The sequence below is a fragment of the Ceratotherium simum genome, chromosome 14 (assembly GCF_057802395.1).
Source record: "Ceratotherium simum simum isolate JZ-2026a chromosome 14, ASM5780239v1, whole genome shotgun sequence".
Classification (NCBI taxonomy): Eukaryota; Metazoa; Chordata; class Mammalia; order Perissodactyla; family Rhinocerotidae; genus Ceratotherium; species Ceratotherium simum.
In genome coordinates, this window is record NC_141913.1 from 59,236,329 (window position 1) to 59,380,507 (window position 144,179).

The 144,179-nt window shown below is 41.9% G+C and overlaps 2 protein-coding genes across 5 annotated transcripts; one reads left to right on the forward strand and one right to left on the reverse strand.

Annotated features, from left to right (window-relative positions):
* Nucleotides 1-40,766: 40,766 nt before the first annotated feature.
* On the reverse strand, nt 40,767-88,900 carry FBXO15 (F-box protein 15). 3 transcript variants are annotated; one of them, XM_087439335.1, is made up of 11 exons: nt 88,273-88,900; nt 85,101-85,184; nt 81,514-81,624; nt 78,728-78,832; nt 74,152-74,394; nt 73,115-73,324; nt 69,149-69,275; nt 67,549-67,631; nt 66,206-66,348; nt 45,296-45,420; nt 40,767-41,160 (listed from the first exon to the last, which is right to left on the reverse strand). In XM_087439335.1, exons 1-11 carry the CDS (start codon nt 88,371-88,373, stop codon nt 40,891-40,893), a joined length of 1,602 nt encoding a protein of 533 aa, XP_087295461.1. In that variant the 5' UTR covers nt 88,374-88,900; the 3' UTR covers nt 40,767-40,890. The 3 variants fall into 3 exon arrangements, with proteins under 3 accessions (XP_087295461.1, XP_087295463.1, XP_087295462.1); XM_087439337.1 differs by lacking the exon at nt 88,273-88,900 and adding an exon at nt 87,718-87,811; XM_087439336.1 differs by lacking the exon at nt 73,115-73,324.
* Nucleotides 88,901-89,094: 194 nt separating this feature from the next.
* On the forward strand, nt 89,095-99,730 carry TIMM21 (translocase of inner mitochondrial membrane 21). Of its 2 annotated transcripts, none has more exons than XM_087439338.1 (6): nt 89,095-89,694; nt 96,409-96,471; nt 96,570-96,667; nt 98,853-98,926; nt 99,015-99,138; nt 99,226-99,730. In XM_087439338.1, exons 1-5 carry the CDS (start codon nt 89,394-89,396, stop codon nt 99,124-99,126), a joined length of 648 nt encoding a protein of 215 aa, XP_087295464.1. In that variant the 5' UTR covers nt 89,095-89,393; the 3' UTR covers nt 99,127-99,138; nt 99,226-99,730. The 2 variants fall into 2 exon arrangements, with proteins under 2 accessions (XP_087295464.1, XP_004422692.2); XM_004422635.3 differs by having other exon boundaries at nt 89,097-89,694; nt 99,015-99,120.
* The last annotated feature ends 44,449 nt before the right edge of the window (nt 99,731-144,179 follow it).

Genomic DNA, 144,179 nt, shown 5'->3' on the forward strand with positions numbered 1-144,179 from the left:
AATGTGACCTTCTTTGGAGAGAAGGTCTTTACAGAGGTAATCAAGTTAAAATGAGGTCATTATAGTGGGCCCTAATCCGATATGACTGGTGTCCTTATAAAAAAGGGAAATTTAGACACAGAGATGCATAGAGGGAAGACGATGTGAAGAGACACAAGGAGAAGACGATCATGTACAAGCCAAGGGGAGAGGCCTGGAACAGATCCTTCCCTTACAGCTCTCAGAAGGAACCAACCCTGCCAGAACCTTGATTTTGGACTTCTGGCCTCCAGAACTATAAGACAATAAATTTCTTTCATTTAAGCTGCCCAGTCTGTGGTACTTTGCTGTAGACTTAGCAAACTAATATTATAATTTTGTGAGATTCCTTCATGTTGATATGAGTGCCTATAGCTCATTTTCACTGCTGTCTGAATATACCAAAATTTATTTGTCCATTCTGTTGCTGGTAGAGTGTTTCCAAAGTTTTGCAGTGTTGAATGATGCTGCTGTAAACATAGTAACACATGCCTCCCAGTGTGTATGTACAAGAGTTTCTCTAGAATGTCCAGGACTGGAATTTCTGGATCGAAAGATATATGTTTCTTCTATGTAGAATGTTTGAAAAGTGGATGTACCAATTTATATACCTACCACTAGTGTTCCCTCTGCTCCTCAAACTTGCCAAAACTTGATATGATCACAATTTTTCACTTTTGCCAATCTGCTGGGTGTGAAATTATATCTCATTAGATAGATAGATAGATAGATAGATTCATTGATTGATTTCCATTTACTATTACCACCATCATTATTTATGTCTTGTATTCATTGATTTTTTTCAACCTGTAAAAAATCACACAATATGATCTGATGTCAAAAGTTGTCAGTTTATGAAATGAGCACAGTTCCAAATAAGAGAACTTGTTACCAGCCTTTCCAACATTGTTCACTCCCAGTGACCCTCCAAAATGTTTGCTTCCCTACAAAACTATAAGTTCAGAGTAGTAGTCACAATTACAAGATGCAGACCTGAGGTGGAGATTTTGTGGAAAACAAGTACTATGCTGATTTATTTCTAGGTAGGTGTAGTGAGTGTCCATTCTATAACTTGGGGTTATTTTCCTAGAGAGTCTTCATTAATGAGGGTAAAATATCATCATATGGCCATTAGAAATCTCACCTTTTTTGGAGAATGTCATTCTTTGGAGATAGAACCTCTTGAGGTAAGAAGAAAAATTGCTCTTAGATCCCTAAGGAAGTAAAGCACATAGATAGGAGTTAATTTCCCAGAGGTCAACCTGCAGGTAAGTGGTAATATTTAGAACAGAAACCAAGCGCCCGATGCCCCACTGCCACCCCAGCCATTAGATGATGCCAGTTCCCTTGGTAAGCATTAGCCTTCAATTCTTGCTCAAAAGAAACAGAGTTTTACACACTTCATCTAATCTTCTTGACATGAACTTAAACTTGTAGCATTAATATTTTAGAGCTGAAAGAAGCTTTAGAAATCACTCTAGTTCAATCTCTCTCATCTTAAATATTTCAAAAACAAAACAGAGAAAATAGCGTTCCTTAAAACCACATGGCTATTTAGCTATAGAACCAAAATGAGAACCTGGATCTTCTGAGTTCCTGACCCAGGCTCCTTCCATAGGACCACTGTGCAATTCACGCTGTGGCCTCAGCAGCCTGACGTTCTGCAATTAATGCCATAGGAGAAAATCTTGGTTCTCTGAACAAGTCTACATAGACCTGAATAAACAGCACTTGATAGAGATTGAAAAATTTCTCTCCAGTCGAGACATATTACATGACCTAAGAATAATCAATTTTTCTGACAGAGGAATTTTACAATCCATTGATTTAGAAGCACATGGATGGATGATGATGTTTCTAGAACATTTGTACCTGCCACTTATATTTGTTACCTATGTTTACAGGAAACTGTAAATAATTTCTTGGGCAAACCATTAATTGGGAAAATACATTTCAACCTGATAAAATTTCTAAAACAATTATTTTATAATATGAACTTTTGGTAATAGGAAATAATTCTCAAATTCCTATTCTACACAAGCTAATTTTTAATTAAATAAAATATGTCTAGCCTTCAGCACATATTATAGGTGAAAAGGTACTCTTGGCACTAAACATAAGCAAATATTATCAAATAAAGAGCAGGTTGGAGCAAACATCATTTATAATGTGACATGCTATACAAACAGAATCTTTTTAAATTATAACTTCATCAAAATATTTCTTTAGTTTTACTCATTTGAAATATAATAAACAAGAGGGCATAAGAAAATGTCTTACAAGGTTTTAATACTTAAATTCAACTTACAGTTATTATTTAGGAGAATGTCACAAATACATGAATTAAAATATGTTGGAATTAAATTACATTTTCACATTATTATTAAGAAGAAAAGCAACTAACTTTTTGCTAGTTTTTCTCCTACCTTGCTATTTTTTCTTGTACTCTCTCCCTCACTTATTAAATATTTCCCCTGGATTCCATTTCTGCCCTCTTCTTTCAGCTACTGTTTATTATTTGTGTACTACTGCTAGTTAGTGGGCTAAGCTCCTTGTAGACATCAGACTTTACAGATGCTTAATAATCTGTAAATTATCTGTAAATAATCTCCAATAGCTGGAGGTGGATATTATTAGCCTCAGTTGACACTTCAGGAAACTCAAAGTTAAAGAGGTTAAGAAACTAGCTCAAGTCACAAAAATATCCTCTGGCTGAGTAGTGCCATAAACTAGTGTCATCAGCTAATTCTAATACGAGATGCCTGAGAGCTCCCAAATGTGGATCTTTAGTCCCAAATTCTCTCTGTGCTCCAGACCCATATATCAAACCACCTAATAGACACTGCCACTTGGATGTCCCACGGGCCCCATGGCCAAAATGACACATCTGAAATGCAACCATAGTCTTTCCTCATAAACCTGCTGCTCATTCTACACGTCCCCGTGCTGTTCGCCATTACTAGTCATGCAGGGATCCACGCTGGGGACCAGGAGCCCCCTGACTCCTCTCTGTCTCACTTTCCGCACACTCACGCCTACAATCGTTGTTACGCATACACTGTGTGCAAGGACCTGTGCCAGACCTTGAAGATACGACAGCAGACAGGACTCTGTAAACACAGGCTCTGCCACTAACTTACATTCCAGTGAGAAGACGGAAAAGTCCAGTGAAATTTAAACAAAAGTCACCATTATTGTATTAAATGGTGTAAAAGGATAGGACAGGATACAAACGAAGGTCAGGTCGGGGTGATGCAGGGGCGAGGGGGGTCCCAGAAGGCAGGAAGTAAGGTCTACGCTGAGATCTGAAGGACGAGGGGAAAACTGGTGATGGGAAGGAGGGGAAAGATGGAGCAGATGGAACAGCATGTGCCAAGTGGGAGAAGCTGAGGGAAAGACAGAGAGCATGCCCAGAGGGAGGAGGGAGTGGAAGGAAACAAGGTGAGCAGAAGCCACATTAAAAACTTCTGGTGACTCCGCCTCCAAAATATCCCTGAATTTACTCTCTCCTTTCAGTCTGGAATGTGGCCACAGCTGCCTACTTGTTTCTATGCTTCCAATCCCTTCCATTCTCTCTTCCTTCCACTCATCCTCAACTCTGCCCTTTTCCTAAAACGCATATCTGATCACTTCACATCCCTGCTGAAAGGCTGCAGAGGCTCGCCATTACCTCCAGGCTCAGGTGCCAGCTCCGCCGGGCCACTGCTCAAGGCAGGCTGGTCACACCAAGCCATTCCTCGGTGGTGTATCCTCTCCTCGCCCTTAGGGTCTTCTGTGTCCCAGCAGAGAGTTTCTGCTGGGTTTCCATTCATCTTCCTACAAAGTTCACCTCTCTCCAGTTAACTACCTGTGATTTTTTTTTTTTTTTTGTGAGGAAGATCAGCCCTGAGCTAACATCCATGCTAATCTTCCTATTTTTGCTGAGGAAGACCGGATCTGAGCTAACATCTATTGCCAATCCTCCTCCTTTTTTTTCCCTCAAAGCCCCATTAGATAGTTGTATGTCATATTTGCACATCCTTCTAGTTGCTGTATGTGGGACGCGGCCTCAGCATGGCCGGAGAAGCAGTGCGTCAGTGTGCACCTGGGATCCGAACCCAGGCCACCAGTAGCGGAGCGCGCGCACTTAACCACTAAGCCACGGGGACGGCCCTACCTGTGATTTTTGATGTGCATCATTTCAGAGAAGAATACGCCTAAAAATCCAGTTTGTCAACAAACCTTGGTGCCGAGAAGCCAGAGACCTTTCCATGGACCTGCTTTTGGAGCTGAAGGACCTGCCGCGTGTGGAGACTGACGGTTGGGCAGAGTGAATGTGAACTTCACCGACGGCTTTGGACTCTTCCCCACAACAGCCACAGTCACTCCGGCCTTTGGAGTGAGCGATCATGCTGGATCATAAATCCATAGGCACAGCATGAAGCCACTCGGCAACTGCCTCCTTGGAAATGACATAGGTAAGTCATTTATCATCAAGAAAAAAACTGATTTTAACATGAGTTTTTAAACGAACAAGGATTTTTAAATTTTTTGAAATTCCTGCCCAGGATTGCATGTATTATGAACGAGTTTGCATGCACTGGTGTCCACCCTAGGAATACCGATGTCCAGCTAGCAGAGCGATCAGCTGGGTGTCCTTTCCCAGGACAATTCTAGCTAGACACTGCCTTTCTTGTGAGCTCTCCTATTCTAGGCTTTCTTCAGCTTTTTTCAGAAAAGGAGAAAGAGCGGGAACACACCGTGGAGCAGGAAAGGGGGCTTTAATCCAGGCCACTGCGTTTCAAGAATTAAAAGAATGAAAGTCCCCTGGCTCTGAGACAGTCCTAAGAGGGCTCAGAGAGTAGAGATGAGTCTGGGTGCACGTCAGGAGACAGATACCAACTCGGACACGACTTGCCTAAGACCGAGCCGCTGCAGGAAGACCTGCTCCCTGAGGAAGAGGAGAAGAGGAGCAACACTTACCCTCCCCTGTCTCCCTGGGCATCTGCCCCACCGGCTGCAGGACCAAGTGCTCTGACGGGCTGCTTGGGGAGTGACAGGGCCTCCAGATCCAGACAGTGTGGACTGCGGGGCAGGACGGCGTCCACAAGGCACACGATCCCCTCGGTGGTGTCCCAAGGACAAGGAGCCAGAAGTTTGCCAGCGCCCTCCCTTTTCTCCTCTTCCAAGAAGGCAACTTTCTCTCATCTCTGGGCCTAAGAGAGGAAGATATGGCCTTACTATTTCCCTGCTTATGGAGAATGAGGTCTTGCCACCACCAGAGGCTTCCTTTGAGGTTTTCTCCTATGTTCAAGCATCACCTGGAACCACAAAGCCAGGACTCCCCACAGGTTGATGTCGCTCCCTACTTGAGGCTGGGGGCCAGGGCGTGTGAGGACAGGTCTCTGTGTCCCCTCCCCATCTCTCAGCCATCACCAGATGGATGCTCCAAACTGTGCTGGACGAGGCAGATTTTGTTACTGAGGATAAGGGCAATTTCAAAGGAAAAGTAATGTAGAAGTGATATTTGGCCCTCATAAGAAAAGGACACTTTTCTATAAAGTGCTCTTTGGAACACACACACACACACACACACACACACACAGAGAAATGTGGATCACCTACCTGCAGATTTTTGCACAAATGCCTAAAGATCCCTGTTACCTAGTTTCTAAATACAAAAACTCCACACCCTTCTCCACTGAGAAAACTCAGCCCATTCCCCCAGGGAGAGATTTCACTCAGGGAACCCTTCCGAACTCCTGCAACATCAAGTGTATCACCTCAGCTCCAGGTGCACCAGTCTCAGCGACCTGCCAGAAGAGCAGTGAGGGGGATGGAGGATGGATTCCAACCCTGTGGGCAACTCTGAGTGCAGATCCTTCTTCATGGGAGCTTCCTTTTCTGTGTTTTCACCAGAGAGCAGTTTCCAGAGACCCTTCATCAGTTGACCCCTAACGCCAGCATGTCTCCCTCGGAGGCAGCAAACCCGAGACTCTCCAGGAGGGAAGAGCACCGCCCTAACTAGTGGGCACAGCTTTGGCCTCAGTGTCAAGGATTCCCACTGCTGTGCTGAGTCCCAAAATGTTCCCAAAGAGCTCTCCGAGCCCCTGGCCTTCAGAGGCTGCTTTGTTACTTGGAGAAGACCACAGCTTAGATTCTTTCTATGGAGGGGACCCCCTGAGGGGAGGGTTTGGGATTGGGGATAGAGCAGATGCCCATTCCTCCTGCCACATCTGCAGCTCACTGTGCTGTGTGGTGCAGGCTCGAGAGTAAATATTAACCTAAGTGAGACTTCAACTGCCTAGTGATCAATCATAACTGTAGGGGGCAGAGGGAGAGGAATGTTCCAGAAGACAGAAGCTGGCCTTTGCTGTTGGATAATCTGAGTGTCACACGACTTCTGTCGTTATCAGCCCTGTGACCTTCAGTTGGCTCATTTGTAAAAGCGGGAACAGCAATGCCTACTTTCCAGGGATGCTGTGAGGATAACCTGAGATAACAGCACGATTTGAAAGCATCTGCACAGCGCCTCGCGCACAATCCATGATGGTTTCTGTTCTTTTCCGATAAGCTCCACGATTGGGTTAATAATAAAGAGAACACAGAATTCTAAAGTTGAGCAGTCATTCCAAAAAGCAAGTGGTAAAATCTTCAAAATGAACAAAGGGGCAGTTTTTGACTCCCATATAATTTAAAACGGATTGGGAAAAAAAGGAGTAGGCACATTTTCAAAAGCATCAAATATGTCAGAAATGGGAGAAAGCACTGAATCATCTCTAGATTGTGGACTCTAATGCAGTTTCTAATTGTTCTAATAAGTCACTTTTATGGAGAGATCAAGTTATCGTCGAAGGAAATGATATCCTGTTAATGTCTTATTAATAACAATTACATTCTTCAGAAATTGATATATAAGACAGAATCCAATTGGTTCAAAAAGATACAACCTCAACTATATCTTTTGGTTGGAAGTGTTCTGGTCACAAAATGTCCATAATTACTGTAATTCTCTTCCTTGTTTGAGCCTGAAATTACACTGCTGACACCCCTTTAGTAACAGAAGCACTTTGAACAGCCAAAACACTATAGATATGGCTTGTCTCTTGTGATTGGAAGTTTGTTGAATGCAGCTGCAACATTTCTGAGTTAAGCTATGTTCATGTGTTCTCATTCTGGCTGGAACATTTCAGTCTCCATTGTTTTGATTGCAATATTGTCCACCAGGCCGGGCTTATGATTAATTCACGTTATTAAGATGACTAACGCTCCTTTCAGATGGCAGTTGAAAACCCACAGCAAGAACAGCCTTGAAAGTGATTTGACTGCAGATGTAGGGGGAGTGGAGGTTATGTACTTTTTCCTTCTATAATTCAGCAATATTTAAGCAGGATGCATTTAACATCCCATAAGCCATTGTCGTTTCTCAAGGACCCTGCGAGTGGCTGGGGAGAAGACAAAATTGCTGTGTTCTCAGGGGAGTGCATGATGAATGCCTTGATACAATCAGTCAGTGATGAGATAAGCAAACTGGAGTCCCAGACGGAAGTCAGAAGTAGAACGTTTGTAGAAAACACATCTGAGACACCAGCTTACCCCATCCCTTCCTTAGAACACCACTTGCATTCTATGTTAGGGGGTAGCTCTAGGAGACACCCAGTACTATGCCAGAATGTGCACTTGACCCGAAGTGGACTAATGGGATTTTTTTTTTTAACTTAAGAGTTTGAATTAGAGTAAAAAAAAAAAAAAAAATCTAGCTGGACCAGATTGTGCTGGTTACTAACTACGTAAGCTCACAGGGAGGTGGAGACACATCTCACATCCAAAAGCCACTTGCTTTCCAAAGTTAGGAGAGGGCAAGAGCTAAAAAGCCCATAGGGAAACCAGTCTACAGAAATCGTATGAACCAGATGCACAGGAGAAATGAGCTTCTTGGGGAGACGATGCACAGGCCCACTTTCCAACACCCCAAGGCCCACGTTCCACAACTAGGAGCTATGACACTCTGTTATATCATTCCCATAGATCCTCATTTACCTCAGAACTAGGACAACTGTGAAACCCCAAGTACCAAAGCCAAGGAACACCACTGCCCATCCCACCACCACCAGGGGATAGCACTGGTGGGCACGCGGCAGCTGAAGGAAGCGCCTCCCACCAGGTCTCCAAAATGACCCTCACAAGTCCCTCTGGCAGCTTAGGGTGTAACTGAACTAAGGCCTGAGTCACAAATCATTTTTTTAATTGGATGTTCTTTCACTATCTCAAAATATAATTCTTTCTTGGAATTGTTTATTCTGGATGATGCAAAAGTACAAAATTGGAACCAGAAGACATGGGCTCAACTCCTGGCTTTATTGCTTCCTGTCTGTGTGTGATGGGAAATTACTTAATCTCCCTGAATGTCTATTTCCGCCTTTTAAAATTAGAGCTGATAGTAATATCTATCAACTATTTCTATTGTTGGCTCCTTTACAAAGCCTTCTCTAACTGCCCAGGATGGAATTAGTTTGAATGGAACTTGATTTATATCTCTACAATAATAATGGACACGTGATGGCTAATTTTATGTGTGTCAACTGGACTGAGCCAAGGGATGCAAAGACATTTGGTGAACTACGATTCTGGGTGTGTGTGTCAGGGTGTCTTTGGAGGAGATGAACAATTGAATCAGTACACTGTATAGAAAAACTGCCCTCCTCATGTGGGTGGGCCTCATCCAACCAGTCAAAGGTCTGAAAAGAATAAAAAGAATGACTCTCCCTGGAGTAAGAGAGAACTCCTCCAGCCTGACTGCCTTCAAACCGGGACATCAGTTTTTTTCCTGCCTTCAGACTCAAACTGAAACATCGGCTCTTCCCAGGTCTCCAGCTTGCGGATTGCAGATCTTGGGACATCTTAGCCTCCACAATCACATGAGTCAATTCCCTATAATAAACCTCTTTCTACATAGAGGCACATCCTATGGGTTCTGTTTCTCTACAGAACGCTGACTAATATAGACATAGTGTATTACAATTCTCTGTGTATATTGGTTTTCTCCATCAGACTGTGAGACTTTCAACTGCAAGAATTGTCTCAAAGGGATCTTTGTAAGCATAACACAACAGCACAACATCGAGCACAGACTAAGTGCTCAATACACGTCGAATGAACGAATGCCTGACTTTCAGATTGGCTTTTGTGGCTGTTGGGAAGTATAAATAAAATATGTGTAAGTCCTTTGAAAAAGACACAACTCTATACAGAAATTAGATATTTCTCCACATTAGTCCCAAAACCCATTCTTACGGGAGAAAATCAAATCAAACTAGGACTTGAGCATTTCTAACCTCTGTTTTCCATTAATCTTGATTCATTTAAAATATAACTAACGATCGCCTCTTGTGTGTGCAGCACTGTTCTTGGCACGAGGACAAACAGAGTACAAAGGTCCCTGAGCTTCTATTCTAGTGGGGGTGGCAGGGCGAACTTTAAACAAACAAGATGATCACCACTAACAACAAGAACCAGGAAGAAAACAATGCAGGGTCTTCCTGGGAGCGGGGGCTACGTTAAATTGCACCATCTTCCCCACTAGGAGATCTCTCCTCTTTTTGTTTTTCCAACATCTTCTTAGCTCATTTTCAGTTTCTCCCACCTCAGGAAGGAGCTTTAACCAAACTCTGAATTCATTAAAATTAATTTTCCTAAAACAGAATTTTGATCACTATTTTCTTGCTTTTTCTAAAAAGCTGTGCCGGTTTCCCTTTTCCTACAAAGTAAAGGCCAAATGGCTTGCTGGCATCCAAGGCCCTCTGCAGCGTGCTCTAAACCTGTCTGAAGCTTTCCATTTTGTTAATCTTTGGATACGCCTGCCTGCTTTCTGTTTCATGAGCTTTTAACATCCCCACCTCAACCCCACGCAGTCACTCATTCCACTACCCTTGAGAAGTCCCTACTTCCTCTGACCTTCATACTCACCCATTAGCATAGAGTCCATCTTTTTTTTTGTTGTTGTTGAGGAAGATTGGCCCTGAGCTAACATCTGTGCCAATCTTCCTCCATTTTGTACATGGGATGCCACCACAGCACGGCTTGGTGAGCAGTGTATAGGTCTGCGCCCGGGACCCGAACCCACAAACCCCAGGCCACTGAAGCAGAGCATGCAAACTTAACTATTAGGCCACCAGGCCAGCCCCCGAGTCCATCTTTTAAGACCCAGATTACTTGGATAATGGGTCTTTGGTACATGCTATCTGCTTAATAAATATTAGTTCCTTCTTTCTTCCTAGAAGGAAATGTTTGCTCCATCAAGTCTTGTAGCACTTGGTCCAAAACTCCCTCATGGTATTCATCTGGCTCTGACTTGTGCTATCATTTTTCAGGAACATGTCACATCTTCCGTCTGGAGTATTTTTTCCTTGGAAGAACAAATTGTTTTATTCAACTATGTTTTTCCTATAGTCCAGTACAAAACAGTATTCAATAAATGCTGGCTGAATGGATGAGTTTGGTGAATAACAAATGGCCCAGCAAGTAAAAACAAAGCAGCCCAAACTTTTTCATATTTTTCTACTCTAACAGCTGATGCTACATTTATAATAAGTCTTATATTGATACATTCATCACTCCTTATGGAGTTTGGTAATAAGCAGTCACCACAGAAGTTCTGAAAGTGAGAATAATTTCTTTTTATCAAGAGTGACCATTTTGGTGACAATTCAGAAAATTATGTGTTGGGTATAATGATGAGCCATTTCCAACAAAAAAAATAAGTAATTTTGAAGTTCTCTTTTATAGAAGATTCTAAGTTTTTGACTCTGGTGATTATGCTACACAATTATCATGATAATACTTCCTGGCAAGAGGACACCCAAGGCTCTAACAGTAGCATCAGGGTTTGAATGTCCTGCTAGATGCTGGGATGTGTAGCCCAGTGGACAGCTAGCATGGTAGTGAGCCAGTTCAACTGGTAGCCCATCCGGCCCCAGTTGAACAACCAGACAACCAAAGCCACAGGAGGGACCCCAGGCAAGACCAGGAGAAGAACTACTCGGTTCTTGAACTGTTGTCTCACAGAGTCATGAACAAGTAAAATAGTTGTTCTAAGGCATGAACTTTTGGAGTGTTCTATTATGTAGCATGAGATCACTGACATGCTGTCTATAACAAGCGAAATGAATAAGAAATAGGTGGGAAAATACACGACACTCTAGTTAAAAGCAACAAACTAGGTACATGTTCAGCAGTATGAATAGATGACCAAAGGAAAAAAAAAAAACCAAATTGGAAAGGAAAAAAAAGTAAGAAGAGTGAGAATTATACATCACCACCATTTAGGTAAATTAAAATCACCATCTAGTTGACAGGGATATATGTCTATTGAAGGGTAATCACCAAGAATGAGTGTCTACGGGAAGAGCATGGGAGTGACAAGAGGTGATGAAGGATAAACTCCATAATACACATGACACAACATGGACATAATTACATCACAGAATACAACAGGGAAGAGGCCCTTGCATGGACCAGACAAATCTGTTATGACCTGAGGAACTGGGTTAATCTAAGTCTCTGCAACTAACAATAAAAACTATTATTTTTTGAGGGATTCTGAACTCAGATTCCTTTGCAAGTGTCTTTAAGTTTTCAATCCACTTTAAAGAAATAAAAACTAAAAATCAGGGGCGGGCCTAGTGGCACAAGCGGTTAAGTGCGTGCGCTCAGCTGCAGCAGCCTGGGGTTCGCCGGTTCGGATCCCGGGCGTGCACCGACGCACTGCTTGGCAAGCCATGCTGTGGCGGCGTTCCGTATAAAGTGGAGGAAGATGGGCACGAATGTTAGCCCAGGGCCAGTCTTCCTCAGCAAAAAGAGAGGAGGATTGACAGATGTTAGCACAGGGCTGATCTCCTCACAAAAAAAAAAAAACTAAAAATCATAGATAATGAAATATGCTTACGGTTTACACAAGAAAGATGACACAGAATTGCAACCCATACTCAAAGAGACTGATCCTGCATCAAAAGACTGGCAAATGAAAGTCCACACTTACACTTTAAATTAGAATAAAGTCTTTAGGGTATCGTGCAACATTTCCTTATGATTCCCCCACTTAACTGATTTTTTCAATTAACGATCCATGAAGTAACTGGATTACTTCAGCTTGTGGGCTTCCTCTGTGTTTGACATCGCATAGCCCAGACTTTGAGATGCGTATTGTATTGTGAGTGGCTTGTTTGTGTCCCGGGGAGCCAGTCTACACTATGAAGAAAATGAGTATTTCTACTCTCAGTCATCCTGACGCGAGAAAAAGGAAGGTAATCCTAGATTGGTATTGAGGAGGACCTGATTTTTCTCTCTGGAGGCTAAAGGCTCTAGGCAGGGAGAAGAGAGTTGAAGCGACCACTCTTGGGGAGAAGGAGCAGAGCCTTCACAGCACACGGGGAAAGCAAGTCTAGAGAAGATTTGCTCAACAGCAGCCTCCCAGAGAAGGGTCAAGACAAGTGGATGCCAGACTCAACGGCAGCACTTCACTAGCTTTAAGGTTTTCTTTTCAGTACCACGAGGCCCTCACTTTATTCTCACGCCTTCAATGAAACTGGTGGCACACCACAGGCTGGAACTGGCTGAGCCTGCAGCAGTCAGGGCAGGAGCTGTGTGCACGCTGGCCTGAACCAGCCCAAGACGACACAGAGCCGGAGCGGGTCATGAGATGGCCCAGGGCAGAAACTCAGAACACAGAGTTACAGCAACAATCAGCTCAAGTCTGTGAAACACACCACTTTCCCCCAGGGGTCAGCAATAATGGAGAAGAGGCCATGTTCCTCAGTCACACAGCACAGGATTCCTCCCGAGTTACCTGGGGGCTACAGGCCAGCTATGGGGGCAACCTGTGCACTTCACTGTCCAGCCCCCGTCTGTCAGACTACCCTTCTTTGGGGTCTGCTCCTCTTCCTCAGACCACCTCATTCAAGTGAGAGCTGCCCATCAAGGCTCCATGCCTACCCCCCATCTCTGTGATGGCCAGGGAAGGGCCCTCCCAGGAATACCACCTGAAAAGAGAAGAGAGAATATTGCTTTCTGTTTTGCTGAGGAGGCATAAGGCTGCGATTCCAAAGTAGCCAGCAGTTATAGCCCCCAACACACAGGAAAGCTAAGAAAACAAAACAAACAGAGAGGAATGGGGGTGAGGAAGAGGCTAAGAAAGAACCCTGACGTACTTAAGGCCCAGGGCCTGCAGTCAGCTCCTCCCTGCCCCTGCCAAGGCCCCCTTTTGCTCTGCGTTTGATTCCATAAACCATTCACTATCTTTCTAGTCAACTCCCCCTTTGCTTAAGTTGGTTTTTCAACTTAAGGAGGAAAAAAATATTCAGAAATGTTCGAGTTTGAAGAGAGACAAGGTGTCTCACTGTGCTGGGGCCGCCATAAGAAAGCACCACAGACTGGGGGGCTCTCCCAGAAATTTACTGCCTCCCAGTTCTGAAGCCCCAGATCCAGATGCTGGCAGGGCTGGCTCCTTCTGAGGCTGTGAGGGACGATCTGTGCCAGGCCTCTTTCCGAGGCTGGCTTATGACGCAAGCTTAGGATGCTTAGACGACTTTCCAAGAAGTCGTCTCCTTGTCTTCACGCCGTCTTCCCTCTGTACATATCTTTCTCTGTGTCCAGATTTCCCCTTTTTATAAGAACCACTTGTGTTGGATTAGGGCCCATTCTAATGCCTCATCTTAACTTGATTCCCTCCGTAAAAACCCTCTCTCCAAATTGGGTCACATTCACAGGTATGGGGGTTAGGACTTCAACATCTTTTGAGGGACACGATTCATCCTGTAATGACGTCAAGACCCTGGCTCCCTTGGGATGTGTCCTCCCTGCCCACAACATTTCTTCACTAGCCACTCCAGGGTGGGATGGCTTCACTCCCCCTCGCCTCTCCTGGAGAGACATTTCCTCAGCCTTTCCCTTTTTCTGTGGAGGACCTCCAGCCCTCAGTGACCAAAGAAGGACCTTTGTCACTCCCTGCACAGAGTTTTTAAGGACTCTAAAAAATTATTGTAATATTATCATAACTTCCCAAAGAAAAACACCTAATTGAGTGCCATTTTCAGAGGGCTGAGAAGAGGAGTGAGATGAGCAGAGTCTCCTCTCTCCTCTAATTCTTCTGGGCCTCACATGTAACCCAAATTGCTTGGCTTCCATCTGTAGAGGAGGAAGACAAATCCTCTACCCTCTAGGTCCTTCTAGCTGGGCTATGAATTAAATTGATATGAGACAGAATAATAGGAGAAAATCAAACAAAGCTTTATAACATGTATACATTGAAGAGACCCAGGAAAACTGAGTAACTCGCCAAAATGGCAGAGGCTGTTACCTCAAATACTATCTTCAGCTAAAGACAAAGGAGGATGTTGCAGGTGGGGGGAGTCAGTTATGGGAGATTACCAGAAAAGGATAGTAAACAAGAGTAAGGTTATTATGCAGATTTAAGTCCTCCCTTCCACATTGATAAGAGTTTCTAGAGATGAGGCCATGCCCCCTTCTTCCTGGTACAGAGAGGGAGATACCTTTACAAATGGAGAGTTCTTTTACAAATATAAATGTCTCTTACAAAGGATAACTTCTACCTTTACTTGGTTTTCAGAGCTTTTCCTATGTCTGCAGTTTTTAAAAGTAACCAGCCTAAAATAACCCTTCTGCCAAAGAGACACATTTTGGGGTGGCAAATTCTGATCCCCCACACATCCAACAATCAAGGCATAAAATAAATTCTAATGTTAAACATACATAAAATCAAGGAGGGAAGCTCTGTAACTGCTGTAAATGAAGGGAAAGTAGATCGACGCAGCCCTGTCAGGCCTATGACTTCCATTCTCGAAGGCAGCTGCCAAAATCACCAACCATTCACGAAACAGAGTCTGCGGGAGAGACAGGGGCTGAAGGCCTCCAGGCTAAGGAAGGACGTGTGGAAACAGTGGAGCTTCTGCAGCTCACAGGAGGATCGTGCGGTTGTGTGGACAGATGTCAGGCCTCCACGCTGGCCGGGGGTCTGACATGAGCAGGGGGCGACAAGGGCCTCCTTGAGTGTGTGCCCTTGTGGGCTATGTTCTGAATGTTTGTGCCCCTCCAAAATTCATATGTTGAAATCTAACCCCCCTTATGATGATATTAGGAGGTGAGGCCTTTGGGAGGAGATTAGGTCGTGAGGGTGGAGCCCCCATGAATGGGATTGGTGCCCTTATAAAAGACCCCAGAGATCTCCCTCTCCCCTTCCACCATGTGAGGATATGAGAAGTCTGTGACCCAGAAGACGGCCCTCACCCAACCACACTGGTACCCTGATCTCAGACTTCCAGCCTCCAGAAATATGAGGAATAAGTTTTTGCTGTCTGTAAGTCGCCCAGCCTGTCATATTTGGTTATAGCCCTGAACAGACTAAGACACAGGGTCACATGCCTGGTGAATGTGAGCCAATCCAGGAATGGGAAGAGCTTCTGAGGCAAACAGGCAGGGTGAGTACCCAGTGACCTTCCCCTGTGTGGAAGAAAGGGAAGAACCATGCAGGAAAGTGAACAAAGGATGAGGTATGTGTTTTGATTGTATCCAGGACTGAATTTACAGAGGGACTGAGTGATGACACAGAGAGTTCAATGCCACTGAAAGATGTTTTATGACTCACAGTTCCCAAGAGGAGGGGGCACCCATGCCACACAGGGCCACATGGGGAAGCACCAGGGTTGGTCAGGAGGCAGGAGAGAAGGAGAAAGCATGGGCTGTTGCCATTTCCACAGGAGGAATGGGCTCACAGGGCAGGCAAGTTTGAACAAGTTTAGGATTGAATAGTTTGAGTAATTTTGGTGGGTTCTGGGCTATAGGGGTAGTCTCTAGTTGTCCAGTACCTGGCCCTGGGGGGCTTTGGGGCAGGGGAAACACTGGCTCCTGTGTGAGGGTTCGATACAGAGGTGGTTGGGGTGTGGGCTCTCGATTGGTTGGTTTGAATATGAAAGGGGTGCTGTCAGGCAGGTTGTTTGCAGTCTCTAGGAATGAGCAGTCCCTGGGGGGGGCAATCTCTCCCCAGCCAGCAAGGCCCCCAGGATATCAAAGAATCATAAAATACAAGATAAAAAAACATACTAGTGCAGTGTAGAAGTGTGTCAAATGTTTCCTCAGAATTTATTCATTTGATTATCTGTGTATGTGGGCTTTCCTTTTCACTAACTGATATGATACAATACATGAATATATTTCTTAATACTTCAAAAATATTTCATTCTCAAAAATGAAAGCAAAAAAGGTAAAAACTTACTGCTTTGTGTATGTAACGTACCCTCTTCAGGGATGCCAGACTGTTCTAAGTATCTAAATGTCGCCGTGACACTACCCCACTTAAATCTCTCGCATGGTTCCCCTGAAGCTGAATTCCTCAGAAGGACACACACAGGTCCTCCCCAACCCGGGCAGATATTCAGCTCCAACTCCCGCCACTAAGAAGATCAAACCATTTGCCTTTATCTACACACAATAATGATAACAATCCCTCATATTATCACTCACTATGTGCCAGGCACTCCACTAAGCATTTACACGCATTACTCCAAACACTTCATTTTACACGCTAGAAAGTGGAGTCTTAGCACTTAAGTAACTTGGCCCAGGTCCGGCACTGAGGAAGTGGTGGAAGAGGATGTGACACAGCTGGTTCCTTTCAGGACCCTTGGCTTAACATTCACAGAAGGCGGCCTTCCTCCGGCCTTTGCTCTTACTGTTCCTCTCATGGCCGTCCTGCCCCTCCCTCCCCACTGGGACCCACAGTCCCCTCAGCTGGATGGAATGTTGACAGGTTTCTTCCTGACTCTAGGCCTCTGACCTCCCTTTTCTTACAGCATTTCCTTTAGAAAACTTGTCCTAGTAAATTCTTTTTCTGTCCTTTGAGATGCAAATCTTCTCCCAGCATTTGCCAGTTTTACAGCCCAGGAAAATCTTTCTCCAAGACCTGGGAGCTGGCACTTTGAAAGGTGACCATCAGGAGATCATCCCTTGTCTCCCAGTCTGTGGGAGGGCAGGCGCCTAATTGGGTCAGCACCAATTAGCAAATGCAGATAGCCTAACACCTTGACCAACCTCGTGCCATGTCCTTCGCACCACTTAAAACTCTCCAGTCTCTCTGCCCAGTTGCAATAGTCTTGAAAAAAGTCTTCCTTGCCATTTGTAACAAGCATCCGCTGCAATTTTTCTTTTATAATTTTTCTCTCCTTTTCCTGCTCACAGGACACAGCCCCTGTGAAGCTCCCCACCCCACCAGCAGTGGGCAGTCTCCCCGCCCACCGTGGTCTCCCCCTTTGGGGTTCTTCTCACGCCACACTGAGATCACCTGCTTTCATAACCACACCCCCCGCCCATCGGTGCACCTCCCTCATCTGTATATTTCTCCTCCTCTTTCCCAGCCCTCCGGCAGCCAGCGGAGCGCAGGCCACTCAGGAGGCACTCAGTAAGAGTTTGCTGAAGTGACCAAACAAATGAGCTGAAAAAAGAGAAGCAAACAAATCTTTAAATGACAACTTATTTTAAATCAGAAGGAATGCAAAAATATGAGAAAAGTATGTATTTTATGTGTATCACACTAGCAGTTTCCAGGTTGTAGGCTAAGGTTACTTTTCAGTTTTCCAAGATCATGATTCAACAGGATGAGAAAAGAAACAGAAGCAAAAAGAAAGAATGCCAATTATTGCAATATATAAATGTCAAGCCTCTGTTACCTGAATTTCCCAATTCTACTCACCTTTTGCATTTCCGCCCATGTCACTGCAGGATGCTGCCAAGTAATAATACACAGACATAATTCATTATAATACGCAGCTCAGTATAAACACAGAGAAATGATAACTGTATCAGTCAGATATTTATTATGGGCCAGGTGTTTCCCATATCATGTAATACAGCAATCCTGTGAGGGATCTACTGTCATCATCCAGATGACATTTTTCAAATGACAAAAGTGAGCCTTGGAGAATTAAATCACAAATACAAGGTTACTCAATTAACGGGTGGCAGAGCGCAGAACCGAAACCACGTCGATGAGATGCCAAAATCAATGCTGTCGCCGTTGCGCTAGCCTGCCTCCATGCCGAAGGTCACTTACAAACGATGGAAACCAAACTTGAGAGACCAGTGGTGATTTCTCCCCAAAGCAGCAAATGCTCTTCCGTTTTTAAAATTATCTGATCTCTATCACAATTTTTTCTTTATTCTGTTCTATTTAGATCACTACATCAAAATAAACGGTTATCTAAAAATTTACTAAAAAAAACTTTTCTAAAAACAAGGAGAAAATATTTGGTGGGAAGATTAGACAACCTTTCAATTTTATCATGCTGTCTTTTCTCTCAAAAATTTATATATTTCTTTCTCTTCTCCAAAGGTGTCCATGCATTTTCTGTTACACACACACCCACAGAGCTATCCTTACTACTTATCATTTTTCTCTTTTCCTTCGTTAGCACAGTAGATGTCTCCATATCTCCATATTTTCACTTTCCTATCTCGTCTCCTAAGAAGAAACAAGAAACCAATAATGACAAGGCAGACCATTCTAAACACCCCCATATGAATAGCAGTCATAAAATACATATTAGGAAATGTAGTCTCCTAATATGCCTTCTGTCATGCTCAGGGTGCTAATTACAGAGCTCAGCTACACCAGGCAGTTGTGTGATTTGGTCACATCAGTGCAGTGTCACCTCCACATCCCTCGAGCCCAGGGGGCGACAGGAGCCCCCCTTTCCTCCTGCACCCCTACGGGCACAAGCAGACAGGTTTGTCACCTCCATGTCACACAGTAGAGACAGCACCTGGAAGTCATACAATAAAAACACAGCGCCATCAGCTGCCCTTCTAATCTAAAGGAAAAGGCAGAGTGCAAGCTCACAAGGGAACTCGTCCACTGTTCTGTCCCAGAAACCCACACACACAACTCCTCCGAACGTGGAACCCTAGCCCAACACCGGGTGGCCGACAGGGCATAAGAAGTCTTAGTCCTCTCCTTTACAGCACTTTTTGGCCTCACATCCACTCAGATTTGCTAAGTTCCCTCTGGAAGAGAAAAGGACCGAATGGAGAGCAGGCACCCCCCATGATCGCTGGAGTAATGATTGACTCCTCTGAGGCAGGTGTCGTCTCCACCTGGCAGATGAAGAACAGGGGATCAGAGAAGGAGAAGACGTGACCCACATCACATCCCAGCAACCGACAAGGTTACAGTTTGACTCTGGCTTTGTGCTCACGCTTTCAGCTTCATGCTCCCAATTGTACAGTTTATGGAGCACAGTTTCTCTAAGAAATGCATATTTTTAAAGTGACCTTATTTCAATACACACAACAGCATAGCCAAAGCACAAAGATGGAGGGTAAAGACAGTTTCCTTTGGGGTCTAAAGGTCCACAATCGTACCTTTAGTCGGGATCTTTCCCTTACCAGGCCCTCCTCATTCCCAGCTTTCTGACCTCGCCCAACCCAGCAGAGGTCCCCCTCTCTTCCTCACCAAAACCAAATGATGGTGATTCTCCATTTCCCATCGCTACTAATAAAATATGTAATCAAAATTTAAGACGACAACCTTCATTCATAAAATGTTTTTATCGTCTCCAAAACGCCTGCCCATTGGCGACATCATTGTATTTATTCTCTCCAGGTTCTTCAGGACTTTCTGATTCACACGGAGAGAAATGGTCAGAACCAAAAGGACAAGTCGCAGAATAAAATGGGGACATGGGATAATAAAGCTACAAGTGCAAAGCCTCGGGACTGCTCTTCACTATCCATCTATTTGCTTTTCAAATATTAAATAGCAATTATCTCCATGACCTACATAAAATACTAGAATGTTAAAGAACTTGCCAATTGTGGTAAAACAGGTCTCAGTACGTTGAGAAATGACTGCCACTAACGTGTTGCCCACTAAACCACACTGGCTGTGGTGGCAAACTAATAACAGATTTTCATCCATTTGTTCATTAAGTAAATTACATTTTTACTGGGTATTTATTGTGTGCCAGGCACTGTGGTTTATCAGTGTTCCAAGGGGAACAAGAAGCCCAAATATCTTGTCTGCCTCCACTCGTAAGCATCACCCTTCATTCAAGAGCTGGACTGAACCTCTCAGCCATATCCAGAAACAGGTGTGGCAAGCAACTTTACCTAGGGTGGCCAAACACCCCAATTCTGCTATCAGCTTAGCTGCACTTGCAGCAGGACACACTGGGAGCCTTTGGGAGCTTCAGAAAGCTAATAGTACATATTAGGTTAGATGTTTTCTAATATTTTCATCTAAATTTCCACCTTTCTACTGCAAAGTAGCATAGTCCTATTTTCAGTCCTCTTTTTGAAAGCCCAAAGTTGATGCTAATGCCCTTGAAGTGTATCTTAACAAGAGAGCAGCAGGAAGTGAGCCGTGGGGTGGCACTCACAACAGCCCACTTGATTTATCCATCACCTAAAAGGACTCCGCAAATTGGTGCATAACAACGATCAGTCCCAGGGTGACCTGAGGGCAATAACTGCCTTAATGAGGCTTTGTAGCTCTTCTCAGTGAAATCTGGAAATGACAGCAGAGCTCTGACTATGAGAACCAAGGACCCAGCCATGCATCACTGGAGACTTTCTCACAGCAGAGATTACTCACTGTTTTGCATCAGTTCTAAAGCTACGTAGAGTAGTTCTCTTCAAACCAAAGAATAAGTGACTACTAGTGTAGTCTGATGTGTGGTACTCTAATGTAAGAAGGAAATACATCACAGCAAGTGACGGAAATGTTTGCAATCATGTTGTTCTCTTCTTGGCCTGCTAAATTTATATATTAAAACTCAGACTATAGACACTTCCTAAATCCAGTTTTTATATTTGAGCTTTCATTTATATTCACCATATCCTTTGCTCAGACCTTCAGGTGTGAGGGATTGGCATGGAAAGGCTGGGTTAGGAGGGGGTTGTATGAAGATCAGAAGTAGCGACCTCTGTCCACTTTTTGTTCTCTCATAGTGTTCTTGAGAATTGCCAACTGATGCAGTAAACAAGATTACAGGTGTATGTATATTTATATATTGCAAAGGTTTCCCAAAATTTAAATAAACCCACACTTTATATATGTTAAAGACCAAGAAATCAGTCTTTAGTATGTGTGTGTGAAATATGGTATGTTCTTACTAAGAACACTGGAGATCTTAAAATTTAACATAGAGATAGGTAGGTAGGTAGATAGGTAGGTAGGTAGGTAGGTAGGTAGGTAGATAGATAGATAGATAGATAGATAGATAGATAGATAGATAGATAGATAGATAGATAGATTAGATAGATGATAGATTAAATAGACAGATAGATGATAGCCAGATAGATAGATGATAGAGAGAGAGAGAGAGAGAGAGCGAGAGAGATAGAGATAGGGATGGATGGATGGATGGATGGATGGATAGAAATATGATGATACATAGTGATGATAGTTTTAACTTACATATGAAATATTTCAAGCATAGTCACTTCATCACTTCTTAACATTTTGCCATATTGGCTTCATATCACTTTGTTTTTAAGTATTCTCAGTCCCTTTACCATCCCTCCCTCCCTCTCTACCCAAATTTAACCACTCACCTAAATTGAAGTTTATCATTCACATGCATGTTTTAAATGCCTTAAATGCTTTTTCTATAAATACATGTTTCCATAAAATATATGGGAGTTAGTTTTGAAGGTTTTAAACCTTATATAAATTCTATCATACTGAATGCTATGTTTTTGAGATTTTTCCAGGTTCATGCATGTCGCTCTGGTCCATTCACTTTGCTGTATAATATTAACATTTTATGAATATACTACAATTTTTTAACTCATTTTCCTGTTGATGAACATACAGGATTTTTCCAATTTCTTGCTATCACAAATAGTGTTATAAATATTATAGATCTCTCCTTGTGCACATGTGCGTGAATCTGATATATACTTAGAAATTGAACTGCTAAATTGTAGAGTATGCAAATTTTCTACTTATTAGAAAATGCAAAATTATTTTCCAAAGTGATTATACCAATATGTACCCCCACCAGCAGGGCAAAAGAGTTTCCAAATTCTGATCAATAGTTGGAGTTGTCAGATCTTTACATTTTTGCCAGTTGAAGAGTGTGAAATAGTATCTCTCTAGGGTTTTAATTTGAACTTCTCTGATGAGTCGTGATGTTGATTATTGTTTATATGTTTAGTGCCCATCCATGGTTTCTCTCCTGTCACCAGTCTGTTCACAACCTTTGTCATTTTCCTGTCAAATTTCTGGTCTTCAACTTATTGCTTTGAAGCACTTTTAATATATTCTGGATACAAATCACTTACCAGTTATATGTTTTACAAATATCTCTCAATCTGTGGTTTGTCTTTTCATTTGTTTATGAATGGAAGTTTTGTTTACATATAGTCAGTTTGATCCATATTTTCTTTTATGGCTTGTGTTTTTATATCTTTTTATTTAAAATCCTTCCCTATGCTGAGGTGAGATATTCTCCAATGTTTTCATTTCAAATTTGAAATTTTACTTAGTCTTTAGTCTATCTAGAATGTATTTTGGTGTATGGTGTAAAGTAGGGAGTTAATTTTTTGCATATGGGTATCCAATTGTTCCAGCACCATTTATGGAATAGTCCATCATTTTCCAACTAATTTATAATGCTACCTTGCCATAAATTGTTTCCATTATGCATACTTTTGTTTCTGGGCTCTCAGTGTTTTGTTTTTATAAATCAATGTTTTACCCTTGAGCTAATTTCACACTGTTTTAATTACCATAGCTACAAAATCAGTCTTGAAAGCATGCCCCACTACCTTCTTCTTCAAACTTGTCTTCTCCATTCTTAGTTTTGTAGTTTTCTATATGGCTTTTTAATTAGCTTATTAAGTGTAAAACTCTTTTTGCAATTAGATTGCAATGGTATTGAATTTCTAGATTAATTTATTGGGAACTGAAACTGTTCCAGTAAGTCTTTCCATCCATGAAAATGGTAACTCTCTCTACTTTTGTTAATGTCTTTAAGAAAGCTGTAAGTTTTCTCCACAAAGGTCTTACATATCGTTTGCTGGATTTGTTCTCAAGTATCATACAGTTGTTTGTTTTTGTTTTGGGTGCATTTGTTGGCAATTACAAATAATACATTATTTAATTAAACTTTCTGATTGTTGATTTCTAAAAGGAACTAAATTGATTTTCGTACACAGACATTTTATACAGAAAAGCCTTGCTGAAGTCTCTAATTTTAATAATTTTCCAACGGATTAGTTTGGAGTTTTGATGTAGAAAATCATATCATTTGCAAATAACAGTTTAATTACTTCTTTTTAATCCTTATTCTTTTTTTCCCTCTTTTTCCAGCCTTAATGCTCTGCCTCAGACCTCCATCCAAAACATTTACACAAAGATCACAAATGGACAAAACTAAAGCATTTAGGAATGCATACTTAGATCATTAAAGTATGAAGAAAAATAAGGATGTGATAACCTAGAATTCAGGATAGTGGCTATCTTTAGGGAAAAGAGAAGAAGTTTTCATTGGAAAGGCACCTGGGGATTTGAGGAGCAATGTCAGTAGTGGGTGGGGGTTACATAGGGTTTGAAATTATAGTAACTCATCAATCCATACATTTTTCCTTCATGCAATTTTTCTCTGTGTGTCATAACTTACCATTTTAAACAGATTTTTAAATTGTTTAAAAATGAATTGGAGAGCATTCTCTGTTTTCCTATGCTCTAGAACAGTTGGCAAAATACTGGTATTATCTGGTCCTGGAATATAAAGTGAAAAATCAGCTTTAAATTCTTTGAACTTGGTGGGTTTTTTTTTTTTAATATACAGGTTTTTGATTATTATTTGAATTTCTTTAATCATTTTAATTGAATTTCTTTAATGATTATATTTCATTCACATGTGCCATTTTTTATTGAATGAATTTTTGCTATACTTTTCTAAAAGATTATTAGTTTTGTTTTCCATTGAAATAGATGAGTTCATAATGTCCTCCTATGTTTAAGTCTCTGCCATATCAGCACTTCTGTCCATTTTCTCATTGCTCATGTGGCTTACATCCACTCCTTTAAGGGTGATTTTTATTTTCCTATTTGTACTTTGTTTTGTACTTTTTAAATTTCTTGCAAAAAGCATGTATTACTTTTATAATCCATAATAATCTAAGAAGTCTATTTCAATTTTTGGAGGAAAAACTAAAGCCTCTGGGAATTCTTTCATAACGTGAAGAAGCACCTCATGAGGCAACAGATCTCACCCTAATGCATCTCACTAACAACCTACCACTTCACAAATAAGATGGTTTAAAATGTACTTCTGCACATGAAAAGGGATGTCACATGGCACTTTTTTAAACAAAAACAGTGCATGTGTAGGGACAATTTTGAAAAGAAATAGATTTACCTCCGTATTTGCATCTTGCCCTACAGAAGCCCCAACTCTGTCACCTCCGGTGTGGGAGGGGAAGGGCATTTACCCACATCCTCACTTTCTTGGTCTTCTGAAGACAAAGTGTTTCACTGTTTCCACGACCACTGGCTAGTGGGATCATCTGAGTGTTGGAATAAAAATTTTGGCAACATATTTAGAAAAGTCACTTCCCTCAATGGAAAGAAAATGGATTCAGCTATTGTCACCAAAACCCTCATATTTTGAGAGATTGTAGGAATGCAATGTATTAGGAAAATTATTTCATTTGTTTTTCAAGAAGGAGTCATCTGTCAGTTACTCGACTTCATATTTGTCATTCCCCTTAGCTGCAGCTCAGTTTTTATCAGTTTTATTGTAAATAGTGGTACCACACGATCTCAATTTATCTTTATCTTGTTTTTTAAGCTATGGCGTAAAATAAGCAAAAACATCATCCTCATAAGTCAGTATTGAACTACCAGTTTCTTTTTTCTTCTCAAAGACAGACAAGCTCTCCAACTCATAATCTCTTATGCGTGATCCGCAGAGTTGGTAGATTGGAAGGTAATCTGCAAGTGACAGGAGTCGTGATTTATCATTTGTAAGGTTCATAGATTGCCAAAAGAGGACTTATTCTAATGTTTCGTAGGTGAATTTCATCCCAATTATACACATCTTCCAGAGACTGGCCCTGGCAGAGGAATTTCACAAAAGTTACATTCCCCAAAATGAAGCTATTAAGTTCTCTGGACACACACAGCTGTAAAGTGTGCTGTGAGCAGAGACGTGGGCCCAATTTCTAGTCTTCATTTGCCTTTAAAAATAACTTGCCTAATTGCATAAACAAGTATCGCTCTTCTAATGGATATTAGTGGTTTAACTATTGGAGTCAAGTCAGGAAAAGACATGTAATTGCATTCACTTCAACAGACTCACTCGAGTTGGACATCTGTTGACTGCCTACTATGTGAAGGATGGCATTTCTCTCCGTTGGCAAACGTTAATGAAGTATGAAGCTTTATCAATTCAACACGTCCTCTCTGTGGGCTTAATTTAGCATGCGATCTTGGTCACCAAGATTCTCTTCTAAAGGACATCCTAGAGGTCATTCTGAAAGTGAACCGCAAAGTTAGAACCAGGACACAGCATCCTCCACTCCCTCTTCAATGCCCAGATGGTTGCGGTAAACACTGTAACCTCCACGCAATCACAATGCTCTTAACTTTCTAAAATTGAACGTTTTCAGCTGCTTCCTGCCTTCCTCATCCACACATCTAATGTATTCCTTTAGATGTACTCATAGTTTGCTGAGGAGGAGGGAGAGAATTACGCTGCAGCATTCAATACCATCTGCAGCTGGTTGTTATATATATCGGATTTCCGATCCCAGGATGGGCATAACTGACTTCCTTTCACATGGAACAACTTCTCTAAGATTCCAGTACAGCAAGTGGAAAACAGAGTTATGAACGCATTTTTAATTCACGAGGAGTGTCGATTTCCTCATTGAAAGCTGTCCAGGAACTTTCATTTGAGCTCTGAAAATTTAGGCGTATCTTCAAGTTAAAAAGACATTGAAGGTTGAAAACAGGGAAATTACTGTTGAATCACAGACAAATTTTATTACAGACTGCGGTAGAGTCAATGCTGTACAGAGACATAATAATCTGTACCTGCTTTGTACTTAGTAAATATTTGTTGTATTGAATCTAATAACTTGGGAAAGAGTCTAGCTGTCTTCACTCCATTACAGCTCTGGTTTCTTCCAGAAGTCTCAGTTTTGGACCGTCCTTCACCAGACTTTCTAAGGGCGTACATTATCTCCACAAGGGATTTCTACTCTGATTACCAACTGATTTTTCATACTGTGCACTGCACCAATGGAACAGTATGAACACAATTATCTACTTGAGGGTGAATTCCTGGTGGCCTTAGTTTACAACTCAGAACCCTTAGGGAACATTTTCCCAGAAAACTAACCGTTAATGTTTCTGCAGGAAAAAGGGGGAGAGGGAGTGTGCAGACACAATATATGATTGTGCATTAAGAGTGGCATTGTGTGTTTGCCATTGCAAGCTACTAAATCCACACCTACCTCTGCCTCCTGGCATATTTTACACAGGGATGACCTCTGTCGTGTTGCATTGTGCTTGTCCCACACCAGATGCTTTTACTTTCACGGCTCATTCACATCTTTGGAGAACTCTATTCCAGGTTATACGTGGCATGCAGAGTCTCACCATATAGAAAGTGCACAATTGCCTGGTCCCAGAGCAGTGTACATTATTCATCATGGAACAACGGAGTGAACAGCATTAATCTCTTGGTATCGAGCACCCAGAATATTCACTTCCAGCCTCCTGCACCCAACTAAGCAGCATATTCCCCAAGCCAGAATGGCCTGTCCCAGCAGCCAGCGCTGCCCCATTGGACTCTGAAGGAGTCAGAAGACTCCTTGGCTCAGCCAGAGCACGGACTCTCCCTTCTTTGAGACCACAGTTCCCAAGACAGCCCCTGGCTAGGGTGTGCGTGTCTTGAAGGCAAGGAGGGACTGGGATATCCCCCACATGCATAGAATAATGTCTCCCATGTGCAAGGAGCTCAGTGAGGGTTTTGTAAATGAATGAATGAAGGAAGGAAGGAATGCAGACCTCTTAGATTCCTTCTGCTAGCGGCCGTTTCTCAGGGGGAAATGTACAAACATCACCTGGTGGACTCAGGGTAGATATGAGAAGGAAAAGTCTTCCTCCCATGACGGAATATCATTACATAGAAGTCTGACATCTGGTCACGACTTTTAAGAAGGACATTATACGTTTATCATATGAGCACTTACTAAGTCGCCTGAGCTAGAACAGTGCTAAGCCTTGGGGACATTATACTGAAGAAAATCCCGCCAGCCCTGCCCCAGGGCGTGAATCATCTCATGCAAGCCTCTGCTTCTCTTTTTTTAGCCCTTCTTAGGACTATTTCACACTGGGGCTCCCTCACTCCCAGTCTTCTTGACCATGACCTTCCCCACCCCCTCCTCTCTATACCTGAATTAATAAAGAGTTCTTTCCTGAAGGAAGGACATCCTTGTTTCCTCTCCCCTGCTTTCATTCCTGACGCTTTGGTGACACGGTCAGATATGATGGCTGCCTGGGGACTAGTCAGGGGTTCTCAAGTGGGGTCCCTGGAGCAGCAGCCTTGGCATCATCCGGGAACCCATTAGAAATACAGACTCCACGACCCCACCCAGGTGTTGTGAATCAGAAACTCTGGTGGTGGGGCCCAGCAACTGTGTTCAAGTCGGCCCTGATTCACACATGAGTTAAACTGTGAGAACCCTGCTCTAAACAAACCCATTTCTCCCAACGACCTCCTGAGACCCTCCTGGGTGGGGGAAAGTGATTCTGGCCAAGAAGGCAGTTCTGGAGCATGGGATAGGCCCTCGGGAGGGGGTGACAAGCACCAGGGGACACGAAGTGAACAATGAGCAGCAAGAGGAAGGAAGAAAGGGCGACGGAGAAAGGGCCCAGCCAGCGGGTGGCGGGGACACTGTCAGTCAGGGTTCCCCAGGGAAACAGAACCAATAGGACATGTGTATGTATATGATTAATTTGAAGGAACTGGCTCACTTGTTTTGGTAGGCTAGTATGACCAAAATCCATAGGACAGGCCCACAGACTGGAAACCCAGGCAGGAGCTGAGTTTTTTCCACAGTTTTTAGGCAGAATTCCTTCTTCTCCAGGAAACCTCCATTTTTACGTATAAGTGACTAGAGGAGACCCACCCAGATAACAGAGAGAATGTCCTTTACTTAGAGTTAACCACATCTAAAAACTACCTTCACGGCAGCACTAGGTTAGTGCTGAACTAAGAACTCTAGCCTGGCCACTACCCATCACAGACACCAAAGACAGACCTCACCTGTGGAGAGATTTTCTGAGGACCAGCATCGGACAAGGGAGTCCAAGCTAAGACTGTAATTCCCAGGGGGCCCAAGTCTCAGCAAAGGCAGAAAACCTGTGGTTTCAGTGTAAGTTCTCAGCCCAGGGATCACGCAGCTCGAGGGTAATGTTTGAGAGATCAATTTTGCTGCCTACACTAGTAATCGAAGTTAATAAATAGTTATTGAACAGCTACCAAAGACACGAAATTAGGCACTGGGGATGTTCAGTGTATAAGACAGAATCCCAAACTTGAAGGTCATTGAAAGTCACTAACATAATTACTAAGAAATCTGAGTTTGCCAAATATTTATTAATACATTGTGTTCCTCATTGGCATATCTAAAACTCCAGCCAATTAATTACATTAGTCCCCCTGACAAAAAAAAAGTCGAAGACTTATCCTAGGGGACATAATCTCCTTTCTCAGCATTCCTGGAAAAATCTGAAAGATAGGACAAGGACTTCCACCCAAAATTTTATTAGGAAGCTAAACTGTCAGAAACTACTATATAACACACGGTAAAAAAGAAGTGTTTGTGCTCAACTGGAGGATGTAGCTTAGACTCAAGGCAGTAGGTGAGGGGTCTGCCTCCTCCCTCCCCAGGGTCTCATCGCCATCAAGTTCAGGGGTGAAACACTAGTCCTGAAACATCCCCTGGGCCAACTTAGCAGCTCATCTGTCCATGCAGAGAAAGTGAGAGAAGGAGAGGATGCTGGCGGAGCTCTGCCCAAAGGCTATGTCCCGTCTGGGCCTGAGGCAGGAAGCACACAGGAGAGGAGACCCTGGGCTCCTAAGTTGAGGGCACAGAAACCCTGCCCCTTGTCAAAGAAGCCACTCCCTCTGCCTTAGGGCCTCCTCCTCATAGTGTGGCCCCTGAAGCCGGTCAGAGAGGGGATCTCAGGCCCCACCCCAGACCTACTGGATCAGAAGACCCTGACCAAGATCTGCAGGTGATTCGTCAACATATCAAAACACAGCAAAGTAGGTGAGCAGGGGTAGAGCTGGAACGGGCCATGGGGCAGAATCCTCTCCTTCCCAACACCCCTCCTTTTTTTGAAACTCTAAACCTTCAAGCCTAATGAAATCAACCTAGAAGCGGTGGCTGTGCTACTCAGAGGAGGACCTCAGCACAGCAGGGAGCCCTGAGGCCTTTAGGCCACCCCGCCCCCCCACCATTTTCTATTGTCCTTTGTCTCCTTCCCAGGCTCAGTTCAGCTGTTGCCTCCAAACATCGCTGAAGTCGATCAAAGCCTGGTAGTTATTAAGCTAAATCTAAGGTCATAGCGTTTAAAAGGCTAAAACTTCACCAACAGTCACTTCCACAGAGGGGGCGATGGTTTGGTTTCACCGTCCATTCTGCACTCGGCCCCATCCAGACACCGAGGGGATAAGAATTTAACCTCTCCGTTCACACCAGCCCTTGCGCAGCACAGAGAGCCCCCTTGACCCACAGTAGATTACATCTGAAATCCACTCCTACCTTTCAGCAGTATGAGCAAGCCAAAACCGAGAGGTTAAGAAACCCGCCCAAGGTCACAGAGCCAAAGAATGGCAGAGCCCAGACTTGAACTCAGACAGTCTGGCACCAGCCTTTACCTTCTAGGCCAGGGCCGTGAAGCATGGAGCCTCCTAAACCATGACACATAAATACCCCTTCCAGCCCTCTCTGAGAAGATGGAGCATTGCACTTTTGCACAAAAACATGTTTTCACTCTATTTATACCGGAGCTGCTGCAGAGCCTACATGGCATTAAGTGTACATATCTGAAAACATTATGGTTTGAGGTGTGTCATATGTGAAATCAATTAAACTGGATGCTGTAACATATTTAGAAAATTTAATGATAACGAATTGTATAAAATACAAACTCTTTCAATATTATTTGCCAAAACTCTGCCCACCTTAACCATTGGGCATGAACATCACTGCTTATTGTCCAGAACTCAGTGATGCACACTGCCTCTAACAAGACACACCTGTGTTTATGGCATCTATGAAAACCTCCTAATCAACGTGCACCAGCAGAGGATGTGTACACCACACAAGCAGCATGCATCGGCTGAAAACTGCCCGAGATTATTGATAAACATCAAAACAACATGATACTCCAAATATCTACGAGTGAAAGGCATTGTAACGAGGATAGTAGAACATGGGACTCCACTTAGGCAAAGAGGATGAAGGCTTGGATTCTGGAGGGTGCAGCCTGCCCCACATACAACTTTCCCTCCGTCTGAGCCTCTGCCGCAGCCCCACTCCCCTTCTGCCCCAGTTTCCCTCCTCCTACTACGTCTCCTCTCCTTCCCCACACCTCTTTCCCTGTCCATTCACTTATCTCCCACTTTCCCTTTTTCACACTCTTGTTCAGAACTGTTGATTGCTTTGGCACTTTTGGGCAAACTGTTAACGCTCCCTCTTCAATGTGAAAACCAGGTCTATTGAATATTGAAAAGGACACCGCTGTTTTTTTCACATATTTTTCCATTTTCTTTCCTCCCTCTAGGCCCTTTCTTATGCTTTTCTCCCTACCCAGACAACCTCAACTTTGCAAAACAAAAATCAACCCATACTTCAACGTCCATGGGGTCTTTTCCATTAACCAGCCAGACCGCATCTCCCCTCCCCACCGGGGCATGGAGCGCTAGGCCTGGGCTCGCTTTATGGTCTGTTGTATCAGTTAGTGTGCACATCTGTTCACTTCTGTATACACAGCACCGAGGTCAGTACTGTGCGCTGAAAAGGTGCACAATGAATGTTTGTTGAATTTCATTGTTAGGGTCACCGGTCATTGTTAAGGGGAAAAAAGTTTTCCCATCTGTGATTTAGCATGAGTGCCATGAAGTATAAGCAACAACTTGCAACTTAAAATGTGAAGTATTTGCTGCAGCTCAAGGAGAATGTGCACATCTACACCCCAGAGCTCCTGCTGAAGTCTAAAGAGTTTACATTCATCAGCTACATGATAATCTCACCATTTTCACAGAAAGTCCAACATATTTTAAAGAACTGAAGGCAACTTCAGTATTCTGTCCAAGAAGCCAAATTCAACTCCTGAAACAGGACCAAGTTTCAAGCCCGTATGGAAGATTAAAGGAACAATTTCCTCATGTGGCCAACCATCTACAGACCGGTGGTGGGAGAGGCCACACACAGAAGTAAAGCTCTCTGTTGCCATTAGGTTTTTAACATAAATCATAGTTATTAAAATGCATGGTTATACTTCCTAATTTAATAACACCCTTGAGGAATAAAGGTGAATGGTAACATAAATCCATGAGATTACATTATCCTCTCTGCCTCCTGAATGAAACTTTTAACCTTTTCCTAATATCAGTGTGGAAGGTTTTCCATTTTGCCCCTCCATGAAACAGTTTTGCCATTGGGGACCTTTTCCTACAGATAGCTTTGAAAATTTCTTTTAAAAATATCTATAAATGTACCACAATTATCTCTTTGTGAAAGAGAAGAGGCTGCAATTTATGGCCAGGCATCACGTGGGCATATTTAGCTGCACATAGAGTGGGTAGTAAATAGAAACATCAGCAGAGCCATTTCAGAGGCTGCTTCAGAAACAAACTTCTCTTGCATGACCATTCATTCCACTTAAGCACAACAAATAATAGGGCAAATTAGCAATTTAGCTGTGGAACAGTGGCCAACAGAATCTCATTACAGAAAGAAAGTATCTTGTCCTGGGAGAACAGGTGGATGGGGTTTATCAATTTGTAAGAGATACCACTTAGTATCTTATTCCATGACAAGTGCAGTTTCTTAGTTTCTTGTGCCCTAATCTAAGGCAAGAAATCAGTATGTATTGGCAACGCACAAGAACCAGGGGCAATGGAGAACGACTGGGGTACAGGTTGTATGTAAATAACAGATCAAATGATTTTTACTGCAGGCTCCATAGTCTAGTTACATCAGAATTTAACAGTAGAGTTCATGCAACTGTAAACTAAATTTAAGATTTTTAAGTATTTTATTACATTATAGCAACATTAATAGAATTACAAATAAAATGTACCCATAATCCCATGACTTCAACAAATCAAAGTGCATTTGTTCATTTTTCCTTCTAGTCTGTCAAAAAATTATATAATTTTTGCTTAGCTTAAAGCACACTGCAGTTAAGACGTACTTGACATTTTAAATCCACACAGAATGTTTTCACCCCATCATTTTGACCCCGAGGATGTTTAGACTCTATTTACCAATAAAAACATGTTCCTCAGAATTATAGCAACATTAAATGCCATTAAACCAACGAAATCCTTTGCTCAGTCTTCTGGACCACATAAGTAAACTGTGTGCATTCTTTCATTTTCATCAAGAACAATGCCTTTCTATGTAAATTTCACAACACAAATCTGAATCATTGACTTTTTTTTGGTCCCTATCAAATTTTACAAATTAACATTTTTGCTATCAAGTATTTTCTGAAGTGCTCACTATTTCTTCCAAGTCTAATGTTCTGATGTGAAGTTTTAGCTACTATCAGTCTTATTTTAGGTTTACTATCTCCACCAAGTCTAAATATTCCTAATAATGAATGCAATCAAAACATCACTGCAGCTAAAATGGAAAAGTCCAAATGTTCTGCTTTATTTAGACACACATGATATAAGACTTTCCTTCTGCTTTTCCTGGGGACAATCACCCATGACCAACTGAAATCCCCTAAGCAGATGTAGCATGGACGACTCCTGCAGATTCTTCAGTTGATGCTCTGAGACCTGCCCCGGCTTCCCTTTAAAACACGGAGGTGGGCCCAGGTGGGTTAGACTTACTCTGTGCATCTCCAGTGGGGAGAACTATGGTCAATGAGTTACATTTTCATTTGACCATTACTTAGAGGCACAACATGGAGAGGAACATTCTGCCAAGAGTTATCAAAAGAGGGAGGATGTTTCCTAAGACAAGTGAAGATCTTACTTCTACAAGAGTGAAAACATGGTGCCTGGGTTGAGCGCCCGTCAGAAGTGCCGGCACATGGAGACACCGTCCACGTGGTCCTTTTTTTTTTTTTTTTTTAATTATTGTAAGAACACTTTACATGAGATCTACCCTCTTAAAATTTTTTTAAGTATACAATACAGTATCGTTAACCATAGGCACTGTGCTGTACAGCAGATCTCTGGAACTTATTCATCTTGTATAACTGGAATTTTATACCTATTGAATAACAATTCCTCACTTCCTCCTCCCTCAGCTCCTGGCAGCCATCATTCCACTCTCTGTTTCTATAAGCTTGACTCTATTAGACACCTCATATAAGTGGAATCATGCAGTATTTGTTCTTCTGTAACTGGCTTATTTCACTTAGCATAATGTCCTCAAGGTTCATCCACGTACGGCAGGATCTTTCTTTTTTAAGGCTGAATAATATTTCACTGTACGTATACACCACATTGTCTTTATCCATTCATCTATTGATAGACACTTAGGTTGTTTCCATATCTTGGCTATTGTGAATAGTGCTGCAATGAACATGGGTGTACAGATATCTCTTCTAGATGCTGATTTCAATTCCTTTGGATATACACCCAGAAGTGAGATTGCTGGTTCTATTTTTAATTTTTTGAGGAACCTCCATACTGTTTTCCATAGTGGCTACACCAATTTACGTTCCCATCAACAGTGTACAGGGTTCCAGTTTTTTCACATCCTCACCAACACTTGTTGTCTACTGGTTTTTTGATAATAGCCATCCTAACAGGTGTGAGGCAATATCTCATTGTGGTTTTGATTTGCATTTCCCTGATGATTAGTCACGTTGAGCACCTTTTCACATACTTGTCGGCCATCTGTATGTCTTCTTTGGAGAAATGTCTGAGAGTTTTGCCCATTTTTTAAATCCAGTTATTGTTTTTTTGCTATTGTAGGATGCCCATTTTGTCTCCCAGAAGCTTTCTTATTTTGCTTTTCACATTTAGGTCTATAATCTACCTGGAATGTGTTTCTGGGTGTGGTGTGAAGTACATCCACTTTTCTTTCAGACAGCTGTCTAGTTGTCTCAGAATTGTCCGTTACAACCCACTCTTCTCCCACTGCTCTGATGCCACCTTTATAATAAAACATGTCAGTGTGAGTCTGTTTCTGAGCTCTGTATTCTCCTCCATTTGTCTGTTTGTTCTTTTCTTGCACCAAAAGGCCTCTCATACTTCCTGTGGCCTTATACTAAGTCTTCCTATGTGGTAGAGCAGGCCCTGCCTTCTTGTGCTTCTTCAAAGTGACTTGGTTACTCTCAGTTCTTTATGTAAGTATTGTGAGAGATCACAATTGACCACCTCAAAATATGCCTCTTTACCTTGATTATTTTCTGAAAGACACTTTAACCTCTCCCCCAACTAAATGATCAATAGACAGGGGGGGTCCTTGCTAAGCCCATTCTTATCAAAGTTCTGTTTACCAAACATTTACATTTGTAAGGGAATCCTAGCTTGTCTGTTACCAGATGTGCACCTCTGGGTATTTAACCTCTCTGAGCCTCAGCTCCTCGTTGTAAAATGTCATTGTCACACCCTTTACCCCATAGGGTTATCGAAGGATTTAAAAGATGCAGGTAAAGCTTGTTGCACAGTGCCTGGCACACATAAGCTCCCAATTTTTAAATATGAAAGCTATTATTATTTCATGGTGCATTTCTCACTTCCTCCCCAGCCAACATGAAGTCAGTGAGAGATCACAGGTGTTTCATCTTGAGTTTATGGGCACTTCTCTGAACAAGAAACATAAAAATGAATGTATTTTTTATACTCATTTCACTGTGACTCAATCAACTGACTACGTGTCAACCACTAAACACAGATTTGCCTTTGGGGCAATTCCCAGAGTTCATTTCATAACCCCGAACAGGCTAGAAGGTCAAATGAGAGGGTTACCTAAGGCCAGCTGACCAGGCTGAGGTTGAGCCAGTTCACAAGAATCTAAAATCTGACATTCCACAGGCAAATCCCAATTCTAACACATTTCTCAGAGCATGCACTCATCCCTGCTCATCATTTTCAGGAACAAAAAATAATTTTCTGTGCACCTGAAATGATGGGTGTGTGAGCCTGAGCCCTGCCTGAGTACCCTTCTTTCTCATGTTTTGCTGAAGGCAAGGCCTGTCACTGCTTGCAGCCCTCCCTTTAACCCCTTCTGACCCAAGACCAGCCTTTCCTTGCCCGACCTTCCTGGCAGCCTGGTGGACTGGCAGCAGTGAGCACGGGCAATGCAGCCCTCAGCCACTCCTGAACGCATATTACCACGCTTCTCCACAGCAGCTCCTCGTTCTTCTGGGCGTCCCACCATCCCCTTTCTTTCCCTGTGCTGACTCCTACTGAGCTGTGTTCATGAGTGTGGCTGTCAGCCCCAGTGGCTTCTGCAGCCCAGGACTTGTCTAGCAAAAACTCATAGAAAATCCAGGTGTTATTCCTTGAAGCTGCAAGAGACCACAGAAGACATCCTGTGCGCAAGTCTGATGCCATATCCTTCCACATACAAAATGGACCCTGGAGCGTACCACCCACACTTTTACATCCAGTTTTGTAAAGGCACATTTCTTTACATTACAAACATTGGAAAGACATTTTGCACAGAGTGATGTTCTCATGTGAACACTTTCTCTCTGCAGTGTTATCATTAGACTTATAAGGAGATGTTAATGACAATAAGAGACAACTATCAAGCCACATATAGAAATCATCTTGGCAAAGGCTGGTCACAGCTTTGGTCTGAGTTTAAATGTGGAAAGATTTTACATCTGGAGTACACTTGAAGTAAAACTATGTCCCTTTCATTCTACACTAGTGGTATGTTTTTCTGTAACTCACACTTGTTTCCTTTGTCAACTGCATAATTAAGAGTTTGCACCTGTTACTTTTCTTGAATGGATTCAACTCAAAGAGCCCTGCTTCTTGATCTTCTCATTGTATTTAAGATACCCCAGCATAATCATTCCTCTTGCTTTGCACACAAAAGGCTTCCTCTCGGACAAAGAAGCATGATTAGTAAATGCTTTTATTTCTTGTGTCTGACAACTTAATTTCAATATATTTCAGTAATTACAATACTAAGATAGCCACCCCCTAAAAAGAGCTATGATTTATACTGGGCATAATCTGTGAACATTTGTGACACACACAGCAACTAATACAATGTTAGTATCTTAATCCTTGAGAAATGCCTCTCCATCCCCACTGTTGATGCCCACAGCCATGAGGTCAGGTAGAACCTGTGGGTGAGGTGGGGGATTCGCATGGCCCAGGCAGAGTGAGGAGGGGTCCTCACCTGTGGCAGCCGGCGTGGGAGGCAGGGTCTAGGAGAGTGGTAAGGACACCCAAGCAGAAGAGTGGCTGCAATAAGGCTGTTTTTGGTTTGGGATTTTTTTATTGCTGTCTTGAACCAGTCTTGAGGCTAGAGACAGGTCCGTCCCCTTCCTGACCTACTGATTAAGTCCACACCCCACCCACCTCCCTTATCCGGCTCTCACTCTCAGGGGCCACTATATGCCTGCCCTAATAGCCCCAGGGCCAGGCAACAGACAACTAGGAACAGCCCTTATGCCAGGAGCCCACGGAATTATTCAAACTATCCAATCCACAGAGAGCTTTCGAAACCTAGCCAACCCCACCCCACTTGTCATACATAAGATGCCCCTTCAGCTCCAGCTTGCCGTTATCCTGCCCCCAGTACAACCCCCTGCGTGGCCCTGCCTGGCAGGCTTCTCTCGTCCAGAGCTGCCCATCATCTATCCAAGTGTCCATATGTTGTGTCCCAGCACCAGAAAAATCTTTAAATCTTACAAAACAGTGGCCTAGTGGGATGTTTCTGGGCCTGAGTGGGGGGAGGAGGCAGCACACGCAGGAGTGGGGGTCACCAAGGCATGCGGTGTTGGGGGCCTGGCGAGGTGAGAAGGGTTTCCTTGTGGCAAAGCATCTAATCACAGCATATCAGAGCCAGTGAGGAGAGGCATCTGGGGAGAGTAAGGCAACAGGAGACTGGGCCAAGGTGCTGTCTTTTCAAGCTCCTCCTCTGTGAAGTTACTATTCTTTCCCTTGTGACGATAAATATCTTGTGGCAAGATACTCTGGGACTATGTCGATATCCTGTTTCTCATCATATTCTCACCCACAAATTTTAGCACCCATTGATGATTCTTGCTTAAAACCATTATTATTATGGTTTTGCCAAATGGTAAAGATGAAAACTTTTTTGAAAACTAAAATGGATAACCTCAGAGACTTTTGTGCAGGAGTTGCAAACTACAGCCTGAAGGCCAAATTCAGCCTGCTGTTTACTTCCGCAAATAAAGGTTTTTCGGCACATGACCAGGCCCCCTCGTTTGTCCATTCGTTTGTGTACTGTCTGTGGCTGATTTCACGCTCGATGGCACAGCAGAGTAGATGCAACAAGACACCACATGGCCCACAAAGCCTAAACTATTAGCGGGCCCTTTACAGGAAAAGTTTGCCAACCCCCACTTGACAGAAAATACGGCAGTTACGAAACAGGTACAGAATATTTTATAAGGAACTAGCAAAAGAATTCTTAAAAAGTAAAAATCTGATCATCAAAAAATAAAATTCAATAGAAAGGCTGAAAGACAAAACTGAGGCAATATTTCAGAAAGCAAAACAAAAGACTAAGAGAGATAGAAGATGGAAAAGAAATAAGATATGACTTGAGAGGATCGATCCAGAAAGGATAACAGTTGATTAATACAAGTTACAGAAAAAAACAACAGAGAAAATACTGACCTTTTTTTTTAAATCCAGAACTGAAGTACACAAATCTTAGATTAAAATGACCCATAATGAATGAAAAAGACCTACTCCAAGGCACATCATCTTGAAATCTCAAAATACCAAGAAAGAAGAGTAAATTCTAAAAGCTTCCAGAGACAGAGAACAGGGCAGACACAAAGGAAGAACAATCAAAATGGTATTACAGTCATCAACAATGCTAGGAGAAATACAAAAAATGCCTTCAAAATTCTAAGAGAAAATGTTTTTCATCCTATAATTTGTACCCAATTAAACTATCCATCAGATATTTTCAGAAATTCATGGATCCAAAATGTATTTCCCATGTCACTTTCCTAGAAAGCTACAAGGGAAGGTGTGCCACTGGAAAAAGGACACAAGTCAAGACACAGGAAGACAAAATTCCATAAGACAGAAGATTCACACAGGAAACTTACCAGGATGACAGCTGTCCAGCAGGACCAGAGAGAGGAGGTCTAGATTAAAGCAAATAGAGGCAGAGCTCTGGGAATGAAATAGCCTGAGAGGAAAAAACAGAATTCATAGATCATTTGATATGTTTAAGCATTTAGGGAAAAAAAACAACACTGAAAAAAACTGACCAGTATATGAAAGATTGAACAGAACTTTAAGGAAAATTTTAGGTTCATTGAAAACTAGGCAAGCAAAAAGAGAAGGCAATTACTCATCCAAAAAAAATAAAAAATTGTAAAAGAGAGAAGCGTCATAGCACTCCATGTGACCCTGCAGGGAACATCATCACAGCATAACAAACCATGACAACTTATTTAAAATTGCAGTCATCATGTAGTACGACACAAGAGAGGAGGTGGCTGGTGTAAAAGGGCTGTGTTGTATCTACCATAAGTCAATAGATGTCTAAAACTGGTAAGTCCAGAAACAGCCTTGGAAGAAGATTACTTAGAAATACAGAGGCAACTATGAGAAGAAACAGCTTTAAGAAGCTGAACATTATCCCAGGCCTTGAAAAGGCAAGTGGAGGCGGGGGTGAGTCTTCTAGCATTACTTGGTGATGTGTGGTGTGCGCACATTTCTTCAGAGACACACTTAAACACACCCCGACTTTGGCAACGCCTTTCCTCTGCCTCCCTTAGCCCTCCCCCAGCACTGCCTGAGAAACTTCCCTTCAAAGTCAACTCAGAGTGAAATAGCTACTGAGTATGAATTATGAGCCTGGCATCCTGTTAGGTGCTGGCGATGGATAAGTAAACAAGATGACACAGTTCTGCTCACAGGACCAGCAGTCTGGCAAGCAGACAGACAGTAAGCACAGACTCAATTCAATATGGACAACTATTATAACAGGAAGCCCCACCCTGCAAGTTTCCCAGTGTATTGCCATCACGGAAGTACCTGGTTCCCATTCCATCCAGTACCATTAAACCAGGGGAAAGGAGAACAGTGCCCTTTTCCTGGCTCTACCTCACTTCAATATTTTCAAGATCCCTCCACAACGTAACCCAGTGAGTTCAAGGAGTCACCACACACCGTTTTGTGGTTGTCTTACAATTCAGTCCTGCAAGAGACACGTGGCTTCCGCCACCTGCCTCTCCTGACATCTTGTCCTCTTCCATCTAGGCTCACTGCTCAAGCCATTGCCTCTCCATCCCCCAACTCTCATCCAGGTGGGGCAGCTGCTCTACATCCCCTCCCGGGTGATACCATGAAATAAAGTCGTCCTGTGCTCTCCCCTCCCAAGGGCTCTGGCCCAAAGCTAGGAGGTCGAGAGGGTGAGAATGCTGTCAGCAGCTGGAAGCCTTTTACTCTCACACTTCTTTGGCCAAGAACCTAATATTTGTCCCAAAATCTTTTATTGCTGTCTTCAAACTCTTTATGCTACACTCACATAGACACACAAACACCTCCAAAGAGAAAACCCATCAGATAATTCAATATAAGAAAGAGAAACAGAAAGGAGGGAAGTTGAAGCATGCATGCCCCAGTAGGAGCAATGCAGTATTTCAAAAATCACTTCTGAGAATAACTTTGACTGGGAGACAAAAATGTGATCAAAAAATAATCAACACAATTTACAACAAATTTAGAACCGAATCCCTAAAAAACATGCTTAGATATATGTTACCTCTATTTGAACCCAAACATCTGTCAATTCTCTTAAAACATTTCTGCAGCGGAAGTGTTCACTAACTCATCTATCTGTCCCCACTAATGGAGAATCGGATGTCTCAACTGCATTTGTATCACACTTTGCTCTTTTAGGCAATAAAAATTTCTGTGATGATTTCAGATACATCTTTCCTTGTGAAGTAGGCTATTTTACTTTGTTTTATTAAATACTAATGTGGCTGCAGAATGCCATGAATATAGCACTAATTTTAATGAATACCATTAAGTTCATATTTAAATATATTTTCCCATTTGGGGTTCTAACCAATAAAGAAAAAAAAAACCTACCTATACAACATACACACACACACACACACATCAGGTGATCACATGCTTAAGCAGAATTTCTTGTTTTTTAAATTGTAAGAGCAGAAGAGAAGTAAATACCTTTTTTCTTTTTATTTTATATGAATTTTCACTGGCATGTGCTATTTTCATGTTTTTAAAATTTAACTTAATCCTCTGAACATTAACTTTAAAATGACCCAGGAATCCCAATTTCTAATGTGAAATAAGAAGACAAACACACTACTGCTTTATTTTCATTTCCAACACCAAGAACAAATCTGGTTAGTCCAAAATAAAGAAATAGCAACAATAATTTGCCAGCTACTGCTAATACTTAGTATTCTGTCCCAAACCAATGGTTTATCTTTGCCACACTAAGGTAAAGGACCAGGCTGACAATGAAGTACTCTTCCGTCTCCTCAATCCACAGCAGCTCCACGTGCACTTTTCCTTCCGAGTCCACGTAGTCAACATAGTATGTCTGTCCCAAGAAATCAGGGCCGTCAGAGGGCCTTGGAGAAGATCTCACACAAACCGGGGAACTGAAACACCAAAAGGGTTTCCTATATTCATCCAAAAGAGTTATGTCCATTATAGAACAAGTCTACAAAATAAACACAAATATTTATAAATGTAAGGATAAGATAGTTAGACATGATTTTCAGGTCTAATTAATAAATCTGTAAATGTATAAATGAAACCTTGTCATGAAGGATGAACAAGAGTTAAGTGCAAGAGGAGAAAGAAGAGAAGAGAGAACAGAATTACAGGAAGGGAGAACAGCATACACAAAAAGCGCAGAAGACCGCGACAGGTCTGTAGTACTAGAGATTACTCGCCATGGGGTCAGGTTGGCTCTGCCAATCATCACACCTTTGGCACCCGCCCATGGTAACTGGTGCCAATAAGTGCAGGTCAGATAAATGAATGAGAGCAATATAATGGGGGTGGAAGCAGCAAGAACAGCCACAGGGATGTCGGTTATTGTTATACACTAGTAAAGAGATAGTAAAAGCCCTCGATTACCAGTGGTAGTAACTCACAGGAAAGAAGAGATGGAAGAAATATTTATAAGACAAACTGAGCAGAATCGGTGGGGTAGAGAACCTCTGCTGGGCCCTCCCAACCCTATCTACAGTCTCAGCGGATGCCCCAATCCCTGCTTCACAGAGTGCACAGGCCATCTCCTCCTTACTTCTTCTGGAACCTCACTCCTTACTCTCCATCCTGCCTGAGGGGTCTCCTTTTCCATTTGGTTCCTTCTCCATAACAAATCGCTTCCATCCTTGGGGTTGCAAAGAGGGTAAGGCATTGGGGGATGTATTTTAGAACCTCCCTCAAACCTTCATCCCACTCACCCTCCATCCTTCTCCTCAAAAGAGCTATGTTTCCAATTATCCTTTCCAATTAGTCTCTCTCAGCATGAACTTCTAGAATGTAGACACCTAAGCAGTAAGCAGAACTCACCTTCCCCATAGCAGTAAATCAGTTTTCCACACCTGCACCCCATTTACCAATGAACTCTGCCAGATTCAAAATGCAATGTCAGGGGAGAGGGCAGTACTCGCACAGAGGGCAATATCGCATTCTTTTAAAGGTGTTTGATTTTATAGGTATCATCATATTTAATCACCTATTTCAGTGCAGTACTCGTCAGCAAATTGGCCAAGGCATGTTTCTTATTGGGGCGACAGGGCACAGCCACCGCAACATGTTGAACCTGTGATATGCCCATCAGCAGGTTCTACTGAACTCAACTACTCCCAAATAAAGAGGAACCAGAGTTATACTCAAATATCTAGCTTAAATTAAACTTCATGTCAAGCTCCATACAGATCTAGAAGTCACATTAAAGTAACATCAAAAAATGCCAAGGCATGAAACAAAAAAGTAAAAGGAACACGTACAAGAGAGGCCTTACCAAAAGAAACTCCCTCAATCAGCACTTCTGGTAGGAACTCAGAGAACAGAGACCAGGAGAGCACTTGATTCTGAATTATACTGAAGACTGCAGCAGGGCGACTGCCCTAGCTATTCAAAACGACTTGGTAAAATAGCACGGCAACCAGTTACAGAGCACCTGTCCTGTGTGGGTTCATTACTAACACCAGTCACTGTAAGCACCTCTAAATGCATCTGATATCATAATCTGACTTGAAAAAAAAAAGAAAGAAAAAAACCTGTTTATAACGTTATATTTTTTTTTAATTTTTAAAGTTTAATAATCTACCATATAAAATTACAAGTTGTTGGGGGGCCGGCCCGGTGGCACAAGTGGTTAAGTGAGTGTGCTCCGCTGCGGTGGCCCGGAGTTCGCCAGTTCGGATCCCGGGCGCGCACCAACGCACCGCTTGGAAAGCCATGCTGTGGCGGCGTCCCATATAAAGTGGCGGAAGATGGGCAAAGATGTTAGCCCAGGGCCAGTCTTTCTCAGCGGGGGAAAAAAAAAAAAAGAGGAGGATTGGCAGATGTTAGCACAGGGCTGATCTTCCTCACAAAAAAAAAAAAAAATTACGAGTTGTTGAAGTTAGACTCCAGGCACTCGAGCTACAGATGATTCTGATCTGAGGGACCTTGGTGCCAGGAAGTGCTGGCTGGAGGTCACCATACCTCCATGCTCCTCTGAAGGAGAAGATTCTTCTGGGAACAATAAGCTAGGAGGACCTCAGAGACCCCTTTCCTGACGACACATCACTTCAAACAACACAATGCAGCAGGCAGCTCCTCTGTCATTATCATTAATATCATGTTTTCGCTTTTTTGTCTTGTGACCAGATTTGGGTGACACACTTTCTTACTGACCGGCACTCTGATGGGTGTTTGAAATGACAGAGTTAGGAGGCTCCTTCTCAGAGGCCATTCCACAATCTCCAAGAAAAGTAGGAGTTTTAGTTTGTTGGTTTTTAATAGTTATATGTACCTAAGAAACTTATTCTATCATATGCCCTTGCTTATAAAAAGTTTTCAACTCCTTGAAATTGATTTCTTAAAGGATAGTTTATAGTTCCAGTATACTAAGGGGATCAGATACCTAGAGGGAAATTCCTAACTGCAGGGCAAACACAAGGGATATGGCATCATTTACTTGACCTTTTTTCTTTAGGAACTCTAAAGACATTTTTAGTCTTAATACCAAACTCAAAATTATAAGCAACAAAATGCAAATTGAGCATATCCACCCACAGGCCCCAGGGAGTGGGTACAGGCTCTGCGGTTCCCCTCCACCTTCTCCCCAGCCCATCTGAGACAAGGAGTTAACAGGGAAAACTGTCCAAGGGACACACAGTCCAGGCCCAACTTTAAGGGCTGGAAATCCTGTTTTCAGATCAAGCCATTTTGCTAGAAACCTGCGTGCAGGAGTCACACTGCTTAGTGACCTACAGAATCACTGCTTGGAGCTCATTCTGAAGCTTTACCCTCAGCCTCTGTGAGCTCTGCTGTGCATTTGCTGGTAAAATGCTATTTAGGATTGGTCCATTACGTAGCTTTGTCTGCCCTACATAAAGTCCCACTGGAGACTGTGCTTTTAATGATCAGAGCTGGATAAAGCTTTGTTTCTTCGTATAATTACTACACTTCCTTTTCATCCCTAAAGAGAACTAAATAACTGTTCTCATCCTGCTCTAAATACCAGAAAACACAGAACAAATAATATTATTTTTATAATTATGCTCACCCTTTAAGTCTGTCATATCTATATTCTTCTCTTCCTGGTCCTCAAGGACTAGTTTGATTTTAATATTTTATTTTAGTACATATTTTTATTATAAGCCCCATCTAAATCCATAAAAAAAAGAAGTCAAGTCTGTGCTCTTACAGACATGAAACAACATTCTCTTGTACATGATAAACAAAAGCTTTACTGAAGTTTAAACATTTGTTTACAAATAAGAAGGATTAATAAAACATCTCATTATATCAAATAGCTCAAGTGATACACATAAATAACAAGTGGCTAAAGAGATAATACTTAATGATAGCTAAGTGTTTTTAACGTTCAATGATAATACTGCTCTTGGTCTCAGTCATCATCACGCTCTAATAAGGTGTCCACAAACGTATGGCAGGATAAAGCCACGTTACTGGAGGCCCTCTGCATTTATAGGAGATCGAGCCCACTGAATATGAAAATCCTATTCATGCCACAAAATAAAGATGGAGAGCGTGAGAAGCAAGGGCAGCCATGGGCACAAGGATCACAGAAGAAAATGAAACTCTGTGAGAACAGCTCTCATTCGCCTTCTCCTCCTCCTCCTCCCTCCTTTCCTGACACCAATTCCCAACCACTAAATCAACTCTCCCATCCATATGGCTCTTTCTGATGGAGGTATAAATTGATTTAACTGTTCAAGGAAATATCTGTATCCTGGAACTTATAACTGCAATAAATTTTACATTGGTGCATGAGTAAATTAAGATGTCTTTGAGTAAATGCTACTTGCCTGCTCCAACATATAGCTCCCCTCTTTCTCCACAAAACAGACAGACAGATAGACAGAGGGGCTTCAAAGGAGTGCAGGGTGCAACCAACACTGCTCAGAAACACTTCTGCATGCTACCTACCACTCCTGCCCCACCACACTCAACGACCAACAGAAGGTACTCAATAAGCATGTGAATCTTCAGACGCCAGGACAATAAATCTAAGACTTTAAAAGCAGTATCATAGATATACATCAAGAGACATTTTTTATTATACAGAAAACAGGTTACTTTAAGAAAAGAAAATAACAAATTACCTTTATAAAGCCATCTAAAACATCGGTTCTCCAATAGAAGCCAACTTTCCCAATAAGAGGCAGGTGTTTCGCGTTATTTTTAAAATTTATAGCAGTGAGCTTCACATATCCATTTTCAATGTATCCTGAAAAGATTTAAGATTTTTTAAATTATGATATACCAATGCAGGACAAGTCAAGATTCTTTAGGTCTGCTACTCCATAAAGGATGCCTCGTATAGCTAAGTACTAGACTCAGTGATGGAGGAAAACAGCGGCATATAGCTAATTCAGACGTCTGGTTTGAGGCCAGGGCAGCATACCTGCATTCCAGAGACAGAGATATGAGTGTGTACTTGAGAAAAGTGATCTCAAAGGTGAGTCTGGGGAGCTGCCTGGGGTGAACCTGGAGATCCGCCCTGTCACTGATGGGGAGACTGTTGAGGAGGCAAAGGTTCTTCAGATTTGATTAAGCTAACAGCAATGAAAACAGAAAACCAGAACTGTGGAACTTAAGAAAACAGAGGCCAGAAATGGACATCAGATGTGACGGAGCAAGGAGAGAGATGTCCAGAGAAATGAGGGGTTTGAGAGCAGGTGAATATGGAAGAGATAAAGGAAGAAGCCCAGCACACATAAACATCTTTGCACATGCTTATAAATAAGTCCTTGCTCATGCTTACCAAAAGCTTGAGACCAGAGCCCTGCCCCCGAGTAGCTCAAAGCTGACTAACAGCAGCCTCACCACTGCTAAGAGCCCATCACAACCCAGGCGCATACGCGCTCCACTTTCCAAAGCACTTGTGGTGGGGGAGCCTTCACATGACGGTGAGCTTCACATACCCATTTTAACACATCCTGAAAAGTGACCATCAGGTGTAAACCACATAACAGCACCTTCACTTATACACGAGATTCCTTCAGAGACAGACAACTGAATAAAGGTAAGATCTAAGCTACAGGGCAAAGCAGACAGAAAAAGAGGGGAGAAGAGCAAATGTTCTTTGACTCTAGGTTGGTTATTTCACAGGACAAAATAAAACCAAAGCTAAGTTGCCTTGGGAGCCAAAGCCCTGTTCTAGAAATTCTATGAAGTGTTCTCACTTAAGTGTAGCCAAAACATTAAATGCTTCGCCAGCAGCCTCTTCTGTGACACAATAATGGGCTTTAAGAGAGAGATCCTGTTAGAGGCAGAGCATCTCCAGCCCTGCAGGAGGGCACCATCAGCCCTTTCGTTTGGAGGACAGAGGCAGCCCACACCTTCTTCTCGGCCACTGGGTGATTAACAAGCACTGTGCAGCTTCTCTCCCTCACTCCCTGGTGTAGGACTGAATACCAGATGACACTGACCCTTCCCCGGCAACAGCTCTACTGTCACCTCGGCAGGGCTCGACGGAAGAAGGAGGAAATCTGTGGAAAGCCGAGCCTCAGAGGAGGCACAGTAATGACACTTTGAATGGACCAGATGTGGCTCGGCTCTGCTCTGTATTACTGCACAGCCATGTGCAGAATTGAGAGAGACCTCTGACTGGCTGGCACATGTGCTGGCAGCTGGACGGTGCCGTACAAAAAACCGCGAGTTCATTTTCCATGTGGCTTGTCCTCAGGACACTGCAGAAAATGGACCCATAAGTACAACAGCCAATAACATTTCAATGGCAATTGTCTGAGCTAATAAACATGAAATCGCTGTAGGAAGCAATGACTGTTGTTATTTTGTTACCATCAGATATTCTCCCACTTCAGAACAACTATAACATTTGCAGTATCTTAAAAGGTCAGCGCTCTTCCTACCAACTCTCTGTAACCGCTTATACCTATAAAAGAAAAATGTTCATCTCCTCCTACATTTAAACGATCTGCCCATAGAACGTATCTGTGAAAGTGTGTGTATATAAAATAGGTAATATTTTTGAGTACTTATTGCACACCAAGCACTGTATTAAGAACTTTATGTACAGTAGCTTAAAAGACTACTTTAAAAGAACACCTTAAAATGATACTATTAATTAGGTATTATGGTTTTCTGAATTCACAGGTGAGAAAACTATGCACAGGGAGCTTAATAGTACCTTGTCTAAGGTCATACTGCTAGTAAGTGGCAGAGACATGATTCAAACCTTGTTCTGTGTCTAGAGTCCATGTTATAATAGATTAAAACATATAGAAAAAGGAAAAAATATAATCACCAATTAGTTTAAAGACTAGCTGAGAATTTATAATGTAGATTTAAATTCTTACAAAGTTTTGCTTTCATATTACTGCCAAGAGGGAAAAATCTATAAGTTAGCAGACAAGATATGCTAGGGGATCATTTATGGCTCCCCAAAATTTTTGTTAATTTCCCCATCTGTGAGCCCCACAGTCACTGTCTCCCATTTCAACCTTCCTATAACTAAGGCATTAGTGACCTGGGTTCCTTCACTGTGAGCTAATACACCCTTACTGAATTCCTGTGTCACTTAAACCATTTAGAATAAATTCTGTTGCTGGAGACTCTAACCTTAACCTACCAATGCAAAGAAATACAACTCAAGGCTCACCACCCTTGGCTCCAGTGACATTCACTTATAAGCCTTTATACTTTATACTTTTAACTGGCCTTTAGAGTCATAAAGACCTCATTCCAAACTCTGCCCAGCCATTTACTATCTGTGTAACCACGGTCAAACTCCAAGCTGAGTAAAATAAGGATACAAATAGAAAGTACTATATAAGTCTTTGTGAGCATTAATGGAATAACATATCTTAACATTACAGGGTAGACTATTATATATCCAGGCTAAGCGTGCTAAGCACCTTACATGCGTTATCTCAACAATAACACTCTATCTAAAGGGCCAAACCTACTGCCAAGCAGAAGGTAGAGATGTACTATGTTCATGGATTGCAAGACTCCATATTAAGACATCCATTTACCCAAATTGATCTATAGAGTTAATGCAATCCCAATCATAATCCTAGCAGGCATTCTGATAAATAATTTATAATCAGTATAAATAATAATATTTGACAAGCTGATTCTAAAATTAATATGGAAATCATAAGGACCTAAAATAGCCACACATTCCTGAAGAGAAAAAGTGACTTCAAGACTTACTAACAGCAATCAAGACAGTGTGGTATTGCTATAAAGATTAACAGACTAGAATAGGGTCCAGAACCAGACCAACACTTTTACAAGCAATTATTTTTGACCAAGACATCAAATAATTCAATGAGAAAAGAAAGTCTTTTCACAAATGGTTCAAAAAACAATTTGCTATCCATATGGGAAAACAGAATGAAGCTCAACCTCTTTCCTCGTGCTTTACACTAAAATTAATTAGGCATGGATCATAGACTTAAATGTAAAAGCTAAAACAATAATACAGCTGGAAGAAAAGAAAGAATATTTCCATAACCTGGGGTAGGAAAAGTTTTTTAGGACAAAAAAACAAAACAATAACCATAAAATAAAAAACTGACAAATTAGATTTCATCAAAATGAGAAACTTCTAAAAAGATACCATTAAGAAAATGAATAAACAAGCCATAGACTGGGAAAAAAATATTTGCAAAACATTTATCTGACAAAGGACTGCTATCCAGAATACACAAAGAACACCCACATTCAGGAATAAAGAGAAAAATAACACATTATTTTAAAAAAAGGCAAAAGGATTAAGAGGCACTTCAAAAAGAAGATATGCAAATGGATAATAAGCACATGAAAAAATGCTTAACATTACTGGTCATTAAAAAATGCATATCAAAATCAAGATGAAATACTACCACTACCACACACTAGACTAGCTAAAATATAAGACTAATAACATCAAATGTTGGCCAGGATACAGAGCAACCAGAACACTCATGCACTGCTGATGGGAGTGTAAAACAGTACAGCCTCTCTAAAAAAACTGGGGGCAATTTCTTATACACAAAATTTTCTTATACATAAAAAAACGTTTTGCAATTTTTAATACATAAAGCTACCCTAAGACCCAACAATTCCAGTCAGAGGTATTTAGCCAAGAGAAAAGAAAACATTTGTCCACAAAAAAGACTTTCACAAGAATTCTATGGCAGCTTTATTCATAACAGCCCAAAACAGAAAACAACCCAAATTTCCTGTCCATCAACATGGTGAGCAAATTGTGGCATACTCACTCAACGGAATACTACTCATCAATAAATAGGAATGACTATCAGTACCTTCAACAGTATTGATGAAACTCAAAGATGTTTTGCAGAAACTAAGAATCTGGACACAAAAAAGTACAGTGAAAGAATCTGGAAACAAAAGAGTATATACAGTATGATCCCATTGATATGAGTTCTAGAACAAGAGAAACTAAGCTATGGTGAAAAAAATCACAAAAATGTACATGGGAGTTCTTGTACTATTCTTGTAATTTTTTCTAAGCTGGAAATTATATCAAAATAAAAAGGTTACAGAAAAAGCAGCACTCAGGAAATGTTAGCTGTTAACAAACAGCTGTATTGACCTTCCCTTGAAGGCCCCCTCTGCTCATTGCACTGGCCGCTCTTCTCCCATCCAGCCTGTAACTCTGGGCATGCCCCACAGCTGTGTCCTCAGATCTTCTTCAGCTTCCCCCATTCCCTTAGGGAGTTCAGTCCCTCAAAACTTCAACATTCCCCTCCGGGGCTGATAGCACCCTTCTACCTATTCTACTCCCTTCCTTTTCTAAACCCCTACTGCACACACGTGGGCATTTAATTATACTGGATTGTTTCTACATGCTAGATCCGATTCCTCAAATAACCTACAGTCTTTGGGAATAAAGGTCACATCTTCTATGGCATATTAATGGCACAAATAACATCTCTCATTTCTCATTAGAGCTCATTTTTTGCCTTGTAAATAGAACAAAGAAAAGGTGGGAAGAATGTGGGCAGGAGAGACTGACTGATCAGTTGACTGGATAATTTTCCTAAAGCAAACAGAAAGAAGAGGGAAGAGGGCTTAAATTAGATTAGAACTGCCTGAGGCGGGAAAAACAGAACACAGGTTAAATGAACAGATGAACTCAATGAGCAGGAATTGAATGAGACAGGACCCTCGATCACCATCTGAGACACCAACTTAGTAACAGACAAATAAGCGGAACAGACCTCAGTAAGCAACTCCCAGGTTCATGTGTAAATCTTGGGTAAAGAGGTAGGGAGACCCTACAAACTCAAAAATATTTGCCACAGAGTATTAACAATTTAAAGCTGCAGAGACCTGATGCTACAAAGGAATAATTAATAACAAGATGGTATAATCATTAAATTCTAATGGTCAAATAAAATTGGCAGTATCTCTTTAGGAGAGAAAATCTTTAGTATTCTCCCATTCCCTGTTAGGTATCTAACATAAATCTCCTCAAGGCATGTACATGGCCTTCTCTTTTTCTCAGCTAATTATTTTCAGATACCTCTGTTATTTTCCAAATGCCTGATAAACATGAAATTTAAGTAGCTACATAGAGACATAGATCATGGACTATCAAGAGAGAAGGCCTCTGAACATGATAAGGATCAGAACTCTCTCTTCCAGTTTCGTTTGTTATATAGGTTCAAAAGTGAAATGAATCAGAGCTGTATTAGTGAGAGATTGAAAAAACAGAACTTTCAAATCTTTAGGACAATTGCCCTCTCCAGTTCAGATTTGGGGGATGTGATGACATCAATAAAATGTATAATCTTTTGAGCCAGAGTCTCTACTTACTTCATGTTAGCTAGGACCCTAACAGGCTACATCTGCAGGTGGAATTGTTCCTGATATTGGTGACAATTAACCTGATTTTAAAGAGAATAAATTGTGTACTTAGACTCTTTGAAAGTTCAATGTTTATTAATTAAACAGTGTTTGAAAATAGCTTTTTGTATCAATGTATTTAAAGGTTCAGATTGGTATTTTCACAAGACCCAGCTCTGTTTTCCATGCCTTTGAACATATTTTCTATCAGTACAGTCCATTTGAGTATAAACTATTTTTTCTAGACTACCCCTTCCAAAGAAGTTTAAGGGAAAAGTATATGGATATTTGTTTGGGGCTCTCCAACACCTGTTCTGCTTCTCTTGCTAAGCATACTCCAATTGTTTCTCTGAGAAACACACCCAGGTGAGTCCCCACACTTCAGATGGTAGAAGCCAGGCTCAGATATGGAGCATTCCATTCATATGACCACATGACTGAGTCAAGGATGAGTTCATGACCCAACCAGAGCCAAGGAGATGCAATGAGACTCTTGGGGGAGGGTGTACTGGAAAGGAGAACCTTAGACTCGGACGTGAGATCTAGAGCTGCCTTAGAGGGAGGAAATCTAACTCAAAGTACAGCGAAGCAAGGAGAATCAGAATGGGAAAGAGACAGACAGACAGGCTGCTTAGACATATCCAGTCCCACTGACAGGCAATGAGCCCGTGCATCAAACTGCACTTGAAATAAAAACCTTCCCCTGGATTTTTCAACAGCATAAATCCTTCCTGCTAAACCGGTTTCAGGTTAGGTTTTTCTGTACCTTTCAACAAAAAAAAGTTTTTTATCCATACAGAAGTGTTTTTTTCTTTTAAAATAATTTTGGAATCAGAAAACAGGAATATATTTATCAGTGGAAGAAGAGTTGATGGGAAAATAGATTTGAGATGATGAAGAGATAAGAGTACAAATGGCTAAATAAAGGTCCCAGAGCAGGTAGGAGCAGATATATTTAAGAATAGAAATTGGGAAGTACGTTTTGGAAAGAAGTGGGACATCTTTTTCTCTGAAATAGGAAAAAAAACAAGAATACAAAGAGACTGTGATACAGCGACGATGTGACGGCAGATAAGAGGGGAGGATGAGGAAGCACAACAGGGTGAGAGTTTTTCTCAGCATAGCAGGTAGTGAGCCCAAGAACAAGGAATGGAGGAGGAAGATGACTGTGGTCATATCTGAATAGCATTTCTGTGAAATATAAAGGGAAATTAGCAAGAGCTGATTAAACGATTTCTGAGTAGCAACAAGGGGTAACTTGAAACCTGGTAAGTTGAACCTCCACGGACAACAAGCATTTGTGATTCTCCACAAGGAAGTGCTGCGCACTCAATAAGTCAAAAAAGCACCATCAAGGTGAGCAGTGTTAGTCTTCAACAGAGGGAAGCCACAGGGCCACAAGGAAAGGGATTCTGTGGAGCTACAGAGGATGAGACCGACAGTGGAACCCAGGCAGGCACTCAGAAAAATGAAGCCAGGAAGGGAGCAAAGAACCAGAAGAATGAGAAGAAACCCAAACAGTTCTGTAGAAGGAAGGCCCGGGAATCACGGATGGTAAGACAGTTGTGATCTGAGAAGCAGCTCTAAGCTCAACGTCCTACAGATCTAAACTCCTAACACCAACTAAATTCACACCACGGGACAAATTAGAAAATCCATGGCTTATGTTTCTTATTAGACTTATCTTCCTCAAACTAGTTGTTTTAAGGAAGAGATTCTATTTCCACAATTGCCTTCATAAATAACCATGAAGGCACAATATCTTATTGAAACAATATCCTTGAAAATGAAAGTATAAACAAAATAAAGGGCTCATATCCTTCCCTTTAAATGACTGAAAGAATTCAAATCGCCAGAGAGAAAGAACAAATCAAAATCTGAGGTCAAGTCTCACACAGCAGTCAGAGTCCAGAAATGCAGAGAAGACGAGAAGGGCTCACCTAAGTCTTCAGCAGCTGAGGCTCCTCCTCGCATGCCCTGCGTTACAGGCAGGGCCAGCTTCAAGTGCACAACCCACGCAGCTGCAAAGGGCCCCTCCTGGTCAAATGCTCTGCTGCTGCCATTTTGAAATTCTTAATTTTCTAACGAGGAGCCCCACAGTTTCATTTTGCACTGGGCTCCACAAATCATGTGACCTATCCTGCTTCCAGGTCCAGTGCCTACTCCTGACGAGCTCTCACACAAAAATATGGAGATCTGGGTTCTCTCCTTCTGTAAACAGTAATTTGTAATGCTGATTTTTCATAATGGGTCACCAGATGTACAAAACAGGAAAAACGTACTCATAAGCATTGATGAAGATGCTATAGAGAATTATCTGTTCTAATTTTTCTGGGTAATCACTACCCAGAAAAGACTGTCCTATTTCTAATGCCTTCCTGTTATGACAAATGCTTAGAGAGGATAATCTGAACTAGAAACATAGCGAGTCATTAGTATCAAGGAGAGAACAAGAGAGTCATCTATTTCTGGAATCACAACAACGAAAATGAGATAACATGCTATATATGAAAAATAAGTGAAACAAACAATAAAACTTGAAAAGCAGAATTCTCAAAGAGAGGTTATCTGGGCTTATCAGGTTCTGCTGCTGAAGAGTTGAACAACTCTACTTTTTTGGTAGGAGAAAAGAAGTTTCTAAGGCCCGTATCTTCTTTCTATCCCCTCAACATTTTCTATCGTGTCTTACAGAGTAAGAACTGAATATTTATTATTTGATCAGCATTTTTATGAAAAGTATATCGTAAAAACTCTATAGGATATAGAACAAATCTAACAAACAGATAATGGAAACATAATCTAAAAGTATTTCTTCCCAACAGCAACACAAAAATGAAGTACCAACGAGTGGAGAAAGGTGCAGGATCTACATAAAGAACATTTCTCCCAAGGGCAGTGAAGGAAACTTAAATAAATGGAGAGATAGTCCAAAACCCTAAATAAAAATATATCAATTCCTTCCAAATTAATGTACACATTTAATACAAATCTGATCAAAATCCAAATGAGATATTTTAAAACTCGGCCAAATGATTATTAAATACATCTAAAAGAATGAGTGAAAATAACTGAGAAATCTTTGATAAAAGTTCATTAGTAAGAAATTTTATATTAGGGGAGGGACACATATTTTCATAACAAAATACACAAGTAAAGCTTAAAATATCTTCTTCTCTGGTGGGGACACAAGAAGAAGGGGCACTGATCCTCAACAGAGAGAAAGAATCCTAAGAGGGAAGGGTATGGGAATCTATAGGCTGTGGATAATTTTTACATTAATCAAAATGAAGCATGGGTTTACATACAATCAAAACCTTTGAGAGATCCAAAACAATATATACCAAACTAAAAGGCAAAAGATAAAATGGAGGAAATATTTGCAATGACTATAACTCATATAAATCTCGTAAACATTTAAACCAATGGAACCAATCACACATAAACAAACGGACATTCATTAGAAGAGAAATATAAAAACAGATGACAACAGCAGCAGCACATGCCAAGTATCCAGGAAACACTCCTCATTACCTCACTTGAATCCTCGAGGAATCCTGGAAGGTAGGTTCTGACGTGACCGCATTTTGCAGGCGAGGACACTAATAACGGCCCCAGTCACACACCCGTGAGAGGCAGTACTGAGGTCGGATCCTACGAAGGTGCTTCTTAAACAGCCTACCCGATGGCTGCTATAAGAACCATAGTAGCTTTTTTAGATAGTCAATCTGACAGCCAAAGATATATGCAAATTTCAAACACTCAGATGTCCCTTTCACCTCTCAAATCTTCAAATATTTTTCAAAATAATGCTCATGATAATAGTGCTATAATCATGAAAAATGGAGACCTAAATGCCCAACATTAGGAGAATGGGTCAATAACTCATGATAACCCAAACAATGGAATGTCACATAACTTTTCAAAATCAAATTTTCAACAACTATTTAGTGACACGGGAAAATGCTCACAATGTAATGGTAAGGGGAAAAAGCAGAATACGACATTTTTCACATAATATCGTCCACAGAAATAAATATAGTTATATATTTGAAAACGGACCATTAATTGCCCTTCAGTGATTTTTTATTTACTTCTTTATAAACTTCTATATATTCAGAATTTTCAAATCCCCTAATAAGAAAAGGACATTAGTTTTTAAACGCATTTTTATAACAACTCAGAAAGTCAAATGACAGATGCAGTATACTTTGTTATTTAAAAATCCTTTCCCTTTGCTTCCTTACTATCACTCTCCCTCTCAATACTGATAAAAAGATCAAAACATGCTGTACTGTGCAAAACCTTCTTCCTTCAGCTTCTGAAAATTGGTAATAATTAGCTTAATACTAAGATCAAAAAATACACATTCCTTCATACTTTGCATTGCTGATCATGCCCTTTTTCAAGCTCTATTTACACTTCAAAGACACAACTGGACCATTTCTTGTCTGCTCTTTCACGGCTGTACCATACTCTCATCAAAGTGTTCATGGACAGCCGTGCAGAAAAGAGTGAACACAGCAGGCCTGAGACTGTCTATGCTTAGAAACGTTGCTTGCAAGGTTGGCCCTTGCTGGTGTCTGGGAACTTGGATTTCGGGAGTGTTCCCAACTCACCATTCCTAACTGAGAAGAGTGGCTCACTGTGCCTAGACGGTTTATACCAACAATGTGGTTTATGCCGAACATCTTCTTTCCTTGTGGGAGTCTAGAATTTTGGTATGTGCCAGGCAGAGGGTGCCTACGTAACCAGCCCCCAATAAAAACCCTAAGTGCTGAGTCTCTAACCAGCTTATCAGGTAGAGATCTCACTCGTGTTGTCACAACTCATTCCTGTACGACTCCACCAGGACAGGCCCTTGGAAGCTCCACCTGGTTTCCTCCAGACTGCACTCCTGGCAACTTGTCCCTCTGCCGATTTTGCTCTGCTCCCTCTCACTGTACAAACCTCGGCCATTAACACAGCTCTATCCCGAGTCCTCTGAGTCCCCTAGGGGATCACTGACCTGGGGCTGTTCTTGGGGACCCAATGCCAACAGTCCACCCATACTTCCAAAAGAACAGAAGACAAACGCATACGGAAAAGCACCCAGTGTTTTATAAAGCTTACCTCAAGCTTTCATTTACAGATGACTCTGTCAGTACTTCCTTCAGTTTATCCCTCTCTCCCTCTCGCCTCTCATAAATCCAACGTAGGTGACAAAATATCGTTTCACCTAAACTTCCTTTTAGCTTAACTTTAGTGGCAATACACAAAGAAGCAGGTAGCAAATATGTGCTGGTTCAGGGATCACAATTTTTTCTTTGAAAAGACATGCTTTTAAGGGGCTGGCCCAGTGGCGTAGCAGTTAAGTGCGCGCACTCTGCTTCGGCGGCCCGGGGTTCGCAGGCTCGGATCCCGGGTGTGCACTGACACACCGCTTGTTGAGCCATGCTGTGGCAGCATCCCATATAAAGCAGAGGAAGATAGACACGGATGTTAGCCCAGGGCCAGTCTTCCTCAGCAACAAAAAAGAGGAGGATTGGCATCAGATATTAGCTCACGGCTAATCTTCCTCACAAAACAGAAAAAAAAAAGAAAAAAGAGAGATCCTTTTAAGAAAACTCTTAATGCAGCCATGACTTGTCAAAATGGCAGGACACATAATAATACAAAGAGAGAACACTTCCCAGTTCGTTGGGGAGGAATATGACAAAGTTCCAAGAAGAAGCAGTCAAATAAGTCTTTAGGGAAAGAGAAAGGACAGAGATATTTTTTATTCACTATCAGGTTGTGCTGAGAGGGAGTAAATCCTGTCCTAGACACAGGTCTGACTGAGGGAGAGTATGTCTAGAAGCTCGAGCTTTGTACTATGAAACTGGAGGACCCAGGCTACTCCTGAGCATGCCAGAACAGAACCTGCTCCGATGTGAAAGCAACGAAGGGTGGAAAATACAGGAGGGCTTGGCGGTCACCAGCCCAGGAACTGTGCCTGCCAGATACATGTTGGGGCCCCAAGTGGACGAGGACAGCATTGGCCGAGCGCACGGACCCTGTGGGTTGGCCGGAGAGGTGATGCTTACCCCTGAGTGTCTACCACTGAGTCAGCTCGAGCATGATCCTCTCTTCTCTGTCTCAGGAATCTCACAGCAGGCAATAAGGGCTCACTAGGGTCTTTCAGTTTGTTTTTAGTAACATGTATTGTAAGGAAAAAAAAAATTTCAAAGGACCTTGTAGCAAAGTACATGAGACAGGGCTAAGAAAATAGAACAAAGGGATATTTTGTTCAGAGAAAATATTGTCACCGAGTGGTAGAGAGCATCAAATGGCCAGTACTCCCTCTGAATGCTTCATTGGGATTGTTCTGTCTGAATATAAGCATGTCATGAATCCTTTAGTTATTTGTATTCCCTACATAGTCAATTCCAGAGATCCTTTTAGCCTATCTTAGGCAAATTATTATCTACAATGCAGTCTATACTAACACTCTAAAGAAGTACATACATATCCTCTAAAGGATGAAGACATACTTAGATTTATAGATACATTACGGTATAATTAACTAAAATAGCTACTAATTGCTTTGCTATAAGTCCAATATTTATCAAAATAATTTGACAAAAGAATCTGGAACTGCAAAAGATGTGTACAGGTATTTTGCTCCACTCCTCTGGGTATCTACTGCTTTAGTAGGACCACACTTCCTTGTTACTGTAGTTCTATAGTGTGTTTAACATTTGGTAAGGCCAGTCCTCTCTTACTACTCATTTTTAAAATTTAATCAAGACCTGGATGGTGATCACACATGTGTTTGCTTCACGATAATTCGTTTTATGCATTTCTCTGTGTTATCGTTTCACGATACAAAGAAGTTCAATTACAAAAAAGAGAAAAGCAAGGGAACAATGAACACAATATACAGAATGGTGGTAACACAATACACAGAACTGGCAGGAAGAGAGGAGGAGGGCAGGAGAGACATGCAGGGGGCTTCGAAGTTACTGTAATGGTCTATACCTTAAACTGTGTGGCGGCTACATGGTTTTTCTTAATTGTTTTTCTCTAGCCTAAATACATATCATACATAGAAAAGATTACACTATCTCACAATTAACATTTAAAAATTTTTTATCAGCCATTCCATATGCATATGTGTTTTTCTAACTGGATTTTAGACGCAACTTGGCAAGTTTCATAGTAAATTCCCAGAACTGCAATGAATTTGTGGACTAAACTGGTACATCCTCAAAACTCTTATTTAAAGATGGAATGTTGGAAATGGCCCAACAAAATGACCACGTCAGGCTCTGTTGGTGAATTATGTCATATTGAAAGCTGCGTCCTTTCCCCTGCCGCATGACCCCCACTACCTCGGTCGGGACCACTCCCCATTAACCTATCTGAACATCAAATTAGTTGCTTTTCCCATCCCCAGCTCCTCTTGGTCTGCTCTTCCTCAGAACCCTCCAGGATTCCTAGAGCCACCCCTCCCAGGTGTGCCTGTCACCTGGCTCAGCAGGCTTCTCTGTACCCAACCGTGGAGGGCAGGCACCGTGTGTGACACACGTCTGTCCCCCCACACCAGCACATTCCCTGCATTCAGTAACTGTTTGTCAATAAATGAATCAAATAAACAAATCGGCCTCGTCCCCTTTACTTCCTACCACTTCCTACAGACAGCCTCCTTAGAGTCAGGCCTGGTTTCTCACGTCTCACTGATGACAAACAGTGGATAGAGCCACCTCAATTCTAGGGACATGATGATAAAACATTTTATCCTTGATAGGGAGAAAGTTTTCTTAAAAAACAGGGGCAAAGTGCTGCCCTCCCCAACTGCAATGACATAGCTGGCATTTACTAAATATACCACACAATACCACAAGAGAGTGTCTCAAAAACTGTAGAGGACGTTCGAGTTTGTGTTTTTTTAAATGTGAGAATGATCTGATAGCAACAGCGCCCTCTGCTGATTCCAAATCGCAGAACCACGCGCAGAGGAAGTGCATCTTGATTCTTGTGTAGTCTTCTTATGATGTTGAAAACAACAGATGAAAGGTGAATTATTCCCATCTCAGTTTCCCATTCTCCTTCATTTTACCTAGCCTTTTGCATGTTATAATAATCATCTAACCTTCTCTGGGGTTTATCAGCATTAACAGAAAATTGGCTTAAATGCTACTTCAGCAAGCGAGCAGGGAAGAGACCTAGCTGACCACCCTTACGATGGTAACACTTTGAAAAGACAGAGTCACCCACACAAGGAGACATCCTCTAGAGGCGTATCACTGAAAAGCACAAATACAGGGGAGGCAGTGTCACCAAGTGTTGAAGACCCTCAGCTCTGGAGTCAGCGGGCCTGGGTGCAGATGGAGCTCCACAACGTGCGAGCTGTATGTGATTAGAGAACTGACCTACAGGATCAGCTTCAGCCGCTTCGTCAACGACAGCAGAGATAACAGTATCCAACTCACAGGCTTACTATGAAGATTAGGTTAAATAATTAATATAAATATAAAACACTTAGCAAAACCCTGTAATGAGTGCTCATAAATGTTCTCTGTCACTATCGACGTCAGCATTATTAAGGGCATAGCTTACGTATGAGGAGTGCATACAAAGCTTAATCAACACTATGCCGTATTTGTTTAGGAGAGGGTGAGTCCTCTTCTCTGAAGTTCTAGATACCCCCCTAAGACAGACCTAGACCTAAGAGACCTAATCCATGGAGAATATAGCAATCAGGCTCTCAAGGAGACTGTAGGTCATGTCAGACAAGCAATGCTGGAAGTGAGGGGGCACCTGAGGACACGAGGGTTGGAGTCACAGAGAGCAAGAGACTAACTTCTCCCTAACACCAGCCCTGAGGGCATAGGAGTTTGTACCTTGGGTATAGATTAGGGCATGCAGGAGCACCCTCAATGGCGTATACTGGAAAGGGGATGAGATTTTATTCTCTATTTTAAATATGAGAATAAAGGTAAACAGGTTGAAGTACAGAGAAACCAATTTGGGTTCAATCAAAGGCAGAATTTTCACACCTTCACAAAACTGGGTGGGCTGTTCCTGGGGCAAAGCAAATTCAAGCCCAGGAGGGGTCATTCTCTAGATAACTTTTCAGTTCCTTCCTAATTCTGAGAGTCCAAGATTCTAGGCACAACAGAAAGAACACTGAAGAAAAACAAGAAAACTTGCAAATTAAACAATCTAAGCAATCAATTAAAAGAAGCTAGAAAAATGGGGGCCGGCCCAGTGGCGTAGCAGTTAAGTTCACGTGCTCTGCTTCAGTGCCCGGGGTTCGAAGGTTCAGATCCCAGGCACGGACCAACGCACCACTCGTCAAGCCATGCTGTGGCGGCATCCCACATAAAGCAGAGGAAGATGGGCACGGATGTTAGTCCAGGGCCAATCTTCCTCAGAAAAAAGAGGAGGATTGGCAACGGATGTTAGCTCAGGGCTAGTCCTACTCACCAAAAAAAAAAAAAAAAAAAAAAGGCTAGGAAAAGAAAAAGATCAAAAATAAACCTAAAGAAAACAAATGCTTTTCTAGGATATCATATAAATACTAAAACTGAGTCACTGAAAAGTGGAAAACCTGATTATGACTGGATCAGAAACAGACTAAAAAATGAAAACTATAGATACCCTAATCTGTGAGTTTAAACAGAAAAACACTAAATACCAAATAACTGAAACTAGTAACTAAAAATAAGCACATGTATGATAAGAGGAGCTTACCCTAGGGATTCTAGGATGTTTACCATTAGAAGATATATTAATGAAATTCACTATATGAATAATATAAAAGAGAAAAAATCATATGATCATCAATAGTTGCCCAAAGATGTGTTTGATAACACTTCAAAATAATTTCTGATTTTTAAAAGAAAATCCAACCAATCTAGGAATATAAAGAACACATTTGTAAGAACACATAACAAAAACCTAGAACAAACATACTTAGTAATAAAACATCTTATTAACTTAACATCCCCATTAAGTTGGAAATACCCCTCATAGGAGGAACTTGCCAGTGTCTTTCAAGGTTATATATGCATTTACTCTTTGCTCTACCAATCCTATTTCTAGGAAGGTACCCCAAAGACAAGCTGACAAACTATGAAATGGTGTATGAACAAGGATATTCACTACACCACTACCTGTACCAGCAAAGCTGGAAACCATGGAAAGAAACCACTAACAAACTATACAACTGTTTTAAAAAGAGAGAATGAGAAAGATCTCTATCTCATTCTAAAGAGTAATCTTCAGAATATATGAATCAAGAAAAAGCAAGGAACTTAGAAGGGAGTATAGTGTGCCTCATTAAAAACAACTAGAAGAAAGACAAACATATTGATGTATAAGCATTATATATTCAAAAAGAAGCATTTAAGAACAAGCCAAAGGCTAATATAAAGGGCCACCTCTGGAGGGGAAAGAACAGGGGTAAAGGGACAAGAGTAGAAGGAAACCTCTCTGAATTACCTTGTTTTACAGTTTCAAACCTTGGAACCATGTAAATGTGGCATATAATCTTCTTTAAATGTACCAAAAAAAAGCAAAGCAATCCTGAAAAATTGACTGAAACAAATCACTCTAATAGTATACCAAAGTGGTAGCATAAACACACAGAGAAGAATTATTTTAGTTACTTAACTTTATATCTCTAGTATAATTGATCTTAAGCACAGAAAGAACCACAAGGAAATTCTTAAAATAACATTCCATAGGCTCATTATTAGTAATAATATCTGTATTGTTATTTGGAAATTATAATATACTGTAATGCAGTTTGGAATAAAGACTTTCAACATAATAAAACAGATACAAGTATATAAATTAAAAAGTTAATAAAAAACCCTAAGACCTTTAATTTAAATGAATGCATGATTTATTTATTTACATTATAAAATTTACAAACTTCTTAGCTCTGCCTACTAAAAACCCTAAAAGGAATGAAAACCTAAAAGTAATGTGCATCTCTAGGATCCAGATTATGGTCTCTAAATACAATAGCATAGTGGGAACTAAAAGGAACCAGAACTCCTAAGGAAAACAGACAATTTCAGGTCTGGGCAGGAAACAGACAAAATGAGCTTGTCATGTTAGAACAAGCAAGCTATCAAAGATGACCAGAGTCATGTCAGAAGAACAGAGGAGCAGACGACCAACAACAGGACAATTTGACCATCACAATAACAATAAAAAGAACAATGACTACAAATACACTAAAATACATAAACTATATTTCTTAATCCATGAGTTCATAATAATACCCCCCAAAAAACTGACAAGTTATCTTTGAAGACTATTAGAGCATTATCTCACTATTTTGTAAATTAATAAAGAGAGAGACTCAAGCATGTACCCTGCCTTTCTGGTACTAACTATATTTCATGGTAACTAAATAGTTAACAAGAGAAAACTCTTCTTTACAGAAGAATCCTAGCTAAAACAAGTAGAAAGAATGATAGAACTAGGGAGTTATCCTTTGGCAATCTCTAACAAAATAATGGATATAGGTACCCATCAATTGGTAAACATTCATGGAGGAATTTATAATAGAAGGAGCAGGTTGAAAAATCCCTGAACCCAGTGATCAATCTTAACATAACTAATATTTAGAGAAGTAGATAGAAAAGTAGAAAAAAAGTAGAAAAGTAGATTAGAAAAGTAGATCAGAAGGACAAAACTGGTACATCCTTCTGATAATTGCAATAGGAACTACAGGGCATCACCTATGAAGTTTTCTTGCCAAAGAAAGAAAAACTTAACTCTGATCAAGCCTCTAGATATGACTACGGGAGAAAGAGAAACATGCTAATACCAGAAACAATCATCCAAAATGCAGAAAATTGTATAGACAAATAACAGATCCAGTTTCTTCAACAAATACATGGCATGAAAAAAGGAATGGACTGTCATAGATCATAAAAGACTTACCAAGCATACTGACCAAAGCAAAGACACAAATAAGCTTCAAGTAAAAGAATGGAAAGTTACACCATGCTAACACTAGTCAAAGAAAGCTGCTGTGCTTATGTTTACATCAGATGGAACAGATTTCAGACCAAAGAATACTACCAGGAATAAAGAGAGTCATCTCACAGACGATGAAGGGGTCAATTAGTCAAGAGGACATAAGAATCTTCAATGTTTACGAATAAAATTACAGAGCTTCAAAATACATGTAGCAAAAACTGATAGAACATCACGAGAAATACACAAATCCACAATTATAGTTGTAGATTTCAATACTCCTCTCAATAATTGATAAAACAAGTAATCAGAAAATCAACAAGGATATAGTAGACTTCAACGCTCTCAACCAACTTTACCTGATTAACATTTACAAGACACTCCACTCAACAACAGCAGAACACACGTTCTTCTTAAGTGCACATGGAACATATACCAAAATAGACTATATTCTGAGACATAAAACAAGTCTGAATCAATTTAAAAGAATTCAAGCCATACAAAGCATATTCTCTGACCACAATGGAATTAAATTAGAAATCAGTAACATAAAAATCTCCAGAAATATCTCAAATATTTGAAAACTAAAGAACACATTTCTAGCCAATCCATAGATCAAAGAAGAAATCAAAGGAAAATTAGAAAGTATTTTAAAGTGAATGATAACAGACTTTGGGTGGTCAACATGATGTAGTCTACACAGAAATCAAAATATAATGATGTTCACGTCTGAAATTTATATAATGTTATAAACCGACATTATCTCAATTAAAAAAATGAAAATAACACATATCAGCATTTGTGGGACGCCACTAAAGCAGTACTTAGGGAGAAGTTCATAGTAATAAATGTCTCTATTTTAGAAAAGGAAAGTTCTCAAATCAACGACATCAGCTTCCTCCTTAAGAACCTAGAAAAATTAGAGCGAATCAAAAAGTAAGCAGGAAAAAAATGGAAACAATAAAAATCAAAGTGCAAATCAAGGAAATACAAAACATAAGAATAGAGAAAAATCAATGAAACCAAAAGCTGGTTCCCTGAGAAGATTAATAACATTGATAAACTCGAGCCATATTCATTAGGAAAAAAAGAAAGAAGACACAAATCACCAATCAGGAAGCAGGTGGCATCAGATTCCACAGACATTAAAAAGACAAGGGAATATTATGAGCAACTTTATGCCATATATTTGGCAACTTAGATAAAATGTAAAAATTTCTTAAAAGACACAAAATACTAAAGCTGACTCAAGAAGAAATAGATAACCTAAATAGCCCTGCATCTATTAAAGAAATTGAAACTGTAGTTCAAAACCTTCCCACAAAGAAAGCTGCAGGCCTTGATGGCTTCACAGGTGAATTCTATCAATCATTTAAGGAAGAACTATTACCAACTCTATGCAAAATCCTCCAATAAATTCAAGAGGAAGGAATACTTCCCATCTCATTCTATGAGATCAGCAGTGGCCTGAGACCAAAACCACAAAAGACATCACAAAATAATTAGAAGATATTACGGAAGAAAAGTAACAAAGATGAAATACTTACTAAAAAATCTGAACAAGAAACATGCAAAACTGGTATGAAGAAAATTCTGAAACACTCCTAAAAGACAGATAAGTATCTTTTCAACAAATTGAAACACTTCCACATTCTTGGGTAGGACAATTCAACAATGAAGATGTCAATTTGCCCCAGGTTAATATATACATTTGACATAATTCTAATTAAAAATGCCGTCAAGCACAGAAAAACCTAGAAATCTTTCTGAACCGAAAAGCAAAGACGACTCAAAAATAAACGAAAGTGTATCAATAGGGCACAGAAGCCAGCCTGAAGTAGATCCCACTGACCAAACTGGGGACGATTTTAGCTTCAAAAAGAATAATGCCTTTAATTTATAATAAATAAATTTAATAAATAAAATATTTATTTTATTAAAATCCTGAATAAATAAAAATCCAGGAGTCCAAAGTGACACAAAACAAGAGAGACAAAGAGCAAGCTCAAAATCATTTCCATGATAGGAGGCGACTATTACGTCAATTTCTTAATCTAAAAATTAGCTGTTCGGGGCCAGCCCGGTGGCACAGCGGTCAAGTGCACACGCTCCGCTTAGGTGGCCTGGGGTTCGCAGGTTCGGATCCCAGGTGCAGACCTATGCACCGCTTATCAAGCCATGCTATGGCGACGTCTCATATAAAGTAGCGGAAGATGGGCACAGATGTTAGCCCAGGGCCAGTCTTCCTCAGCAAAAAAGAGGAGGATGGGCAACAGATGTTAGCTCAGGGCTAATCTTCCTCAAAAAAATAAAAATAAAAATTAGTGGTTAAATGGAAAGGATTAAAGCATTTACCCTGCTGTTATAGGAATTCACCCATTTGATGAGGAAAAGTTTTTTTTACAAAAGCTCACCTAATAAATGTAGAAATAACAACATAATTAGAAAATCACCATTTTCTAAACTCAAACAAAAAACTGACTTAGGCAAAGACTAATAATGGATGTCAAATTCATTAGGTGAAAGAATTTGGGGGAACAGGATATTCAGAAATGAAGTATACTATTTCCCTATACAATATTCTTACCAAAAACGTTAAACTTGAACCTATGCAGGTCTTTACACCAAACTTCCAGTTTACAGGACACAGAGGAATGCAGCGAGAGGAAACAATCAGACAAACTGAAACAGGGGCCTTCTTTTCTTTCCTACATCCCTACATTTCCTACATCCCTTCTCCTGTTCACTTGGCTGAAGTCCCCTCCTTTCTGTCTACTCCAATCTCTGTCTCAGCTTTACTAAGCATGAGAAACACTGATGCAGGACATACAGGAGGGCTGGTTTCTCTTTATCCTTATCCTGGACGGCTGCTACACTGGCCCTGTCTGCAAATTTACCAAATTCCTTCAAGAAAGAAGAAGTTGGGGGAGGACAGGGAGCAAAACAACAAGGAAAGTATCAGTAGAAAAGATGAGTAGGAAACACATCCAGAAGGTAGAGTAGAGAGTGACGGTGATGAAGGAAACAGAGCCAGAAGCTAAAGAGATTCGATCTGGCCGAGGTATTTCACAAGTCCTAGACTGATACAAGGTCTGAGAGGGTAGAGTGCCAATACACAATAAAGTGACCAGTTAGGAGGACAATTCTTAATTTGGACATAAAAATTGGTTCTCTCTTCTCTCCAACCTTTTAATTTCATTCTGAAACAAAAACTCAATTAGCTTCACCTTTCTTGGTAAAGAGATCGTGAAATGTACCACACAGGTAGGAAATTCCACTGCTGTGCATATCAACATGGAGTTGGTAGCCATACAGTCCATACTCTGGGCTGTCATCCAAAATGGGGCTATGAGGAGGCAGCTCGTAGGGGCTAAAAAGCAAAACAAAATACACAGACAAATTTGTCAACACCAGAGATAAATTATTTGCATTGAAAATACTCTTTAAAAAATTAACATTCATTCAAAGCACAGCTCCTATCAACCCTCTGTAGGATTCCCAATAACCTTCAATACAATGAACTCAAAAGAACTGCTCCATGTTCCTTCTACCAACTTCTATAAAACAGTCAAAGATATGAGTTCTGCAGGTATCTACAAGCCACCATGGGTGAACATGTGTCTGAGGTCTGCCCCAGGACAGCAGCTCTGCAAAGGCAGCTCTGCTCCTCAGTGGTCTCAGGATCCAGAGGACAGAACTGCACAGCAGGAAATGCAGCAACAAGACCTACAGCGTAGGAACCTGGGCAGAAGACCCAAAGCCACGACAAACGAAGTTTTCTGCAGTAAGAAAAACTTTACTACATAAGGTAACAACTCAAAAGCATTCAGGAGCTTTTCAGGCAATAATAAAAATGAACAAAAGACATAGCGGAGGGTCTAAGCCCCTAGGGGAAGGGTGAGCTGCAGTGAAAGGGAAAGCATATCCCCCCTGAAGACCTTCAGATTCATTAACAGACACGCACAGTACAAACCAAGCAAAAACATATCTGCAGGCCAGACCCAACAGGCCAGGGTCTGCATGCCTTGCAAGATATAAAAATTCACGTTAGTGCAAAGAACTTGAAGCATCTTGCTGCACTGGCATCTTGTAGTAATGAAGCTATCCTGCCCCTATAAATGATATTCTACTAGGTACATAATCCTTTGCTGTTGTTAGTGCCATCAAGTGGATTCCGACTCCTAGCACCCCCATGTTCAGCAGAGGCGAGCCCTTCCTGGTGTCTGTGCGCCATTCTCTCATCTTCCGGCGCTATATCAGACAATGCTCTGCTGCTGTTCATGGGATTTTCATGGCCAGTCTTTTCAGAAGTGGGTGGCCAGGTCCTTCTTCCTAGTCTGTCTCAGTCTGGAAGCTCCACTGCATAATCCCAGAACAAATAAAGCAAATACGTATTCATAAATAATCCAATTATTTTAGCAACAGCTAAGTAATTATGCCTGTTGGCTTGTGTCTATTGATTAAAAATAGAATATCTTTGTAGCTATTCTCAGGATACTAAGATGGTATCAAGTTCTAATCTTTTATATTGAGTAGACAAAAATTCAATACACCACATACAAATACATACATAGTGGCTGAGCCTAATGTGCTCCTCTCCACAAGGTGATGGATATGAAGATTTGCCATAACAAAAGCCAGTTCTTCCTCCCTCTGAAAAGTTAATTAAAAAGAATACATTTTTCAGCTGAAATATTTTAATTTTTCACAAGGTCGTTGTAAAGATTGCAGCACATTCATCTTCCAGATAGATGCAGTTTCTTACAACTCTAAGATTACCACAGTGCTAATGCATTATTACTGCTAATACATTATTACTATCTAATAAGACTTACATGTCACATTGACAGCAAGACCACAATTCACCCAAATACACAGAGCATGCAAAACCCAATGCTCACAAAATGCCTCACATGCTAACTTGTGAGACATCAAAATACTGTATTATATATGATGATTGTGAAAATACACATTGTTAGTTCCAGGTTGTTTCAAATTCTTTTCAAAGACAAACACAATACCGGTAAGACTTTCACAGATACAAGATTAATTGCACAAATAGTTAACACCAGTGGTGTAACATTCTTCTCTCAAGTCCCTGCTTGACTTGGCAAACCCAGTGGGAATGACTAGATTCAAACTCTTCACTCATCCATCAGGTTGAGTAGCAGAAAATGTGGCTGCACAGGAACTGACATCCATTTCTCCCCAAATTCACAGCTGGCACTGACTGGTGTAGGTAACCCAGAATGGTAAATCTGAGGGTGCCATTCTCCAGTAGCCAGACAGAGGACAATCAGATCAACCAGAGTCCTTGTAACTATGTGGGACAACATACATTGATGAATTCAAGTCAAGAAACGCAGGGCAAGCAAACTGCTGCCTTGCCCACAAGTCAACGTCACACAGAAATGGAGGGAGGAAGAGAAACTCTGACTATCATAGCAGGCTGAGAAAAGAAAAAGGTACGAGAGGATGCTGCTGTAGAGCTTGGTTCTGTCTAATCGTCATATAGAGACATGTACTGCTATTCTCAGAATCAAACTTGTGAGGTACTATCTTAAAACATCCATAGGCCAAAGCCACAGATTTAAACAAACCTGGGGGGTACAGAGGCACATCACATTGTTACGCTCTTCACTGAAGTGACTGCCCAGAAAATAACCTCAGAGGAGAGAGCTAGCCAACCTCAGCTAGCAAAAAAAGAAACCTTATCTAGTGGGAAAGGATAACTCCTCAGACACTTTACCCTGAAGGGCAGATTACACTCAATGCCACATCTACAGGATCAGAAACACGTTTGAGAGACTACTAGGTTCAACGCACAGTCAGAGACTTTGGCAGAGAAAGGACACGAAAGGACCTGAAGGAAGGAACATGGATTGACTGGAAGTAGAAAGGGAGAAAACCCCACGATATTAAAGGAATAACGTGACCAGAACCATCCAGGCAGGAACAGGTAGTTTGTCAACAGTGACAGCAGAACTGCAGAGCAGTCTCAATGGACTAGAGGGTCACTTAGCTAGAAAAATGAAGCTGGTAAGATGGGAGAAGGGAATGCAGTTAGTAAGAAATCTAAAGGGTTTTATACTTGATATCATGCATAATGGTGAGTAAACGTGGGACTGTGAGTGAGGAGGTGACAATACACGCAGGGACTCAAATCTTACCTTCCACAGCCCCACCAGGAGGCCCGGGTTTAGGCAGAAGATCCGAACAAGTCTGTCACAGCCAACCATGGTGGATTCAGTTAAATTACTCAGGTCGTAGTTTGCAATTAAAGAATGCCATCGAGGTCTTTGAACACCCATGCCAAAGAAAGGAAAGAAAGAAATGAGCTTTCACATCTACAGTGTTGTCAATTCTCTTCAGTGTATCTAAAAACACTTTTGAAGAGCAAGCTAATAATGTGTACATTGCTAATAAGGTACATGTCAAGGGGCAGGGAGACACAAACAACTTGTATAGATAAAAGGCAGAATGGACACATCCAAATTTTCCACCCAACTATGTTTTTCTTCCCTCCCTCTCGCTCTTACTGTCAACTCAATGGGCTGGTCAGAAGCAAATTGAAGAATCATGAAGGTGAGAAAAAGGAAGAACCATCTTCTATTCTCTTCCCCTCAAACCCAGCACAACGCTATGATCAAAAGTAGATTTTCAATATGTATTCCTAATTAAGTGAGGGAAATAATGCATAAACAGAGATGAAATACTTTAAATGACAAAAGATCAAGCGTTCTCAGTAGGCTATCTGAAAGCAGATACACCTTCTAAAGTTATTATCAAGAATAACTTAGAGGGCCGGCCCAGTGGTGTAAGTGGTTAAATGCGTGCACTCCGCTGCAGCGGCCCAGGGTTCGCCGGTTCGGATCCCGGGTGCACACCGACGCACCGCTTGTCAGGCCATGCTGTGGCGGTGTCCCATATAAAAAGTGAAGGAAGATGGGCATGGATGTTAGCCCAGGCCAGTCTTCCTCAGCAAAAAGAGGAGGATCGGCAGATGTTAGCTCAGGGCCAATCTTCCTCACAAAACAAAAAAGAATAACAGAGATAGTGAAAATTGTAACATTAGAAAATAAGTTTAATCCAAAATCATGAGTGCTTTCATGAACGAGATACACTGTGAACTCTAAAGTGTCTAAGAGTAAATAACTTAGATGTGTAAGGAAACACAACTCAACTCTGCTATTCATCCTAAGCCTTAAAATCAACAGAGTGAAATATTCTATAAGCACTCTAATGGTAGACATAGAGTTCTGTCATTCTCAGGAACCCAGAGACAGTTCAGGAAACTAAGAGAGAGGAGATCTCAATGGTCAATTCAGAGAGCACAGCATTAGAAGAAATTCTCTTAGGAGCTGGGGCCACACTGCATTCAAAAGTCTACCTCCAGCACTGAAGGCACAAGCCAGCAGGGGACAGGTATTCAAATGTTCATTAAGTAAAAGAATTAAAAAACCAAGGAGCTCAGCTGTGGCACTGGTTCAAAGCAGAGGCACTGTAAGGATCAAAACTAGACCTGCAGCTACCACACTTCCCCACTCCCTCGTTCAATTTCCAGAGAACTTCTTGTGCTGAGAACCACATCAGGTATGGTGAGGCGGCAGGTGAGCATACATGTGACATATAACCTAAAAATAGAGTCAGCACAGGTAGAACATACTGGGAAGAAGCTCAACACAGAGTTGGGAACCTAAGTGTGGAGTCAAGGAGACCAGAGTTGAGACCTTAGCTCCAACCCTCCAGACCATCTCAGACTGCCCTTCCCCTGTGTACGAGGAGACCACCAGCCACCTAAGCTGGGAGGGCGGAAAATGAAGTGAGAAAAAATCACTAGAGCACACTGCACACACTAGGTGCTCAACAAACAGCAGTCACCACTACTCTCATTATTAATGTGACCAACAAGACCAGGTGGGACGTAAAAATCTTCCTCTCGAACTCTTCAATGTGCCCAGAGCTGGAGGGGCCTCATAAACACGGCTCCAGAGCAATTTAAACAGAGAACGGGCTGGGTCCCCAGGTGCCCCGGCCTCACAGGCTACTGACACAGGAACTAAAGCTGATATTTACCCAACATTTCTCACCAATTTGGGGAGGTATAGTGTAAACTACACAATGGAGAACACTGGCAAGAGAGAAAATTTACGGAGTCTGACTAGAAAGGTACAAGTTATAGGAAAATTCAAACTGCAAATTACATAAAAAAGGCTTTCACGGTTCTTGAAAAAGTTCTCATGGAGGAAAGAAAAAAGACCCAAATAAAAACCACCAAGCCTCTCCTTCACTGTCACACAAATGCATACAAGGATTTGTATTTCTGCACGATGAAAGCATTTGCTTAAAACTTGCAATAAAAATGCCGATAAAACAGATTCCTGAAAAACACTCTCAGGGTTTGTTCACCACTGTTTATCAAATGCTGACTGAAGTCCACTGAGCATTAATTGAGATAAATTACATTAAATGAATTTTCCCAATGAATTCTAGCACTTGTGTCCCTGTGCAGTGTCTGGTACTCCTGACCTGGATGACAATTTTCAGAAGCACAGTATCTTTAACTGAGCTTTACAGTTCAACACTATCCATTTAAATTAGTCTTTCACAATCATTTTAATTGATGTTAACAATTTTGTCTTAATACCTATAAACAATATTTCATGACATGCCAAACTAGTACAGACATTGTGGGCTCTTTCTCCAAACATAATTTCATTAAGTATAAAATCTAAATTCTGCATTAGAAAAATCTAGTGTCCATCATAATACCACATGAAATTTCAGAGATTTATCCAAATAAAAGTACCATTTCAAAAAGTAACTGTGTTTCCCAAATATCTTCAGTAATATGATCAGGGAAAATAATTCACATGTTTTTCTTCATAGCATTAAGGATAGTTTCAGAATACAATAAAATCTGGATTTACCAGCACTAAGAAGTCTGTTACTCTCACATTCACAGCATGACAACTAGATGAGCCATTACTAAAACAATCCTCAAAGAGCCGGCACCAGAGAGAGGAGCCAAAAACAAGGTCCCCAGGTATTAAATTGCAAAAACGTGTCCCCATCCAGGGAAACCATGAAAGAATGCTGTCCCTCCAAGGAGACAGCAGGCCCTAACGTGAGATACCTCAACACCTTCTGCAGCAAGGACACGTGTGAGAGAAACCAGTGGGTGGAATCACAGCACACCAGGCTGGTAAGAACAATGACGTGGTAAACGCCACCGAAACATGCAAGGACACTGAGACAGTGAAGGAGGGGGTCGAGGGCAGGAAGCCAACACTGGAAAAGACAGCTATTACTTTTGCATTTGCCATGAGATTTATATCAAGACACTTTCCCTTCACCAGGACATCAGGATGCTACACATGCCATAGCTTAGCTTTTAGGAGAAAACGACTAACGGTGAGAAAAGTGAGCATGAGAGATCTGCTGGTAAAAGCAAGAAGCAGGCCTAATAATGCGTATGGACTTAGTGCAAAACCACCTCATACAAAATAATAATAAGTATTCAATATGCACCAGCAACACGATACATATGTATCTGATTTATGCACGTGACAACGAAATCTTTTGACCTTCTTCACAGCAGCCATGCATGCTAAATATACATCTCCATCAGCATCACCCCATTTTACAGATGAGAAAATGCAGGCACAGAAAGACTAAGTTACTTGCACAAGGCCACATATATAGTAAGTTCAACAGAAAAGCACATAAAAATAACTAATAATTATGACTTTATGATCTAGTGTTTAAACTATGATTATTGTACCATTTACTAAAGAAGGAAAATATAATAGTTTTATATATCTTTGTGTTAAAATGGTTAAAACTAAAAACCCTCAAAAGGTTAGCTATCAAATCATCCAGGAAATTTTGTTAACTAGAATATCATTCCCTAACCGTTACAGATAACCAAGTTATGAGGAACCTAAATTTAGACCTAATCATAAATGGGATAAACCTATTCTTTTCCTATTCTATGGTGATCCAGAATGAAAGAAAAGTCTTTAAGATGCAATCAAATTAAAATACACTGGCAGGATTTTTTAATTACAAAAATAATGCCAACTAGTATTTACATAAATGATGTTCTCACCCAAAAGTTCTGAATTAGTACTTACCCATTTTTGGTGGGAGTTTTAGACCAGGCCATAAAAACTGGTGTCACACCACACAAATCTAAGGTTGACAATGTGGCTAGAAGTGGCCAATTTTTGCCATACCACACAATCGTAACTGATGAATCGTTTATGGAAAAATCAACATGCTCCATGACGTATTCTTTTCCACTTTTTTCTTTCAATATAATTACCCAACCTAAATCAGATTTTCTGGAGAAAGAGAAGCAAGCTAAAAATGTTTGCCTCGTTGCAAAAAAAAAAAAAAAAAAAGTGCTCAAGTCTATTTCCCATATCATCTCTAAAGCGTCTAGTTCCCTAAAAGCCAGAGTTCTCAGAATGCGCTCAACATAAATTTTCCTTTCACCAACAGTTCTCTCTCCAGATTTTTCTCCTCACCTAACAAACATTCGTGGAACATCTACCACGTTCTAGGTATTGGCAATATACAGATAAGCAAGCCAAAGGTTCTGCCCAGAGGGAGAGATGCCTTGAATGCTCTTGCTTTACTAGAGCAAATTACTAGGTTATTTCTGCTTTTCATAAACCCTTTGGACCATATATATGGAATGGGAAAATACTATATATTTTATAGATATACAAAAACACACATAAATATCAAACAGTCCCTCACAATATAAACTGCACGTACATCCTATACACAATACTTTAAGCTTATACTATCATTCTTTTTTAAAGTGTTTGTATATTTAAACGTCTAACACTAACATTGAACGTCAAATAACCACTCTGCTCCCTCTTTTAGAAGCCACTGCGGGGGCTGGCCCCGTGGCTGAGCGGTTGAAGTTCCACGCACTCGGCTTCGGCAGCCCGGGTTTGCAGATTCAGATCCTGGGCGCAGACCTACTCCACTCATCAGCCATGCTGTGGCGGCATCCCACATACAAAATAGAAGAAGACTGGCACAGATGTTAGCTCAGGGACAATCTTCCTCAAGCAAAAAAAGAGGAGGATTGGCAATGGATGTTAGCTCAGGGCGAATCTTCCTCACCAAAAAAAAAAATGAAGCCACTGCATACCTGAGGATCATTTTGGTTTTAACCGGAAAGCCTGTGTAAGGGTTGACAGGTTTGAGAACCTGAGTTAGTGCTGCTTTTACAGATGCTATTTGTTTTGTAATATATTCTTTCTTCCAATATCCAGCTTCTTTATCCTCAACTGACAGTAAGTTCATAGACATGGCTGTCTTCTCTACTGAATTAACTTTCCAGTTAGATCTTTTAGGTGAAAAGGCAGTTGAGTAGAGTCTGATCCAAATAAAACTGGGGGAAAAGAGGAAATACGTTAACTGTCTAAGAGACATTGTCATGTACCTGTAGTAGTAATATATTAAATTAAAGACGCACAGTAATTTTTAAATAGTCTAATTCCATGAATAAGTCAAGCTGTTTCGACTTCTAATTCCATTTTCAGTTGTTCATGTGTTAAGGTGAATGTAGTCTGAGATAAGTGTTTTAGATTCATCAACCCCAGAAACACAGACTAAAACGAAAAGCTCGTTTTCCAAGGTCAAGTTAACATGAGTGATGTCATGTTATGTGGGATCATCCAAACTACTGCCTTCCTACACCAATAATTGAATAGGAGATCTACTACAGAAAAAGTATATAGAAGAAGTGCATCTGAGGGATTCCTACCTTATTTTAAATATATACATGTTTTTAAAAAGATCAGAAAGGAGATATATATATATCTCTACATATATATATGTGTGTAGAGATATATACACATACACACACACAGAGAAATGTCAACAATAACTGAATTGTATGCTCTTTTTGCTTTGCGTATTTTAATTTTTCAATAATGAACAGGTACTGCTTGCACAAAGAAAAAAATGACGGTTATGAATAACAACGAATAACGACAGTTAACACTTGTGGAGCACTATGTATTAGGCACTGTTCCAGCACTTCATACATTAACCCATTTAATCCTCACAATGAACCCACGAGGTAGCTACTATTATTGCCCCCAGTGAACAGATGATGTAACTGAGTCCCAGATGCAAAGCCATCTGGCCCAGCTCTGTGTATGGATGTGGCAGAACTGGGATTGAACGCATGCAGCCTCAACCAGAGCTCACAGTCTCATCCCCTGTATTTCACTGCCTTGACAACAACATAAAGAAGTGGGCTCAAAGAAACAATAATTTTATCCAAATTCAGAGAACAATGTTGGAATTCAAATTCAGCTCTGACCCAGTCTGTGATCTTCCCACTGGCCACTGAGAGGCCCACAGGAAGTCACACGGGCAGCAGCAGTTAACGGGGGCCAAAGCTGAGCCCAGAGCATCTCTCTCCCAGCCAGTGCTCTCCAGGGAAGAGAAGTCAACTTCTCTTGGGGGAAACTGAGGCAGGGGTTAAAATCAGTTTCCTAATGCAAAAGGTGATTTTTACATAAATAAACTTAATTATTTGCTAACATATCTCCACGTTTCTATTTAGTGCTGTAAGGGATGAAATGGCCAAGAGGCAGCTGGAAAAAGGTGAATGCCCTATAGAAGGGGAAGATCCTGAATTGCAGGAGGTCCACGGGAGATGCCACAGAGTCTCTGGAGGGTAGTAACTGTTTCAGTCATCTAGTAACAATCGCAGCGGAAAAGGAACATTTCTCAAACATACGACTTGGGAATACGTCTCCTTGACCCAGGCATTACATGGACTTCCACCAATCACATATTACCTGACCCCTATTGACATCTCTTCTAGGATGAGTCTTCAGGTCATTTCTCATCCCACAAAATCATTTAACTATACCATGCTTTTTGACTTAAATTATTTATGTTTTCAGTTCAGATATTTCTGGGCTTTCACATGTGAGCTAACAGATGCAAAAAGATGATTAGTTGAGTACAACTGGGTAATGAAACTATTTCACCAAAATCTCTTGAACAGACTTTTAAAAACTCCCTTTGCATAAAAGCTTGTTCATGTTTTCTTCGAATTTATTTTACTCATCATTTCACTCCACGTAAGTGATCCTTTGCTTTAGCAAGATCTTCACCGAACCTCAAATTTCTCACATCAGCACTACATGAACTGTGGCTGATTCTGCTTTTCACGTGCTCTAGCACTCACAGACTATAAAAACAAACATTGCCGTGGAGAAGGGAAGCAGAGCATGAAGCTCCCACATCTTCAGTTATAATAACTACACCTAACATTTGTATGAAGAACCACTTTCACACACGTTATCTCACTGAATTTACTGTACGTGGAGCCTAAAGAGAATGAAAACATCTTAGAATTAAACTGTTGTGCTGATTGTTCCCCTTGATCATTTATAAAATACAAATGTAAAGTCTAAGATGCTTTTAACAGTCTCCAAAACCCACACATTCATTTCTTGATCCCCAAATGCTCTGATCTGTTAAAAAGCGAAGGCGGTTTGAGGACAAGAGGGTATTTATCTAATCTATCAGCCAGGCACAGAAAAACTTCAATCAAACGAGGTATTCAGAAAATGGGGCCGATTTAATGTTCTGATAGACAGGGTTTCCCAGAGCGCTGGAAAATAAAAACCCCACGTGATGATCCAGGTCCAGCCTGATTCTGGTTCCCTGTCATCCCCACGTAGACACCATGCTCGTGCTGAGGGCTGTAACACACACCGCAGGGAGGCAGCTCCACTGATGTAAGGGGGAGGGGGGCGCCAAGGAGACCCCCGCCCTTCCAATGTGCCTCCTCATAAGTCATCAGTGTAACCGACTCCAGGGCATGCTCCTGTCCTCTCTTCAGAAGCAATGCTTAGAAAATACCACTAGCTTCTCAAAATCATTTACAGTTTACCCATTTGCTTGTTAATACATCCTTTTATGAAAACAGACTATGACTCTCAAAAATACAATTCAACTTAGACAATTATGATTTATCCTGTGAAAAAGAAAACAAACATGAATGTAATTTCATCAGAAGCTCAGATATTTAAAGGACAACATCCAAGAAAGTGAGGTGGATACATAACTACTAGTAAAAGTATGCAAAGACTATTACTAGAAGTATGGCCCCAAATCCACAGACAGGCCCAGAGCCTGCACCCTATGGGCCTACGAACTTAAGTGGAGAGAAGTGACATTTAGAGAAACTAAGAAATCTATAACTTATCAGCTTACCTAAGTAATCTGAGTTCTACCCTTAAACAAAGTAAGAACTCTCCAAAAAGCTACAGTTTTGGACATTTAGTGGACCCCTTCCTTCAAAAATGCCTCACTGCACTTTGCTTGAGCAAGTGCCTTCATCTCTTCTGAAGGTCATCCAGAAAGAGACACAGACAAATTGCTCCATATTCATTCTAGAACCTTTGTCAGGAACCTCGTTCATTATTTCACTCACTGGTATGTGTGTGTGCACTGACATAGATAGACAGACAGACATTCTCCCATACAGGAAACATCCTTCTAAAGTAAAAGATAAGAAAAACCACCCTTCCCAACCAGAGAATGGTATATGTCCCCTTCTGATTACAAGAACTTGACTGTCATTAGTATGATCTGGAGAAATTTTTAAGACACAGATTCCAAGGCACAGAATTAATTAAAATCTCCAGAAATGCAGGCCAGGGATCCAGATTTGTTTTACTTTCCCAGCTGGTTCTACTGCAGTCATTCTGTGGACTGGCATTTGAGAACCACAGCACCGGATAATGTTTCCCACCCACTGTGTTCCAAGATTAAACAACATTACCGCCCTTCCTGTCATTCTCCATGTCCTCATCTATTAAACAAACCACCAGCAAAATCTGCATCCTCACTTATCCTGACTTTTCCCTGGCTGACATGTGGGGTCTGTGTGGGTCAACATCTCTCTGATCTTCCGATGCTGAAGGAGAGAGGGACCTACAAGCCAAGATGTCTGGCTGTAAGCCACAAAACGCTCACCAGAAGCTAGGAGGATTCCACCATCTCACCCTCCATGATAAAATTCTGAGTTGCAGACAAAGATCATAGCGACAACACAGAGGAAGGGGTTTCGTTCCTTTTTCATAGACGCCCTACTAGCCCAGGTGAGCTGGGTGCACCTCATCTCCGCAGGTTTCCTGCCCCCAGGGGTAAAGCCTCCGTGAGAGCACTCTCGGCCTCTCTCCACCCCCTTCACCCTCCCCACCCAGCAAGGTGCGAGGGTTGGCAAGTATGGGTTCTCCCCAAATATACCTCAGGGAGCCCATCCTCTTCCTTCTTCAGGATCTGCTTGACTGCCAGCAGAGCAGTTTGCCTGCTCTGCAAAGCCAGGGTTAGTCCGGGGCAGGTTCCCACAGTCTGCTTGAGACTGTGTAGCTAAGTTTGTCTGCCTCTGAGGGACACAGCAAGTCTTCCTGACCAACAGACCGAAAGCCACCTTCTCCAAGAGCAACACCAATAACAAGTTTGACCTTTCTCAGTTCATGCAAAGGATATTCCTTTCTTCAAGCATATAAATGCAAATCTTTGAAAATATCATATGACTACTTAAATCATTAGATGTATTATGTCTATGTCTAAAAATACTCTTGAAATTATTTTAAATTTTAAAAAATGGTTAAAAAGCTCTTACTAGTTTTCATGACTTCCATAAAATGCCATCAAAACATGACAGAGAGACTTGGTTTTCTCCTTACTTGTCACTGGCCAGATGATAAAAGCGTCTGCTCACACACCCAGCACACAGCAGGGTCACAGCATCCAAGTAGGAAAAGATCTTCAGCAGGATTTCTGAAGGCATACTGAGAGAGGGGAGAAATCAGAGAAGTACTCTACAAGTTACCCAGAAAACTGGCTGTTCATCTTCAAACAGAAAGCGATAAACAGACTCTTCCTGTATAAGAGGCAAACTGCACCCTCATCTTCAATTATTTTCTCAATGGACATGCTCTGGTTATTACAATTCTCATGACATAAACCAATACGGAAACCAAGGGTACACAGAGCTAATTTCCTCGGCATTTTAATCACATTCTCATATTGTGAATCAATGGGCAGGATTTCACTGCCTCCCTCATGAAAGTATGTATTCTTTGGAGAGATAAATGCAAATAACAGAAGAGACAGAGAATGCATTCTTAGCTATTAATAAGCAAAACACAGAACTCCCCTCCAAAAAAAAAACCAAAAACCGTATAGGAATAGGAAGTATCAACTTATGTTCACCTAACCTATGCCACTCTCATGCACCCTCCTCCTGCACGTCCTCACACTTGTGACTGCTCCTCTGGGGCTTCAAGGAGAAACCAGGCCCCCTCTAGCTCCCGTTCTCCCTCTCTCAGCAGTACTTAACTGACCGCTCCCTGTTTTACAGTGATCTTCTCTTCTGGTTCACAAACACCCCCTCCTCAGATTCTTGGATCTCACCGGTCTTTCCTGCCTCCTTGGTCGGTTCTAAATGCTCCAGTTCCTCCCAGCTTGCCTCTGAGCTCCTTTGCTTCCGTGTCTGTGCCCTCTCCCCAAGACATCCCACCCCATTTCCGTGGCTGGGACTCCTCCCAGACCTCACTCTGATCTAGACTCACATACCCGCTGTCCCTTCGGCATCCTCATTTCACGTGTCCTAGGCATCTCAGTTCTAACTCTCCCTCCTGCCCCCAACCCCAAGGCTTTTCCATCCCAAGAAGCAGCAGCTCCACTTACACATCTGCTCAAGCCAACAGTGTCAGATGCCTGCCTCATGTCTCTCTGCCTCTCACACCTACATCTAACTCATAAACGAGTCACGCCAGTTACGCTCCCAAATATACCTCAGATTTACCTCTTTTGCTCCATCTTCCCTCCTTCGAAAGAAGGGAGACAGGTAAACAAGTAAACAAGATAATTTTAGAAATCCAATGACATCACACCTCTGTGCTTAAAATCACCATACTGTGAATAAAGGCCAAACTCCTCCCCACAGCCTATGAGGCCCGGCCTGATCCGGGCCGCCTCTCCCTCTCCTCACTCTCTGCCCACTGCCCAGAGCCCATCGCTCCTCCAGCATGGCAAGCTTCTGCATTTCTATCACTTGGCTTCCCCTCTCTGTATCCCCTTCTCCAAGTTCTCTAATCTCAATTTTCAGTTCTCAGCTTAAATGTCACCTCCTCAGAGAAGTCTTTCCTTACCATCCTACCCTTTATTCTGGATTACGAGTCCATTTGTATTCTCGATAGCTCATATCCCAATTTATAATGCGTTACGTTTTTTCACCTGTCTCCCCCATTAGACCGTAAGCCTCAGGAGAACACACGTGAGTGGCTCACCATTTGTGTCCCAGCTCCAAGCACAGTATCTGGGACAGAGAAGGTCCTCAAATATTTGATGGATGGATTAACTGAATGAATATCTGTTCTATTTCTCCTATCAGATTACTGTTTGACAGATTCTATTCCCAGAGCACAGAGTTTAAAGCTTAAATTGATGTCTTTAATTAAATCTTTCTTTTTTGGCTTTTCATTTCTTTCTAAAAATACACTGAAAGTATGTACACCTTTAGCTGAGATAGTTTATGATATAGTATTAAAAGCCCAAAACTTGAAATCAGGCAATTTACATTTGAATTTGAATTTTGCAATATGTAGACCACGTGAGCCTTATTCCCTCCACTCCCTCCATTGTCTATCTACAATAACGCCCAGCCCTCAGGGCTCCACACAACACTTGGCATGCAGCTGATGTTCCATAAATGTTAGCACAGTATAAATCCACAGGCATTTCAGCATTAATTTCAAGTAATAGTTTTTTTTTTTTTTGTGAGGAGGACCAGCCCTGAGCTAACCTCCAATGCCAATCCTCCTCTTTTTTGCTGAGGAAGACTGGCCCTGGGCTAACATCCATGCCCATCTTCTTCTATTTTATATGGGACGCCGCCACAGCATGGATTAACAAGCGGTGCGTCGGTGCGCACCCGGGATCCGAACCGGCGAACCCCGGGCCGCCGCAGCGGAACGTGCGCACTTAACCACTTGCGCCACCGGGCCGGCCCCTTAAGTAATAGTTTTTTAAAGAAGAGATTCTACAGGTCTTGATGCTGAGGTCACAGTATAGAATCTTGCCATGGCAGAAATGGGTTCCCAAAACACTGACAGCTAAGAAATTCAGACCTTTCGAGCTTTTAGAAAACACACATAAATCTTCTTTCTCCTTTTTCAAGGGTCTTTATCAACTAGAAAGTGAATAATTTTGAAAAACATTTTTAAAAAAGGAAAATTAAATTTACTTGTCACTTTTAGAAATTCAGCTTTATAAAATTAGTCTAATAATGGTAGTGGTGACAGGCTGATGACTCATATCAAACTCTCCGTGTTGTACATTCTTCCTACACAATTCTATTCTTAGAGAGCTCAAAATAGCAACTTGGTACATACAGCATTATAACTTTCTCTAATAACTCCATCCCTAGAGCCCCCCAAACGAGTGGCAGACTGCTTCTGCTCCTTACCAATCCAGAGACACAGAACAGGTAGCGGAGCGTTTCTCACAGTGGTTTTTCCGTCTGGCATATGGCCTCATAGTAGTACTGCCTGCAGCATGTGTGACACCTGGCCCCTTCCTGAAAGTAAACGTGGAAAATTCAAATTATAATGAAGGGTGAACAGTCCACTCCCCCCTACAAAATTTTAAAGGATTCATAAACTCCAAAGATTACTCGCTGTAAAACTTCATCTCTGCAAAGAAAGAAAGAAAGGGAGGGAGGGAATGAAGGAGGGAGGGACTGTGAAACATGCAGTGTCCTGAGTAAGTAAATCTGAAAACTGGACTTACTCTGACGTGTTTTAAACCTAAGATTCAATACTTGCTCTTATTATAGCATATCACAGAGGAGCTGTGTTTAATGGACAATGTGTTTAATGGAACAATGTGTTTAATGGAAACAAAAAGGATCAAGAAGTTTGGCTAGTTTCATTAATACAACAACAGAAACCTAATAAAGATAGCATCAATAGAGTTAAAAAAAAAAAAACCTTTAGACGTGTTAGCCAGAACTGCCAACACACTACAACTCTGCTGACCTTGGAGGGGTAAGACTGGGTCCAACTCTAGCCTTGGCAGTCACAGCCACAGAAGTACCAAATACTCACCCACAAGTTTTTTCACATTTAACATCTCACATTCAATGGAATATATTTTAATTGGCCATCTTTTTTCATTTTAGTGGTACACAGAATAATAGTAAATCTTATAATTAATGGCTCTTAAGATTCAATGAAATAGGGTATAATATTTTATGCAGTTAGTCCTTTTCAGAAGTTCCTAAAATAAGTTCTTATTAAAATCAGTCCTCAAAACCAGTAGTACTCAACGGCAGCTTGCTGGGATCTGAAACACCCCGAAAGTCATCACAGCCTCCCATTTCCAGGCAGCAGCCCACACAGAAAGCTCCTGGTGTATATGCTATTTCTCTTGGAAAGGTCTGAAAGCTGCTTCTTTACCACACACACACATCAATTATTGACCCACCTCCCACCCAGCATGCTACTGAAGCAAATGATACCTAGAGTACACATAATCCATATGCTAAGTCCGCCAATGCCATCGCTCTGAGCATGTACTTTGTTCACCAAGAGTTTAACTACCTCTGTTTTTCCTACCAAGCTAATTCCCTGGATATACTTGGACTAACACTCAAAAAGGATATGGGCAACAACTGTGGGTAAAATGAGGCATCCCAAGAACAGGAAGGGCGACAGTCTCCCTGGAAGAATGAAAGCCACATGGACAGGTCTGAACAGAGGATGGCCCTGGACCCCGAGTACAACCTGCTCTTAGGAGGCACGGGGAGTGTATTGCCCATAGCCCCAGTGTAGCCTGCTCCCTGCTGCGGAGACAGGCACACCAAGATGTACACAACTCAGCTAGCACTCCAATCACTTCATGAGTCCCCATATGCTTCTGAGCAGCCAGAGAATGAGTTTCTCTTCCCTTGATAGATTTTTCTCTTTGGAAACAAATAATGGCTGGCACATGGCAAGTCCTCAATAAACATTAGCTATCATCTGCATGCTAGCAACTCAACCTAGGAGAGATTGAATACAGTAATCCTTTCCAGATCCTGAAGGATAACAAATTCACCAAGGTAAAAAATGCTGGCTACCCATGCCTCTCCATTCCAGCTTCAGCAAAAGTCACTCAGTGTGCTTTTTGTCTTATCTTTCTAGCCAATGCGTACTTGGGAAATGCAAAGCAGTGAGGCTGAACCAGTGGTTTTCAATCTGTGCTCCCAGAACAGAAGGGAGAGGGTGAGAGGGCAGGAAGAGATGCTAATTTGGAAAGCTTTGCAATGCACTCTCCCCCTTTAATCAGATAATTCTACTTGTACAATAAATTTTTGTACTACCATTGAAAATTTTGTTTAAGCAAAGATATCCACAACACAAAAGCTTCAGCTCCATTGACCTGGTTCTAATACAGCAATCAGAGGTAAAATACAATTTCCTAATTGTATTAGTTTCCTAGGGCTGCCTCAACAAAGTACCTCAAACTAGGGGGCTTAAAACAACAGAAATTTATTGTCTCACAGTTCTAGAGGCCAAAAGTCCAAAATCAAGGTGTTGGGAGGACCATGCTCCCTCTGAAGGTTCTAGGGAAGAATCTTTTCTTGCCTCTTCCAGCTTCTGGTGGTTGCCGACAATCCTTGGTGTTCCTTAGCTTGTGGCAACTAAGCTAACTCTAACCTCTGTTCCATCTTTACATAGCCGTCTTCCCTCTGTATGTGTGTATGTGTTACATCTGTGTGTCTCTTCTTATAAGGACATCAGTCATTTTCCCTTTAGGACCCACCCTAATCCAGTGTGACCTCATCTTAATTAATTACATCTTCAAAGACCTTATTTCCAAATAAAGTCACATCCTGAGGTTCTGGGTAGACATGAATTGGTGGGAGGAGAAGAAGGCACTATTCAACACAATACAGAATTTTTAAAAGTATACATTTTAAAATGATTTAAAAGCATTCCTTATTTTAAGTGGTTAACTGTTCTTGTAAATTCTATACTGACCTTTATTACATATTCAAAGAAAAAATATCTTCAGTTAACAAAGGTTTCTAATGCTTAAGCTTTAAGTAAAAGGAATTTGTGTTACTCCTCCACCAAATAATAATAATATCTACTCAGAGTTCTCAACTAGTGACCCTTAGACCTCTGCAAGTGTAAAGGCTCATGACAAGAAGTCTGGGAGTCCATACACACACTTGGAAAACTGAGAAATGTCTTTCAGTAATAGATACTATTGCTTTTTTAACTTAAATGAATACTGCTGTGGTTAACCAAATATAGATTTGTTTAAAAAAGCATTAGTAAACTCATAAGAGCTTTTTGTCATTACATATTTCCTCAATCAAAAGATGCCCCAAAAGTAAAAACTATTACCCTAGGCCTTTCCAAGGGAACTGAAGATAAGTAAATTAATATGATGTATCAATCAGTTTCAATCTAGCAAATTGGCAAAGACCAAATAAACGATAAGGACAGGTGCTGGCTATGCTGCCAACAGGCTTCTCATTCACTCAGCTAGCAGCATAAATTGGTGCCAACGGTATGGAAAGCCAACTGGTAGTGTATATCAAGATCTTTAAGAGACACATATTTTTTTTAAGCCAGGAATTTCACTTCTAGAAATATATCCCAAGGCAAGAAAGTGAGCCCAAAGACCTCACTCAAGAACATCCAACTCAAAGTCATCTGCACTGCAAAAGATACTAGAAACGGTATACAGTTTGGTTCAACTGCATGGCCTCCATACAGTTAACAACGTTCAGCCAATTAAAATGGACAGTTTCAACACAGGCAAAAGCATCTGAGAGAGAAATAAGTTCACGATGTCTTCCAGATGTCTGCATGGCTTGCTCCCTTACCTCCTTTAGGTATTCACGCAAACGTCACCCTCTCACTGAGAACTTCTTTGGCTGTGCACTCTAAAACTCCAATCCACACTCTACACACACACACTTTATGCCCCTTCCCTATTTTTTTTCCTTAGCACATATCACCATCCAACACTACGCATTTCACTTATCTACCTTCTTACCTATCTTTGGGACACGAGATCCATATTGGCAGGTCTTTTGCGTGAGTTTTGGTCACTGCTGATTCTTCAGCATCCACAAAATGCCTGGCGTGCAGAAAGCATTCAATAAATAGCTGCTAAATTAATAACATAACTGAAAAAGCAGGTTATATCAGTATATGCTACATAATCTTATTTTTGTATTTCTCTCTTAAGAGAAAAAGTAAGCACATACATACAAAGAAAAGAGGTCCAGAAGCAAGTCAACAAGGTATTAACTGATAATACACCTGATTCACAGGATTACAAGGTTACAAGGTTTTTTTGTTGGTGGTTGTTTTTACATGAGGGCTAAAAGATCGAAGGGACAGAACAAATATTTTCTAATATTTCTTAATATATTGAATATGTAATAAATTGTGGGGGTTTTCTGTTTTAATTTCAAAACTCAGAATCCCATACACAAGGTTTGGAATCACCGTTTCATAGCACAATCCTTTAGGCTCAAGCTGTGGTCCTCAAAGACATTCGCAGCATTCTGGGGCACCAGGTCCCTCAAAATCTGGGGCACAGTCTACAGAAAGCTCTAAACTTCTTTGAAGTCTCTTATTTGATCTTAAAAAATTAATGCAGATGTTGCATTCCACTGGATAACTTATCTGTGTTTGTCTTATTATAAAAATGTATTATATTACTTACCAGTTAAATTATTTAACGTTTTTCCCCAAAGGCACTGCATTAATTTTACATGTCGGGAGGATGCCCCATGGGGAGCATGGGGAGCAGGGGAGGATCCCCTGCCCACTGGCACCTATCCATTTGAGAGTGCAGCCTATTTGTTGTTGTTTTGTTTTCCCATAATGAAAATAGATCTCATGAGTCCCTCATTTCATATATCAGAAGGCTAAGGCTCTAATGAGGCAATTACAGTGACTTGTTTAAGGTCTCAAGCTAGAGACTGAGAGTCCCAGAGACCTTCATCTCCTGACACTCCTTCAAAAGCTCTTTCTACCGTACTATTATATTATGTATCTCATCAGTATGGCTTTTGGTACAATTGAAAACAAATCTCCATTTCTCCATAAAATAAACACACTGCATGTTTTTAAGGGTCACACAATTCACAAATAGGTAAGTTACATGCATGTCCTCATGTCAATCTGTATGTCTACACAGTTAAGTGTACATTTAGCTGACATGATTAGTAAGATGACATTCAGTTTAAACACACTTTTTTTTCAAGTGACAGATTTTGCCTGATAGCTTTGAATAAGTTCAATATTTTAAAAATCTACTCTCTGGGCCTGATTTTTAATATCTGGCAAATCAAAGAAATTAGACTAAGTAGAAATTAAGCCAACTTGATATGCCTTCTACTATATTTCTTACAGTTTACGATATTTCTACATATTCACATTATGTGTTAAAAAGGGAACCACTGATTCCTTATTAAAATCTAATGTTTCTGAATTGAGAATTAAAAATAACTACCTACTTAGACATAATCAATCTTTCTTAGCAACTGACTTTTCTTTACCAAAAAGAATGTATGCATCACCAAATCACAGGATGACGTGCAGGCTCCCATGCCAGGCACACAATGATAGGCACTCTAATTACATCATTTCACCAGGAAGTTCTCTCAACTTATAAAGTAATAAAAGACTCATCATAAAAATCATTCTGCTTCCCACTAACAGAGCACTAAAGGCTAATTTTAGTAATAGTGGCAAATTGACTTAAAGTTCAAGCTTCCTATTTAAATTCCAGTCTTTCTCAGCTACATAATAGAAATTTTGCAGGCACTGTCACCATTTTACTTGTCACAAGGCTTGTGGTATATCTAGCATTACAGCTATTCTCAAGAACCAACCATTATCATAATACGGAGGGTCAGGGCCCTGCTTCTGAAACCAGAGTAGGTGGGGTAAATGACCCTTGGATGAACACCAGACATAGTTCTGGAGTTTCAGGAAAACAAAAAATAATTTAAGTAGTTGAAGTGGTATGTAACATATTCCTTTTTCATGCTTAAACATTTAGTTTATTAGAAGGGATAATATGCACGACTTTTTCTATCTATAAACCAAGAAGACTTATAAGCAAAAGGAAAATCCTCGAGAATGCAAACTGTCCTTAGCATTATTCCTCCACCTAGTAAATTAACTGGAATCATAGGTACAGAACTAGCAACAACCCACGAGAAAACGAGAGGGATTTAATAAGGAACCATAGCACGTTGATCCTTCTGATGAACTACATCTTTGACTTTGGGAAATGAGCCATTCCCCTTTGAGGTAAGCTGAAGATCCTTTTGGAAAGCAGCTGCATCCTCCTGCTCCTGGCCCCTTCCCCATCTCACTCCTCAAAGTTGCCTTCTCTCGCTGCAGAAGAGGACTACCCTTCAGTTCCAGGGCGCCCCAAGAGAAACAGAGGAGAGACGTCTCTACACACCAGAACAAGATCACCACACGCCCTGGCACTTAAGACAGGAAGATGGGCAGAACAGGAGTAGGAGTTGAGCACCAAGGGGTAGCTATCTAGAAGGCATCCCTCCAGGGTTTGCTTAAACACACAGACTTATCCTTGACGTCGGAGATGCAGAAACTGCTGCCCCAGGAGACGCTCCCAGACCAACCTGCCTTCTAGAGGTATCAGCTTAGGGCTGGTGTGTCCTCCCTTCACGCTTCGTGGGCGGGAGAGAAAATCGATAAGGTTTTGACGAGCTGATTCTACTTCTCTAACTTATAAAGTCACAAAAAGGACGAAAGGTGATTCCCGGTCCCACAGCAGGGAAGCAACTTCGGGGGCGCGCTCTGGAGGGCTGCCCGCTCGGCGCCCGCAGGCGGAGAGCGGTGACCGTCCCTGCCTTCACACGTGGCGCGCATTCACCCGCGGGTGCCCGGGGGCGCCGCCCCAGGGTCAGGGGCTTAGCACGTTCCCAGCGCCCCACAGCGCCTGTTCACTGAGCCAACGGAGGAGGGGGATTTCCCGGGGACGCCACTCCTTGTATCATGAGTCGGGGTAACCCCACGTGCCAGGCTGAAGAGACCTTTCCCCGCACTAAAGAGAGCCGCGCTCCGCGCCGGAGCGGGACGAACGAAAATAAAGGGAAAGGGGCGGGGGAGGAGGGCGGACTGAACGGTTCCCTCGCGGGGATCCCTGGGCGCGACCCCCCAACCATCACCCGAACCTGGCGCGTCCGGGGGCCCAGCCCACGGCGCCGAGCCGCAGACCCGACGCCTGGAGGCCGCTCCAGTGCAGCTGCGAGAGCCGGCCGCGTCCGGTCGCCATGGAGACCTGGCGGCGACGCCCCGAAGGCGCAACGACAGGAGGGAGGAGCGCGCCGGGCCGCGCCGCGCCCAATCGACGCTGGCGCGCTCCGAGACGCGCGTGCGCAGAAGCGGAGCGGGGTCGGGGGGGACGGGCCGAGGACGATACGGCTTTCCACCGCTTCAAGAGCGGTTCTAGAAACTTCTGGAGGCAGGCTTCCTCCCACGCTCGACGCCGCGTGGCAAGTAGTCCGCTCGCAGTTTAAGACAGCGCGTGGGCGTTGTGGCGTCCTCCTCCTTCCCCACTTGCCGGCTCTCTGGTAGTTCACACTCCCTGTCTGGTTTCCTGGGGAAGAAACTGAAACGCAAAGGCTACATCGTTTGCCACTAAGGAACGGCAAAGCCACAATGAGACCGAAAATTTCCCAGTTTACACAGTCCTCTCTAGAGGGTCAAAAGAACACGCAGTTTGTAGTTGCTAATTTGGTTTTTGGAAGTTCTTCTTGAACTACCAGCGCCTGTGCCACGTATCCCCCACGAACGCGGCTCCGCCTTCCTACCGGGCCACGTACGGGCAGCGCATGCGCAGGCGGCCCGCGCAGGGGAGGCTGGGAAAGGCCTAAAGGCCCAGCGAGGGCTCTGGCCGCCGTGCGCTGTGGGAGATGTAGTCCTTATGCCTTCCCCGCTGCGGCAACTCAGTGAGGAGTGAGATCCTCGAACTGCTATTCCCAGGACTACTAGGGGTTTCCCAGGTTACTTTGCAAAGGCATGGCGGGGAGAGCGTGAATGTCGGCATAGAGGGTAATCGGAGCTATATAATTCAAGTAGAGAGAGGCCCGAGGGTAAGGGAAGGTGGACGTCAGCCTCTTTCGGGAGACTTTTCGTGTTAATATACGCTGCTGGAGCTCACATTTGTCGAACACGCCGTGCAGAATTTCCAGTGTGAATGTGTAGACTTGAGTACGCGTCCGCCGGGTGTGTAGAGGGCAGTGAAGCTTTTCGTAGTTAGCATCTTCCCTGAGCGGAGCGGTTTTCTGTGAACATGATTTGTACTTTTCTACGAGCTGTACAGTATACGGAGAAGCTGCACAGGTCCTCGGGGAAGCGATTGTCTTTGCCACACTTGGTGCTTAACAAAGCTTGTTTGAAGACTGACCCGGGTTTGAGGTGGGGGCTGCAAGAGCGGACGAAAACGGTGCGACCTAGCTGTATTCTTGGAGTCACCCAGAAAACCATCTGGACGCAGGGACAGAGCCCCCAGAGAGCAAAAGAGGACAGCAGCAAACAAGTGTCTGTGCACAGAAGTCAGAGAGGGGAACCCGCCATCTCAACGTCACAGAAAGGTAAAAAGGAATTCTCCAGTAATGATCAGTCTTTCAACAAACGTGACAAGAGCTGCCAGTGCCCCTTTACACAAGTTCAGTGCTAAAGATGGAGAAACAGTTCACACAAAGTAAAAGGTAAAACCGTTAAACAGTTTCGAATCAGAGATATAGGCCTACAATTTTCTTCACAGAATTCAAATTTGAAAGTTGATTTTAATATAACTTTGTTGAATTATGGCTAGAAAATTTTTCTCAAATTGTATTAGTTCTGGTGTGGAGAGAGCTATATGAAACTTAACCGTTGTTTAATACTTTGTAATAGACAAGTCAATTTCCCAGATGTTGTCATTTCGTCTCCTTTGAATCTCGCATTCACTCTTTCAGACACATGAACGCTGTCCCTTTTACGTAGGAGGCACGCTGCCTCACTTTCACACAACTGAAAATTAAAGGCAAATTTTCCTATCTCAGCTTTCTAATATCCAGGCCAGTGCTCTTGAGGTCAGCCATTCACGAGTATTTCTTGAGCTTCCATTTTCCCTATCCTTAGCACTGGAACAGATGTTAATGGGTATGCCTAAGAATCCTATACTCAGTTAGCTTACCACTAAATTAAGAAGAAAGTAGATACAGAGTGAAACAAACAGTGAGAAAAGATTAATTGTGCTACAAAGAAAGTACTAGGGAGCATAAGATAAAGAGTAATTGGATAGAATAAATAGGAAAGAAAGATTATTGAGTCATAATCCATAGAGATTAACTCATGTAGTTTAACTCAATAAACACTTCTCTTGAGTGACTGCTGTTGTGCCCAGATACTGAGTTAGAGTTTCTATATTATAAAGATGTTCAAAACATCACTTACCTTCCGATGAAATGTGCAGTAATAGAAGGAACATATAAAATAGGAAAGGTGAAATGTAGTGCTGTCAGGTAAAGTCAGATAAGTTCTTACGGATAAGGTAAGTCATTTTAAATTTAACTTATTAATTCTTCACTTTACAAGTAATTTGTAGAAAAACTAAAAAGGAAGCAAAAAAAGTAACTCAGACATCCATGATTATACCACACAAAGATGACTGTTGTTAATATTTTGGTTTATGTCATTTCAGTGCATGTACTTTTTAACGGTTTTAACAAAAACATTTAACTGTATCCTACCAATTGTTTTGCAGTCTGCTGAATATGTCAAAAATATACTCATTCATTCGTAATAGCCTGAGCAGGGTTGTGAGGGGTGATTACAAGTTCAGCACAGATGAACAGCCTGTATGCAGAGGTCTCAGTCACAGAAGTGTCAGACAGCATGTGTCAGGTCATCTGCTCCAGCAACAGCACTGCTTACACTGCACTTGGGGCCTGCTGCAGAGCCCTGCCCTGATCTGGACCCCATAAAAGGTGACAGCTTTCCTGGTGACTTAGTGAAGGGCTGGGAACAGTATCCCCCAATGTGGAATATGCTGCCCCCAGAGTCCAAAGAGGCCCATCACACATCGTGGTAGGACATAGAGGATGCAATAGTTTATCTTTTACTTGGGGTGGGTGTCCCAGCATGCCCCATACAGCATATCCCTAAGAGTTTTGCTGATGTGGTTGGCAAGCCCTGGATCTTTGTTGGCCTCATCCCCCGCACTTGGAGCACATACGTCTTACCAAGTGTCCCAACATAGAACATACGTGCCACTTGTTACTTTTGCCTCTGACTAACATGATGGCATAAATAGAGTGGACAAATGTGATAAATGTGATGTTTTGCAGAATGTCCAGAACAGCATTGTCCAAGTAAAACTTTCTGCAGTGTTGGAAATGTTATATATGTGCTGTCCCTATAAGGTCCTGTGGCTACTGAGCACTGGAAATGTTGCTAGGGTGACTGAGGAACTGAGTTTTTATTTAAAGTTCACTTAAAGTTAATTTTAAAATTAAGGTCAAATAGCCATGTGTGGTGTGTAGCTACTGTATTGGACAGCTCAGATCCAGAAGGTCTGGGTCCATTAAAACTATGTTATGTCAGGGCAAACAAATCCTGGGCAAGACCCTATATATACACAGTTATTATCAGTTTCATGTTACTACGAACTGCTCCTGCTGCTCCCTCTCGACAGAGAAGGAAAAGAATACATTCTCCAGATCAATGGTCAATACCATGAGGCTTTGTTAGTGTGCTCTGTAAAGTTATCATATCTGGCATTGCATCTGTAGTGAGGCTGCTACTTGGTGGAATTTGCAGTGGACCACTATCATCCTCCAGTTTCTGTCTGGTTTTTGTAAGGGGCAGACTGGTGTATTACATGGGAGTATGATGGGGACCACCACCCCTCTGTCTTTAGGTCTTTAAGAATAGAGCTATTCTGCCATTCCCCCTTCGACGTGATACTGTTTTTGATTTACTGTCTGAGTCAGTGGGGGGCAGTTTCAGAGACTTCCATTTGATTTCCCCATTATGGTAGCTTTTAACCCACTCTTAAAGGAACTAAAGGAGCGGTTGTTGCTGGCAGTTGCGGAGCCTATCGATTCCAGTTATATATTGGAAATCAGGGAAATATTACCAGGTAAGTCCCTGGACCTAGCTGTGCACCTTTTACAAGCCAGGCTCCTTCTTAGACGGCCACCATATGTACCTAACAGAGGGGCCAGAATGACTCTTTGGGTCCTGCGGCATCAGTGTCAACTCAGACTGTCCAACAGACCTTGAAATGTTTGAGTATTCCCCTTTCTCCAGTGCATGGTTACCAAGTCAGTGCTGTAGGTCTCTTGGGTGAAGAACCAGGGGAATCCTATGTACTTGGTCAGGTGCCTCGTGAGAGAGGCTGGTCTTTCCTTCAGTATATGGCTTCCGGGTCTGAAAACTGTTTCAGGTCCAGAAAGGGAGCCAGTGATCATGACTTTGCACTGGGCGTCTGCCTTCAGCTTCTTGATCACCCATAATTAATTCCTCGTGATAATATAGATTGATCAGTATCCTTGTGAGCTGCCTATCAGTCTCACCCTTGAGAACACCATCTTCTAGTATCATGTCTTGTTCTCTGCAGGGCAGACACCCCCGGCTGCCACTCCACCCTTGCCGTTCATTATAATAGTTGCAACCACTTAGCTTTTGTTTGTTTGTCTGTTTTGAGGAAGATCGGCCCTGAGCTAACATCTGCCAATCCTCTTTTGCTGAGGAAGACTGGCCCTGGGCTAACATCCATGCCCATCTTCCTCCACTGTACATGGGACACCACCACAGCATGGCTTGACAAGCGGTGCGTCAGTGCGCGCCCGGGATCCGAACCAGCGAACCCCGGGCCGCCACAGCGGAGCGCATGCACCCAACCGCTTGTGCCACCCGGCCGGCCCCGCAACCACGTAGCTTCTGATGGTTCAATACCACGGCCGTCCCCATGGCTTTCAGGACACCCTGTTTGATGTAAACAGTGTCCTCCAGGCCCTCCACATAGTCAGCTGGTGGGTTTTGGTTTTTATTTATTATATCCACTCTAGCATGCCCCCTCTCTGAGCTTTTTGATCCTTTCCTCCACAGTTTGCCGTGGCAGTTCTGTCATTTTTACTTCACCTAATGTGGACCATCCTCTCTCTATGTTTCCAAGAGTGAACCTAGTCATGCTTCAGCTCCCAAGGTGCTTGCCAGATTGTTCAATTCTTGACCACAGGAGAGTGCTCCCCTATTGATAAACTCACACTTGTCCAGTTCTGTATTCTGTACCCCTTCATACCGCCCTTAGGATACAGTCACATATGTGCTCTCCCAGCTCCTGCTGGTGGGGCCTATGACTCCTTCAAGACACAGTCCATTTCCTCCTTCCTCCCAGCGATGTTGTAACCTGGCCAGAGCACATCTTGCTAAGTGGAAGCCCCCACTTAGTCTTCAAGGAGGAGGAAGAGCTGGCTTTGAACTGGGAAGCATGAGCTGCTGCTTCAGGCCCAGAGGGTGCAGGAGAATCTATGGATTCAAGATTTTTGAGTGCATCAACCTAGATGTCCCCTTACCAAGCTTCAGGTTCCTTTTCCTCCCAAATGAGGACCCTGGCCTTGACATGAGAGACCTGATGGGGTTGAAATTCCAGCCTCTCTGCTGCCATTATGCCCTGGGCCTGACCTTCAGCTTTTTCTGCCCTCTAGGTGAAACAGATGAGTCTCTTGTTTTGCTATCGAGGAGGCCTCTACTTTCACACTTCATCTTCATTGGTGATTAGTTACCTCATCTTTTTACTATCGTTCTCCAGTGCATTGGTGGCCCCCAACCTCAGCCATTCAATCCGAGTCATTAAGATTGCTGTTCCTCCTAACTTCCCAAAATATGACAACAGCCAGCGAGTTCACGTCCACCAGTATTCCATCCTAGGTCACCATCACTAGAGCTGCAACAAGTGCATATCACTGTGTGCCAGGCCTGTCAGTGCTGCATCCACCAGCCAGCAGCCAGTGATCAGCTCCAAAATCCCAATTTAGAGCTGCTTCCTAGGGCCACGCCTGGTAGCACTTGTCGTAGGTCAGGTTCCCAGGGAAGCAGACTCAGTGGGATTTGCATAGAGGAGGTTTTTGGGGAGTGCTCTCAGAACACATCTGTGAGGGGTGAGGGAAGCAGGACTATGCAAAGGGAGAAGTTGTAGGGCAGCACATTTGCTATAGGGGCCTCAGCCAGTTCTCCAGGGAGCTCTGGGGCTGGGCTGGCCCGTCACAGTCCTTCCACCATAAGGTGTAGGGGCTGAGTCTTTTACTTCAGCACCAACCAGGCATTGGGTGTGGGAAGAGCCATGACTTGGGTGAAAAGGTTCTCTTCAGATGAAGGACTTCCTAGAGGGGAACTTAGCTGAGAACCATCAGCCCCCTAAACTCCCCACAGGGCAGGGAATGGGAGCCTCAGTCCTGAGGAGAGGATCTGGGGGGCTCACCATAGCACCCACTACTGCAGAGACAAATGCAGAGACAAATGGCACAAGGGTTTTTTGCATGAAGGTGTAGGTCTGAAAGGGTCAAGAAGAAGAAGGTAGGCAATGAGCAGCTTCTGATGAAGACAACTATAAAATAATACTTAGAAATTTTAAAAATGTGCAGACTATGGATAGTACTCAGCACAGGGCTTTGCACATAGTAGATATACAGTAGATGTTTATGATTGAGTAATAGAGAAGGCCTTCCAGATACCCTAAGCAAGGCAGGAATGGTTGTGTTAGAGGGGCAATCAGGAATCCAGGGTGTTGGGGCCCAAGACCTGATTTTGGTAACAGGGAATAATATGGCTACTTAGTAGTGTGCTCGTTATTGTATTCTCAGCTTGGGGCTGGGCACACAGCTGATAGTTAATATTCATTAAGTGTGTTGTATGAACTTAGTAGAGAAAGAAATGAGATGTTCTCATTGTCAGCCTCTCGCCTCCTGAGCCTTGCTAAGGAGAGGAGACTTGTGACAGTGTTTGTGTGGATCAAGCCCATGAATCACACAGGTTCTGGCGGATGCAGTCTTCTTCTTATTTCAGTCACATCTTTTCAGTTAGGAACTGGTACTGAAAACTTGAAGGATTGTTATACTAAAGAGCACTTTTAAATAAGTATTATTTTATAAAAGTAATAGAAGCGTATTGTACAAAAGGGAATACTATAAAAATAACCTGTTACCGTTTTGTTGTGTTTCTGAAAAAAAATCTGTATCCCAGAAATCTGTATTCCTAATGTAGTGAATAAATTAATCTGTAAATATAACCCCAGGAGGTGATTCACTTTTTCAGCATCAGTGAAAAAGTGTAGTTGTAACTGTAATATTAAAGCACTTTGCATATGTATGTAGATACATATATCTATACATATAAATATACATAACATATTCTCTGTCCCATGATAATATCTCGATTGAATTTATTTAGCTGTAAGAACTTCTGTTTAATCCATATGCACATCTTTTATTAGTGTTGGGGAAAAAAAGTACAGATTCTGTGTAGGTTCTTCATTTTATAAGTCCATTCAATTCACAAATCTGTCTGGCCAAGCAAATTCCTGTTCTAAATTTAGTTCTCTGTTTGTTGTAGGCACAGCCAGTGGGGGTGGTAGAATGAGAAAGTTACTGTTAAGAGTTGAGGCCCCTTTTGATCCCTTTGACTGCAGTTGACAAAGCCAGCACTTTCCTTAATCTGTGACAGCAAACTATGTCCTGTGTTGCCTAATCTGTGACAGTTGTTTTCACACTGGGGGATTGGATCACTTGTTAAAGAGATTTCCTCAGCTTAGAAAGTAAGAAAGGTAATTTTCCTCAGTAAAATTACACTAAACAAAATACAAGTATTGACTCCTAGGCCCTGCTCCTAGAATTCTGCTGACATTCTTTTAAAAAGTTCCTTCAAGGGGCTGGCCCAGTGACATAGTGGTTAAGTTCTCGAGCTCCACTTCCGTGGCCCGGAGTTCACAGGTTGGAATCCCAGGCATGGACCTACACACTGCTCATCAAGCCATGCTGTGGCGGCGTCCCATATACAAAATAGAGGAAGATTGGCACAGATGTTATGTCAGAGACAATCTTCCTCAAGCAAAAAAAGGAAGATTGGCAACAGATGTTAGCTCAGGGCTACTCTTCCCCTCTAAAAAAAAAAACCAAAAAAAAGTTTCTTCAAGAGGTTCTGATTCATAGGGAGGTTTGAGAAGAGCTGCTCCAGAACATGTGGAAACCCACTCTTAGGTCCTGAGTGTTCCTGCTCATATGTCTGCATACGTGTAACTCAGTGGTGTTTTCTCTTTACAGTGAAAGAAGCTGGAAGAGATTTTACCTACTTAATAGTGGTGCTTATTGGAGTCAGCATTACAGGTTGAAAACACAGCAAGTATAACACCCCTGAATATCTTTTTTATTTACCATTTGTCTCGCTTTTGCTTTGCTTGATCTTCTTTTTCTGTGATTTCCAGGTGGCTTGTTTTACACGATTTTCAAAGAACTTTTTTCTTCATCCAGTCCTAATAAGATATATGGGAAAGCCTTAGAAAAATGCAGATCACACCCCGAGGTTAGTCCTCAAGACCGAGTTACACGGACTCTGATAATCGGGAGAAAATGTTGGGGAGTTGGGGGGTAGTGGGCAGAATTCACATTCCGGTTCTGAGACTAGTAAAGTTTATGTAATAATAAAACCATAAGGGTTGGATTGTGATTATGTTATTGGCTCTTTGTACTAGAAATGCTTTGATGAAGGGCAGCCAAAGGTCCATCTAGGGGTGTTTTCATCCTAATTGTATAAGAGAGAGTCATTTTACTAGTTGTCATAGATAATAAATGCTTAGACTATACCAGAGTATTAAACTCACGCGATATGTCTAGTCTTTTAAAAACACCTGAGTCGTGACCTCATGATCTTATATAATAGTAATTGTTGGCGCTTATTGAGAGCACAGTGTGTGCCAAGCATTGTGCTCAGTGTTTGAGTGCATTGTCTTTAGTAAATCTCACAGAACCCATTTGTGTTAGATAGTCCTACTGTCCCATTCGCAGAAGGGGAAGGTGACACTTAAGGAGATTAAAGGACTCCACTAAAATTGCTGAGATTAGTGCAGGAGCCAGGACCTGAATCCGAGCTCGTCCAGTTCCAAATCTTGTGCTTTGAAGCACAACCTGCCTAAACCATTCTCTGGAAAGAGGGAGACATATGGAAAAGCCACCTCACCTCTTTGAAAGATCCTTTCCAGAAGGAAGGCTTTATATATGCTTTGCAGTCACAAATGGAAAGCCAGTATAGCCTGTGAAGTGCCAGATTTCTTACCCCCTGGGCGGAAGCCTTCAGCGTTGAAAAATGTTACTCATTGAAATCTTAACTCTTGTACCTTGAGAGAAGATAGCAGATAACATCATAAGTATGAGGGCTGCTTCTCACAGACTGAGGAATAATGCCAGGAAACAGAACATGCACTCCCTGGTGAGGGGAAGATGCAAACCCGCGCTCTCAGCCTGCGTGCCCTGCACTGGGCTTCCCTGGGGCACACCACCAAATGCTCCATCGGTTTCTCTCATCACGTCGGGGAGGAAACCTCAGAAGCTAGTGGTCTCTGGCATCTTTCTTGTGAAATCTACTGATTTCTCGTAAGTGGATTCTGGGAAGTCTGAGAACCATGGAGAAGGAGGCAGGGAGATGCACCTCTGAGTAAGTTGAAAATGAGCAGGAAGTGAGGAAGGTTTCTATTATAGTTATTGGGAGACCACATTACCTGACAGAAACTCTATAGACTACAAAAATAAATATGAGGAGTAGCATAATTAAATGATAGGATGCAACTCTAAAGTCATAACTTAATTTGCTGCCTAAAAGAGCTCTACGAATAATAATTAAACTTTAACAGATCGATTTTGTCAACATTAAGAGCCTGTTCTTTGCCAGGCACTGTGCCTGGTTGAAAAATAGAAAATCCCCGTGTTCTGATACTGATATGTTGAATCTATTAAAGTAGATTATCTGAACAGTTGTTCTGTTTGTTTCAGCTACACAGTTCTTAAATATTTATCTCTCATCTTAACATATTAGTCCTTTTGATTTATGCCTGAAAAATGTGATACTGAAGATTTCCCAACAAAATAAGAAAAATTTTATAGAGTTGAGGTAAAATTTTAGTTTGATATCAAATTTCTATTTTTTTGAAAAGGTTCCAAAATATTTGCATTTTAAATTCAATAAAAACTACATTTCCACTTATGAGTTTTCCTGTTAAAAATAATTGATTCACGTCTCTAGATCTGGTTTGTTTTAAATAGATCATTATTACTTGTTTTTATTTCACTGTGTTTAGTGACTTAAAAAATCGTTTTGGTCTTATAGCTTTTAGTATTAGACCCCATTAGGTAAATTTCACTAAAAATGCTCACACATTTAAATATCTGAACACTTTGTTTTATTGTGTTTGTTTTTATAAGGGGAGTGGGACCAGCTTCACTTCTGCCTGCACTGTTGTGAAACTACAAGTAACACCATGAAGTTACCTATTTCAAGCTCTGTGCATGAAATATTTAAGTTATTTATGGGATGATTTTTGCATAATAACTTTTTTGAGTTTTCTCATTATTGGAGTTGTCATTTTGAAAGTGTCCCAGGCTTACTGATTTCTTTTTTCCTAAAATAAATCACTTGGTTCATCAGAAGATATTTTCTTAGAAAGTTTAAAATAAAAATAACACTTGCTGAATAACACATTGTCTTTGTGCTATAGGTAATAAGTGTCTTTGGGGAGCCCGTGAAAGGCTTCGGGGAGGTGACGAGGCGCGGGCGAAGGCAGCACGTCAGGTACCGCAGTTTACTCAAATCCGGAAAGCTCGGGGATGATTTTTAAGTGAAAGGAATTTAGCCTTATGTTCCTTCAATTTCTTGACAGTTTTATTGAATACGTAAAAGACGGGCTGAAACACATGCGTGTGAAATTCTACATCCAGGGCTCCGAGCCTGGGAAGCAAGGAACCGTGCATGTCGAAGTGAAAGAGGTGTGAGCGTCAGTCGTGGTGGGTTAGGTGATTCTGAATGCAGTGCTTACTACTGAAAGCACTGGAAAGAAAAATAACACCTTGAAATACCTTTTTTTTTTTCAGAACCCAGAAAGTGGTGAATATGAATTTCAGTATATATTTGTAGAACTTGAACCCTACCCTAGAAGAACTATTATCATTGAAGATAATCGATCCTAAGATAATTAAAAGAATCAAGCAAACATGCTGTTTCCTGATGGATGCTGAACAGTGCAGACTCACAACTCTGATCTTCACAGCTCTCTTCCAGAGTCTGTTTTGAATAAGACAGGAAAGAGTATATAGCTCGTAAAAGTGAATGTAACTGGGTAGTTGTTGCATTTAGACAAACTGAATTTGAGATTTTCTTGTAGAGTGAAAAATCATGAAATAGAGCATATTTTATGTTATCTCATTGAATCATCAATCATGGACAGTATTTGTGCTCTACTTAATATCATCTTTTATGATAAGAAATTTTTATTATTAAAAATTTTCACTGTAAATAAGAAAATAGAGTTCAGTATTTTATGCTTTTTTATGTTGTATAACTGTGTAAAATCTGAAATAAAATTAAAACAAACAAAAAGATGCTTCCTTCCATATACTTTAGAATCTGACTTGAGATGCACATTTGAAAATATTTGAGAACTGTAGGGGAAGAAATGATAAATGCACTCTTCAGAATTACCATAGAAAGGTTATACACATAGTATGATTTTTAGTAATCCGGTATATCTCATGTTTGCCCCTCTGTGAGTGGGGGCATTGTATGCTGTGGGGAAAGTACACGCTCTAAAGTCGGCTGGACCTGGGCTCTCACCAGGTATGTGGGCCTGGGCAGGTACTTTAGTCTCGTCAAACCTTGCTGTCGTGGCTTGTTAGGATGACTGAACGAGGTGATAAGTGCCAGTGCCTGGACCATAGGAGGCGCCCTTGAAGTGTCCCTTCTCCTTTAGGACTTGCACTGATGCTTTATACTGCCGAAAGAAGCATGGAAAGGAGTGAGAGTCATTTAAGCATATAGGTAATGCCTTTTTGGGATATGGAAACCCTATTTTATTTGAATTGTTTACAGAGGACTTGGAGAAAAGTGACTGACTTACAAGAGTGTAATCACACATCTGTATAAAGTGCTGCGTGCACTGGGAGAGATCTCCAGTGTTGAGGAATCCCTATAAAATGTGCCTGCCTTCTCTCTCAACTGCTACAGAGGAATTTCTTATGTGTACTTGTAGCGTATTTGGGATGGAAGGAGCCCCAAGCAGTCTGTCTCCCCCTTTTAGTCTGTCTCCCTGCTTGATTTAGTTCTTGCTGTAGTTTGTTTAATTGCTTGTTTTAAATATTTTTAACTTTAATTATGAAAAATTTCCAACATTTAGGAAATACAGAAAATATCACAGCAGACACCCTTGTCTCCCTGAGGTACCACATTTTACAGTGGCTGGGTGAACTTTAACTTTGGCTTCGTCTCCTAACCATTTTTCCCTCTGCTTTCCAGTAGAATGTTCAATTTCAGTGTTGTTATCCTTGTCTGAAATGTCAACATTTAACAGGCTGAGAAGTTCTGCTTGCTATCCTACACTCAGACGAGCAGCCCTGCTCTTTCACAGGACCTGCTCAAACCAGGGCTTGACAGGGACCTGTCCTAGGAGCTGGTTGGGGCTTTAGCCTTCCTTCCTGACCCTGTTCTTATGGTTTAGGACCAATGTTTTTCTATATTCATCTTCATGTGCCTCCCATTTTATGATGCCCCTTTAAGATATGAGCTTATCATTACGTTACTTTTATAATCAGAAATACAAAAGGAAAAATCTCTGTACTGAAAAGATTCTTCTGTATAACCATGAGAAAATGTTATGCAATTTTTTAGATACCTTTGTTTTCTTTCCCTCTAATGTAATTTGATACCACATGTTAAAATTTCTTTTGTTGAAAAAGCTTCTTTAATCAACCTTGTCATCTCCGGTTCTGATTCTGGCGTCTCTGTCATGGGCTTGCTCCCATCTTTTCTCTGAAATTTTTTCTAAAATATGGGGTTCACGTCTGACTGCCCAGTATCCCCTTCTATCATTTATACGAATTAAAAGAATGATATGGTCATTTTCTTCCAAGGCTTTTATTACTTCATCCCCAATCAGTGATCTTTTTTGTCAGAATTACGTCTAGAGCAGCATTTCCCCTTGTGTCCCTCTATCGCCTCAATGAAGAAATTGTTGGCAAGACAAGTCAATTTTTCAGAGGTTCTCCTTTTAGCAAAATGAGATATCCAGCCTATCTGCCTACCTCGCAGACTCCACAACTTTTTTTAAATCAGTGCTAAGTAACCATTTCCTTCCATTTGGTGAGCTAGTGGTATTACTTCTGTTTCCATATTCTCGTCCAAATATGATTCCCCAATTCCTTTTTTATGGATTTCCACTTAAGGTCATACTTACTTTATATACAACTATTTAATATACTTAATATAGTACTAATGTGTTCCATCTGTTAGATTTCATTCATTCAACAAATGTTTATTGACATGCTATATGTGAGACCCTATGCTAGGTGCAGAGAACCCTAAAAGGAAAAATTAACAACCCCTATCTTGGAAGAATTTTAAGTAGGTAAAAAAAATGTGGTTGCTCTGGTGGTCTGACCCAGTGAGAGCGTGGGGCTCAGGCAGCAAGTCTGCCCAGGGCAGTCAGAGGCTTCAGAGAGGAGGCACCATTAGAGATGAGGTTGATGGGCAGGTAGGAGTTTGCCAAGTCACCATGTGAGGAGGGAACATTCTCAGCCAAAGAAAGAGCATGTGCAAAGGTCCAGAAGCATCTACTAGCACTAGTGATCACTGGCATGGAATACAATGAAGGGGAAGGGAGTACCCGGTACTGGGCAGTGCTGAAGTTGCAGTGGTGAGCACTCGCAGACACCGCCCTCACTTTCTTGGGGCTTACAGTCCAGGAGGGGGGACGGACACTATCCATGTGATTACATGGTCTGTGTGATTAAAACCCGGTACATGTATGAAGGAAAGTTAGAACAGAGGGACCTCATCCAGTGTGGGGTTGGTCAAGAAAGGATTTCTTTCAGATGAAACGCCATTTGAACTGGAATGCAAAAGGACCAAGTTGACGGCTGTGACAGAGCAGAAAGAGCTGTGTGTACAAAAGCTGCAAACCTGCAAGGGCTGAGAGTGAAAATGGCCAGTGTGTGTGACTGGAGTACTGGAGCAGGGGCGGGGTTGTGGGTGCTGGGGTCTAGTACGTCACGTGACAGCAGGTAGACGTTTTCATTCTGTAGGCAATGCAGAAGATCAAGGAAAATTTGAGCAGGAATTGAAGCTACTGTGTCTATATTCTAGAAGGAATTCCTAGCTGTGTGAATGATGAGACTCAAGGGAAAGAGACCAGGATGAAAGTTACTACGATAGTTCAGACGAGATGAAGCTAGGAAAGAGTTGGGACATTTGAGAAATACTTAGGGAGTAAAAGGACAGGACTTTGCCACCACGTGGGTGTAGGAAATAACATGGAGGACTCAAGAACAGCTTTCAGGTCTGACTGGAGTGGTGTTAAGAATTCAGGAAGGGAATGGATTATGAGTGGAGGATACTAAATTCTGCATCGAGCTCGAGGTACATCTGAGTCAGCCAGGGGAAGAGTCTAGAAGCAACAGGATATTCACATCTGGTGCTCAGGAGACTATCTGGCCTAGAGAAGGAGAGCTAAGCATCACCTGCAGAGAGGCAGCTGCTGAAGCTGCAGGGGTGAATGAACTGCCAGGTGGAGCAGTAGAGGGACAGTGGTGACCATGGAGGGAGAGATTGCCGCGGGACTGAGTCCCCTGACCGCACGCCGTCTTGCAGTCCCCTCATTCCCTATGATGGTTAACAGAGGCTAAGGGAAGGACTTCCGTGTTTTCATTTTGAATTTCAAATTTTTGTCTTATATTTTTGTTGTGTTGTTAAAGATGAAAGAAATGTGGGAACATGCAAAAGGAAAAGAGGCGATGGAGGAGAGGTTGAAATCCAGGGAAGATAAAGGGCAAGGGTGGAGCAAGGTCCCTGGGAATTTGATTCAGAGCAGAGCTGAAGGCAGGATAGTGGCACATGCAGAGAAGTCTGTGCGTGGGTGACAGATTTGGAGGTGTTCCCAGCTGGCTAGCCTCGTACATCATCAGCTGAGAGAGAAGTCAGAGTGGGTTTGGGACTTGAAGAGGGAGATGAAAGTTTAGAATAGCCTCTGAAGGGGAAGAGAGGAAACTGACCAGGAACTGATGGCCAACATGAGACCAGACTCAGAAAATGTGTGAAAATGCTGATCTGCACTGATGTGCGACCCTCTCCTGCAGTGTCCCCAGTGACAAGCATGGACGAGGCAGATAGTTGGATCGATCTGTGGTTAGTTTGCTAGGCTGCTGAAAGAGTTGACTTGTTTCTTTCGAAGAATGTGTGCCCTCAGTGAAGAGGGACTTGCCCACCCAGATCTCAGCACTTACTGGAAAGCTGCGGTCATTAATGCAGCACGGTGTTCACGCAGCCATAGACAATTAAACAAACGGAACAAAACAGAGACCCAGACAGACCTAGAGACAGGAAACTGGTTATACGTCAGAGGCTATATTACAGAGCTATGGGAGAGGATTCAATATTCAACAAATAGTGCTGGAACAATTAGTTACCCCAGGGAGAAAAATGAAATTGGGTCTCTACCCCACAGCACACAAGAATCAATTCCAGGTACATTAAAACCTTACAACTTGTAGAAAATGATATGGAATATCCTCATGACACTTTTGGAAAAGATTCCTTAAATAAGACACGAAATTCGAAACCATGAAGAAAAAGATTGATTTTAAAATTAAGAACTTAATCAGAAATAATAACTAAATAAATAAAAGTAAGTCACTAATGAGACAACTTTAAAGCATATGTAGCCAAGAAAGGATTGCTTTTCAGAACGTGCAAAGAACTCCAAAACAAGTAGCGAGGAGGAACCTAGTGCAAAAGTGGACGAAAGACTGGAATAGTTATTCAGTGAAGAGGAGAGGAGAACACCCAGAGCTAAGGAACTTCTGGAAATATTTTCAGCCTCACTAAAATCAAGAAAATGCAGAATGGGTGACTAGTCTTCATCTACCAGAATTGCTGAAAAAATGTTAAATCAGTAAAGAAGTGAAGGGAGCACAGGGATCCCTTATCCACTGCTGGGGGGTTATAGTGGGACCTGCTGGGTAACAACTGAGCATTATTTAGTGTAGTTGAAAATGCAGATCCTCCATAACCCAGGACATCCTCCCATAGCTGTTTACCTTAGAAAATCTCTGGCACATGCACCTGGAGCCAAGTACAAAATACATAAGAGCAAAAATCTGGCAAGTTTGGACAGAAGATTAATGAAAAATACTATGATACACAATTTCAGTTACCATATGTTATGGTCTGAATGTTTGTGTCCCCCTAGAATTCATATGTTGAAATCCTAACCCCCAAGGTGATAGTATTAGGAGGAGAGGGCCTTTGGGAGGTGATTAGGTCGTGAGGGTGGGGCCCCCATGAATGGGATTAGTATTCCTATAAAAGAGACCCCAGAGAGCTCCCTCAACCCTTCCACCATGTGAGGACACAGTGAAGAGTCTACAACCTGGAAGAGGTTCCTCACCAGACCATGCTGGCACCCTGATCTTGAACTTCCAGCCTCTAGAACTGTGAGCAGTAAATTTCTGTTGTTTGTAAGCTGTCCAGTCTGTGGTATTTTATCATAGCAGCCCAAATAGACTAAGACACCTCAGAACAGTAAAAGTCCAGGAGAAGGACTGATATGTGCGTGTTTCATGGCACTGTGCAAAGCAGGGAACACCTGTACTTAGACAATGTGAGGGAAAGAGAACCAATGACAGCTACATGCACCAGCACAGATCTCACAAATACCTTGAGCAAAAAGGCCAATTGCAAAATGTGTATTTTGACATCATTTATATAAAGTCCAGAAGCATGCAAAGTAAATAAAATATTGTTTAAAGATACACACATAGGGCCGGCCCCGTGGCTTAGTGGTTAAGTGCACGCACTCCGCTGCTGGCGGCCCGGGTTCGGATCCCAGGCGCGCACCGACGCACCGCTTCTCCGGCCATGCTGAGGCCGCGTCCCACGTACAGCAACTAGAAGGATGTGCATCTATGACATACGACCATCTACTGGGGCTTTGGGGGAAAAATAAAATTAAAAATTAAAAAAAAAACAGATACATACATATATGGCACACTTCATAAAGAAACGTGAAAGATAAGCCCAAGTTTGGGAGAATGATACTTCTGGTGGGAGACGGGGTAAGGGATGAGCTTTGTGGGCTTGGTCATAGATGAGTTCTTAAGCTGGTTGGTGGGTCCATGGCTGTCCATTCATGATAATACTTTACACCTTCCACTACACATGGGCAAATTTACCCAGAAGGTAATGAAGCTGAAGATCAGGGCTCTACTTTCACAGACCCCAAAGCCCAGTACTTAATTTTGTATTCTCTTTCTTATGGAAGATTCCAGAAACTGTCTAAGCCTGGGGGCCCTCAAACTTGGACCCACCCCTAGATACAAGTGATGACTTTTATACATGCCAAGTACTTCATAAGTTCCAGAATGGAAAGATTAGACCACTCACCCTACCAGGCTTGTGTCCCAGACCTGGGTGTGTCCTTCGTCCTAGTCTCAGTCTTAGACTTTATTTACCTTGGTACCCTGAATCCTGAAGTCTCCCTCAACACCAAGCATTAGTAATGTACAGAAACCCTGTGTTCTGTTCTTTTCCATTATAATATCCTTATATTTGTTTCTTTCAGTGCTGTTGTTCTTTTTTATCCTAAATTGCATCTAATTTTACAATTTTGGCTACACATTTTTTCTCCTTCCTCCGTAAATTAGTTTTTAATTAACTGACCCCTCACTGTTAGGTGCTCCTAGCGGCTGTCAGCTGGGAAGTGAGAATCATCTCGTAAATCAGTCTCTGCCCCCAATTTCTCCCCAACTAGTCTTCCCTCCTCACTGCATGAGTTGCTTGCTAAAACTCAGATCTGACTGTGCTCTGACCCTATCCACACCCTTCAGTGACTCCCAGCTGTCCTGAGAAAGCTAAATCTCGCCAGCAGAGCTGATGCTGAAATCAGGGCCTAGTGTTCTGCCTTGATCTCCAGCGCTCCCCGATCTGTCCTTCCCCCAACCGTGGTCCAGCCACCCTGGGCAAGCTCGTCCTCCATGGGCTCCCTCCTCCATACCCTTACATTCAAAAGCACCTCTGATAGGTTGTTTTCAGACGGTTATGTGTGTTTCGCCAGTGAACATTCTCAGCTACTTGGAATCTTCTTAATGCTTAACATCGGGCCACTTGCACGTTCCTTTCTACCAAAGCAGTGGTAGAAGCTACAGTTTTATTGGTAAGATTTCTCCTTCCCTCAGTGGCATTTTCAAAAGCCTTCTACAGACATCCATAAACTTCCACATAAAAATTGGGACCACAAGGCATTTTTCTATGACCCATAATTATTGACAATGCCTTTAGAGGGCACAGAAAGATACACAGCCGGGTCTCCCACACCCCAGGCCCATATATTTGCTTACCTGAAGGCACACCTTACCAGACGTGATCTCCTCTGGTCCTCACAGCCGTGACGGGGCTGACCAGGGGCTCCTGTTTTAATGAGGAAACTGGAGCTCCATAAGTCCCTGGGAACCAGAGACAGGATTTCTCACTCATGCATTCAATCTTGCAATGTCTTTTAATGCCTCCTGGGTCCACCTAATGTGGAACAGGAGGGAGGGGTCTCTACCCACTAGGAGACTGGAACCAACCTCTTCTGATACCCATTTCAGTCCACCTCCCACTGCGCCTCCCAAACCCTTGCCTTATAAGATAATATCCACGGGTTCTGGGGACTGGAGCGTGGGCATATCTTTTAGGGCCCACCATTCAGGAGGCAACCAGAAGCAACCACTAGGGCAGTAGGTAACTCAAGGTCATCCACTTTGTGTGGCCTCGGAACCAGGGATTCAAACCCAGGCCGGTCTGATTTACCATTACCTAATGTTGCCTTTCACATTTCTCCACCTCTCTGCAGTTCAGTTTCCTCATCTCTCAAATTAGGACAACAATACTACTCATAAGGTTTCCATAAGGATCACATGAGGTGGTACAGAGATGTTTCAACAATAGCTGTCACCTAGTTATATTGCAACTATCAATGTATCTCTTATTTTCCCTTTAGATTATAGAAGATATCATTTTCATATTTTGTGTGTGTGTGTGTGAGGAAGATCGGCCCTGTGCTAACATCTGCCAATCCTCCTCTTTTTGCTGAGGAAGACTGGCCCTGGGCTAACATCCATGCCCATCTTCCTCCACTTTGTATGGGACCCCGCCACAGCATGGCTTGACAAGCGGTGCGTCGGTGCACGCCCGGGATCTGAACTGGCAAACCCTGGGCCACCGCAGCGGAGCGCGCGCACCTAACCGCTTGCACCACTGGGCTGGCCCTGATATCATTTTCACTTTTGTACCTCTAGCTCTTAGAGTATTTGGAAGATAGTAGGTTCTAAAAATCTTTTCATTAAATCCAAGCTTCAGAAACGTCCATAGTTCTAATACATAGGAAGACATTACTCAGAAGGTGACTTAAGAAGCTACTGAATTCGTGGGATGCCAGCTACAAGAAATGGAACAATGCAGAAATTATGGATGCAGTCCTGTCCCATCCAAAAGCAATCCTGCATTAGTAAAACCAAACAACAACCAAAATAGCATAAATCTAATGCCTCTAGAAGGTTGGTATACCTCCAGTAGCAAGGTTGGCAGAAGAAAAACATACACCACTCTTCAGGATACATTTATAAGGCAGCAAAAAAATGGTTTATGGAGCAACCAACTTGTAAGACCACTTACTTCCTAATACACCAAAACAAAAATGCAAAGAAAAGAAAGTAATATTCAGATCAAATAGTTACTAGAACCACAATAAATGCTTTGATTTATATCTATTGATTTGACCCTAGAGAGAGTTTTGTGCACTTTTAGAAAAGAATGTTTTCATGGTAAAACATTTTGACTGCAGTGAAAACGGTGTAACCATTTACTTGAAAACTCCAACATACGCAGCTCAGCATATCCATTTGCATTAATTAGCTGTATTGGATATTCTGCAATTATCCATTGACTGTCCAGAGGGGATCTTGGCCCCATTGTGCTTTTCACTGTGTGGCACATGACGCTCCCAGCAGTCAGTTTTCATGAGCAGCTTGTAAGAAATGTGCTGCCCAAATTTCCCCGACAGCCAGACGACTTGCTGAGGCATTCTGCCCCTTTTCCACCAATGTCCCACTTACAGATTCCTCACCCAAGCTAGAAAAAGATTAGTCAGTGCTCCTCTGGTTTACAATCCTAGATCTCCAATAAATTATAAAATGCCTCTCCCTCTCCTCCTCTTTCCGTCTTCTCCCCTTTTTCATGGAATTTGTGATGAATTTTTGTTAAAAACAGTTAACAAAAGGGCAAATACATCATAAGATGTTTAACATGTATCAATTCCATTTATTACTTTGAGATCTGAGGAATTAAAAAATAATAATAAAAGAAAGCATACCAAAATGAAAGCTTAGTTGGAAATGCTACATTCATCGATTAGAGAATCCTGACTTCATTTCTTGCAACTGGTGTCAATGGCTGCGTGTATTGCTCACACTAACTACTATCTGATCTGTGTTGTAGCATCTAATCATGGGAGGACTGACACAACAATGAATGAAGAGAAGGATCAGAATGGTCTTTGTCAATAATGATACTCTAGTCCAAAAGCAGGTGTCATTTATGAGACTCGTTGTTCATTCATTTACTGTTTCTACCACATGAGAATGTGGAAATGGGAATGTTCATTTATTTAAGCAAAATTGTCAGTATTAGTTTGGAGACAAGTAGATGCTATCAACAAATAAATACTGAGTGAGGCACCTGGCTTTCTGCCTATAGAGGAGACTCTAAAGGAATATGTATTGATTTCTCGATGAAACAAACAGGATGCCTTGTCTTTAGCACAGATGATAAAAATTATCTGTGATTTTTTCTGGAACCCACCAGCTGCTGTGTGTGATGTGCTGCCAGTAAATGCTGTCAAGTTTATTTAGGAGCAATTCAGATAAGAGGCACAAATATATTAAGCTAAATGTCACAGTTGTTTCTATCAGTTTGCATTTAGCCTATAGATATATGAAATTGACATAATACATAAAAATAACGTCATTTCAAGTAGTTTCAAGTAATACAATTGGATAGTAATAGGTTCATTATTTTTCATATAAAAGAATTATAAAAAGTGTTATTATTAATATTGATTTTATTCTAATTTATTTAATCCAGGAGTGCTAATGCCTTTGCTAAGACCCATGTGGAAGTTTCCTGCTCATGGTGCCACTTGGTAGCTACAGCTCTCACCTGACAGTGTAACAGTGGGGTACATCTGACCAAGGGAGCAAGTGCAGCTCTCGGCTTGACTGCATCCAGTCTTTGAAGTGTTCTCGATTTGCTTCCTGTGGTTGCGACTCTAAGGATGTTTTCCAAATGGGCTGCTGGCATTCCTCCTATGTGAAAGGCACCTGCAGATTCCTAGAGTCTAGACTAGAGATTTGGGAGTCCAATGTGTGGGGAGCTCTGAACAATAGTTAAACAGGGGCCAAACACATCAATATCCAGGTGACTTTATGCAGAAGCTCATGTCCAAGAAAACAGCAGAATGCAATCTCTAACCCTCATTTAAAATCCATCAAGCCTCTGTTCCCATGTCTTTCTCCTTTGTTGTGTCTCCTCTCCATCACTATCTTTGACTCTTTGTCTCTCTTGTCTCTTGTCTCCCTCCCACCTCCTCCATTGTCTCGTCTTCTCCCTATTCTCTCCTTAACAGACTATATAAAGACTTATGTCTACCTGTAGGCCATCTTGACAAATGTTTATGTTCCTTTTTCTGGAATTAAATCAGGCAAGATAAATCTTGTATGTCTCACTGGATCAGGAGAAGTGAGGATGAATCTCACCAGTTGGAAGAAGCATGGAATCAGAAATGAGCCTTTCATAAAGTCAGCTAAAGGATCCAGAGAATCCCACCAATGTAGCTAATGCTAACAGCAGGACCCCATCTCATTCTCAGACCAGCTCCTCAAATTTTTATTTTCTTATTTGTAGTGAATAGGTCCAGGGACTCAATCTACTTTTCTTAAGAAGCAATACAGCTTTACAATCAAGCATATTGTAAAGCTTAGGCTTGAGATTCAGACAGCCTTAGCTGAGTTAAAGTCCCAATTCTGCCTTCCACAGTAATAGGTAACTTACTTTACTTCTCTGTAAAATGAGATAATAACAGTACCTATCTCATAATTTCTTCTGAGAATTAATGGCATGTAAAGTGCTTAGGAGATAAAACACCCAGAAAGAAATTTATCTGGAAGCATGCAATGGGCTGGCCCCATGGCTTAGCAGTTAAGTGCACGTGCTCCGCTGCTGGCGGCCTGGGTTCGGATCCCGGGCGCGCACCGACACACTGCTTCTCTGGCCATGCTGAGGCCGCGTCCCACGTACAGCAACTAGAAGGATATGCAGCTGTGACATGCAACTATCTACTGGGGCTTTGAGGGAAAAATAAAAAAATAAAAAATTTTAGAAGCATGCAAGAACTTCATCAAGAACAATTTAACGTTCTACAGAAGGAGACAAAAAAAGGCTTGAATAAAGGAAAATCCATACTCTATTCTTGGGAAAAAAGTATTAATTCCTTAGTGTAGATCATCTCCCTGTGCCTGCACACACTAAACACCCGATAAGCGAGAGAAACATTGAGAACAAGAGTGAGACCACACATGGCAAATCCCGACGGTCACAACTGACCCTGTAACGAAGCTCTAACAAGTAGAAACAAAAATATAAACAGAGTATTGAGAAATAAAGCAGATAGATGGCAAATAAGCCTAAAGAAAGATGCTCCACATCATATGTCAACAGGGAAATTCAAATTAAGACAACAATAAGATACCACTACACACCTATTAGAATAGCCAAATCCAGAACACCAACAACACCAAATGCTGGTGAGCATGTAGAACAACAGGAACTCTTATTCATTGCTGATGGGAATGCAAAATAGTACAGCCACTTTGGAAGACAGCTTCGCAGTTTCTTACAAAACTAAACGTACTCTTACCATATGGTCCAGCAATCATGCTCCTTTGTATTTACCCAAAGGAGCTAAAGACTTAGGTCCACACAAAAACCTGCACAAGAAAGTGACATTAGCAACATGGCAGAGTGAGCTGCCATGTTCCCTTTATCTGTCCCCCTTCTAACTACAACTAAATGGACATTCATTGATCAACAGAGGATACCCACACAGCACAACAGGACACTTGAGAGACCCACGCAGCTGTACATCTGAAGGTAGATGGACTACCCCTGGGGAGATAGTGGAAACAGGCGAGCACTCTCTGGCTCCCTGGCAGCCCTGTGCACATGTGCAACAGCTCTCCTGGCTTGCGTGAGTGCCCATAGTACCACTGCGGCCCCAAGAGTGGGAGCGTCCCTTCGAGCGACTGTGGGAGCAGGCAGCGGCAGCCCTGAGCTCCATGTGATCGCTTTCCCGTCTGGAGGGAGAGCCCACAGTGCCGCTGCAGTCCCAGGGAGTGGCCTGGGCTCAGACTCCATGGGAAGGCCCCACCCACCAAGCATAGTGGCCCTTGCAACCATAGGAAGAGGAGGTGGCAGAGCTGTGTGCCCAGGCAAAGGATTTCCCATCTGGTGCAAATGCCCATAGTACCACTGTGGCCTCAAAGGTGGGAGCACATCTCAGCGTGACTGTGGGAGCAGGCAGCAGCCCTGAACCCCTGAGTGATTGCTTTCCCATCTGATAGCAGATCCCACAGTGCCACTGCAGTCCCCAGGCATGGCCCAGGGTCAGAGCCTCTGAGGAAGCCCACCCAACAAGCACAGTGGCCAGAGCAACCATAAAAGAGACAGCAACAGATCTACATGCCCAGGTAAATGCTCTCCTGGCTAGTACAAGTGCCCATAATACCCCACAACTTCCAGCAGATGGGGTGGGATCAGAAACACAGATCCTGCTTCCCCTCAGCAGTAGCAGGTGGAATCTGTGACCTGATACTACCACAAATGCCCCAGCAAAAGATTAGTTCATCAAACACCATGAGAAACTACAGCAACAATTCAGAGCAGAAGGAGAATGATAATTCTCCAGAAACCAACCCTGACATCACAGAAATACCCTGATATCACAGAAGTTTACAATATAAATGACAGAGAATTCAAAATAGCTGTCATAAAGAAACTCAACAAGTTACAAGAAAACTTAGAAAGATAGATTAATGAGCTCAGAAATAAAATTAAGAAGGAATACTTCACCAAAGAGAATGAAAATATAAAAACAAAAACACCAAGCAGAAATTCTGGATATGAAGAACACAATTAATGAAATAAAAAATAATCTAGAATCCTTAAAAAATAGAGCTGATGTTATGGAGGGAAGAATTAGTTATTTACAGGATAGAAATATAGAGTTTCTTCAAGTGGAGGAGGAGAGAGAATTAAGATTTATAAAAAATGAAGGAATTATATGAGAAATATCCAGCTCAATTAGGAAAAGCAACATAAGGATTATAGGTATTCCAGAGGGCGAAGAGGAGGAGAAAGGAATGGAGAGCTTGCTCAAAAAAATAGCAGATGAGAATTTCCCAAACCTGGGGAAGGGACCAGACTTACAAATACACAAAGCCAATAGAACTCCTAACTACATCAATGCTAAAAGACCTCCAAGGCATATAATAGTAAAACTGGCAAAAGTCAATGACAAAGAAAAAATACTAAAGGCAGCAAGGTAGAAGAAAATAATCTACAAAGGATATCCTATCAGGCTTTCAGTGATTTCTCAGCAGAAACCTTAAAGGCTAGGAGAGAATGGAATGATATACTCAAAATACTGAAAGACAAAAACTTTCAGCTAAGAATACTCTATTCAGTGCAACTATTCTTCAGATATGATGGAGAAATAAAAGCTTTCCCAGATAAACAAAAGTTGAGGAAGTTCATCACCACCAGACCTCCCCTACAAGAAATGATCAAGGATGCCCTCATACCTGACACAAAAAAGGCAAAGGTCTACAAAGCTTTGAGCAAGGAGGTAAAAAGACAGACAAAATCAGAAAACTGCAGCTCTCCTTCAGAACAGGGAAGCAAATACTTAATTATAACCTAAAAGATAAGGGAAGGAAAGCATCAAAAGTAACCATAAACACTTTGACTTAGTCACATACTCACTACACAAAACAGAATAAGTTGTGACAACAATAACTAGGAAGGGGAAGAGGAGAGGGATGGAACCTGCTTAGGCTAATGGAGATAAGAGACTATCATAAAATGGACTATCTCATCTATGAGAGCTTTTATACAAACCTCAAGGTAAACACTACACAAAAATATCAGAGCAGAGCCACAATTCATAAGAAAAGAGAAAACTGAGAAAACCTCCACAATGAAATGGCAGTCAGAAATACAAAGGAAGAGAAACAATGGAAACATAGAACAACTGGAAAACAAGAGATAAAATGGCAGTATTAAGCCTTCATATATCAATAATCACTCTAAATGTAAATGGATTGATTTCTCCATTCAAGACAGGGAGTAGCTGGATGGATTAAAAAACAAGGCCCAACAATACGCTGCCTCCAGGAAACACGTCTCAGCTCCAAAGACAAACATAGGCTCTGAGTGAAGGGATAGAAGACAACACTCCAAGCAAATGGCAAACAAAAGAAATCAGTTATCGCTATACTTATATCAGACAAAGCAGAATTAAAGATAAAAAAAGACAATAAGAGACAAAGAGGGGCAGTATATGATGGTAAAAGGGACTTTCCATCAAGAGGACATAACACATGAATATATACGCACCTAACACAAGAGCACCAAAGTACTTGAAACAACTATTAACAGACCTAAAGGGAGAAATTAACAGCAACACAATAATAGTAGGGGACCTCAACACCCTACTTACATCAATGGATATATCATCTAGACAGAAAGTCAACAAGGAAATAGTGGATTTAAATGAAACACTTGATCAGATGGACTTAATAGATATAGAGAGAGAATTCCATCCAAAAACAGCAGAATACACATTCTTCTCAAGTGCACATGGAACATTCCCAAAGATAGACCATATGTTGAGAAACAAGGCAAGCCTCAATAAATTTAAGAACATTAAAGTCATATCAAACATTTTTTCCAACCACAATGCTATGAAACTGCAAATCAACTATAAGAAAAATCTGGGAAAGTGAAAACTTTGTGGAGACTAAACATCATGCTACTGAACAACCATTGGATCAATGAAGAAATCAAAGGAGAAATTAAAACATACCTGGAGACAAATAAAAATGAAAATACAGCATACCAACATTTATGCGATGCAGCAAAAGCAGTTATAAGAGGGAAATTCATAACAATACAGGCCCACCTCAACAAACAAGAAAAATCTCCAATAAGTAATTTTAAACTACGCCTAACAGAACTAGAAGAAGAACAAAGCCCAAGTCAGCAGAAGGAGGGAAATAATAAAAATTAGAGCAGAAATAAATGAAATAGAGACTAAAAAAACAGTAGAAAGGATCAATGAAACTAAGAGCTGGTTCTTTGAGAAGATAAACAAAATTGACAAACCCTTACCCAGACTCACTGAAAAAAAGAGAGAAGCCTCAAATAAATAAAATCAGAAATGAAAGAAAAGAAATTACAATAGATATCACAGAAATACAAAGGAAATACAAAGAGAATACTATGAAAAACTACATGCTCATAAATTGGATAACCTAGAAGAAATGGATAAATTCTTAGACACAAACCACCTCCCAAAACTGAATCAAGAAGAAACAGAGAATTTGAATAGACCAATCACAAGATAAGAGCTTGAAACAGTAATCAAAAACCTCTCAAAAAAACAAAAGTCCAGGACCAGATGGCTTCTCTGGAGAATTCTATGAAACATTCAAAGAAGATTTAATACCTTTCCTTCTCAAACTATTCCAAAAAATTGAAGAGGACAGAATGCTTCCTAACTCATTCTATGAGGCCAACATTACCCTGATACCAAAACCAGACAAGGACAACACAAAACAAGAAAATTACAGGCCAATATCACTAATGAACATCGATGCAAAAATCCTCAACAAAATACTGGCAAACTGAATACAGCAATACATTAAAAGGATCATACACCATGATCAAGTGGGATTTATGCCAGGGACACAGGGATGGTTCAACGTTCACAAATCAATCAATGTGATACACCACAACAAAATGAGGGAAAACAATCACATGATCATCTTGATAGATGCAGAGAAAGCATTCAACAAGATCCAATATCCATTTATGATAAAAAAATGGGATTAGAGGGGCTGGCCCCATGGCATAGCAGTTAAGTGCGCACACTCCGCTGCTGGTGGCCTGGGTTCAGATCCCGGGCGCACACCAATGAACCGCTTGTCAGGCCATGCTGTGGCAGCATCCCACATAAAGTAGAGGAAGGTGGGCACAGATGTTAGTCCAGGGCCAGTCTTCATCAGCAAAAAAAGAGGAGGATTGTCATGGATGTTAGCTCAGGGCTAATCTTCCTCACAAAAAAAAATGGGATTAGAAGGAAAATATCTCAACATAATAAACCCACATCTATGACAAACCCACAACCAACATCATACTTAATGGTGAAAAACTAAAAGCTATCCCTCTGAGAACAGGAACAAGACAGGGGTGCCCACTCTCACCACTCCTATTCAACATAGTACTGGAGGTTTTGGCCAGAGCCATTAGGCAAGAAAAGGAAATAAAATGAATCCAAATTGGAAAGGAAGAAATGAAACTTTCACTGTTTGCAGATGACATGATTCTATATCATGTCTATAAAGAATCCATCAGAAAACTATTAGAAATAATCAACAACTACACCAAAGTTGCAGAGTACAAAATCAACTTACAAAAATCAATTGCAATTCTATACACTAAGAATGAACTAGCAGAAAGAGAAGTCAAGAATATCAACCCATTTACAATTGCAACAACAAAAATAAAATATCTAGGAATAAATTTTTAAAAAATCTTTAAAAAAAATTTTTTTAAACGTTTTGTTTAAAATTTTTAACAAAACAAGAAAAAAGAAAAACATCCTAAAGAGGTGAAAGACCTATACACTGAAAACTATAAGACATTACTGAAAGAAATTGAAGAAGATATAAAGAAATGGGAAGATATTCCATACTCATGGATTGGAAGAATAAACATAGTTAAAATATCCATATTACCTAAAGTAATCTACAGATTCAGTGCAATCCCAATGACATTCTTCACAGAAATAGAACAAAGAATCCTAAAATTTATATGTAACAACAAAAGACCTCGAATAGCAAAAGCAATCCGGAGAAAAAAAGAACAAAGCTGGAGGCATCACAATACCTAACTTCAAAATATACCACAAAGCTGTAGTAATCAAAACAGCATGGTACTGGCACAAAAACAGACACAGATCAATGGAACATAATTGACAGCCCAGAAATAAAACCACACACCTATGAATAGTTCATCTTTGACAAAGGAGCTGAGAACATAAAATGGAGAAAGGAAAGTCTCTGCAATAAATGGTGTTGGGAAAACTGGACAGGCACATGCCAAAGAATGAAAGTAGACCATTATCTTACTACCATACACAAAAATTAACTCAAAATGGATTAAAGACTTGAATGTAAGACCTGAAACCATAAAACTCCTAGAAGAAAATATAAGCAGTACACTCTTTGACATCGGTCATAGCAGCATCTTTTTGAATACCATGTCCACTAAGGCAAGGGAAACAAAAGAAAAAATTAACAAATGGGACTACATCAGACTACAAAGCTTCTGGAAGCCAAAGGAAACCATGAACAAAATGAATAGACAATCCACCGACTGGGAGAAAACATTTGCAAATCGTATATCCAAAAAGTGGTTAATATCCAAAATATATAAACAACTCATACAACTCAACAACCAAAAACGAACAACCCGATCAAAAAAATGGGCAGATGACATGAACAGACATTTTCCCAAAGAAGACGTACAGATGGCCAAGCAGCGCATGAAAAGATATTCAACATCACTAATTATTAGAGAAATGCAAATCAAAACTACAATGAGATGCCACTTCATGCCCATCAGAACGGCTATAATTACCAAGACAAAAAATAACAAATGTAGGAGAGGATGTGGATAAAAGGGAACCCTCACACACTGCTGGTGGGAATGCAAACTGGTGCAACCACTATGGAAAACAGTATGGAGATTTCTCAAAAAATTAAAAATAGAAATACCATACAACCTAGCTATCCCACTACTGGGTATTTATCCAAAGAACTTGAAATCAACAATCCAAAGAGACTTATGCACCCCTGTGTTCATTGCAGCGTTATTCACAATAGCCGAGACATGGAAGCAACCCAAGTGCTCATGAACTGAAGAATGGATAAAGAAGATGTGATATATATGTACAATGGACTACTACTCAGCCATAAAAAAAAATCCAAAATCATCCCATTTGCAGCAACATGGATGGACCTTGAGGGTATTATGTTAAGCTAAATAAGCCAGACAGAGAAAGACAAACACCACATGATCTCACTCATACGTGGAAGATAAACAAACACATGGGCAAAGGGAACAGATTAGTGGTTACCAGAGGAGAAGGGGGTTGAGAAGTGGGCAAAAGGGGTAAAGGGGCACATATATATGGTAACGGATAAAAATTAGACTATTGGTAGTGATCATGATGCAGTATACAGAGAAACTGATAAATAATAATGTACTCCTGAAATTTCACAATGTTATAAACCATTATGACCTCAATAAAAAAAAAAAAAGCCTGCACATGAGTGTTTATGGCAGCTTTATTCATAATTGCCAAAACTTGGAAGCAGCCAAGATGTCCTTTAGTAGGTGCATGAATAAATAAAGTGTGGTCCATCCAGACAATGGAATAGTATTCAATGCTGAAAATAAATGAGCCATCAAGCCATGAAAAGACATGGAGGAACCTTAAATACATATTAATAAGTGGAAGAAACCAATCTGAAAAAGCTATATACGGTATGAGTCCAACTATATGACAGTCTGGAAAAGGCAAAACTATGAAGACAATAAAAAAAATCAGTGATTGCCAGGGGTTAGGGGGAGGGAAGGATGAAAAGGTAGAGCACAGAGGATTTTTAGGGCAGTGAAAATACTCTGTATGATACTATAATGGTGGATACATGTCATTATACATGTGTCCAGGCCCATAGGATGTACAACAGCAAGAGTGTACCATAAACTATGGACTTTGGGTGATTATGATGTGTCAATGTAGGTCCATCAATTGTAACAAATGCACCACTCTGGTGGGGGATGGGGGGAGGCTCTGCATGTGTAGGGGCAAGGATATATGGGAAATCTTTGTACTTTCTCCTTAATTTTGTCATGAACCTAAAACCGCTCTAAAAAAATAAAATGTTAATTTAAAAAATAATGTCAAGGGCCGGCCCCGTGGCTTAGCGGTTAAGTGCGCGCGCTCCGCTGCTGACGGCCCGGGTTTGGATCCCGGGCATGCACCGACGCACCGCTTCTCCGGCCATGCTGAGGCCGCGTCCCACATACAGCAACTAGAAGGATGTGCAGCTATGACATACAACTATCTACTGGGGCTTTGGGGGAAAAAATAAATAAATAAAATCTTTAAAAAAAAAAAAAAAAATAATAATAATGTCAAGAATAGAGAGGGGCCAGCCCGGTGGCATAGCAGTTAACTGCTCGCTCTTCGCTGCGGCGGCCAGGAGTTTGCAGGTTCGGATCCCTGGCACGCACCGACACACCACTTGTCAAGCCATGCTGTGGCGGCGTCCCATACAAAGTAGAGGAAGAAGGGCACGGATGTTAGCCCAGGGCCAGTCTTCCTCGGCATAAACAGGTAGGATTGGCAACAGATGTTAGCTCAGGGCTGATCTTCCTCACAAAAAAATAAAAAAAGAATAGAGAAGTTAAGTTCTGAGGAACCAAGGAAGGAGGAGCATCTATTTCAGGCTGGGATTGGGATGGCTTCACTTTGTTTCCATGAGCTGGGCCAGGGAAGGCATGAAGTGACCAGAGGGCTCTAAGCCATCCGTGCACTGGACCATAAGGTCCGTGGAGGGATGCAGCTGAGGTCAAGTAGGAATGCCTGCCTGGTCACCACCTTACCTGGCCGGGTGAAGGGTCAGAGTCTGCATAAAGGAAAGCCCAGCACTCGTCTTACCTCGCTTCCTTCTCTCAATGCTTCCACTCCCACCTCTCTGCCCAGGTCCTCTTCCCTTCCGACCCAGTCCTTCCAGCTGCACTCATTCTCACGTGCTCTCGGCACCTGGCTTTGGTTCCAGTCTCTGGCTGCTGTTTTCCTTTCTCCTCTCAGCCCAGCTTTGTGGTTCCAAGGAGGGTCTTCCAGGTAATACCACCACCTCCATTGCCCTGCCCAAGCTCTACCCTACCTCGAAACGTGCTGTCCTGAGTCCTGTTCCTTTGGGAAGCTTCCACTCAGTCCCTAACAGCCTCGGGACGGAGCTTGGATAAGAGTTGGAAGGGCTGCTGATCAGGAAAGTTTTTAAGAAAGAAAGTGACTTCTGTTGAAGAAGATTACTCTGGCAGCAAAGTGAAGACTGGATTAAAGAGGCAGGATATTAAAAACAGGGAGGCTTCTCAGAGACTGTGCAACGCTCCTGCAAGGGGATGGAGGCCTAAAGGTAAGACGATGGAAATGGGGGTACCGAGGCAGAAACAAACGTGGGAGATATTAGGAAGTAGAATTTATGAAGATTGGAAATATATATAGGACAGATCTAAGCCAAAGATGGCCCTATGGTAATATTTCCCAAAATTTGCTCCATGGATTTTATTAGATTTCTATTTAAGAAAAGAGTTTTATGGTCAAATAATTTTGGAAAGTGTTGAATGATATTTTAACTTTTTAACCAGAGTTAAAAAGGCTTCTTGACTGCAGGACTTCTAAGTGCATTTATATGTCAATTTACAGTGGTCAGCATCTCAGGGGGAGTTAGAATGAAGACTGTCTCAAATTTATTCAACAGTAGAACCTCCCCCACAGACACAGACACACACACACTCACAGAATATGTATTTATACCTCAGGAACAATCACAAGGAACACAGTTTGGAAAGTGCCACCTTAAGGTGTCTAACCTTATATTTGAGGAGAATGATGGTGTCAAAGTGGTTATAGAAGCGAGTAGCACAGAAGGAGGAATAGGATTGGGCAGTAAAATTATAAGTTCAGCTGCAAATTTCCACCTCAGAGGAAAGATCAGGAATGGATACATAGCCTTGGGACTCTAGCATAGAGATGATACTTTAAAGACAGAAAATTAGAGACCCAGAAGGAGAGGAAAGACAGAAAATAGGCAAGAAAAAAATACTTGAAGACACAATGGCCAAAAGCAATTCAGAATTTAATGAAAAGCAACAACCGCTAATCCAAGATGCTCAGTGAGATAAAAACAAAAACAACTACACCTGGGCCTGCCAGGGTCAAATTGATAAAAACCAAAATAATGAGGAAAATATAAAATTAGGCAGAGAAAAGAGGACAGGTTACACTAGGGGAACAAACAAAACTCACCCGTAGTGATAGAAATCATAGCACTGTTCACCTCTGCGGGCTGGCAGAATTGACTGGAAGGGGATCCAGAACATTCCAGGATGGAGGAAATTGGTTGGTGATAACACAGATTTACACAACTGTCAAAACTCAAAGAATTCTCACCATCTGTGCATTCTGTATGTAAATAATGCCTCTGTTTAAACAGAAAGGTGTGGGCAGAGGGAGAAAGGACAGGACAAAGAGGGTGAGCCAAGTGGCCAGAGCCTGGAGGACCCAGGACAGGGGCGTTTCCCAGGATAGCAGCTGCAGAGGAGTGGGTGGGACGAGGACCAACAGGACCCACACCTCTACCTGAGCAACATCTGTGTACTTTCAGCATCTCAGTAGCCACCGGGGTGCACCTTACTGCACATTAGAGTCACTGGGGACTCAGCTCCTCTCCAGGCCACCGGAAGCAGTCTCTGGGGGCATGGCCTGGGCATCCGTGTATTTAAGCTCTCCAGATGTTTCAACGTACAATAGGGGTCAAGAACCTCTGAGCCAGACCAATGACTCAGATTACCATCTGATAGGTTTCTCAAATCTATCTGATCATCAGAATTGCGTGAGAGCTTTGTGAAACTGCATCTCACCACAGCAAAGTCTCTTCCCATAGGCTGGGGCATGGGAGGGCCTGGGGGGTGCTGTATTAGTCTCTCGCAGCAGCCGAAACAAGTGACCACAGCCCAGCTTACAACAACAGAAATAGAGACCATAAGTCTGAGATCAAGGTGAGGGCAGGGCCCTGCCCCTCAGAGGACCTAGAGGAAAAACCGTATTGTGCTTCTTTCCACCCCTGGGGGTTCTAGGTGTTCCTTGGCTTGTGGCTGCATCACTCCAATCGCTGCCTCCCCACCACATGGCACTCATCACATGGCCTTCTGCTCTCTGTGTGTCTCTCCCCTTCTCTTCTCTTGTAAGGACACACTTGTCATTGGATTTAGAGCCCGCCCGTATCATCCAGGATGATCCCATCTCAAGATACTTAACTTAATTACATTGGGAAAAAAACTTTCCAAATAAGGTCTCTTGCATGGGGGCCAGATTTTAGAACATGGGCATACCTTTTTGGGGGGGGCCACCATTTGATCCACTACAAATTCAAAGAATCTGCAATTTGTAATGGATTCTCCAAGTAATATGAATGAATTGGGAAGAATTGGCCAAGAGCATACTCACCCTTGGCTCTAACTGCTTTAGCGACCTCATCATTCCCTGAATTTCCTGTTTGTAGGCTTTGTCTCTCCAATTAAGCTGTCTTTTTACTGGGGACAAGAGCCTTAGCAGGGATTCAATAAACTCACAATCGTGAGATAGCCATGTCTCTGAGAGATACTGCACAAGGTTGTACTTAGCTATTTCTCCAGAATTCAGTTGTGATGGTTCTATTCCCCTCCACGGCTATGCTTCTCAGGGGTCTGCTCCCATCTGTTCACACGACATCTGCGGTAATTTAATAAAAGCCAGCATGCAGAAGGTAACTCAGTTTCGAAAGGACATTTAACCTGCCGCGGAGGTAAATTATTTGACTATACCTGGTGAGAGCAAAGAAAGTTGCATTGAACGCAGCTTGTGTTGGGCTCCCCATGTGCCCGAAAGGAAATAGCAAGGTGAAGTTGAGGACAAGTTTTCCAGAGCCACTTGTCCTCCAGCTGAGCCTTCCCCATGCTCCAGGCAGTGGAAAAGCCATTTGGAGCCGAGGGTCGAAAAGGAAAAGAGAGTCAGCTAAACTCATGAAGTATCCAGAAATTCTTGCCTTTAATAGAGCTGTGTCTTTTCTCCCCTGAAAATCATAAAACCACAGATGATTTTATTCCACAAATGTGGTGCTCTATAATATGGCAGATGACATTAGGAGCCCTGCTTAGACATAACCAAAGGGATTCAACAGTGGATTACGGCCATAGTCAAGGTTAAAAGCACAGTGAATTTTGAGAGTTCAAAAAAATAATTCAGGTCTTTGTCCACCTTAATGCCTTTTACAGCTGTTACCATGAAGTCCTCTTAACATGATTGCCAGAGGAAAATCACGAATGCGAATTTTCTGCTTACCTGCAATGGACCTTGGAAATACCCTTTGGCTCTCTATGGAAATTATGACATTATGAGGTAGTATTCATGGAAACCAACAGTACGCTGCAGTTCATGGGAGACCAGGCTTCAGATCTGAACATATTTACAGAACAAGAAGGAAGATTGAATTGTTTGATGTGCTTAAAGGGTTTAGCTTAATTAATCTGTCTTTTGGTCAAAATAATTTACATAGCACAAAGGAAATAAATCCTTAGCTCTGAAGCATTTTTAATATGTCATTCAAATACCATGTTTGAAAGTATGTGGAGTGGAACTATTTGGAGAAGTATTAAAGCTATTTTGTATGTCTGTCTTAAAACCTTGTCATAGAGTTCAATTATGCTTTAAAATTTATGGTCTGGATTTATCACTGAAAAGAAGAAGTGGTTTCTTTATGCTGTGAAATCTTTTCTCACACACTGCACTCTGCACAGAACAGTTTCCTTCATCATTATTACTATCTTCTGCCCTGCCTTGTTCGTTATTATGACTTCAGTTGCAGGAGTCCTGTGTTATCCTGCCCCATGATTGTTTTCGCATGTGAGAGGACATTAGCTACCCAGTCTCAGAGCACGAGGAGCAAGGAGATGAGGCTCCGACCTCCTGCTCCCACATAGGGTGCTGGACAAGACCAGAGCACTGAGCCGTCCAGCTGGCAGGAGAAAGGAAGATGCTTATCCATGTGGCTCTTCTATACACGGCTGCAGGAACACTGTAGAAATCAATGATCAGATAACATACATGTCCACTCTTTAGGGAAAGAAGTCTTCTGAGAAATCTTGACAGTACTGTAAAAATCAAGATAGAATTAAACTAAAATTGGAAAATTATTAAATTTATTATGGTCAAGCAGTTAAGGGCACAGCTTTAGAGCCAGCTAGACCCGGGAATGACATCCTGTTCCGGCACTGACTTGGCTGAGTGGCATGGGTAATTTTACTTAACTTCTTTGAGTCTCAGTTTATCTCCAGGTGACATGGAGACCAAGAAGCATGAGGGCCAGAGGCGAACATACATATCCAGCTGAGCGTGAGGTCTGGACTGCAGGAAGCTCAGAAACATAATCTGTAATCGCCACTTCCATCTAGTGGCCTTTGCTCAAAAATCACTATGTACACTGACTAAGACTAGAAGTTTTGGAATCAAATGCCACATTTTTCTATACAGTGGAAAAGTGTGACCACAAGAATTCAATTTTACTTTCAAGGGACAGTCTAATGCATATAACCCAAGTATGCAGTGTCAAATGCAAAAAAATAATGTAGAAATGAGAAATGGAGAAAAATTTCAACAATACCACAAGAGCATGTAGCTATTTTTAAAAGAAAAAGTTGGCTTTCATCCCCTCCTACTTTATCAAACACCATTTAAAAAATGATCTTGTTTTCTTATTATTTGCCCTCTATAAATGACCTTCCCTCCAGTTAGTGACAGCCGTTTTTCCTGGATTATAAATACTTGGAGAGTAGCAAAAATTTAAATTATTTTTAATTGAAGCTGGGAATAATATGATAATTTACGTAATACATTATTTAGTAACTCTGAGCTAACTTCATTTACCAAAGGGAATATCCTTTAAAGGAAAGTATCCTCCATAATTTCCTCCTCAGTCAGCCCATTATAGGCCATGTTGCTTCTCTTTCACGGCCACAAATTCTCAAATTGCTGCGTCAGAGATGACCCTAAGAATTTTATCCTGGACAATTAGAAAAATAAAGATGCCTCTAACACAATGGATGAGCTGGGTAGTGGACCTGGCTGACCGTGGACAGAGCAACAGAGGGAAAATAAGTTTGTACTAAACATACTGGATTTAAGTGTCAGGCATGTCAGGGTGTAGGACAGGCGGCTGAGCCTGCTGGACTTTTGCACAACTCAGGACTGGAGACTAGAACTGTATGCCACTCACATGCATACTCCAAGTGCCCTCTGAGCCATGAGAATGAGAATGAACATCGCAGTCTTACTCAGGGTGTGACTGTGGATGGAAAACAATGGTCTGATAGACACAGCGATCAAGAGTTGACAGTGGATGCTGCGAGTCAAAGACGAGCCTCAGCACTGATCCTGTGGTGAGTTAAAGAGTGTCCCGCAAATTCATGTTCATTAGAACCTCAGTAGGTGACCTTAATTGGAAATAGAGTCTTTGCAGATGTAATTAAGGTAAGGAATGAGATGAGGTCATACCTGATTAGTGTGGGCCCTAACTCCAATGAAAGCATCCTTATAGGAGACAGGAAAGGGCATGCAGAGAAAGGAAAGCCATGTGAAGATGGATGCAGGGACTGAGGGATGCAGCTGCAAGCCAAGGAACACCAAGGATGCCTGGAGCCACCAGAAGCTGCAAGAGGCAAGGAAGGGTCCTCCCCAGAGCCTTTGCGGGAAGCACAACCCTGCCACCACTTTAATTTTGGACTTCTGGCCTCCAGAACTGTGAGGGAACACATTTCTGTCATGTTAAGACACCCAGTTTGTGGTAATTTGTTATGGCAGCCACAGGAAACTAATGCAGAAACCAAAACAGGAGGGATCTCCAGGAAGTGGATGGGGAGCAGTGGCATGTTCTTCAGGGGTGCCAAGAAGAGGGATAAGAGGAACGTTATGGAGACCTTCAAGTAATCACTTCAATGGAGCAGAGGGAGATATAAAGAGGGCATAGTGGACACGAACTTCCAATCAACTGATGTACAACTACATGCCTGACAAGTTAGGCAACCAAAAGGAGACACTAGAGTGGACAGAACACAGAAACGGTTGAGAGAGTCAAGGAAGGGATTTTAAGGTAGAGAAGACCTGCTATATTTGAAAGCTGCAAAGGACATACATATTGGCTGTAAGGATTGTAGCAATCACAGAATTAGAGAAGCAACCACTATATCAGTGAAGCAAAGATCAATTTGCACTTTACTACTGGAACATAAATTCTATATTTTATGAAACCAAGAATTCAGTCCATCAAATGGTGGACATATATTTCAGTTTCCTGAAGAGTAATTTATAAGTGCTGACATCTCATATTAAGGTTAGACTGCCCAGAAAGTGTTAGTGGCTCTTCTTCTCACCTGCGTCAATGGAGGGCAAGGAAGTTAGAGGTGCTTATGGCTCCTGGGACTACAAGTAGGAGCCTTGTAACATGGCATTTTTCCAGCTTGTTTTGTGGGTGTCTTCTAACACCGTCACACAATTCTAGAGGCCCAGTTTTGAATGAGACATGACAAGGTGAATTCCATGAGCTGGCGCATAATTCTTATTCAAGGAAATTTGACCCCAGTATTGCAGAGTCAAATCAGTGTGGAGAAAAAAAAGCCATTTGTTGTGACCAAACAAGGTACATCTCCATAAGTGGGGGTTAGGGAGGGGAACTGAGGGGGCCCAGAGTGGAGTGATGGTAAAACAGGATGCCTCCAAGTGATGCTGTGGCCTGGTGTGGGGGCCAGCCCCAGGGCAGAGTGAGAAGAGCATCTGTGGGGAATGGAGGGACTTGAGGGGTGTCAGAGTTCAAGCGGGGAGGATGTCATCGGGTGCAGGGGCTGTGCTGCTGTGGGGTGTCCGAGCCTGGACAGCTGAGGAAGGAGGCCACTGCTCAGACAGGCCTGTTGGGAAAAACATTGGCGCTCAGGTGGGTGAGGAGGAGTCACATGACGGTGGGATGCGGGGGTACTGCCCAACATGGAAAGTGACCCATTAGGTAGATATACAAGGGAGGGGAGCCAAGTTCTCACTGTTGGAGAAGAGAGCCGCAAATATGAAAAGGGAGAAATCAAGAATGAGCCCTGCGTTATTGGACTAGATTTGGAGGTAGCAATGGGAACCATGGGTAATAATTCACATGGATGGATAAGAAATAAATACAGATGGAAATATGTAGATGCATGTATATATATATGTATATTCCCCAACTCACCCACAGGTGCCCAAGTCTGGTTTCTAACTACCAATTCCCACTAAAACGAACTAGGGTTCTCTGGAGAAATGGATGATTCCAGGACTGGGGCAGGCAAGGTATGAGATAAGCCTAAAACATCTTATGCCAAAACACAAGAAAGTGCCCAAAGAATGACGGGGACATGTCAAAAGAACACAGAAGCCAGCTTGAAGGGGCTCGCACAGGCCAAATCTTGGACATCAAAGTGAATAGCAGTTGAGTACAACCCACTGAATAAAATAGGGAACCTGAGTCCATACTGATATAAATAAATAAAGGAGGAAATTGAAAGTTTCATGAGGAATGGGGTATTTAGATAGTCTCAAAGTACCTCTCCACAAAATTCAGTATTTATTAATTACACAGAGGGAAGAAGTGACTTTCCAGAGGAGAAGCCAGGCAGACACCACCTTCATCAAGTGGCCGCAGGAGGCAGCATCAGTAATGGGCCAGATGGAAATGCTGTGCCCCTGAGAGGATGCAGTGAGAACACGGCACCTATTCTATGATGTTCCTGCCACAGATGGGTGACGTTAGACGTGCCCAAACTGAGGGACATTCTACTAAATGACTGGCCTATGATGTTCAAAAGTATCAAGGTCATGAAAGTCAAGGAAAAAAAACCCCCTGAGAACCTGTTTCAAACTGAAAGAGATTAAAGAGACAAGACAGCCAATACAACACATGATCCTGAACTGACGGTCTTATCATAATAGACAATATTGGAACAATGGGCAAAACTTGAAAGGAGTCTGAGGATTAGATGGTGGTAATGAGTCAGTGTTAATTTCCTGATTCTGATGGCTGTATTGTGGTTGTGTATTGTGCTTGTGTAGATGTAATAGTTCCCTAGGGCTGCCATAATAAAGTACCACAGACTGAGTGGCTTAAACAACAGAAATTTATTTTCTCACAGTCCTTGAGGCTAGAAGTCCAAGATCATGGTGTCAGCAGGGTTAGTTCATTCTGAGGCCTCTCTCCTAGGCTTGTAGATGGCCATCTTCTCCCCTTGTTTTCACATGGTCTTCCCTCTCTGTATGTCTGTGTCCCCTTCTTATAAAGACACCTGCATGCTGGATTAGGGCCCACCTATTTGACTTCATTTTAACTTAATTACCTCTTTAAGGACACTTCCTCCAAATAAGGTCACATTCTGTGGTTCTGGGGGTTAGGACTTCAACATATGAATTTTGAGGGGACACAATTCAACCCATAAAAGTAGGAGAATGTCCTTGTTCGCAGGAAATATTCATTGAGGGATTTGGAAGTAATGTAACACCCCATCAGCAGCTTATTCTCAGATGGTATAAGAAAAAAGAGTTCTTTGTACCACACCTACTTGCAACTTTTCTGTAAGTTGGAGATCATTTCAAAAAAATTGTTAAAGAAAAATAGTCAGTGGGGGCATTTAAAGTTTTGTTAATAGGTAGGTGAGTCTACTAGAATGATTTAAATGATGCTGTAGCACTTTGAAATCTCAGCTCTGAATTTATTCAAGCTTTCTTCCTATCCTTTACCAAGATAAATGTTTCGCTAAGCAAAGCACTCTTCAGATAACCCATTATCAAATGTTGGCATGAATTCTTAATATTCTGAAAGAAAATGATCCTGGAAAGTATAAAATATTTACAGCCTGCTGTCTGTGCTGCCTCACTTGAGGAAAATTCTCATCTGTACACAAATGCTCTTCAGCTTTTGGGAACAGATGGTGGAGAATAATAAAAAGACTGAAAAATTGCTGGAGCGCAATGCCCAGGAGAGAGAAGCCATTCCCATGGGCAGCAAGTGTCTTTATGTTCTTGAGATAAAGAACTTGAACTGGTATTGCAGTTGTAGTCCATCCGATTCTGTCCATTACTCCTCTTAATTGTATATAAATCTCCCTCTGTCCCCTAAAGATGTGTTATTATGTGGGGAAACGCCTGACTGCCTACTAATATTATCATTCCATAGGGCCACTGCACAGGAATGTTATATTGTGGCACTATTAACTGCCTCACCTCTGCAGGACGTTGACTTTAATGAAGAAACCATACGTGCATTTCCCTATTATGAGTAGTTCATCTAAAACACCTTCTTTACCCACCTTTGTTCTTCTAGGAATTGCCGGCAGCCCCCACAATAAGACCTACTCCCTCCTTCTTTCTTTCAGGTCCGTCTGACCTAACCATGATATTGGAATCTTAATTGAAACATGCTGTCCAGAGATTCCGCCATCACGTGATGAGCTCTGTTTAGGACCTCATGGACTCATTCGCCTAGGCAGTGCTACGAAACAAGAACACCTCTGTACTACAAAAACAGATACAGACCTAAAAGAATAACCACACACATGCACACATACACTAACATTCCCCTACTCTTTAAGCCCAATAAAAATCAAGCATGCCCTATTACATTCACGCTACTTTTTGGTGCATTCGACGTTCACTTATCTTTCCTGAGCATCATTACAAATTCACAGACCTTCACAATTTTATCTGATTTGAATTAAGGGTGTCATTTTCTTTTTGATTCTCAAATTGTTGCGATTAGATTTGCAGAAAGCCCTCTGGGCTAGTTCCTTTGTCTTGATGTCATTGAGAACTCCAAATATGGAATATAATACCTTTCCGAGCACTGGTTTGGGAGATAATCTCAGAGACTATCATCTGGGCACTGAGTGTGCACGTGGAGGTTGTGGGCAGAAGGGACATTGTTCATGAGGAAACTGGAGACAATATTTATTTTCAACGTCATAATTTGAAATTAAATCAATTTAAATTTATTTCACATTTAATTAAATGAATTAAAATTGAAATTGAGTTAGTTTAAATAACTTAATTAAATATTTTAAATTTTTAAAAATTTTTCTAAGTTTCTCTTTTATTTCCTCTAAAACCTGTATAGACAGCCCTGGCACTCTAGTGGTTAAGATTTGGTACTCTCACCCGGGTTTGTTTCCTGGTCAGGAAACCACACTACCCATCTGTCGGTTGTCATACTGTGGCGGCTGCGTGTGGCTGTGATGCTGAAAGCTATGCCCCCAGGATTTCAAATACCAGCAGGGTCATCCATGGTGGACGGGTTTCAGTGGAGCTTCCCAACTAAGACAGACTAGGAAGAAGGACCTGGCCATCCATTTCCAAAAATACTGACCATGAAAACCCTGTGAACAGCAGCAAACATTGTCTGATAGAGCGCCAGAAGGTGAGAGGATGGCACAAAAAGACCAGGCAGGGTTCCGCTACGCTGTACACAGGGGCACTAGGACACGGAATCGACTCCATGGCACTAACAACAAAAAAACTATATACTTTAATTTTTAAACCTCTCTCCAAAACTATACCTCTTCCTCTTTAATAAGCTCCACGTTACTTACTAATTACCATTCTGTAATCAGTTTATTGACAGTTCCATTCAAGGAGCCCATCACACTTGTGTTTGTGGTATTAAAATTTTAAACCAAAGTCCAGGAGCTTAGACTGTGGACTATAAGGCACAAACCAGTGGAGAGGGAGGTTTTGTAGGAAGATAGGCCCTTCCCAGTTTCCCCAAGTCCCTCACCACGGGGCGTTCACTCTAGCCACCATCACAGAAGGAGGCTCAAGGATTATGCCTCTAAAGCTGCCACTTTGAGGACATCTCGGGCCATCCCAATTCAAGGAGGCCAATCCATAAGGTATTTTCTGTCTTATAGAAATTTAGCAGAGCAAGAGTCTTTGGTTTCTGGAAAGCCAATGCAGCAGGTTTCATTGCTCGTGTGTTTTAATGAGAGGAAATGGCTTTGAATTTTTCTAAGTCCTTAGTAACGTTAATGCATTATATTTCACTGGGAGTACTTGGGAAGATCTTTTTCAATTTGCCTCTACTCTCTAACACACATCTATAAGTAATTGAGCCTTGATTCTTAGAAGAACAATAGAAAAACACTCTTCTGGAAGTGTGACAGTTTGCAACCTTGAAAGGGACAATGTGCTTTATTTTCTTTACTTCTATTTACTGTTCTTCTCTGAAAAAACACAAATGTGCCAATTAGGGAGGGTGTGCCACACAGGACTCCTCTCTTCACAAACATTTCAGCTTAGTTTCTTTTAAAAAGCAAGACCCTTGACTAAACTTAGTGATGATTTATGTACCACAGAACATTATTAATAATCACATAGAGGTGTGACATTAACTTTAAAAGGCATCATAGCACAAAAAGGAGGAGAATGCAAGTTTGACCTCTTCCATTAGCTGATGTCATCCCAGGTGGAGCTGGTGCTCCACCTTCTGCCAAGTGCGTCTGAACATTCTAGAAGGTCTGGAGGATTGTCACTTAGGGTTAGTTTCAGTTTCCCTCAAAAAGGAAAATCCGGTTATTTGGATCAAAATCCTTAATAATGTGCTTGTTCTTTAGCTTAGCTGTTCTATCTCCACACATTTATGTTTTTTTAAAAACATAATTCATAGGTTCGCTAGACCCCAGGCTTATTTTTCTGCTCCCACAGTTGACAATAACTGCTGTTAAAATTTAGAAGCATGTTGCATATTTTTATAATGTCACTGTTTCTAAGATAATATACTTCCCAGGTATCAGAAAATAAAACTTAGGATCAGAACATAAAAAACTGAAAGCTATTAGAGAAGAAAATGAAAAGATTTATTGTTGAACAAATATTTGGAGGTAATAATGAAACATCAGAAAAAGCACATCACATAGTTACCACAACAACAAAGCATGAGGTCGAATTTACTGCCATCCTCTTCTTCCTTGTCTACTGTAATTGACAAATTTCATGAAATATTGGAAAAGAGAAAAAAGACAAAAATATGTTAAACTAATTATTATATCCTGGTGACTTTGAGTTCCCAATTGTTTTGATTAATTTTTTTAAACTTCTAATTGGGTTCAACAGTTTGATTCATGTAGAATGGTTTTATGTTTTAAAATTGTTATTACTGAGAAAAAATAGTGTTCCAAATTTTCTAATTCTCACAAACGTGTTTTGTGGGCTGGGAGTGGCCAGGGGCTGAAACAGGGGGCACTGGGGGCTCCGGAGCTGAGCAAGCGGAGGTGGCTCACTGGCTGTGATTGTAGACTTCTAAGTATGCATCCTGCTGTTAATTTAGCTTTTAATAGGCATATAAAATAAATGGAAGCCTTTATTTTCTTTAGCTTTTCACAAAAAGGAAAAAAATGTTAACACGTGGAGATAGCAAAAGAGAAAGCCACAGCTGTTCATTAAATGAATCTTACGTATCCACAGCAGGCACGGTATTCTGTGTCAAATTCCTATGTCATAAAAATGAAAAAAGCAGAGAGTAGCATTTAAAAAGCTTTTCATTTTTCAACAACTTTGAATCTCCTGCTGCCTTGGTAGACATGTAAGGGATATATGGGGGTCTAGAACAAGGATCCCTAGATTGGGCACGGGGATGGGGGGGAATGGAGCAGAGGTCACAGAAAGACGCACAGTGTCAAGAAGGGCTTACGCTCACTACCCTCTCCTCCAGCCACCATCCGCCACTTCTCTTCATCCTTCCGGAGGTGTTCTACGCAAGTGCAAGCACATATGTATTCTTTCTCTTTCTTTAATATTCCCACTGTTTTGCCCCTTATTTTTCCTCTTGACTGTTACTGGGGATTGACCCATATAGGCGCACATGGAGCTATTTCATTCTGGTCACTGCTGCACAAGAGTCCTCTGTCTGAACAGTTCAGCACGCATGTATTCTGGTCCCCATCAGAGGTCTTTGCAGCCTTTCACTGTTCCAACAAGGCTGTGTTGTTTCAGCTTTGATGTCTCCCCAGCTAGCAAGGCTGTTATGATTCCAAGCCCCCTTCTCAACCCCACCAATAGATACTTCCTCTACGTCCTGGTCCTTTAGGTCTGCTGACCACCCCCCAGCCCACCCCCTTAGTGCCAAACGAGGAATTCTCGAGAGGAGGAGGCAGAGCTGCCCTCTCTTCTGCCATCTTATGACTGAGAATCTCTGGGCAGCTGTTTAAGACTATCTACACTCTTTGCCTCCTTCCACAGTTGAAAACTACCAATCTAAAATCAGAATTATTTTAAGAAGATTTAAAAAATGGTAAGAGGAAATAATAATGTTCTTCAAAATATAACGGAATAATTCCTTAAGTGGGTCTTTCTGTGGCTCTCCTGCTATCTTCATTTCCTGTCTGTGAAGGGGTATCAGTCTAAGTTGTGACACTCCCACCCAGCAGGGGGAGATTGTCAGGTGGGTGTGACCTGAAGCTATTTCCTGTGGGACAAAACAGAGTCAAGCCTGTGACCCCTCCCACAACTCAGATTAAAGTAGGGCACAAACCAGACAGAGACACAAAGAGCAGAGACACACACAAAGATTGGGGATGAGAGAAAAAGAGGGAGACCATTCTCAAGAATATCGTTTTTCAGAGAAATACCTCACAGTCAAACAGGGCAGGGATCTGCACAGTAGCAGATTAGGAACAGAATAGTGAGAGACAAAGTCCTGTGTGACTAGAATGGAGGCCCTGTTCCAATGACCGACCCATCCCACGTAGACAGTCAATCCCCAGAGGTTCTGAGAACAGTGAGAAATTCAGCAAGGCAGGATCTAGAGGTTGGCGGAGGATGGGCTGAAGACAGTTGGTGAACAACCTTACATACCAGGGTAAGGACTTAGATTTTATCCTCTGGGAAGCAGTTGTTAGCAGGGGAAATACATGATTAGACTTATTTTAGGGAGTTCATTAGTCCTCAAAGTGGGATCTGTAGTCTGTTATGGACCACAGGGTCCCAGCATTGGAGACTTCAAGTGATCTGATGCAACCTTCATCTTCGGTTTTTTAAGCACATGGTGAACAACTCTATAGATTTTCACCTTTATGTACCACAACACGAGTTAATAAGGGCTACAAAAATCAAGAATCTAGAAACTAAAAATTGAATATTGCCAGTGTGTACTGAGCCCTTATTTCAAGATTCTTCTAATAAATCTGGTTTCACAGCTCTTATATTGTGTGAGCATAAACTCAAATACTTGGCATGCTCACACTTTCAGGAAAAATACTTAGATGTCAATTCAGTTTTGTTTTGCAGTGAATATTTTAATTGCTTCAGTTCTTGTTGTAACTACAAAGTATAGCGATGTTTCTTCACTCATCAGTTTAGTCTGTTGTAAATTATTTGTAACCTTTGTTGTAATACAGGGTTGCTGAAACCCTATTTTAGTGGTGATGTATTTTTTTAATCAGTTGCATTCTTGTTCTATAATTTTCTAATAACAAATCTTTAATAGAAGAATGTATTGAAGTTCAAATAGGAATTATTCATATTCTAATTGCTAAAGCAGATGTATCCAGAATGTTCCCCCAAATTCGCTTGTGCAGTATGTCTGCTAGGATGCTTTCTATTATTTCTATTAAGTGAGTAACTTAAAGTCCAAATCAAACTGGCTTAACAAAGGTAAATTCTTGGCTCACATAATGGAAGAACACAGGGGTAGATCAGGTTCAAGCTGGGTAGAATCCGAGGGTCCAACCTCAACAACGGCCCTAAGTTTTTCCAGTCTCTCCACTCAGCCTTCCGAGGTGTCAGCTTGATCCCAGGTCTGGTCTTCCTGAGCCTGAAAGATGTCTTCCAGCAGCACCAGAGATCCCTGCCTCCTCGTTTACATACAGAGGGATAAAGAATATCTCTTTCTCCAGACATCAGAGCTTCATTCTCACCGGTTTAGATCATGCACCCTCCTGACTCGTTGCGGCCAGGAAGAAGCATTGCGTGGAATGGTTTAGGGAGAGATTCTTGTTGATCCCTGAGCCAATCACTGTGTGATTAGTGTCCACAGCCAGAGCCGGGTACGGGGAGGGTGAAATGGATCTTAGGGAGGCCACCACAATCTGTCAATTTTCCCATCCAGTTATTTTTCCACTGAATATTGGGACTAGATCAGGCATGTGGGGTCTACAGTCTTTTATCCTGCCTTTTATGTGGGCAACAATCAAAAAGTTCAGGGGCCGGCCCGTGGCTTAGCGGTTAAGTGCGCACACTCCGCTACTGGCAGCCCGGGTTCGGATCCCGGGCACGCACCAATGCACCGCTTCTCCGGCCATGCTGAGGTTGCGTCCCACATACAGCAACTAGAAGGATGTGCAACTATGACATACAACTATCTACTGGGGCTTTGGGGAAAAAAAGGAGGAGGATTGGCAATAGATGTTAGCTCAGAGCTGGTCTTCCTCAGCAAAAAGAAGAGGATTGGCATGGATGTTAGCTCAGGGCTGATCTTCCTCACGAAAAAAAAAAAAAAGTTCAAGAATCACGCAAAGCTTAATATGGTATTTGTAGTGGACTGGTGTCTTCCAAAAATTCATGTCCACCCAGAACTTCACTATGTGATCTTATTTGGAAATAAGGTCTCTGCAGATATAGTTAGTTAAGAAGAGGTCATCCTGAATTAGGGTGGGCCCTAAATCAAATATGACTGGTGTCCTTATAAGAAGAAGAGAGGACACAGAGACACACAGAGAGAAATGGCCATGTAAAGATGGAGGCAGGGATTGGAGTTAAGCAGCTACAAGCCAAGGAACACCAAGGAATGCCTAGAACCACTAGAAGCTTGAAGAGATAAGGAAGCATTCTCCTCTAGAGACTTCAGAGGTGGCACCACCCTCCTGATGCCTTGGCTTGAGATTTCTTGCCTTCAGAGAGAAGAAATATCTGTTATTTTAAGTCATCAAGTTTGTGGTAATTTGTTATGGTAGCCCCAGGAAACTAATACAGCATTTGTCATAGGGATATTTTATCAATTACGATTGTGTTCAGCTGCAAGTAACAAAAATCCTAAAAAAATATGGCTTTAACAAGGTTATTTGTCACACATAACAAGCAGTTTCAAAAGTCAACAATCAGGGACAATTGCAGTGTTTCTAGTTGCCTTTGCAGACCCAGGATCCTTCTCTCTTCCTGCTCCGCCATCTTAACCATGAGGCACAAGATGGCGCCAGGCAGGGGGAAACAGAAGTGCCTCTTCTCATTAAAAAGCACCATCTTTCGAATGGATAAAGAAGATGTGGTATATATACACAATGGAATACTACTCAGCCATAAGAAACAATGAAATCCAGCCATTTGTGACAACATGGATGGACATTGAGGGTATTATGCAAAGCGAAATAAGTCAGAGGGAGAAGGTCAAATACTGTATGATTTCCTTCATTAAGTAGTAGATAATAACAACAATAAACAAACACATAGAGACAGAGATTGGATTGATGGTTACCAGAGGGGAAGTGGGGAGGGAGGAGGGCGAAAGGGATAATTCGCACATGTGTGTGGTGATGGGTTGTAATTAGTATTTGGGTGGTGAACATGATGTAATTTATGCAGAAATAGAAGTATAATGATGTACACCTGAAATTTACACAATGTTATAAACCAATGTTACTGCAATAAACAAAAAAAATATATATATATTTTCACACATAAAAACTAAGTTAGTAGTAGAATGTTCAATAAGTCATGTTCTATTTCAATCTCAGTAAGCATAATGGCATAAATTGTAAGCACCAAAATTCATATGTTCAAATCCTAACCCCCAGCACCTCAGAGTGTGACTACATTTGGAAACAAGGTCTTTAGAGAGGTAATAAAGGTTAAATGAGGTCATTAGGGAGGGTCTTAATCAAATCTGACTGATCTCCTCATAAGAAGAGGAAATTTGGACATACAGACACATACTGAGGGAAGATGATGTGAAGACACAGGGAGAAGATGGCCGTCTATGGACCAAGGAGAGAGGTCTCAGAAGAAACCAACCCTGCCAACACTTTGATCTCACACATTTAGCCTCTAGAACTCAGAGAAAATAAATTTCTGTTGTTGAATACAAAAAAAAAAAAAAGCACCGTCTTTTTATTTGGAAAGAGATAGCTTTGGCAGGCACTTCTGCCTGTATCTCATTACCAACAAATGTGTCATGTGGTCACTCTGGTTGCAAAAGGGTCTAGGAAACTGAACATTTTAATGAAAGGACGTCATTAGCCACATTATAGAAGGCTCCCCTGGGTGGGGTGAGGAGATTTCACTCAGGTCAAAGCAGGAAACTCTGTGTTGGAAATTGAGTTGGTTGCAATCTTGTGCATCCAATAGGTCTTGTTACTGAATGTGGTTCCAGGTTCTCTTTGGCTGCTAAGAAGTATATAGCTAAACCTGAGACCCACTTAATCATTTTAAAGGACCAATTAGCATTCATTTCTGCATTAATCTTACCTGCTGGCTTTTAATATTTCCCCTTTGGCCAGACCAAATTCAACCATTTATTTTGACCTTTGGTGTTGTGTGTATTTTTATATACCAACTCAAGTCCTTCATCAAACGATAGAAAGGAGAGAGACAGAGACAGACACAGAGATAGAGATAGATAGAGAGAATGACAGCTAAGGCTAGCAGGATTTTGAGGTGGGGATAATGAGTTCTCTTTTGGATGTACTAAGTTTTGAGATACCTATGGGACATCTATGTGGAGATACTGAATAAAGAATAATACACAGATTGGATGAAGATTTGGAAAATCTTTTCTCCCAAAAACATTTGGAAATGACATATAAATATTAACATCACAGGAGTGGCTAAGACTACTAAGGAAAATGGTAGAATGAAAAGAGAAAAGAGATCAGAAAGAGAAGGAGCATGAGATACTTAATGACCTGGATCCTCTTCCTGGCTGCGTGAGCTGCCCCACGGCAAGCAGGAGGTTTCTTTCCAAGTAGATGGTCTGGCACCACCTGTCTCACAGTTTAATAACTTTTTGCTCTTATTTCTATTTTATCAGTTTCATTTAACTCTACAATAGATCTAACTCCCCACCTCAAAACAGACAGGAAGAAATCAATATGAAATTATTCAGCATCACTACACATGTCCATTATGAGTGACTATGTGAAATTTGGTGCAGTCAAGAAAAAATGTAAGACTGTGTCCATAAGATAATCCATTTTCCATCTGCCACTGCAACAGCCCTTATAACACAGCCTAGGATTTGGACAATAAATCCATTTACTGTATTCCACTGGTGAATTTTGAAATCATACCTAGTTGGTGTTCAAAATGAAGAATATGTCTGATTGCTGCTGTCATGTCCCTCTCTACCTTGCGTGTGCGTGTGTATGTGCATTTGTGTGTGTGTTTCCATTTTGTTCGAGAACTCTCGCAGACAATATGGTGCCCACTCATCCCCTCACTCTCATCAATTTGGTGTCATTATCTCGTATTAACTGCCAGCACCTGTAGATGTTGGAAACCCACAGGGGACAGGCTCTGAGCACCACCCCTGCTTCCACCATTTGGAAACTGTGTTCATTTTCTATGGCTGCCATAACAAATTACCACAAACTTAATGGCTTCAAACAACACCAATTTATCTTGCAGTTCTGTAGGTCATTAGCCCAACATGGGTCTCACCAGGTTAAGATCAAGGTGTCAGCAGGGCCACAATCCTTTCTGCGGGCTCTAGGGGACGATCTGTTTCCTTGGACATTTGGGTTGTAGGCAAATTCAGTTTCTTGTGGTTGTAGGACCAAGGTCACTGTTGTTTGCTGGTTGTTATCTGGGGGCTATTCCTAGCTTCTAGGGGCCACTCCAAGTCCTGGGCTCCTGGTCCCCCTCCTCCATCTTCAAAGCCAGCAACAGTGGGTGAGCCCAGTCCCTCTCACACTTCGAATATCTCCTCCTTCCTCTGTCTGGCCCAGCCAGGAATGATTCTCCACTTTTAAGCACTCACGTCATGAGGTAAGTCATGAACTTTGCCAACTGTCAGGCACCTAGTGAGTAGCAGCATCTGGTTTGAAACCTAGGTATTTCAGCTACGGAGCCTGGGCCCTTAACCACTCGAAGATACTGCATTCCTAACACAACTCATTTTGGGCAAAGAGAAAACAATGCCACGCCAAGCCATGTTGGAAACTGGGGCAGGAAAAAAATCCGTTCTACTGATCCTGTCTTTACCTAAAATGTGGATATTTTGCATTAATTTTGATTTTAAAAAATATTTCATAAAAATGTTAATTTATCTTGCTTACTCTATTTCTGGCACCCCCTTAAAGTGTGTGCCTGAGATAAGGGCCCCCCTCTCCTCGCCCTCCTCCCAAGGCCCTGAGAGAAAAACACACTGCTGATTGCCCTTTACAGGATTCTAGGTATGCAAACAACTTTCTCAAATCCAGATTTATAAGCTGCTTAAAATAATAAAATGACTCCACATGATGGAAAATCAGAAAGGGAATCAAAACTGTTCCTAATATTCTGAAACATACAAAGCAAAAAATCTAATCTTTACATTTCCATCGATCCAAAGGAAAGATGAGGAATGAAGATAAAGAAGACAGGCCTCTATTCTTTATGGCAGTGGGTTTAACTTTTCAGGAAATGGCACCAAACATGTTCAGAAGTTCGTTTGAACAGAAGAGGGAGCCCTGCTTTTTGTTTCCCCGGCACCTAAGGCTCTGGGGTCTTTGTTTCCTTGTTTTGTAAACAGAGGAATAGTATTAAGGATTCTATATAAAAGGCCAAGTTACTGTTTGAGCTGCTTACACCATTGCTGCTTGAAATACTTGTCTCTTGTCATTGTTCCGTCTCCAAATGGTTTCGCTCTGCTCAGCAGAGACCGTTTCTCCGTGGTCAGCAGCCATCTCGAGAGAAGGTCAGTGTTTCCAGTCTAGAACTAATGCTATAACACTTTGGGGCCACTAGAGGGCCGCTGACACCCACTATCATGAATTTCACATTCGTGAAATTTAATAAATTGGTAAGTATTGACTCTATAAAGGCATTCTTTTAAGACAAATTGTTTTAGGATAGTTTTTAAAGATATTCATTTCTTTAGTATTCATTTTATAAATTTCAAGATCCCCTATCAAGTCCAATTAAATTTAAAGTAAAAAGTTATTTACATAGCCTCCATGTATTCGACAAATACGTAAATGTTGCAGCCTGCATTCTGTAAGAGTCTGAGATAGACAGGGAGGCCACAAAACTGAGAAAGCCTCAGTCTTTGTCTTCAAGAACAGACGAACTAGAAGCATAAATAATCCGGTACAATATTGGACGGTAAGTGCGGAGGAGCAGGCGGCGCTGCTGAGCTGTAATCAGCTCCCCGGGGAGGGAGGGGTCAGCTGCAGGCATAAGCACAGAAGGAATGCCACCAGGATGCAAAGCAACATGCATTCCCATGAAAAGCGAGGCCCTGTATGCTCTTCCAGTGTTTATTACTTGATACTTAGGAAGTCCAAAATCATTGCCACACTCTCCCAGAGGGAACATTTTCTTCACCATTGGATTTATCAGAGAAAACGAACAAACAAAAAACCAGGGGAAATCCCCAAGGACTGACTGTGTTGGAAATCTAAAGGGACTTACCAAACATCACCGTGTTTTTCCCCATAAGAAACTTAACTTTTTAAAATCCTTTAAAAGATATTTTTTATTTTAGAAAGAGTAAAAACAAAATATATTTTCTCCAAAAGCCAAGCTGTGTGGCCTGGCAGGGGATTATCTGTCCCCTCCCTTTGTGAAGCCACAGCCATAAACAGGCCGGTGAGTGACTGTGTCTCCCACTTGAAGAAGCGGGTTATGTCTTCTCTTCTCTTGTGCACAGCACGGAGCTGAAGGAGTCCTTAAACGAGGGCACAACGTGAGCCCAGAAATTCCTGCCAGTCCACGGATCGGAAGGCTACCCTTTCTCCCACTTCCTCTGTCCCGGGCTCTGAGCCAGCTCAGACCTGAGAGCAATCAAGGGACATCCGGGCCCGAGAAGCCTGGGATCAGCCCCTGTGTCAGGAGCTCCCAGGATTGTACACCAGGGGCATAAGGGAACTGGACATGGAGACCAACCTGGAAAACAAATGCCCGACTCATCTGACTCTTGCTCTCAACAGTCAGAGCCAGCAGGCTGAGGTAGCACCCCAGTGGGTGGACGTACCACCACCCCAGCTCCTGACTCTGGGCCATCGGGATTCGCAGGCAGAGGGGGAGACGGGCAAGCCAGGCCGGGGAGGTGGAAGCAGGCAGCAAGCTCGGGAAACGCTGAGGAAGCCACGCGGGGCCGCACGCAGCTCACGGAAAGGCGTGCGGCGGCGACAGCAGCCGAGAGCGCCCTCCAGTTTCAGGCAGGAAGGGCCCGGGTCAGAACAGGGGCTGTTTATGGATGACCATAAGCAGAAGTGGATGACCCGGAAGAGAGAGGAAACAGAATGAGGGCGCCCCCTGCAGGAAGGCCGACTGGATGACACAGTCCGTCTCAGTGAGCAACCTCGGGTTCCTGCTACTTAACACCTAAGGCTCAGGGTCCTAGGGAGCAGAAGCGTGTTCGCTCACACCCATCAGCAGCACAGCTTTAGTGCGAGATAACGGCAGTGACACAGACACAAAGGGACGCCCCCCCCGACACTGAACCCAGTGCAGCTGTGCTGCGCAGAGGCCTCAGAAAACAGCCCGCGGCCCCAGTGGCCCAGGTGGCAGAGGTGAGGGAGCCGACCTAGCCACTGTGAAGTGACTCAGCCTGGCAGGAAGTGGCTCCTGGACGGGTGCTGGAGACACAGGTGACAACGTTCGGCCAACAGACACCCCCCAGAGGGGAAAGACCCGGAAAGGAAGATAACAGTGGGCTCCCATGAAGTGCCTCACTGCCTATGAGACCACACATGCCCTCTGGCACCTGCAGACATAGTTACAGGTGCCTGATGGGAGCTAGAGGCCCCACACTAGTGGGAGGCTGGGGATGGAACGGGCCAGTGAGGCCCAGGTGCCATATGTTGTAGGGAGGCTTCTCTGGCCACAACGCAAAGGGTGAGCTGAAACTATAAGCTCCTGAAAGGCAGGAGCCACATGTTTCCATTGTTGTATCCCCCTGACTGTTTCCACAGTTGGCACAGGGCCTTGTGCAAATGGGGGCAGGGAGACTGGCTGGGATGCGGTAGCAAAGGTGTGGGTGAAAAAGCAGGGCCCGAGCGAGGGCCACAGAGCAGAGATCTGCCACCAAGAGAAGACAGGTTCGGGGAGTAAAATCAACAGGATTTGGCTTCTGAATAATCGGGAGGGTTGGGGTGATAGTAGGTTTGAAAGTGTCAGCAGGTTTTTGAACTTGGATAACAAGGGACAAGTTGTCAAAGAAGAGTTTGGGTTGGAAAATATTGAATGCAAGGAGCTGGGAAACAAGCTAACATGAAGTAGTAAGAAGTCTGAAAAATAATGTATGTCAATTACACATCACATGTAATTGCTATCAATTATACAGAATAACTAAAATTAGACTGTGCTTCCCAGTAAAGGCTTAGGGGACTTGAACTAATGAATACATAAGAATGAGCAGTAAAAGGCATATCAACTATAAATTATGTTTCTGACACACTTCAGGGCACTTAAAAACATTCCAATTGTTGCTTCCGTGTTTAGAGACATCTTTGAAATTGTGTTTAGACCATTAACCTATTCTGTCAATGCAAAGAAATGCTCCCGAGGAAACCTCAGCTTTGCTCGCCCACATCTGAGAAGTTCATAAAGGCTGAGCCTTTCCTGTGTGACAGTTGACAGGAAGCTTAACAGAGGAAATGCACAGGCCGCTGGAGAATAAGACTTTGGTCAAGGAACTAGAGGTCCAAAAGATTAGATGGAGATTGTTAGATGCTACATTCCAAGGTTAAAAATAGTATCCTTATTCCTCGAAAGATGGGATCTTTGTTGCTGGGATTTTTTTCTTTAATTTTGAATTTTACCTATTTCTTCTCCATTTGGGTGCAATTAAGTCCCAAGAAGAGGCTCATAACACCCAAATATTTCACCTAGGAAATACAGACTAGAACTGGAATAGCCTTCTGTTAAGCCTGGGGCACCCTGCAGAAGTATTTCCGGTCTGTTGTGGAGGTGAAGAGTCTGTCGTTGAGATCACAGAACTAAGCGGTAAGAGGATCAAGAATTCTCACTTTTAGAGTCAGCCCTGATGGCCTAGTGGTTAAAATTCCGTCCTCTCACCGCTTCAGCAGCCCAGGCTCAGTTCTCAGTCTCGGAACCACACCACCCATCTGTCAGTTGCCATGCTGTGGCAGCAGCTCACACAGAAGAACTAGAAGGACGGACTTCTGGGATATACAACCATGCACTGGTGCTTTAGGGAGGGGGACAAAAAAGAAGAGGAAGATTGGCAACAGATGTTAGCTCAGGGCAAATCTTTCAAAAAAGAGTTCTTACTTAGGGGTGCAAGAAAAATCTATCTTACACCCCTCCCCACACCAGACACAAAGTTCACGCACGTTCCACCCATTTGAGAGCTGTTGACCCATTGACTATGGTTCTCTCCAAAATTTGAAAGCTCTAGGGAGGAAGGAAGGATCACCCCTGTGTTGGTGTGGCCTCTTTCTCTAGATTGTTCCTTCCAGTGTCTCTGGGTGAAGGTTTCCATTGTGTGGGGAGAGGATCAGAAGGCAGAAGAATGCAGGAGACAGCAAGTTAGATTCGCATGCCCTTCTGGAAACCATGGGACAGCCCAGAGAGCTACAGATACTTTATAAACATTCACTTGTAATTATTTCAGTCTAGATGTGAGGAAAAGAAAGCAGATGTCACCTGGTATGCTGGGAAGTTTCCTACATAAGCAGCCTCACAGCAGTTAAAAGCACAGATCCTGGAGTTCTTATTAACTGCGACGCTTGGAATAAGTTCCTTAAGCTGTTGGTAGCTCTGTTTCCTCATCTGTGAAACAGGGATATTTACAGTCCCTTCCTCAAAATCTTATTGGGAGGGTAAAAATGAGGTAGACACACAGCACTCCAAACAGTGCCTGGCAGGTGGGAATAGCTCAACAAGTGTTAACGATTGTTGTTATTATTACCCTCTCCCTGGAAAGAGAACTAAGTCATACCAGTTGTGTGTTGTGTGCGATGACTTTGCAACAGTGAGTATAACTAGACAAGAAAAACATGTTTTGCTATAATCTTATTTCATGATGATCACGTTTTGTGCCAATAGTGCTTCGTCTCTCTCACTCCCTTGACCACTCATGAAGGAGATAAGCCCCTGTCCTTGGGAAGAAGAGATGTGAGAGAAGCAGATCCAGGACAGGAGCAAGGAGGGGGCTCCATAAAAGCGGGGGAGATTTGGCTAACCGGGTGGGAATCTGAGTCGCCGCCTTCTGCTCTCAGTCCAGCGGGAGCCGGTCGCACTGCATGGCCATCAGCCACATCTTCCCCGGGGAAGCACGGTGCTTGCCTGGTCTTCCCTGGGGCCTGGGGAGATGGGGCAGGGGCAGAAGGTGCACTTCTATCTTTGTTCACAAAACGCAAA

What these genes read in the sequence shown, in the direction of transcription:
- TIMM21 (XM_004422635.3), top strand. Translation starts at nt 89,394, where the DNA reads ATGATTTGTACTTTTCTACGAGCTGTACAGTATACGGAGAAGCTGCAC. An exon ending in TATTGGAGTCAGCATTACAG is followed by an intron (nt 96,472 to 96,569) that starts GTTGAAAACACA and finishes TGTGATTTCCAG; the next exon opens with GTGGCTTGTTTTACACGATT. An exon ending in TGCATGTCGAAGTGAAAGAG is followed by an intron (nt 99,121 to 99,225) that starts GTGTGAGCGTCA and finishes TTTTTTTTTCAG; the next exon opens with AACCCAGAAAGTGGTGAATA.
- FBXO15 (XM_087439335.1), bottom strand. Translation starts at nt 88,373, where the DNA reads ATGGCGACCGGACGCGGCCGGCTCTCGCAGCTGCACTGGAGCGGCCTC. An exon ending in TGTTCTGTGTCTCTGGATTG is followed by an intron (nt 78,833 to 81,513) that starts GTAAGGAGCAGA and finishes CCCCTCTCTCAG; the next exon opens with TATGCCTTCAGAAATCCTGC. An exon ending in CGATCTCTTTACCAAGAAAG is followed by an intron (nt 45,421 to 66,205) that starts GTGAAGCTAATT and finishes AAATCTTTTCAG; the next exon opens with GATACATTGAAAATGGATAT.